General features: G+C 45.5%; 2 protein-coding genes and 1 long non-coding RNA gene across 5 annotated transcripts in view; 2 read left to right on the top strand and 1 right to left on the bottom strand.

The window, feature by feature from the left end:
- LOC115098050 overlaps positions 1-5,634 on the bottom strand; it is a 16,206-nt gene extending 10,572 nt beyond the window's left edge. The window contains exons 1-2 of one of the 2 annotated variants that reach the window (XR_003858401.1): positions 5,503-5,634; positions 4,388-4,541 (exon numbers count right to left, since the gene is read on the bottom strand). This is a non-coding gene — a long non-coding RNA (uncharacterized LOC115098050). Of the gene's footprint in view, positions 1-4,387; positions 4,542-5,274; positions 5,386-5,502 lie in introns of those variants that run through there. The other variant, XR_003858400.1, reaches the window with a different exon arrangement.
- A 42,177-nt stretch (positions 5,635-47,811) lies between these two features.
- Positions 47,812-114,490, top strand: LOC115096582 (androgen-induced gene 1 protein-like). 2 transcript variants are annotated; one of them, XM_029611379.1, is made up of 6 exons: positions 47,812-48,050; positions 61,848-61,994; positions 64,017-64,118; positions 65,050-65,165; positions 75,566-75,717; positions 113,135-114,490. In XM_029611379.1, the coding sequence occupies exons 1-6, from the start codon at positions 47,886-47,888 to the stop codon at positions 113,140-113,142; spliced, it is 690 nt and encodes a 229-aa protein (XP_029467239.1). In that variant the 5' UTR covers positions 47,812-47,885; the 3' UTR covers positions 113,143-114,490. The 2 variants fall into 2 exon arrangements, with proteins under 2 accessions (XP_029467239.1, XP_029467238.1); XM_029611378.1 differs by lacking the exon at positions 113,135-114,490 and adding an exon at positions 89,416-89,660 and having other exon boundaries at positions 47,825-48,050.
- Positions 114,491-116,202: 1,712 nt separating this feature from the next.
- PRELID3B (PRELI domain containing 3B) lies at positions 116,203-120,715 on the top strand. Its single transcript, XM_029611380.1, has 6 exons — positions 116,203-116,359; positions 117,269-117,437; positions 118,171-118,260; positions 118,537-118,607; positions 118,808-118,910; positions 119,497-120,715. The coding sequence occupies exons 1-6, from the start codon at positions 116,328-116,330 to the stop codon at positions 119,614-119,616; spliced, it is 585 nt and encodes a 194-aa protein (XP_029467240.1). The 5' UTR covers positions 116,203-116,327; the 3' UTR covers positions 119,617-120,715.
- Positions 120,716-121,896: the final 1,181 nt, after the last annotated feature.

The following is a 121,896-nucleotide window of genomic DNA, read 5'->3' on the forward strand; positions in this document are numbered from 1 at the left end:
CGCACTGTTTAACCCGCTGTCGGATGCGGCTTAAATAGGCGCTAATCCACCCCCTAATGCAATAGGGAGATTAGCACCTATTTAACGCGTGTCCGACGCGGAGGTAATGAGTTAGCGCTCATCACATGCAAATGCACGTGAATGAGGCTATTACTCATTCACTCCAAATGCAAAAAAATAAATGTGCGGCTCAAGGCGTACATTTATCACTCAGATATTAACGCCTGCCTGGAGCAGGCGTTAATAGCTGAGCACACGAAGAAGAAGTACAGGAAAGCAGAAAAAACTGCTTTTCTGTACTTCTTCAACAAAAAAAACAAAATACCTCGGCAGACCACCGAGTTATGAAGACCGACGCCGGTAAACTCAGCATCGGTTTTCATAACCGGCCGTCTGCGACGCGTTACCCCCTAATTTGCATATTGCATGGTGGCCCCCCCTTGCAGGCGCCATGCGTGTGCACTAATAAAGCGGGCGCTGAAAAGACAGCGCCCGCTTTCCGTGGAAAATATTGCATCGGCCCCTCAGAACGGACAGCACCTCAGTGGGCGTTTTTAGCACTTTTCAGCTCTAAGCTGGGAAGTGCCAATGCGGTGCTTAAATCCAGCCATCTACCTGTCCATGAAGAGGCAAGCAAGACTTGGCTACCTGCGGACATCTCAGGATGAGATTGCGAAGGACCATAGACCTGACATCTACCCTATTGAAAATGACTTTGAGCAGATGTGAACAAGGGACAAAATCTGAAAATGCTCCACATCCGTGCATCTGCTTGCTTTGTTCTGCCTTATTTGGACTGCTGTATGCACAGTGATGCGGGATGGCTTAAGGCAATCCCTCGCCCCCCATGGTAGAAGTCCAGTCGTACAGAGAGATGGAGGGGCGCCTTGGAGTCTGTCCCTTTTGGTGATATGAAATGCTGTAGAAGGGGGAAAGCAGCAGTCAGAGTTCCCAGAAGAGTGGCAGAGTGTCAGTGATAACATTTCTAGAAAGCTGGCAACCCTGGCACGCTCCCAGGAACCGTAAGACCTGCCGCCCACCTTTTCCCCAGCATCTGCGCTCTAGGGAAGTGGGAGATGGATGAACAGTGGGGGTCTGTGTGTGGTGCACTCTTTCCAGGTCACTGCCTTATGCCCACTCCCTCCCAGTCCTCATCACACACAATTAAAAATTATGCATTTATAATAACAGATTTTACATAAAAAAAAGTACATTCATAATCTTCTGAGGTAGAAATATCACAACTACATGCATATTATTTTTAAATCACTGTTGTGGTACCAACTAGAAAACCCTTTCTAAAGATGCTTGGAATCCATATGGTGGTAGGCCTCTTGTAAAATGTGTTTGAAGTGGTCTCGGTCCTCAAAAAGCCATGAGTCTACTGAATTTCAATTACAATACAGTAAACCTCCCCAACCAAAACAGCACTAACTGCCAGCACTGTAAATATTACAACAGGACCTAAAACACCAATACACCTCCTATTAGGAAAACAGAACAAGCCAGGCTGCTATAGATCAATAAACAGAAATTACATGCCAGAAAAATATCTCACCTCAGTCAAACATGCAGAATACAGATAAACCCTCACCAAATACAGAATAAAGATATCATAAAGTAGAACGAGAAATGTGCAGACAGAAACTGAATTGAAAACCACAAGAAACCAGACTTTGTATGCAGTGCAACAATGGAAAACCAGAATCACCATCATTCCTTATAAAACAATAATAAAATCAAGAAATACATCACATCAATCAAAATAATAAAACTAAGAGAGAGAATAAATATTTCAAAACAATTGACAAAGAAAACATCATTCAGTGATTAAACTGAAAGAAATTTTTTTTAAAGTTCTCAAAAACAAATAAAATTTACAAACAACGAACAGATCAAATAATACCCAGCAATTAAAAATAAAAAGAATAAAAATATTCCCTGCTCTCCATACCTGAGATCTTTTCATTTCCAGTAACACTGAGATCGTCATGGATTAGAAGAGGGGGACTGCACAAACCTTATCCTCTCTCTCTCACACACACACACACTTACACACTCCCTGTCTCATACACACATTCATGCCCTCATACACACTCCTTTCTCTCACATATACAGGCTGTGTCTCCTTCACGCATCCTCGCTCTCTCTCACACACACACAAATTTTATGTATTTATTTTATTTATTTAAAATTTCTTATATACTGCTTTAAGTGTTTAAAGCGATTCACAAAATTCACATACATAAAATAGCATAACAATTCTTACACTTTAACATACACATAAAAATTGCTTGTAAGTAAATACCTTAACAAGTAGCATCTAGAGAAAGATACCTTGTTATTTTAAAAAACATGTATGCACCATGAGGAGCTCATTAGCTGTCAGTAGCATGATTGCATTCAAAATGCACACAGGATCTCATACACACATATGTACACAGACTCTCACACAAACCATCTCTGTCTCACACACACTAAAACCCTCTCTCTCACACATTCCCTCTCACACACATGTGCAGGCTCTCTCTCTCACACACACACACATGTACACAGGCACTCACACCTCCACTCTCTCTCTCTCACACACAAACACATGCACATAGGCTCTCACTCACATCCCCTCTCTTTCACACTCACACATGCATAATATGCATATGGGCTCTCATTGGCACCCTCTCGCTCTCTCTCACACACACTCACATATGCACACAGACACTCACATTTTCTGTCTCTCACACAATCACATGCATATAGGCTCAAACACATGCAAATATACACATAGCCCCCCCCCCCCCCACACACACACACACACACAGGTGCTTGCTTACTTTCTCACCCACATACTCAGGTCCTCCCCTTCTCTTTTTCAGCTGCAGTGGGATGGGATCTGCCATGGCCCCGCCAGAACTCTTTTCAGTCTTGAGCACTTTTGTAATCGTGTCTGCGACAAGGTGAAGCAGTCACCGCAGACGTGTCTGGGGGCACTTTCACCACCCCCTTATAATTTGCTGCCTGAGGCAGCCACCTCACCCTGCCCAATGATGGAGCCTCTCCTGCAGAGACATCACAGACTCCATTCACCCATGAGTTTTACTCACCCAAGACCTACGGTGAGGTGGAGGAATGTAAAAGCCACACAACTTTTGTAAAGGGAGCATTAAATCACTAGGTGCATTCACATATGCAAAAGGGTTTTCATCATCCCAAAAGGATTTTTTTTAAACTGACACTAATAATTTTTTTTTTCATAATATGGAACTTCATTTATTTTACTGGTTTTGTGTTCTGCCTCTTGCTGCGTACCCCGAACGTGACACACAGTGATGTGGGAACCCGGGAGCCTTCTGTAATGTAATTCATGGCTGTTCCCAGGGGTCAGGGGAGCAACTCGGTGATCCAACGCAGAGCTTGCATAGTTATAATAAGCAATAAGAGCTTCCGACGCCGTATGTATGGGATGCTGTGTACCACTTTCTTTTAGGGGATACAAACATTATAGGGACTTATTCTTAAGGAGCTCGTACCTAGTAAAAAAAAATCTATTGAAAAGAGAATTCTCATTTTTTAAGCAATATTTTGTTGTTATTTGAAATATTTGGTAAGACAAATGTTGAAATTAAGGTTCATTAAACAAGCAGCATCACTTTCTCCTCACGATATTAGCTGCTCTGTTTCTTGGCTCTGTTCCTGTCTTCACTTGCTCCTAATCCCTTTAACTTTTTTTGATTCTTACCTGTGGTCATACCCTGTTTTGTTTTGGGTTTTTTTTTAACTGTCCCCCTTAAAACAAGGACAGGCAATTACAGTCCTGGATGAACACAAACCTGTCGCATTTTATCAGGATACCCACAAAGAAATGCATGAGATATATTTGCATGCACGGCCTTCGTGCTATGAAAGTACTGAATATCTCGTGCATAATCCTTCCGGGACATCCTGAAAGCCAGGACAGGTTGGCAGCCCCCCTGTTTGTTTGCAGTGTTTTTAGTCTTTAGATTTGGGGGGTCTCTGGTGAGAGCAGCACCACAGCATCAGATTTAATTGGACCCATGCTGGTGAGCCAGGCTACCCGGGAAGAGTTTGCACAAACATCTCGCACCCAGATTTTGCTTTGCAAATGAGAAAAAAAAATGAAAAACTGTTAACAGTTTCTGATCAGTCAAACTCCTACCCGACTTTCTTCAAAAACACAGCACTGACGCTTTCAAGATGAATTGGTAGCAGAGTAGATTTAGGGAAATAAGGGTCATCTAGACGAGTCACTCTGCCCAGCTGCCTTCGTTTCTCGGCTTCTCCGACCAATAGCGTTCAGGGCTGCCAACTGAGAGCAAATGTACTGACTGTCAGTTTATGAAAAATAAATAAATAAATAAAAAAGACCTACCCATCAAAGCAATTTCATGGTAATAAAAAGTCAGGAAGGATGGGGCTTGTGCGTCGGCAGGCAGGGCTCAGCTCCATGAGACCGCAGTATTTGGCAGCTGGGGGGAGTCCATCTCTGTGCACGGAAGGGCTGAAGCCTGGCATGGTAAGTCCAGCTGGGCACACGAGAAGGCAAAGGGAAAGTGTAAAAAAAAGAAAAAAATCAGGCTGTCAGTAAACATCTGGCAGGCTGTCAGCAGAAAACGTTTCATGGGGTGGTAAGACCCATCCTTGCCCTCTGCCGTCAGGAGATCTCCCGGCTTACAGGCTCCAGGTCTCTGGGGTAAACCGGAGAGGGCACCCCCGACCCCTCCCCCAAAATGAGAAGATCCTGCCTGAAGGCTGGAGGGGGCCAGGAGCCGGGCTGCCTTTCAGGACTCGGGCTCGTTTGCTCTGAACCTCGGGCCCCCCCCCCCCCCCGGGGCAGCGCTGCCCCCTGTGCTCGGTAAAGCGCGCAGCGAAGCCACGAGAAGCGCGGAGGGGGCTCAGCCTGGCCGGGCTCGCAAGATGTTTCCCCCCAGGTTTTCATTGCATTTCACAGCAATAAAGAAACCCGAGCGATTTTTAAATGCGTCTCCTGCTTTTCTTCCCCCCCCCCCCCCCCAGACAAAAGTATGGCCCGTGCGAGCTGAAATAAAGCAACAGCCAGAGAGGAGCTCGGGCTCGGGCATCGGACACTGGGAGTTCTCTGGCAAATCCTAAATCCCCGGCGAGCTGCCGGGTTCCCGTTTTGGGGACCCCCTGGGAAAGCCGGGCTGCTTCTAGGAAACTTCCAGCCAAGCCCCGGGACTGAAAAGTTCCGGGGCTGAGGACCTTGGGGGGGGCTTCTTTCGCCCTCCTCTCACGCACTTTGCACGGAAGCAGTGCTGAGCCCCTGCTTTCCGATCTGCTTCGCGTTCAGTTAGAACCGATGAAGGCTTCCCTGCCAGAGGTGCCCAGCCCCAGCCGAAGGGGGCAGGCAGGTGCCCTGCAGCAGCAGCAGCAGCCAAGCCCCGCCCCCCGGGGCCCGGGGTCTGGCGCGAGGCCGAGCCGTGCACCCTGGCGCTCCAGCCCCAGACGAGCGCGCGCCTCGCTAACCTCTGGCCCTGGAGAAGCCGAAGCCTCGGGCGCTCCTCTTCCCAGTGCGAGCTACGGGCCCGGTGGGGGGCCGGCGGCCCTGTGCATGGTCCTCGCTCGGTGCTAGCGCTCGCGCGTCTGCACCGCTGCAGCTCTGTGTGTGTGGGCGTTCGGCAGGCGCGCGGCTGCCTTTGCGAAGAGATTCGCACGCGTCTCGAGCTTAAGGGCTCCAGAGCTCGCCTTCCACCTCGCCAGGCCTCAGACCTCCCTTGCCTTTGCAAAGGGATGTGATCCTGACATTCTCAGCGTTTTAAGAGAGCGCCCATGCTGCTATATCACCGTGCCCCGAAACAGCCCTGCGTGCCTCTTCTGTTTGCAGATTGCACGCATGCATTGAGGCTCTAACCCCTGTGCAGAGAGGTTAAGGACCGTGCACAGAGCCCTGCTGCAGCTCTACAGAAGAGACTCATCAGAGATACATTGGGGTTAAGGCAAGGAACTAACCAGCGGACTCCGAAAGCTTGTGGGAGAATGACTGTAAGATTTCCTTCCACCTTCTGAATTCAGCCTCATCTCCCGCCATCTTCAGCACCAAGGCTGGCAGCTACTGAAAGACATCCATTAGAAACGTTAGGTTTCCATTTACTGCTCGCACGTTTCCCTCTATTCTTGTAATCCATAACTTGTACAGGTCACTTAGGAACCGATGTACTAAAATATGCTGCCATCGGCCACTAACACGAGCAAGCGCTGTGCTCGTCGAGCACACGAAGGGCTGACGCTAACGACGTTCCAGGGACTTTAGCCGGATTTTTGTTTTCTTACGCGCGCAAGTCTGCTTCGGGCTGTGAAAACGGCCAGACTTTAGCTCCCTGCATGGAAGTCATAGTTATACGTTCAATCAGCCAAACGTAAACACGGGAGCCGGATTGGGGGACCCCAGCTGGGTGGCAGGGTAGACTTCCAACAGTTGCGGCCGAGCAGGGGGCAACGCAGGCAGACGTGCGGGAAACAGGCGGCCGGTGGCCGGGCATGGGAAACAGCTGATCGCGCAGATTAAGCAGGAGCTGGCACACAGACACACAAGGGAACTGCAACCTGCTTCCCCGCTCAGCAATGGGTTATAAATGTTAAAATGCATTAACAGTTATTAGAATTCAGTGAGATGCTTCCATGGATCCGGACCCGCTTTCCAATTAATTTTTAACTTAACCACTGAAGGGTGAGCCTGCTTGCAGTCTGGATTGGTATATATATGTCACGATTTTGTGAATCCTTGATGGTTAACAGTCTTACCTAGGCCAGAAGGAAGTCCAACTCCAGTCCAGGTTGAGGCAGGCGGCAGGGCAAGAGTATCCAAGTCCGGTCCGGGTCTAGGCAGGCGGCAAGGCAAGAGTATCCAAGTCCGGTCCGGGTCTAGGCAGGCGGCAAGGAAGAGTATCCAAGTCCGGTCCGGGTCTAGGCAGGCGGCAAGGAAGAGTATCCAAGTCTGGTCCGGATCTAGGCAGGCGGCAAGGAAGAGTATCCAAGTCTGGTCCGGATCTAGGCAGGCGGCAAGGAAGAGTATCCAAGTCCGGTCCGGGTCTAAGCAGACGGCAAGGCAAGAGTATCCAAGTCTGGTCCGGATCTAGGCAGGCGGCAAAGCAAGAAAATCCGACAGAGCACCAACACAAGAAGCCTGTAGTTGAGGCGAGGTTATGCTGAAATCGGGGCTCTGAGTACTGAGGTTCTAGTACTAGGCGTCATAGTGGATAACACATTGAAATCGTCGGTTCAGTGTGCTGCGGCAGTCAAAAAAGCAAATAGAATGTTGGGAATTATTAGAAAGGGAATGGTGAATAAAACGGAAAATGTCATAATGCCTCTGTATCGCTCCATGGTGAGACCACACCTTGAATACTGTGTACAATTCTGGTCGCCGCATCTCAAAAAAGATATAATTGCGATGGAGAAGGTACAGAGAAGGGCGACCACAGCACACGGGGTCTGCTTGAAGTCTGGCTTGGTGGTTAGAGCCGCAGGCTGAGACCCAGGGTTCAAATCCTGGAGATGCTCCTTGTGACCTGGGACAAGTCGCTCTCCCCCCTTCCATTGCCTCAGATACAGATTTAGGGGTAGATGTTATAATCCGTGCATGCACATGCGGGCGGCGCGGGCGTAATTTCCACGCGGCGACGCATTCGAGCCTTCCCCAGTTCCCTCCCTGTCCGCTCCAATTAAGGAGCGGACAGGGAGGGAACTTCCCTACCCCCTAAGCTAACCTTCCTCTCTCTTCCCCATCCCCTGAACCCTCCCTATCTTTTTTGTCTGTTTGTTTCATCACTTAGGTCAGCCGGCCGAGTCTTCAGTTCAGCAATCGATGGCGCTGTCCCGCCCCTTTGAAGAGGCCTGGCACTTGTGCGCGCACCAGGGTTGGCGCACGGGGCCGGGCCTCTTTGAAAATTCGCCCGGCCCGCGGAAGGCCCGGCCCCGTGCACCAAAACCCCCCCTGATTTACGTGCCTAGGGCTTTTAAAATCCACCCCTTGGAGCCACATTTACTAAAGGTTTTCCCCCTTCGTAAATGACCTCCTTAGAGTGGGAGCCTTCCTGCCCCTGAACGAGACTCCCCTTGCGCTAGCAATTTTAGGACACGGCTAAATCCAAACAAATAAGAAGGGAGGGGCGAATGACTTCTCATCACGGTGCCCGATTCAGACCTTTCCCTCCGGCCCTTATTTATTGAAATAAATGTAGTAAATGTACAGGCTGCCCCCTCCCTCCCCCCCAACCTTCAAAAGGTGCTACAGTATTTACTGCCCCGAGACACCGCACGTCAAATCCGCCCCTGTAACTGATGGGGGCCAGAGCTTGAACTACTCCACTATTTTTTCGTAAAGTTCACTTGAACTTGAAAGACAGAACCAACCATTGGCTTTTTTTTTTTTTTTTTTACATTGGTTTATTTTTTCTTGCAGTCTGCTTTTTATGGAAGTTGTGCCACAGAATGGAAGACAATGTTTGATTAAAAAAAAATAAAAATAAATAAAATTGGGTCAGAGTGTTGAGTTATTAGCCAGTGCGTTTTCCAAACTGAAGCAAAATTAGATCTTTTCTTCTAAGAATGTTTACCTGCAGCTGCTAAATAGAACAAATAAGAGATTATTAAACTGCATTGCCCGGCCTTGATTGGTTGTTTCCATGAGGTGGCTCAGTACAGCTGGACACTGCTGTCTCCTGCGTCTCTTACATAACTTACAGGTCGATGCAGGAAGGTGCCCTGTGAGGTCCGCACAGTTTTATCTCCTCTTCAACTAACAGCCGATGCAGCAAGCATTCAGCCACCCGTGTAAATCCAGCGTAAATGAGCTCATCAGCCATTACTCTCCTATGTACAGATCCCCAATACCTAACGCATTTGTTTTTTTTATTTTATTTATTTATATTATTTATTTTTATTGCTGGAATTTAAATCCAGCTCAGCGGTGAGAAAACGTTTACACACAATCGTCACCGCTAGTGTCAATAAAAGATTGCTCTGGCATGATGGTACATAAGAAAAGTTAGGGAACAGGATAGAAGGACCACAGGCGACGAGAAGCAATGAAGATAGATGAAGGACAGAGGACCACGTGGTCCAGAGAGCTGTGATTCGGAGACCATGCTGGCAAAGGTTACCGTATCCAAAATGGAAAAGGAAGCATCCACAGGACAGGAGAAAACGGCGTCGAGTTTAGATGCATTTATGCCCAATGCAATACACTTCCACGTGAAACTTACCCCACTGGCGCACATTTCTCTGCGTGAATTTGTATATTGTTAGTTTACCGCATCGGGCGTGCAGGGGATGCGGTTGTGTGCACGTTAGGAGAACAGGCGCTCTCACTGAGCGCATCTTTTTACATCAGCCTCTTACTTTGCAAAGAAAGAAAAGTTGAAAGGTCTTTGAAGGTTTACTGTAAGTGCACATGAACTCCATACTCAACAAATATATGGTAAAACAATCCTACATGACTTATTGAAAAAGATCATAGCACTAATCACCATGACTAAAAGTTCATGACTAGAAGCACCGGACGCAGCAGCAGAAGACATCTAAGATAAGAAATGTCTCCATATGGTGCAGAAAATACATGGGCAAGACTTTGAGGAAAATAATTTTCACAGATATTCTCAGTAAATATATATATATATACAAAATAATAAGGCAGTTGTAATATTAAGCTCGAGTGTTCAAATGCAATGCTCATTTAGGGCTCATTTGCATACATTTGGTTTCACACAATAAATCTTTACCGGTTGGACATCTGGTTGCTTATTGTGTACGACTGCTCTCACGGCTTTATTAAGCAGCCTTCCTTGAAGGAATGGGGAAAGCCATTGGGGCTCCCCTTGGGCTCGGCACATGCAAGGTGAACAAGTGTGCACCCCTTGTGCACGCCGACCCTGGATTTTATAACAAGCGCAGCTGCATGTGCATGTTATAAAATCGGGCATAGATTTGTTCGCACCGGGTTGCGCAAACAAATCTACGCCCGCATATAAGTTTAAAAATCTGGCCCTTTGTGTTTAGTAGATATTTTATATCTGAACACTTTAGGATATTCCTTTACTGCCTTATTTTTTGTCCCTCTCTCTCTCTCTCTCTCTCTCTCTATATATATATATATGTGAAAAAAACTAGTCAAAAGCTCAAGTTTCCTGGCAACAGTGAGTGCACTGTGTGGGATTAACCAAGCTGCAGACAGCAGCCACTATGTGATTGCTGAAAAGAAAATCTCAGGCTGGTCGGCACAATTCCAAAGTGCCATGGAAACACAGGAGAAGACCTTTAGTGCCAACCAACGTGAGAAGTCAGCTAAGTTCTGAGCTTGGTGATATCATAAAGGGAAGATGAGTGGGATACAGCAAAGCTTGGGGAAGATTTACATTGCTTTTCATAGTCAATAGTTCTAGGCTCTGCTGCCTGCTCCAGCCTTGAGCACTAGGAAGTATAGAAAGTGTATGGATCCTATTAAAGATATATCTTCCTCTTTGCCCGAGACCTAGATGACTAGTCTGTACTATTTAAACCCAGTGCAACTGCGCTGTTTGTTCACTGACCTAATGAAGACAAGATAACTCTTGAAATCTTATCACACATCTATTAAGTTAGGTACAGAGAAGGGCAACCAAAATGATAAAGGGGATGGAACAGCTCCCCTATGAGGAAAGGCTGAAGAGGTTAGGGCTGTTCAACTTGGAGAAGAGACGGCTGAGGGGGGATATGATAGAGGCCTTTAAGATCATGAGAGGTCTTGAACGAGTAGATGTGACTCGGTTATTTACACTTTCGAATAATAGAAGGACTAGGGGGCATTCCATGAAGTTAGCAAGTAGCACATTTAAGACTAATCGGAGAAAATTCTTTTTCACTCAGCGCACAATAAAGCTCTGGAATTTGTTGCCAGAGGATGTGGTTAGAGCAGTTAGTGTAGCTGGGTTCAAAAAAGGTTTGGATAAGTTCTTGGAGGAGAAGTCCATTAACGGCTATTAATCAAGTTTACTTAGGGAATAGATACTGCTATTAATTGCATCAGTAGCATGGGATCTTCTTAGTGTTTGGATAATTGCCAGGTTCTTGTGGCCTGGTTTGGCCTCTGTTGGAAACAGGATGCTGGGCTTGAGGGACCCTTGGTCTGACCCAGCATGGCAAATTCTTATGTTCTTATAGTCCAATAAAAAGACCTCACCTACAAATTGTTTGTTGACTCTTCCTCATTGCCTTCATCAAACACTTTCAGTTGCCGCAATCATCTCCATCTCAGAGGAACAACTGTAGAGTTTTCATGCAAGCTGTAATATTCAGTTTTGCATTCTACAGGGGACCTAATCTAACTAAACTTGGATTCTGATGAAATTTTCCTAAATCAGGGGTCAAAAAGGCCTGACACATGTACTGCCTAAGTGGCACAAAAATCCTTCCTAGCCAGCAACCACTTCCCCCTCCCAAATTCCAGCCCCATGAGCAGTTTCAGAGCTAGCCCACTTGTTTTGAAAGTGGTCACAGAGGGGGGACAGCGGTGTGCCAGGAGGGAGCAGGTCTGAGGATGAGTGCAGCTGGTTCTTGTTGGGGGACTCCCCCGGGTGCAATGGGTTTCTTCTTCCCTCGATGCTGCTGGCTGTCTTCGGGGCTGATATAATAAAACGTGCGCCAATTTTTCATACCACTTGCGTTAAGAACACACGGCCCTGCTCGAAGTAGTGAACTAATGGTATGCAAATCAAACTGCTGCTAAAAATCCATGATAATTCCAAAAAGCATGCCAAAAACAGCATTAAAACCAGCAATCAAAAAAACACAATAAATCCAAAAGTGAAAAAATGGCGCTCATTTGAAAAAATGCTGCAGTGTTCCCTCTTGGTTGATAGAAGAGCCTAGGCTGACCTGCGATGTGATTAAGAACATAAGAAGTTGTCATACTGGGTCAGACCAAGGGTCCATCAAGCCCAGCATCCTGTTTCCAACAGTGGCCAATCCAGGTCACAAGTACCTGGCAAGTATCGAAACATTAGATAGATCACAAGCTACTATTGCTTATTAATTACTGTCATAGCAGTTTATGGATTTATCCTCTAGGAACTTATCTAAACCTTTTTTAAACCCAGTTACACTAACTGCTGTAACCACATCCTCTGGTAATGAATTTTCTTTGATTTGTGGTGGTGCACAGATGTCCATTCAGAGAAATAAAAGGCGGCCAGGGCCATTTTGTCAGTGCTGGGTGGTGTTAGGCGAGCTCTGGGCAAGGTGTTGGAGGTTTTCTTGGTGTTGGAGTTGGTTATGGTTGAATTGTGATTGCTGATTGGTGTTTTTTGTGCTGCTTGTTTTTCCATTTGCCTTTTGTCTGTGTTCTTGAATGAATCTTTAGCATGCATCTGATTGTTAGCCTGCGATTGTCTGTCTTTTTGTCTATTTGTGTTTAGGTTCCTGAAAGAGCAGAGTGGGTGTTGGTGGCAGTGGAAGGAACGCAGTGTGATAGAGGGGGTGTGAGTGAGGGAGCAGATGAGTGTGACAGGCAGGTAAGTAGTGACAGAGAGGATAGGAGGAGTGTGCTGCATGAGTCAGTGGAGTGTAGCCAGGGAAGGGAGATGGGGCGAGAGGAGAGTGGTGTGCATGAGCTAGAGGGTGCAGTTAGGGGAAGAAAAGAAGGTAGGTCGAGTGGTCAGAGCAGGGGAAGTGGGAGGGGAGCAAGTAATGGAAGCAGTGCTCAGGAGGTAGGGACCCACACCAGTCAGCATCTGGGAGTGATGACCGTCAGGAACCAGCAGCCAACAACTGGAGCAGAAGTGGCATCAATGTGATGTACGCTTTACAGAGGAAAAGAAGGATTTTCTAGTGCAGCAGGTCTACGATCAGCACAGAAGACTTCCTCATAGATCAAGAGGAAGGTCTGGGAGGGCATTTTCAAGGAATGTCAGCAGACCGTCAGTGACAACCAGGCCAGTGGATCAGCCGAAGCATCACTGGCAGGACACTAAAGTGGCTAACAAGACCAAGCTGGCACTCATCGAGAGGTCCAAGGCTCGGGTGGGAGGAGGCCCACCATGCGATGTGCAGCTGACGCCAGTGGAGGACCTGAGCTGGGGACTCTTCAGCTGGACTCTTTTGCTGGTCTCCGTGCTGGCGGCATTGATGCAGATACTGCAGAAGGAGCAGGTGAGTATGGCAGGGAATGTATCTCTGGGGTGAAAAGGGTTGGCTGAGAGGGGTCAGAAGAATGGTCTCAATATTTGCCTCTTGATATGTATTTTTGTTTGGGTTTTTTTTCTTTTCGCGTGATCATTGACTGATCAACACAGAGGGGCCTGCCAGAGATGGGACTTGCTATGACAAGCATGGCCAAGAGAACCTGCCAGCATCTCAAGGGGTACAGCCTCAGGATCCACTTTCAATGGGAACAACAGAACAACCCATCGACAGTCTGCAGCTGCCAAGTGAGACACTGGCACCCGATACACAAGAGGACAGTCAGATGGTTGAGCTCCACTTCACCTAGCCAGACACATTCATGACAGATGTTCAGGCTAGACCACTAACACAGGTGCTGGTGGGACTCCAGATCACAGCATTGTCCCACCAACAGATCCAGAGGGGAGAGCCATGGATGGAGGCCATCTCCACAAGGAGAGTTCCTGCCATCTATGAGTCTCCTGTTCTTAATTTTATCTGGACCCAACACTATGCTGGACCACCAAGGACTTTCTCTCAGTTTTCTTCTGTGACCAGGTGCTGGCACATAACTGGCAGGTTTCATGGGTCTGGCCTTCACCCCCCACAAGGTATGTCTGAGGCAGCTGTCAGAGCTGGACTATTTGATAATGTCCACTTTTGGTTTTAGGCCCATGCCGGACCATCAAGGACTATCCTACTACCATGCCAGAGCACCAATGACAATCTCTGAGCCCCACCCAGCCCATGCCGGACCATCAATGACTATCCTGGAGCAGCAGGTACAGTGCCTCAGGAACCACCTCCCATAGGAACAGCAAAACAACTGCAATCAACTGTCATGCCAGATCACCAATGAATATCCTGCAGGGGACAGGGCCTCAGAATCCACCTCCAATGGGAACAGCGACACAACCCAACTTGTGATCTTAGCTGTCAATTGCCAATGGTAAACTGGAGTGGTGGCGTTGGTGTCAAGGATGCTGGTGTCCTAGGTGTGTCGTTACAATTGGTTGTCAACCATGGTATGGTCTGGACAATTGCCATAAAGGGTTTCCCCGCTGCATTGTCTTCTTAGGGCTCCATGGTAGGAGAGGCTCTATTTGCTAATCATGTGGTTCCGGGTAAGCCCCACAGTTAATTGGTGGGAACCTGCGTCCGCTCCTGCACTATTGGGTGCTGAATGGTCAATCCCATGCCCCCAAGCTGCATTTCTCACTTTTGCTTTTCTTTTGGTTACTTTTTTTTTCAGGTGGCTGCATTATTAGCGCTCATCACTGCAGTTTGCAGAAACGTTGGGTCTGCTCCTGCTTTTCCTTCTGGCACAAATGCTTCTCTGACATGGACACCTCATTTTGGTGCAGGCGGTTCCTCCATTTGGACGCCTCACTTGAGTCATCGCTCGCCTTGCCACAGACGCTGGTCTCCTCTCTTCCCTGTACATTATTCTTGCTGGCTCCACGAGTGGCAGTAGACAGTCAGTCAGTCTTTAGGACTCTGACTTGCATTTCTTACTTTTGCTTTTCTTATCCCTTCTTTTTGCAGGTGGGTGCATCATCATCGGTGTCCGTCGCTGCAGTTTGCAAGAATCGAGGTGCTACACCGACTCGTTCATTGCTGCTGTTTTGCTGAAATGGTGGATCATCTACAGCTCTTCCTTCTGATGGGAGATACTTTATCTGCTTTGCCATGCTCTCAGCTTGGGTCTATAAATGTTTCTCCAGTTTATGGACCTCTTGATAGAAGTTATGAACGTTTGCTGCATATGCAACCTCGCATTTTATGCAATTACACTGAAGTTAAGTAAACAATCTTAACAATTTACTTGTGGAGCTTTTTTCTGGTTGGAAGTGGGTCATGGGTCTTTCGTTTCTTCCCTTTAGCCTGGGATTCCCAGAAACCTCAGCCTGTGATAAAAATCAAGGGCCCATCCTTGGGCCAGAGGTTTCTAGGCCTGGATTTCACAGATGCTCCCTCCCTGAGCCAGAGATTTCCACACTGGTGTGGGAAACTGTGGTCCAAGGATGACAGGAGTCACACCGAGGAAGAATCAGACCAGTCTGTCTTTAAGAATGTCACTTTGCAAATCGCATTTAACATGACAACATATTAAGCAAATTTAAAAAACAGGTGGATGGCCACAGCGCGAGCTTCTCCTGGCACACATCTTCCTTGTGGTTTGCACCGATCTTGGAAGAGACAATTGTTGTTAGAGCACTCTCTCTTCCACACAACTCTCCCTCCTCCCCATCATGTATAATAATGTACCTCCAAAATAGTCTGCTATGACCTTGCAATGGAGCTCATTCCCCCTTGCCATAATATCTCTGTCTACAGCAGGGGCAAATATATTCAGCTCTGGCCCCAGCTCCGGATCCAAGTTCAGATGAAGGCTATGGCGGAGGGTGATACAGCACACTATGACGATATCTGCAACTTTCTCTGGTGCTCCTCTAGAGGGGTGAAGGCAGCAGAAGGCAGCAGAACCGGCTTTTCAAAATGCCAGACATATGTTCTGTTAACCCCTGTGATTCTTGTGGACTTCTGCCATCTGTGGGCAGACAGGGGTGTGAGCAGCTATGCCTTGCAGCTGTAACCAGCATAAGAACATAAGGCTTGCCATACTGGGTCAGACCAAAGATCCATCAAGCCTAGTATTCTCTTTCCAACAGTGGCCAATCCAAGTCACCAATACCTGGCAGGATTCCAAAAGGTTGATAGATTCCCTGCTGCTTATACCAGGCATAAGCAGTGGATTTGCCCAAGTCTACTTTGATAATGGTTTATGGACTTTTCTTCCAGGAACTAGTCCAAACCTTTTTATAAATCAGCTACACTAACAGCTTTTACCACATCCTTTGGCAATGAATTGCAGAGTTTAATTATGCATTGGGTAAAAAAGTAGTTTCTCCTGTTTGTCTTAAATGATTTACCTACTAACTTCATTTGTGTCCCCTAGTCTTTATACTTTTTGAAAAAGAGTAAACAACCAATTCACGTTTACCCATTCCATTCATTATTTTATAGCATCTCTTGCAAAAAAATTGGAAATACAACAATCCATTAACTCGTTGTGTGCCATGTATTTCCTTTGATATCCAATAACAAAAAAGTGGCAGAGCCAAAAAGGGATGCAAAGCACCAAAATAAATCATACTGTCGACCTGGTGGAAAGCGAGAGGGTGTATAAAGAGGAGAAGTATGGAACAGATATGGTCAGTGCACCATATCGAATGCTTTTTTAGCATCCACTGATAGCAAAACTGCTGGGCTATGATTCTGTTGTACCCACCATATTAGATCTATGATTTTTCGGACATTGTCCACCGCCATCCTGCCAGATATGAAACCTGTCTGGTTGGGATGTACCAATTTTACCATAACTGTATTTAAACGATTTGCCAGTATTTTGGCCAGTATCTTCAGATCGATATTAATTAATGATATAGGCCGGTAAGACCCACACTCCAAGGGATCCCGTCCAGGTTTAGCCAATATTGTTATTCCAGCTATATTAGAGCCCGAAAATAAAGATGTGCCTGATCGGAAGGAGTTAAACAATTGTAAAAGAGTAGGGGACACGTCATTTATACATTTTTTGTAAAATTGGGCTGTAAAACCATCCAACCCCAGGGCTTTATTTGGTTTAAGATCTTTGATTACTTGTAAGATTTCACTCAGCCTGATTTCTTTTTCTAAGAAGCTTTTATCATCTTCTGAGAGACTAGGGAGAGAGACCTGCTGTAAATAAAAATCTATCTGGTCCTCCTGAATTCTAGAATCTTTCTTGTACAAATTACCATAAAATTGTTGAAATCGTTGATGGATATCTTTGGATGATGACAATAAAGATCTGTTCTCCCCATAAATCCTAGTAATTTGATTCTGGGCTATCTGGTGCTTCAATCTCCTAGCTAGAGTCTACTCGCTTTATTCCCCCATTCAAAGTTTTTCTGATGCACAAGATTTAAATGATGGGAAATAACATCTAAATTTAAAGAGCAGAGAGAATCCTTAGCTTTTTGTAATTCCCAAAGGAAACATTGTGAAGGATTACGCTTGTGTACTTCTTCCAGCGAGGCTATTTCATTCAGCAGTTTCAATTTTTGAGCTAACTTCGTCTTTTTTGTAAAGGTGGCCTGAGATATAAACCTGCCTCTAAGCACCGCTTTCAAACAATCCCAGTATAGTGGTGGATCTAATAGGGTGGTTGCATTAAATTGCTCATATTCAGCAATTGCATCCTTGATTGTGGTACAAAAGGCCTCATCTTCCAACAATGTGTCATTCAATTTCCAAAACTTCTTGCCAGGGTCCAGTCCTACCATATTCATTTCCAACCACACCGGGGCATGGTCAGACCATGTAATCAGACCTAAATCTAACCCAGTAATCCTGTGACTCAAGATTTTATCCACCAGAAAAAAATCAAATTCATGAATATGAACCTTGAAGGCTGGAGTAAAAAGTGTAGTTTCTATCATAAGGGTGTCTGGACCTCCAGAAGTCTAATAGCTCCCACTTTTGAATAAAAGGCTTAAGATGTTTTCTCCCTGATTTTGCTCCCAAACCCCCACCTGTGGAATTGTCTAATTGGGGTTGGATCGTTAAGTTAAAATCTCCGGCTAACACCAAATTACCTTCTCCCTCGGCACATAAAACAGCATCCAGTTTTTGTAGATATTCACTATACTCTGTGTTACCTATTTCCAATTGTAATAATAAAAATCACCCACCTGGGTCTTCCCTCACTTTTCGAACATGACATTGGAAATCCTTCTGCAGTAGAATGCTTACCCCAGTGTATTTAGCCGTTTTAGATGCCGCCGCAAAATATTGGCGGGGATATAGCTGCCATTCCATCAAATGTTCATATCGCCTTTTTAAAAGAGTTTCTTGTAAAAATATGATGATTGCTCCAGTGCTCTGGGCTTCTGCCCTAAATAATTGTCGTTTACGTGGACTATTCAGGCCTTTAACGTTAATAGACCATATTTTGATGGATGTCATCGCTTTGTGTTAAGAAGATATTGTATGCTGTATTCCCCCCAACTCCTGGCCTCCTGACCCCCTAGTCTCGCTATGCAAATAAATTACTTGTGTTAGCACCTCTGGCAATGGTAAGCGCTGCTTTAGAATTACCCCAGATAAAAAATAACACATGTATTCTAGCCTATCACAATTAACATATATATAGTCGAATCCCCTCCCCTCCCTCATCCCTCAGATGCTGCCATTTAGTCATAGCAGATCTGCTATTGCAGATGAAGGCGGATGCACTAGCAGAGCATGTCCCCTCTCGCCCCTAGCCGAAGCTATTCAGTATTTCAAAAAACTTGCTTGATCATATATGAAACACAACATGCATAAAAATGCATAAAACAGAAACCATGATGCAATACCAACTGTACTGCCCCCAGAATTTGTCAAATGAATAGACCCTCCTGCAGGCAAAAAGTCCACATTCTCCAAGTACTATGTAAATCCAACCTATCCTCATCAGCTGTTCATCCCTTGTCAGCAGCCTTGGCCTGGGCACACTCCCTGGATTGGCGTCGCAGTCTCCCTCCACCCTTGTTCACTCGCTGCCATCTCGGGGAATTCCCACTCTGAATCTGTGGGAGAGTCTTGGCCGCTGCAGATATTTTAACCACATGTCCCGCTTCCTTCAACATGGCGGCCACTTCCTCCACCGTCTTCGCTCTGGAGGTGGAACCACAAATCACTATGGCTATCCCGAAAGGGAACAGCCAACGGTAACGAATCCCTTCACTACGTAGCACTGTAGTAATTTCTTTAAATTCCAACCTTTTCTGAAGGGTCAGAGGAGAAATGTCAGCAAAAACAGAAATGGAATGAGAATTCCAGGACCATAATTGTTGCATCTTGTCTTTGATTGCATAGTAATTGAAGCAGGCAATGATGTCGCGAGGCTTATTGCCTAGTTTCGGGCCCAAGGATCTGTGGGATCTTTCTATCTCGAGCACACTCTCTCCTGCCTCACTTTCCGGTTCTAGCTGGTTTTCAAGAAGGAATGCACAAAAGTTCTTGACCGTCTGTGTACAGTCAGAATATTCTTCTACCTCGGGTATCCTGTGGAAACGTAAATTATTTCTCCGGCTCCTGTTTTCTAAATCTTCAAGCTTTGCTTGAATCTCAGCATTCGCGTTTGTTAGGTGGGCACATTGAGAACGTATAGTCTATTCTAGTAGATTATGCATTGATGCACATATCGCTATCGTCAACCCGCTTCCTGATTTCCGCCATTTCTTCCCGCATGTCTGCCATCATGGACAGGAGCTCCTTTTTATTTGATTTCATGTCCTTACAAAGCTCACCGAACCATTACCGGAACTCCTCTCTAGATAGTAGTTCTGATGTATTCGCTCCGAATTCACCTAAGGGGTAACGACCTCCTCCTCCAGTGAATGTGGTCGTGTTGGTTCTCCGTCGTCACTAGGCCCCTCATCGGCACTTACATTTTTTGTATATGAATATTATTTGAAATCCAGTCCTTTTTTCTTCTCGGCCATCTTTAAGGTTTCAGCTGCTATTGAGATAGATTTATTGGAAGGCTCCGTCTCTTTTTCACTAGCAAGTGCTTGTTTAAAGGCTTGGGGGTTCTAGAAGCTCGAAATCAGACGTCCATCTTGCTCTGTGGTGCTAGTGCCCCCCCTCTCCGATTAGTTTTAAGTGTGCTACTTGCTAACTTCATGGAGTGCCTCCTAGTCCTTCTATTATCCAAAAGAGTAAATAACCGATTCACATCTACTTGTTCAAGACCTCTCATGATTTTAAAGACCTCTATCATATCTCCCCTCAGCCGTCTCTTCTCCAAGCTGAACAGCCCTAACCTCTTCAGCCTTTCCTCATAGGGGAGCTGTTCCATCCCCTTTATCCTTTTGGCCGCCCTTCTCTGTACCTTCTCCAGTGTAACTATATATTTTTTGAGATGCAGCAACCAGAATTGTACACAGAATTCAAGGTGCAGTCTCACCATGGAGTGATACAGAGGCATTATGACATTTTCCGTTTTATTCACCATTCCCTTCCTAATAATTCCTAACATTCTGTTTGCTTTTTTGACTGCCGCAGCACACTGAGCTGACGATTTCAATGTGTTATCCACTGAGATGCCTAGATCTCTTTCCTGGGTGGTAGCTCCTAATATGGAACCTAACATCGTGTAACTACAGTGAGGTTATTTTTCCCTATATGCATCACCTTGCACTTGTCCACATTAAATTTCATCCACCACTTGGATCTGCATACCCTGCCTCCATTGTATGTAGATCTATCTCATGCATATTAATTATGGATATCTTGAAAACCAGGCCTGTTTGTGGCTCTTGAGGACCAGAGTTGGCTACCCCGACCTAGATACTAAAATGTACCTTAAAATGAAAGCTGCGACTCAAATCTTGATCCCACACCTTATTCCCAATCCTCTGTGTTTTGAGCAGACATCCACATTTACCTCTCATACAGAACGTGTTCTTATGAAAGAGCTCGTAACGCATGGTACTGTCCTTCTATTGATCTTCTCCCATGAAATGAACTGCGATATTTACAGAAGTAGTTTTCTATCACTTGTTACTTCTCACATATACTGAAAAACTTTTCCTTGTGGAATCATCTGCCCGCTGCAGTTTGCCAAGACCAAACCTTAATAACTCACATTTCCTAATGCTTCACATAACAATAAAACTGCTGGTATATCAGCATGGGGCACACAGTCAGTCAGCCATGCTTATGCATTTCTGCCAGTTGTGTCGTCTTGCACAAAGCGCAGTAGGTCACTGCCCTAAGGGAGACTTCTGTGACACTTGTGTGTTCCCTCTGGTTAGACACCTCACACTGCTGCTGCTGCTGACACAACTGGCCAGTTTCATTCTCTGTGGTCCCGCACGCAGCTGGTGATACTATTAGCCCATGCACTTATCTTACTAAGTCTCCGTGATATGCCAATGTATCTCATGCATATTGTTACTGAATATCCTGAAAACCCAACTGGCTGGCTGTGGGTCCTGAGGACAGGTTTGGGAAGCCCTGTCTTAAAGACTCAAATAAGATGTGCACATTGCTTCTGTCTCTATGCATCTTCTATCCACGCAGCTCGCATCACTTCTATTTCTGAATTCTTTAAGTGATATTATTCCACGATCCCTTTCCATGCTACCAGAATGTCACAGTTTTCAGGCTCTGCATTCTACACAGCACCAGACTCATTCAGATCTTCAGCCAAAACAGAAGAGAGAGACCCTACAACAGGCTTGCACTTCTCCAGAAGAGCTCCAGGAACCCTCAGAGAATGTGATGGGCCCATTACACGTTCGCCAATAAAAGCAACCCTAGGCCAATTGTACAGACATGCAGGAAGTACAAACCCTAAAACAGAAGCCTTATGGTACCTGCGGTCTAGAAAGTCTACTATTACTGCTCTAGTTCCTCAGTCCTGAACATATGAATGTTAAAAGAGCAAAGCCCATCTTGCATTGACTGGACAGTGACCCGACAGCAGACTTATGAAGAGAGCATGCAAGCTCAGCAGCACCTCCCCAGCCACCGCAACACAACATAAGATCCTATTCATACTACTTCCAGTGACTTGGTTCACAGCGATGTTTCTCTTGCTTTTCCCCCCCTCTTACTTGCTCTTACTGCTTTTATCAGTTGTCAAGGCAGCACCAGACCTCCACACATCCATTAACATCTAGATTTCTGTTGCTATAGATACCAAACAATTACATTATTCTTAAGCAACTCTAATTGGTCTGCTGTAACTTTATAGGAATTGTGGGACCAAATGATGTGACTATGAACTATTGCTTTCCTTGTTGCAAGATACAAAAAAGTGTGCATTTATTATACCAAATATGTTAACAGTTAATCTTATCTGCTGATCTTCTATCAGGCCATTCTGTCTGCTCACACTTACCTCAGTTATCAGTAGGCTGTACTATAATGCTATTAACACTCTCTCCACACAGTGTCCTGCCTAATCCAATGCCTTCTCTCTGTTCTGTACATATTTTACCCATCTCTTGTACATCACTTCATGCATCTGACAAAGTGGATGCTGTTCTCGAAAGCTCATGCTTTAATACATTGTTTGGTCTGTAAGGTGCCACTCGACCCCTGTCATTTTTTACTACACCAGAATAGCACGGCGGTCCCTCTGAAGATTATCCTACTGTATGAATCACTCATCTGAGGAAGTTCAGGGGGAAAGGTTCAGGCATAAAGATGGAACTTTGTAGCTGGAGTGGACCAATTTTAATATTAATGCAGGTGATGTCATTGAAACCTATAGAGGCAAAAGATGTCAGGAAGACGGGTCTCCCATACAGATGATGGTGGGGGGAGAGGCGTGAAGCTGTAACAAGCAGATGGTGTTTCCCATGTTTGCCTTTAATTCTGTAGGGCTAAGCAATACTGAGCAAATTAAGATTTGTACCTTATCAGAAGTCAAGAAAACACAGTTACAGCTATGTGTGAACACTGATCTTGCAATGGTCTTTCTGTACATAGCAGCCATTCCTGTACAGCTTCTCTACGTTATCAGGCACAAAGGAGTAGTTTTCCAGGAGAATAAACAACTATTTTATAGTCAACTATCTTTAGGAGAATTTTGAACCACAAACTAGCCATGGTTGAACATTTTCCTAAAGTTTTAGCCCAGCTGTCTAACCTCCTAGATTTAGCTGCTTGGTCAAAGGGCCAAATTTAACCTCCTAACGTCATTAGAAGGCAACTGGATCACTTTGAAAATCTACCCCAGAGGCTCTCCCGGACCTTCGGTTCAGCAGATCTTCTTGATCCAATGTTTCCTTTCTGAACAGACACACGGTTTGTGGCTGGTGCAAGGAAGCCTCGGTCCTCCTTTGTGTCTCCTGGCTCCAGATGTGCTTATCTCTGTTCCCCTTGAAGAATCCTCTGCTAGCATTCCTCACAAAAACAGGCCCTGCTTTCAAATGCCCTGACTGGGTGAAATTACAAGAGAGTCGCACCAAATCAGTATACAGAGCCCTAGCTACACTCGGGTCGGCAGCAAATGCCAAGGCCGCGTGAACATTTGAATTTCAGAGTCACAACCATTCCGCACCCCTAGCTCTGGGAGGACTTTCGGGTTGAGGTTAGGTGAAGGTCTGCCTGAGAGCACTCTTCATTATGAAAAATATCATGCTTTCTCTGCTCTAATTCCACTTATCCCCCATGCAGTTATAAAAGCATGCTTTACATTTTGAAGAGAACAATTAAAAAGAAAAACAAAAAAAACCCCACGCAATTGCAGAACTCCAGTCCCTGAAAAGAACGCGCTGTCCCATGAGGTCATGGTTAAACATATGGAAGCCAATGCATTAAAACTGTAATGTCATTCCTGATGTGCCAGGTTGCCATCATGATTTAGACCATATGCTGCAGCAGTGTAGTTTAACCCGTATTTGGTGGTAGCCGGTATCATGCACAGAGAATGGAAATGTGCTGAGCAACAGAGAACCCTTTGAACGGGTTGTGTTTTCAAACATTCATCACTTACAACGCACCACAACTTTTATAACTGCTTTAAAACCAACAGGAAACTGTTGCTTTATTTTTATATTTTATTTTTTTTTAAAGTATGGTCCTGGTGATTCTGCAGCACTTGAATGTCTATCGCTATCACAGGGGAATAATCACTCCACAGTTACACCTTCAAGATTACAGGACATCAAAGAATAGACAGGAACGTGGAGGCTTTTTCAGTTTAAATCACTTTTTACGAAGAAAAAAAAAAAATTCCTGTTTGTACAAAACCTGCTGTTCACTGTTCATTGATTTCCCCCCTAATTTTGTAACACTCATCTCAGCACACAGAATTTTATTTTGGGAGCCTGGAATCTGTGACCGGTGGCCTGGGCTCCACCATCCGCCAGGATTGAGTCATCTACCCACATCCCCCAGTGAGATCGCTGAGCCTTGCTTTCCCCCACCACTTGTGGAAGAGAGGCTAAGCACTGCATCTTAGATAAACCCCAATATTTACCCTGTGAGGTTGTGTGGTTTTAGTTGGTTTGGATTGTAGCTGTTGTTGTGTGGACATTAAGAACATGCCATACTGGGTCAGACCAAGGGTCCATCAAGCCCAGCATCCTGTTTCCAACAGTGGCCAATCCAGGCCATAAGAACCTGGCAAGTACCCCAAAAACTAAGTCTATTCCATGTTACCATTGCTAATGGCAGTGGCCATTCTCTAAGTGAACTTAATAGCAGGTAATGGACTTCTGCTGCCCTCCAGCTCTCAGCACTATTGCCTTCCTATTAGTGCACTTTAAGGTTTTATTTAAGGACCTGTTTTGCACACCAGCAATTGCATGATTTTGAAGCCATAAAAGCGATGCAAGGGACCAATGATTATAGCTTTCTAGTAATAAGTTTTTGGAGCATCTCCTTCATAATTAAGCTTTGCCTCACCACGAAGGAAATGAAACAGTGTAGTAACAACCAGCTTTGGCTGACATCTTGGATGTGACCTGCCCTCCACCGTCCTTAATCGTATCAGCAAATACTATTCAAACCCTTTGAAAGCCGCACAGAAGACAGGTTCCAATGGACAGACTGCGTGGACCAACTCTGCTTCTCTGTGTCTGTCAGCTGAAAGGAGGTCTTCTTAAACGATAGCAACGCAAGCTTTGCTCTCTCATTGAGCAGGCCCATCTCTGTGACTGCTCAGCCACCACACAAAAACGCAGGCAGTGGTTTATTACTCCATTCCTATCCGCGACAGAGTATCTAAGGATCCCAGGGATTCACACCCCGGCGCAGGTGCCCAAGCCACTTCCAGGACCAGAACTAACCATCTTTTAGGATAAAGGCGGCAGCTGTACTTATCAACCAAATGATTTTCTTATGAGCAGGGCCAGTGCAAGCTTATTAGGCCCCTAGGCGAACCTTCTGCCTTGCAACCGCCTCCCCCTACCACGGTCTTGGCCCCGATGTCTACCTCATTCGTGCCTGCCGAATGTCCGCTTCTCTGGGCCACGAGCAGGATGGGCCCTGCTCGAGGCCCGCTGAATCTCTACTCCTCTTTGCCACGAGCGGGATAGGCTCCGCTCACGGCCCCACATGGATGCTCTTTGGCACCCCCTAATGGTCACCTAATAGGACGCGCCGGCCTAGCTTATAAATTGAGCAGTAAACAATTCATTTTGATTTCCTCATCCAAATAGTGGGGGGAAGAGGGGTGGGACGGATTATAACACTGTCCACATGAGAAGAGGCAGATTTTGTACACAGATCCCTAAAACCAACCAACAAGTGGACAAAGGTCAGGATGCATGTCCCCAGGAGCTCAGGGAAGCAGGGCTAGGTTGCAGCCAGGCAGGGAGCACATGCTTCCTTGGGCCCTAAAGTGATCAGCTTCCTTATAAATACTGCATAAGGTGCACTTAACTCCTTCTGCACCTTTCTGCAATCCCTACATTGAAATTTATGAGCGATCAATCCCTGGACTAGTTGTTGACACTTTTGGATCACCCCCTTACCTGGACTTCGACTCAATGTATCCTACCCCTGGGTGGAAAACTGCCACAGCCCTAAAATGTACAAAACACCTTACATTGCTTTGATTGTTATGGCTGCTTGTTGGCTAAGCCTGCTTTAACCGCACTCTCTTCCACATTTATTTTTAGAAGAAGCTTGCACAGCTTGCCTGGGAGCCTGCCATCTGTGTGGTTAATTCTCCACCAGCCTAAGAGTCCAGAAATGTGCTCTGTGTCTAAAAGCACCAAAAAGAACAGGACTGTGTGCTGACAAAGATGGCAAACTGAGTACCCAGCTGTATTCAACAGAAGGATGCCAATGCAACAAAAGAAATAAAAGCAAATTAGAAGGTAGATGGAGAGAACAAGTCTGAGAATACCCCAGGCCTGGGGCTGAGCGCTGATTAAAGGACAAGGCTGGCCCAGTGGCTCACGGACCAGGGCTGGATTCCCCATGCAGGTCAGCCTGGGCTGGGGATGCTGCAGAGGGAGTCAAAGTCATCGCGTAATGGCGACCCCCATGCCTCATGAAGGAGCCCCTGGCCCTGCAATGATGGGACTCAGTTGGGAGGGGATATAAAATGGGGAAGGAAATTCTCGGATAGGTGCATATGAAGTGCCAGATCCCAGCCCTGGTTCTGACTGGGGTGAAAGCCCAAAGAAAGAAACTACTGGCTCAGGAGAAAAAGAAAACAGAATGACAAATATGATGAGCCCCCTCTAGTGGTGAGAGTAGAATTGCAGCTGAGGAAAGCACAGAAATCTGTTCCGGGGTGTTTAGTTTACTAATTTGTGCTGTTTTAAAGCGATGGGAACAAAACGTTTGTTATTCCATTTTATGTCATTTTCTATCTGAAATGACAAAAAAACACCCCGAAAGAAATGTGATTTTCTGTCGTTTTAACCCACGCAGAAACAAAAACAGAGCTTTTTCTTTCCTTACGATGGACACGGTTTGTGTAATTTCTATGAGACTGTAGTATTAAATGAATAAAAACAGAAACCACCTGAGCAAATGCCCTGAATAAATTCTGCACTGAAAAATACATGTAAGCCCCGGGTAAGTGGAAGGAGTTTTTTTTTTTTAATTGTAACCCACCTTGATGTCAGTTTGAAAAAGCGAGACATCAAATAAAGAGACAGAACATCATCTGATACCCTCCCTATGTACAATTTGCTGTAATTCTGCAGCAGCACCAGTAAGTTATGTGGCAATTATACACATCTGAAAGTGATCCCAAATAATGCATACAAACTAACCAGCGCAGAGCTGCGCCTGCTCTTCACAGGGCGTGACTTCTGCAGGTTACTTTATACACCTGCTTTGTAAAATCAAAAGTGTGCACGGAAATCCAAATTCTGCCCCCAGCGCAACTCTTCTGTGCGCCATAAGCGTGTGCCAAATCAGCTTGCATGCGTGCTTTTATGTGCACAAACCCTGGGCAACTAGATAACAAGACAGATAGATAGATAGATAGGGAGGAGGCACATCCACATCCAGGCCCCGAGCCACCTCCAGTAACATTTCCTGTTGGTGCGCGAGCAGAGCCATGCCGGCCAACGTTTGGGGTTCCACTCTGGCCGATCTGCCCCAGGCCCCGCACCCTTCTAAAATCAGCTCTGCCGGAAAAATTCTCAGCAGCCCTTGAGAGCAGGATTCTAGCAGATGTACTCATCATCATCATCGTCATCAGTTGTTTATAATCACACCCTTCCAACGAGAGAGCTCAACGAGTGTTAAAGACCCTTGGATCCCCTAGCAATGAAGAGTATACGAAATAACGAGTCAGGTTTCAGGACATATACGCCAGCAAGATTTCCAGGGCACAGCAGACAGGTAGTGTCGTTGTATGACTAGTGTGGCACCAGACCATAGGGACCTGGTGGGTTAAGCTGTGTCCTAGAGGAGACCACAGCATCAGCTTTGTGCAGCACAGTAAGTCTGCACCAAGGACACAGGACCACACCAGGACATGCAAAGAGCAGTACCAGATGTATTGGTCATGGAGAACAGCGAAATTTCCGAGGATTGGACCAACAAAATGAAAACTGGGGTCCCCTCTGCAGCTGGGCCGTGTCGCATCACCTTGCTCATTCTAGATGACACGATACTACATATGAGGACTGGAGCGGAGAATCCTTACTGCAATCCTAGAATGCAAAGGGGACCAGCTTCCCCAGCCCACCATCCCTAAGTCACTCTAGAAATGGCTGCATCAGTTTGAACATTGTTTTGTCCCACTGTCAATACAAGCAAAGTCAGACTTGTAATTAATTGATTTAATTATTGCTAGGATACCCATAACAAGCTGATGCTATAACATGTGAGGCCTGCGTTTCTGATAACTCAAGAGGCGGTTTCCATAGTAACTGAAAGCCTTAATGTTAAGGGTCTCATGTCTCAAGAGAAGTTAACAAAACCATCGACTGCTGCTTATAAGGCCAAAGGAAGATTTAGGGAAACAGGCAGGACTGTTAAACCCAGGGAAAACAAACAAACAAAAAAAAAGTCAAAGTGTGACGTTCTTTCTGCGTCGAAACTGTGCAAGAAAGCAAACAGCAGCAACGGGGAGCACAGAAACGAGGACGCTGGGTGACAGGAAGTGAGGAGGGAAAAGCTGAAGGTGGCCGAGATCACAGGGAAGATGGTGGTGGTGGTGGGGGGGGGGGGGGGGGGGGGGGGAGACTGGTGTGGTTCGAATCAGTGGAAAGCGATAAACGTTACATCAGCAGGAAGGTTCTGGAAATGCAGACTGAAAGGGAAAGGCCCAGATGAAGACATAAGCAAAGATGTCGATCAGAACCATTCACTGGGAAATCAAGGCCCAAGGAACAAGCAGAAGAACTGCACTCGATCAGGTAGCGTGGCGGAGGGCGACTAGGACCGTGGACCCTCATACGTGGGAAACACGACATAGACTGCTGGCACCTTATACACTTACCCAGTGCACGGAGGCATGAGCTTTTGAGGACGAGGGTCCACGTGGCTACCCCATCTGCAAGTTTTCATCGTGCATAAGAGGAAGAGATAGTGAATGAAGGCACTGCTAACTTCCTGAGCCAAATGCAAGGCCTGCTCCTCCACCCAAACAAGCCCAGATTCACACAGACTAGGCCAAAAAGTGATGATAGGTGAAAGGCCTCCATACCGAACATGAAACCTGAGTTTGTGGACCTGCCTTTAGTAGTTTACAAACTATCATTAAAATCACCTATGCTACCTAAAGATTGGAGGATTGCCAACGTAATACTAGTTTTTAAAAAGGGATCCAGGAGTTATCCAGGAAGCTACAGACCAGTGAGTCTGACATCTGTGCCAGGCAAAATGGCCAAAACTGTCATAAAAAATGAAATTGCTGAACATATAGATAAGCATAGTTTAATGGGACAAAGCCAACATGGATTTAGCCAAGGGACGTCTTGCTCACAAATTTGCTATTTTTTTTTTAGGGCATAAACAAATGTGGTTAAAGGTGAGCCAGTTAATTCAGTGTATCTGGAATTATAGAAAACATTTGACAAAGTCCCTCATGAGAGACTTAGGAAATTAGAACGTTATGGGATAGGGAGCAGTGTCCTATTGTGGATTGCCAACTGGTTAAAATAGAAAACAGAGAGTAGGGCTAAATGGTAAATCTTCCCAATGAAGAAAGGTGAATAATGGAGTTCCCCAGAAATCTGTTCTGGGACTGATGCTTTTTAATATATTCATAAATGACCTGGAAATGGGAACAAGTGAGATGATCAAATTTGCCAATGACACAAAATTATTCAAACTTGTTAAATCACAAGAGGATTGTAAGAAATTGCAAGAGAACATTGCAAAGCTGGGAGACTGGGCATGCAAATGGCATATGAGATTTAATGTGGACAAGTGCAAAGTGCTGCACTTAGGGAAGAGTAACCCAAATTATAGCTTTACATAATACAAGGTTTGACATTAGGAGTCACCACCAGGAAAAGGATCTAGGTGTCATCGTTGATGATACATTGAAATCTTCTGCTCAGTATGCAGCAGCAGCAGCCAAGAAAGCTCTGGAATTTGTTGCCAGAGAAGGTAGTTAGTGCAGTTAGTGTAGCTGGGTTCAAAAAAGGTTTGGATAAGTTCTTGGAGGAGAAGTCCATTAATGGCTATTAATCAATTATACTTAGGGAATAGCCACTGCTATTAATTGCATCAGTAGCATGGGATCTTCTTAGTGTTTGGGTAATTGCCAGGTTCTTGTGGCCTGGTTTTTGGCCTCTGTTGGAAACAGGATGCTGGGCTTGATGGACCCTTGGTCTGTCCCAGCATGGCTATTTCTTATGTTCTTATGTAATGCTGGGGATTATTAGGAAAGAAGGGAGAATAAAACAGAGAATATCATAATGCCTCTGTATCGCTCCATGGTGCGATCTCATCTTGAATATTGTGTGCAGTTCCGGTCACTACATCTGAAGAACGATATAGCAGAATTAGAAAAGGCACAGAGAAGGGAGATCAAGATGATAAAGGGGATGGAACAATTCCCCTATGAAAAAAGGCTAAAGAGGTTAGGACTGTTCAGCTTGGAGAAGAGACGGCTGAGGGGGAAATATGATAGAGGTCTATAAAATAATGAGTGGAATGGAATCAGTAAACGTTAATCAGTTGTTTACTCTTTCAAAAAGTTCAAAGACCAGGGGACACACAATGAAGTTACAGGGTAATACATTTAAAACTAATAAGAGAAAATATCTTTTTACTCAATGCATAATTAAGCTCTGGAATTCATTACCAGAGGATGTGGTGAAAGCTATTAGTATTGCTGTGTTTAAAAACGTTTTGGACAAGTTCCTGGAAGAAAACTCCATTAATTAAGGCAGAGTTGCAGAAATCCACTGCTTATTCTTAGGATAAGCAGCTTGGAATCTATCTAGCTCCTTGGGATCCTGCCAAGTACATGTGACCTGGATTAGCCACAGTTGGAAACAGGATACTGGGCTTGATGGACCTTTGGTCTGACCCAGTATCAGAGCCATAGCGTGCCTATGGCTAATATGGCCATGGCCATAAGCGCCGCTACCAAAGGCGCCATAGTGCTACCATGTTCCAATGAGCAGTGCAGTCGGAAAGTCCTCAACAAGAGAAAAAGCAGCGTGGATCCGTCAAAATACATAGCATGGTTGGCGCAGCCCCATTGCTGATTCTAGCGGGGCTGCACTGCTTTTCTACTCAATAAGGCCATGCTTGCCTCACAGAAAATTTCAGTGGAGGAGGAGGAGAAGGAGGAGCTCAGCCTGCCCTGCTGGAAGTAGTCCAATGTTAGAACTGGCTCGGCCCCATGGCCACAAGTTGTTCCCTTGGCCACAGGGTCTGAAGAAGGAGACTGCCGCTGCCTGCTATGTCAAGGAGGAAGCGAGAGAGAGCAAGTGTGCATGTGTGTGTGGGAGAGTGAGAGAGAGCATGTGTGCATGTATGTGGGAGAGTGAGAGAGCATATATATGCTTGTATGTGGGAAAGTGAGGGAAAGCATGCATGTGGGAGAGAGAGCATGTGTGCTTGTGTGTGTGTGAGAGTGAGAGAAAGAGAGAGCATATGTACGGGAGAGAGAGAGAGCATGTATGCTTGTCTGTAGGAGAGAGAGAGCATGTAAATGTAAGAGTGAGAGAGAGCATGTGTGCATGTATGTGGGAGAGTGAGAGAGCATATATATGCTTGTATGTGGGAAAGTGAGAGAAAGCATGCATGTGGGAGAGAGAGCATGTGTGCTTGTGTGTGTGTGAGAGTGAGAGAAAGAGAGAGCATATGTACGGGAGAGAGAGAGAGAGCATGTATGCTTGTCTGTAGGAGAGAGAGAGCATGTAAATGTAAGAGTGAGAGAGAGCATGTGTGCTTGTGTGTGTGAAAGCAAAAGAGAGCATGTGTGGCCTTCATCTCAACACACTTCGCCCATTGTAACTGATCCAGAATGCTCCTGCTCGCATCCTCACTAAATGATGACAGCTGATCCTGGCTTAGCTTACAATTGCGCATTTATAGACCAACCAGAAGTCTTCGCTCTGCCCATAAGTATTTATTGCAAGTACCGATGATTAAGACTGCCCGACTTGACATCACTAGAAAGCCCTCAGCTTTGGAATTCAATCCCAGACAGCAAGAAAGAATTAAAAAAGAGCTTAAAAACCTGTTTTTTGAATGCACGTTCACCAGAAACAATACTTGGTAATTTTTAAGCACTAGATTTTGCTTTTTCTTTTAGTTTTACTCTAATCTCCTCCCCCTCCCCCCTTTTCCGTCAAGTCTTTTTTTGTACAGTATATTAATTTGATGTTAGTCATTAAGTTTTAAAAAAATGTGCTTTTATTGTGTATGTACTTATGTTAGTCATTAAATTTTAATATTTATTTTTTGAATTTTTTTATTATGTATGTGCATTTTTTTAAACCATTTTTGACTACTCCCCAGTAAAAAAAAAAAAGCATATAAAAACTTTAAATAAATAAATGTATGTGGGGGAGTGAGAGGGAGCACGTGTATACACAACTACCACAGTTACTCTCTGCCTGCTAATCCATGGTAATTTCAGGGCATCTGAAAGTAAAAAATTCCAAGGTATGGATAACAAGGAATTTTTTTAAATCCTTATTTTAATTGTTGAGTGTTATTTGATATGTCTGTTTTGAAATATTTTATTGATGTTTGGAAGATGTTTTTTGCGTTTTTAATTATTGAATGTTATTTTGAATTATTCTTTTTATTGGTATGGTTTTACTAATTTGGCTTGTTGCAGTTTCCAGTTTTTGTCTGTACAGTTCTATTTATACTGTATGGTCTCTATTCTCTAATTTGCATAAGTGACTGAAGTGAGTTATTCCATTAGTGTGTAGTTTCTAGGTAGGGATCTATAGCAGCTTAGCTTATTCTGTTTTAGGCCTGGTGTAATATTTCTAGTATTAACTTTCATACAGGCCGATACAGTACAGTGTGCTCTGGTGGAGCGCACTGTTAACCCGCAGTAACCCACAGTTACTGCGGGTAACTGTGGGTTACCTGCAGTAACTGTTACAGGGGGTATAGCTAGCGCATTTTCGACGCGCTAGCTATACCCCTTATTCAGTAAGGGGTAATAGCGCGTCAAAAACCTGTGTCCAACCCCCCCTGAAACTAATAGCGCCTGCAACATACAAATGCATGTTGATGGGCCTATTAGTTATTCCCGCGAGATTCACTAAGTAAAATGTGCAGCCAAGCCGCACATTTTACTTTCAGAAATTAGCGCCTACCCAAAGGTAGGTGTTCATTTCTGCCGGCACCAGGAAAGTGTACAGAAAAGCAGTAAAAACTGATTTTCTGTACACCCTCCGACTTAATATCATGGCGATATTAAGTCGGAGGTCCCAAAGTAAAAAATAATTAAAAATAAATAAAATGTAAAATTGGACCGTGGCTTGCGGATTGAAAACTGGACACTCAATTTTGCCGGCATCCAGTTTCCAAACCTGTGGCTGTCAGCGGATTTGAGAACCAACATCGGCAAAATTGAGCGTCGGCTGTCAAACTCGCTGACAGCCGCCGCTCCTGTCAAAAAAGAGGCGCTAGGGACGCGCTACTGTCCCTAGCGCCTCGCTACTGTCCCTAGTGCCTCTTTTTACCGCAGGCCCTCATTTAAATACTGAATCACGCGCACAAGATAGCAGGCGCTCGCCTGCTCTCCCGCGACTTTTGCTGAATCGGCCTGATAGGTAGGGTTGTTGCTGTTTGAGTGCTGGCAGTTAGTGCTGTTTTGATTTAGAAGTTCTGTTTTCTCATGGCTCTCTGAGGGTCATGCCCATGCCCAAGATGCATTACAGTAGGTCCAATACCATATAGATTCCAAGCGTCTCTTGAATTTTTGCAAGGTTTTCTGGTTAGCATCACAGTAGTGCATATAAATATAATATACATATTGTGAGTGATGTTTTTACCTCAAAAGACTGTGCTTTAATGTTGTCATGTAAAATCTGTTATTATAAATGCATAATTTTTAATTGTGTGTGAGGAGGGTGTGATGGGGTGGGGGGTGCCAGGCTGGCCATGGCATTGCTGTACAAACACTGAACAGAGTCTCCCCAGCTCCTGGTCTCATGTCTCGTGTAATGGGCGAGGGCGCAGTTTTTCACTTGGCCATAGGTGCCTAATTGCCTGGCCACGGCTCTGCCCAGTGTGGCAAGTCGTATGTTCTTATGTTGTAGCTAAAGTGTTCATGCAGTTTGCTCACTTTCCAACGAGACTGCCTTCAACTCAGCAAAATCTAAATTTAGTTTGGCTGGATTTAGGATGAAATCTAAGAGCATGTCAAAGGAACGGGCTACAAATTTATAGACACAATGGGTTAAAGCAAGCACTGGCTCAGCCTGGCCCTTTAAGCATGCAGCTAATGTGGGCCACCCAGCCTTCTTAGGTTATCTTGAATCTGCATCCGGGAGTCAGGGCGCATTTCAACCAACTGCAGGAATTCTGGAGTCACCAATATCTTCAGCACCTGCATTTTGCACCTTTCTGGAATTCCCAAGCATTCCCAGTTCCTAGAACCTCGGAAAGCAAAAAGGGAAGCATTCACACTCTGCACAGCGGCTGGATATGACTCGGCCAGTCAAGGCTCGCCAACGATATGCCACCATGCAGATGGCACAAACTAGCCCTGGAAGATCCATATAATACATCTAATGCCCTAGCAAAACTGCTGAAAATCTGCAGCATGGTTGTGAAATCTCTTGGAGAGTGGACAGGCTCGCCCACCACTTTTACAGGCCATGGATGAGTCGCCCCTTGCCTTCTCCAAACCTTCGTACTCATCCCTTCTCTCACATCTTCCACATAATATAACCCACTCGGCCTTTGGTTGATTATACCAAAGCATTTTCTGGCTTATGGAGCTTTATCTAAATGAGCAAAAGAAAAAGAATTTAGAAGATTGTTTTAATATAGTGAGAGATCTTATCACGCCCAAGGTGCAATGCTCATTCTCATTCTGCTGCTGTCTTAACTGTAAACTGTCTCTGCACTTTCCGCATAAGTAAAACTTCATATTAAAGTGCTCAGTGCTATTATTCTGTTCTGCCTTGCTCTCGCTCAGTCGGTATTGAAAATGCGTTTATGGAGAGAGAGGGTTGCACGTTAAATGATTTTTTTTTTACCTCTCAGTAACTATTGGGGGGAAGCTTTTTTTTTTTTCTGATCAGATCTATTGCCAGCAATAAAATTACACACCAGCTCCTGTCTGCCTCCGGGCCTGTGGGAGCTGCGTGAGTAACTTGAGGTTTTCTTTGGTGCTTCAGGAGTTAGTCACAGAGTCAAGAAGACAATCCCCAGGAGACAAAAAAAAACCCAAACCAATATAAAGAGCACGCTTCTAATCTAAAGTTTTTGGATTTTATTTTAAACGCGACTTCCACTGGGACTATTTTCAGCACTGCTGCTGCAAAGAGAAATCTTTATTTTTCAGTCACATTCCTCTCTTCAGAAAACTTGTTTCCGCCGAAGTGGAATCAAATCGCTCTAATGCAGTATGTGTGGGTTTAATCCCGGGGGAAGTACTTAATGTTTCTGAAAACGCCTCCTCCCTAACAACTCCCACCATTATGACTTTATAGTTAAACAAACAATGGGGGCCACTGCTATTATCAGAACCAAGGAGAGCCATCCTCCTCATATGTGAATATAGCATGACAAGGGCCAGTGCCATCAGAACCTGCTCGAACTGGCTAAGGCACTAAGGTTTATGCGCGCAGCCTTTTCAAAATCCGGGCTTATGGTTCTTCCATCACAACTGCTCCTGATTTGCCTACATTTTATTCTCCTTCCTGGTCATCACAAGAACAAGCTCCCTCTGGAACCCAGCACAAGCAGGACCTTGAGCCAGCCAGAAGGTGTCGCTGTGGCTTGATGGCCGAGAGTCCCTCACCATATGTTTTCAGTGTATTGTAACTGTTTTAACTTGTTTTATAATGCTTGGGACCATTACGATTGTTTTACTGTAATCCGCTCTGGATAAATGCTGTAATTTGGAAGAAGCAGAAAACATATTTTAAAATAACAAATAAAACTACAAGGGAACCTGTGATAGCTAAGAACATAAGACATTAAGAACATGCCATGCTGGGTCAGACCAAGGGTCCATCAAGCCCAGCATCCTGTTTCCAACAGTGGCCAATCCAGGCCACAAGTACCTGGCAATTACCCAAACACTAAGAATAACCCATGCTACTGATGCCAGTAATAGCAGAGGCCATTCCCTAAGTCAACTTGATTAACTTCCCCAAATGTGCACTGCCTGAGAAGCCAGAGCCTGATCCAGGAATCAAATTCAGGTCTTCTATATACAATGCCACTGGCAGGGGCCTATGGGGTCAGATCTATTTTACAGTGACCTAAGTATTTTCTACCAGGCCAGAACTTAAAGAATTGAGCCTCTGGACAGACATACTAGGGATATTACTAGGGATATACTAGGGAGTGGCACGAGTGGGAACAATTTCCCTTGCCATGCACCAGGTGTCGAAAACCTTCCAGACTCGAATGTAAGACAAAGAAGTAGAAGTCTTACACGATTGCAATAGTGTTGTGACTACCGACGCGGAATAGCCTTTGCCCCGCAGGCGCTGCCTCTCAAAAGCCAAGCCGCTAGGCAGAAGAGATCGACCTGGTCGAAACAGACTGGACCCTGATGGAGAAGGTTCGGGATCGGATGGAAACGTAGAGGTCCGTCCACGACCAGATGAAGTAAATCTGCGAACCACGGCCTGCGCGGCCACTCGGGAGCTACCAGGATCACGTTCGCCGGGTGCCCTTCTATGCATCTGAGCACCTTGCCTATAAGAGGCCATGGGGGGGAACACATAGAGTAGAACCGTCGTCAGCCAAGAAAGAACCAGAGCATCCACTCCTTCCGCTCCTGTTTCCCTGCGGCGAGTGAAGAATCGTGGGGCCTTGGAATTATTGTATGTCGCCATGAGATCCAAATGGGGAACACCCCACCTGTCGCAGAGAAGTTGAAAGGCTTTGTCCGCCAGCTCCCACACGCTAGGGTCAAGACGATGCCGACTCAGAAAATCGGCTTGAACGTTATCCACCCCTGCGATGTGGGATGCCGCTATGCTGAGGAGATGCTGCTCCTCCCAGTCTACTAACAGGCGTAACTCTTCTGCTACAGCACGACTTCAGGTGCCCCCCTGATGGCTGATGTAAACCAATGTGGCTGCATTGTCGGATAACACCCTGACTGACTTCCCCTCTATTAGTGGGAGGAATGCTTGTAGCGCTAGGCGGACTGCTCTGGTCTCTAGCCGATTGATGGACCATCGAGATTCCTCCGGAGTCCAGTGCCCCTGCACAGAGGTCTTCAGACAAACCCCACCCCAGCCTAAGAGACTGGCATCTGTAGTCACCATTGTCCAATCTGGAACCACCAACGGGACTCCTCTGGTGAGATTGTCCCTGATCAGCCACCAATGCAGGCTGGCGCGAGCAGAGTCTGGCAATGGCAGAACCAGATGGAACAGCTCGGAAGTCGGCTTCCAGCGGGAAAGCAAGGTGGACTGTAAAGGCCTCATGTGAGCGAAGGCCCAGGGAACCAGCTCCAAAGTAGAAGTCATAGAACCCAGTAGTTGTAAGTAATCCCAGACGATGGGGTGGGACTTGCTGAGCAAGGACTGCACTTGCCTCTGCAACTTGACAATCCTGTCGTTTGTTAGAAAGAACCAACCCTGTCGTGTGTCGAACAAAGCTCCCAAATACTCCAAGGATTGAGAGGGGATGAGGTGATTCTTGGCGATATTGATCACCCAGCCAAGAGCTGTCAGGAACTGCAACACCCGCCGGATCGTCTCCTGGCAAAGGGCTACCGACTTTGCTCGAATCAGCCAATCGTCCAGATAGGAGTGTACCAAAAAACCCTCTCTGTGCAGCTTCGCTGCCACGACCACCATGATCTTGGTGAAGGTCCTGGGCGCTGTAGCGAGACCGAAGGGCAGAGCCTGAAACTGATAATGTCTTCCCAAAATTGCAAACCTCAGAAACCGCTGATGATCCTTCCAGATGCCGACATGGAGGTACGCCTCCGTGAGGTCCAGGGATGCAAGGAACTCCCTGGGATGTACTGCTGCGATCACAGACCGGAGCATTTCCATACAGAACCTTGGAATGCACAGACATCTGTTTACCCTTTTTAAATCTAAAATGGGACGGAAGGACCCCTCCTTCTTTGGTACCACGAAGTAGATGGAATATCGGCCTGTGAGCTGATCTGAGGGATGAACCGGAACAATGGCCCCCAGGTCGAGAAGACGCTGTACCGTCAGCTTTACCGCCTGGAATTTTGCGGCATAGCCGCAAGGAGAGGTAAAAAATTGTTGGTGCAGTTGGCGTGCAAAATCTAAAGCGTAGCTGTCTCTTATCACAGAGAGGACCCACTAGTCTGACATGATATTGGCCCATTCCTCGTAAAACAGAGACAGTCTGCCCCCTACCACTGGTACCGAGGAATGGACCGGCTGCCCATCATTGCGAGGCTTTGCCTCCTGGAGCAGATGTGGAGGTACCGGGTCTACCAAAATGGCGCCCTCGAAAGGACTGAGACCATGACTATTGTCTGCCTGTAGACTGACAGAAAGATGCAGAGGGCGCTCGGGGCGTACGAGTCCTCCGACCACCCCGAAAACGAGACCTTGAGGAAAACGAAGACCTCTGCTTAGGCCTATCTTCGGGAAGGCGATGGACCTTATTCTCTCCCAAGGATTGAACCAAGTTTTCGAGCTCCTTGCCGAACAGCAACTTACCCTTATAAAAGGAAGCGAGCCCAACCTAGATTTGGACGATACATCCGCCGCCCAGTGCCATAGGTCATCCCTCCTAAATAACAAGACCACCTTAGGGTCATCTCTGTCCATGCCATGTGTATCTTGTGCAGCACTCTGCTGCAGATCCCCTTCACCCTCTACCCCCCTCGGGGGAATGGGTGGCCAGGCCCTGATCCTCTGAATCCAAAGAAACCTCAGAGAAGGAGCTAGAATCATCCTGCAGCGCCTGTGACCTTAAAGGGCGCTTATCCTTGGGGGCATCCTTCTCTGAGTGGCTCCTGGCCCGCTTCCGGGGTTTTGAGTGTAGGGGTGAGGAACTCCTGTCCCTGCCACGTCTCTTCGCGGCCTTCCTGGCCCGAAAGGCCTTGTGTAAAAAACGAATATAGTCCAAATTTGAGGAGGAAGAGGAAGAGGAATCTCCCCCCTCTGCAGGGGCCTCCCCCCTCGCAGACCACGGTGGTTTCTCTGCGCAAGACCCCCCCCCACCGCACCAAAACCATCCAAAATGGTGCCCGTTCCCGCGCTCAGCAGGAACGGAGCAGAGGGAAGGACCGGCATCTCCCCGAATGCACGGGTAACTGAAGAGACGCACAGCATGACCCCCCCCCCAGCAGCCTGTGAGGTGCCCTCACCCCCCGGCATGCAAGAAGGACACAGACCTTCCTCCGATAAGTGACCGCGCGCCGAGCTGCATGCCCTGCACGCCGCCCTCCGGGACATGTCGGGCTGAGACAAAAAGTAACTCTAATTTTTTTTTTTTTTAAAAACGGCAATCGGGATCCGAAAAAGAAAACCGCAAGCCCCGACCAAAAAGACCACCTGCCGAGGGAAGGGAGAGTCGAAGTCTGTTTTTTTTTTTAATTTAAATTTAAGTATAAGTACTTGCCCGGCACCAGAAGGGGTCTTGCCACCAGGTCTCCAGGGGTGAGTGAGCCGGGCTCCCCGGTATCAACCCCTCAGCTGCTGGAGAAAGGGCTGTCGGGTCCTCGACCACAGCCGCAGCTGCCTCTTAAACCAGGAGGGACTGCAAGGCCAAGGAAATCCTCTCAGAAGTCTCTCTCTCTCTTTCTTTTTTTTTTTTGTACACGAGAATCACCAAAAAGAGGGTATGAAAATTTAAGATGGAAACTCTAACTGCCTCGGATTAATACAGACTATGGGTAAGCAACCTAGCAGCTGCTGGAAACAGAGTAATACTGACAGGCTGTGGGTAGCACCTAGGTATAGATAGGGCAGAGGCTGTCAATCTTTCTCTGTCTCCACCTGCTGGTGCGGGGACAAATCCCAGGAGTCTGGACTGATCCAGGCACGTACAGGGAATAGGTGTTTTCTTTATGGAGAACTTGGTTTTTATAAGTGAGTGGTCAGACCAAGGGACAACGGTGCAGGAAGGTGTTTCAGTGGGGAGAATGCGTGAATTTATAAAGATAAAGGGGCAGATTTTATAATCTGCGCGCGCGGGATACATTTGTGCGCGCTACCCGGCGCGAACAAATGTACCCCCGATTTTATAAATGCGCACGCTGCCACGCGCATGTTATAAAATCCAGGGTCGGCGCGCGCAAGGTGCACACTTGTGCACCTTGCGCGCGCCAAGCCCTAGGGGAGTCCCGATGGCTTTCCCCGTTCTGCTCCCCCCCCCCACCTTCCCCTCCCTTCCCCTATCTAACCCACCCTCCAGCCCTACCTAAATACCCCCTACCGTTATTTCAGGAGTTACGCCTCTGGCACGCGTAACTTGCAAGCGCCGGCCGGCTGCTGGCACGCCATCCCCCGGCACGGCCGCTGTGCCGGAGGACTTGGTCCCGCCCCCTTCCCGCCCCTTTTTCAAAGCCCCGGGACAGACGTGCGTCCCGGGGCTTGCGCACGTCGCCGAGCCTATGCAAAATAGGCTCGGCGTGCGCGCAGGTTTTCAGGGTTATGCGCGTAACCCTTTGAAAATCTGCCCCTAAGTCTAGGGAGTGACCTGCTTTGTGTGGGGGGCAGTTTATAATTTGTTTAAAATCAATAGCGTTAATGGAGGATAGAAAGGCTTCACAGGAGGGGGATAGAGGAACAGTTTGAAATCACCAAGTATAATGGCAATAAATTCGATGAGGGGGGAGGCATTGTTTTCGAGGAGACCTGGGGGGGGTGTTCTAGGCATACTTGGAGTTGCGATGATTTGAAAAGACCAATTTCAAATCTAGGTGAGGTATTGACGGTCTGGGATATTAGCCTGAGGTCTTTCTTGGCTCCTCTTTTTTTGAGCCTAGGTATGGAGATGTCGTATAAGTGTGTAGGTAGTTGGTTTAAGAGGACTAGGTCTGTTTGTTTGAGCCAAGTTTCTGTTATGGCGCAAATGTCAGGCTTGTAGTCAAGGAGGATATAATTTAGGATAGGAGTCTGCCCTCTGACCTTTAAGAAAAAACTTAAGACCTGGCTTTTCAAACAAGCCTTTCCTTAAAATGTTGCGGTACACTCACTGACTCACAATGTAGTTATCGGTTAAGCATCCTGCTGTAATCATTATTTTCTTGTGTTCCTCCCTTCTCACTCCACTCCCTTCTTTTATCTCCCTATCTCTAGTTACCCTCTCTTACGATAATTATCGCATAAGTATATCATTTTTTGTAACCATTGTCATTTAGTTGTTCATTCCTTCCACTCCCAACCGCTCCCATCTTCTTAGTGCTAGTAACCCTTTTCCCAGTTTATCTCGTCCCTGCTTAAGGATTAAGTTAACGTTATTACCCCCTTGTTCGATGTAACTCACCCATGTTCGATGTAAACCGATGTGTATGACTTTCGTCATGAACGTCGGTATAGAAAAGAATTAAATAAATAAATAAATAACTAGGGATTGGGAGTTGAAGAGTATAAGAGAGAAGGCTGTGAGGCCAAGAAACTATGTGAGGGGAGATATCATGATTGGTATTAGGGATCTTGGGTGAGAGGTGGGAAAGATTATAAGGTGTTTTCTGTATTTGTGTGTGGGATTTTTGAGTTGAGGAATAGGGAGTGCTAGCATGTTTGGTTGAGGGGGGGAGGTGTATAGACTGAGGAGGGAGAGAGGACTGTTGGTCAGGGGAGTATAATGAAGATGAGAGGGCAGAAATAAAAGTGAGTGGGGTTTGAGTATCAGGGAAGATAGATGAAGAGCGCGAAGGGAACATAGCGGAGAGTGAGGGAGAAAAGGTTAGGAGGGGGAAAATTAGGGCGGTTTCTAACAGAATGAGTAGGTATGTGAGGATATGGGAAGGGAGGAGGATGGGTAAACAGTTATAGAAGGAAGTTGTAGAGTGGAGCAGCTTCAGGGGCTGCGCAAAGGGGCTGGCTCCTTTGGCACGCAACGCCTGAGGACGGCGCCTTACTTAAAAGGCTTTCTTGGTCGCTCAAGCCTCAGGTCCGGTAGGGGATCAAGCTCGCGGAGGCTATTCCGGGAGTCGAGCGATGAGATCGCGCCGGCTCCTGATCCTGATGGGTCTATGCCGATCGCGTGGAGCGGTCAGCTGAGGCCTGGACGGCAAGGCTGGACAATGGCAGTCGTGAGGACGGCGCCTTACTTAAAAGGCTTTCTCGGTCGCTCAGACTTGTCCGAAAATACTTGGGGCACTATGAAATAGCCAGCTGGCTCACAAGCCCCTGCACCTTAAATGGGTTAAATTCTAGCACTCTCCGCTCCCAGCCTCAAATCTTTAATGTTTCCTCCCTCCCTCAAATAGTTCCTTCTGGTATCAAGAGGCAGCTGGCCCATTTCCTTCTCTTCCTTGAGAAAGAAGGGGCTGGACAGTGATCCTCTCTCTCTCCCCTCGCTCAAGAGCTGTGTTGCCAGGAGAGACAGCACCCGGGTAGCTGAGAGAGAGGAGAAGATTAGAAAACACTTAAGGGGAAAAAGAAAGATAAGAACAAAAGGATAGGGGAAAGAGCACAGGAGTGACCGGAGTAGAGGTGACAAGGAAGGAAGGGAGAAAAGGGGAATGAGGAAGGGGGAGAGAGCAGGATGTTGATATAAAGGAGAAGGAAGATGAGAAGCAGAGTGCAGGATGGGGCGGGGGGAGGGGGGAAGTACAGGAATAGAGAGGGTGCAAAGAAAGACAGCAGATGATGAAAGAGAATTGGGGACAGAACACTGGAGGAAAGCAGAGAAGAAGTTGGAGAGAGCAAAAGGGAGGGATCACAGTTGAAAGGCGGTGAGAAGACAGAATATACAGGAGGAAGACAGATGGGGAGAGGAGGAAATAGAAGAGAGGCAGGAGAGGGGTAGAGATTGACAGGAAAAAATAAAGTAATGAAAAACACAATGCTGAAGGGAAACGAGAGAAGGAGGAAAAGAAGAAAAGGGCACAGAGAGGTCATGGCAGGCACCAAGCAATGGAAAAGAAACAGAGATACAGCCAGAGGAGAAATGCGCGGAGCCAGGAAATCGAACCAGAGGTGAGAAAGGCTGGAAAAGTAAACGAAGTAATCCAGTATCCCGAGGTCCAGTTCAGAGTATCAGAGTCCTTACAAGAAGGAAACTGTAGAATTCTCTTCTCTGCGAAACCTGTCCTCCAGCCCAGAGAGTTTGCATCGGCTTCTTGAATTTTAATATTGCAATGGTTATTACAAGCGCAAAAAGATATTTACCTGAAACATGAAGAGTCATTCTTTCCACCGATTTCTCTTGATTGGGTTCTTACTGTAATGAACACCGACAGAGTCCCAGTAAAAAAAACAGAGGTCCCTAATTTTGTGGCGTTAGGGAATTTCCTATTCTGAGAGCAGGTGCATTGTGCTCGCTCTCTGGCCGCATTCAAGTCCAGTCTAAAAACTCACCTCTTTGAAGTTGCTTCTACAATAAATACACTTCTATAGACTCTCGCTTGTCAGGTAGGTTCATCTTGACGGAAGGGGGTGAGCTGTGGCTCCCCTTCCATTCATACAATTGTTCCCCCCCCAGGAGGATTTTCTCGCACGCACGAAGGATATTCACCAGGCAGCCACACTGCCAACCAGTGGCTCCAAGTCCCCATTTTGTTTTGCTTCATGGACACAAAGAAGCAGATACCTGGTACCCACACAGAGAAACTGATACCTGGTACCCAGAACAGCAGACAGACATAGCTACTCCATACCAAGACAGATACAGAAAGACAGAAAGCCAGCACCCAGACAGGCACAATGACGCACACATACCCCAAAAGAAAAACAGACACAGCACCCCCAGACAGGAGACAGACACAAAGACACACAGAGAGGCACAGACCAAAGCACACCAATCACAAAGACACACACACATTTTTTAAAAAGTTAGGTGCCAGAGAGGGTAAGGTGAGAGACTGATTGGAGACATCTTACCGTTCGTGCTGAGGGATTCCGAGGCAAGCGGTTACCTGCCTGACTCAATGGCGACCCGTCAGCTGTCGATCCAGTGACGTCAAGGGGCGGAGTCGGAGGCGGAACCAGGAAGCCCCATAAAACCGGGCCGTGAAAACACCTTACTTTGAGAGGGTAAGGTGAGAGACTGATTGGAGACATCTTACCGTTCGTGCTGAGGGATTCCGAGGCAAGCGGTTACCTGCCTGACTCAATGGCGACCCGTCAGCTGTCGATCCAGTGACATCAAGGGGCGAAGTCGGAGGCGGAACCAGGAAGCCCCATAAAACCGGGCCGTGAAAACACCTTACTTTAAGAGGGTAAGGTGAGAGACTGATTGGAGACATCTTACCGTTCGTGCTGAGGGATTCCGAGGCAAGCGGTTACCTGCCTGACTCAATGGCGACCCGTCAGCTGTCGATCCAGTGACATCAAGGGGCGAAGTCGGAGGCGGAACCAGGAAGCCCCATAAAACCGGGCCGTGAAAACACCTTACTTTGAGAGGGTAAGGTGAGAGACTGATTGGAGACATCTTACCGTTCGTGCTGAGGGATTCCGAGGCAAGCGGTTACCTGCCTGACTCAATGGCGACCCGTCAGCTGTCGATCCAGTGACGTCAAGGGGCGGAGTCGGAGGCGGAACCAGGAAGCCCCATAAAACCGGGCCGTGAAAACACCTTACTTTGAGAGGGTAAGGTGAGAGACTGATTGGAGACATCTTACCGTTCGTGCTGAGGGATTCCGAGGCAAGCGGTTACCTGCCTGACTCAATGGCGACCCGTCAGCTGTCGATCCAGTGACATCAAGGGGCGAAGTCGGAGGCGGAACCAGGAAGCCCCATAAAACCGGGCCGTGAGCGGCACACAGCCAATGCCGGCACACCACCCAAGCCGCGAGCGCCTAAGGGGCGCGCGGCGTGTCAGGTTTAGCCTGGCTTTGCCTGGATTTCGCCTTTTCGCCTGAAATTTCAACTTTGACGGACTGGACTTCTCAAGGTACTAATCCTTTCTCCTACCGGACTTCACTGAGGGTTCATCTTGCGGGTTTGATTTGGCTATATAGTTTAGAGTTGAAGCAGAGTAGATTTATTGTTGTTAAGGTAGATTTCTTATTATGCCTCCTAAAAGGAAAGGGAAGGTGAGGGTGTTCCCCTCTCTCCCATTACCTTCACCCATACAGCAACAAATTAGCCGCTTCATTATCTCACCTATACCGAATAAGGTAGGAACCGAATATCCTGATGTGCTAGTCAACCAGGGAGGGCTGACTATGCCGGCAGAGGAGGCCTCCCTAAGTCCAAATACTGGACTTCTGCCTGCGCAGAGAATCGGGGAAGGGTTTATTGGAGAAGCTTCAGGAGGGTCCATCTCTTCCACCTCTGTAGCGGGATTATATGAAACCCGTAACATGGGTTTGGAATCACAGATAGCTGCGGGTATTGAAAATGAAACTCCAATAGGAGCAGTGGGTGGATTGGAGTTATCATCTCCCTCAACAGGGATTGAAAATCAACCGACCAACGGAATACCCCCAATATCACTGACACTAGACACTTTATGGGAGATAATGGCAGGAATGTTAAATAACAGAAAAGGGTTAGAGACTAAAATGGATGTGCTCAGGTCTGGTAACCAGCAAGAATTTTATCAAATGCAAAAACAAATAAAGGATTCATCAGATAGAATTAAAGCATTGGAATTAAGCAAAAACCAGAATCAAGAATTTCAACTAGCTGTGGTCAAGGAAAGGGAAAGTATAACAAAAAGAATTGAGAATCTCGAAAACAATGCCAAACGTTTAAACTTAAGATTTTTAAACTTCCCCAGAATAATTGGAGAAGTTCCATTAATTACCTTGAAAAAGTTTTTCATTGAGAACCTTGGCTTTGTAATCGAGGATTCTCCTGTGGTAATAAATTCTTATTTTTTACCTAAACCTAAGAATCTAGCGCCTGATGGATTAAATCAGATGTTTCAAGGAGACCTAACAAATTTTCTTGAAGATTCTTCAGCACAGGTGATTGATAGGGGAACTTTGCTGGTAACATTCACAACGATAAATGATATTAACATAACTATGAAAAAATACTTCAGTAAATACCCCATCAGTTTCCTGGGAAAAGAAATAAAAGTGTTCCCAGACCTGGCACCATCCACTCAAGTAAGGCGGAAATCCTTTTTGGCTTTCCGCCAAGATGTTATTGCTTTCGGTTTTTCTTTTATGTTAAGATTTCCCTGTAAGTGTTTAATAAAAAAGCAAGACAAATTTTTTCTGTTCTTCTCACCCGAGCAGTTAAAAAATTTCCTTGAGCAACGAAAGCCAACAACCTCATCCCCAGTGTCTAATAACAATAGTTAGAGTATAGGTTCTATATATTAGCCCTTTACTTGGTAAAATTTATGGATGTACGCTCCCCTTGGATCTATCATCCCGCATTCCTCTCATTATTGTTTTGATATGGTATTGGTTTAGATAAATATGTATTATATTTTTATTTACATGTAGCATTATATGTTAAGATTTGTTATTTATCAAACCATTTTTTCCTTTCTGTAAATCATTTGATCTTTTTTGATTTATTAGAAAAAACTTTATAAAGAATTTAAAAAAAATAAAAAAGTTAGGTGCCAGCCACTATTTTTTTTAGACCTGACAAAATCTCCATTCCACACTGCTCAATTCTTTTTTTTTACTTTTTTACTGTTTCGTTAATTTTTCCCTATATTTTTGGTATTTGTCATTGTTCATCTTTTTCGTTTTCTCACAGTTTGCCTTTATTCTCCCATCCCCACCTCGTTCTCTCTGGCCTCTTTGCCCGTCCCCACCCCCCGCGGGCACCAGCTGTGATCTGCCGGAGTAGGTACCCAGCAGCCTCAGGAGCTGCTCTTGGTCTGAGGCCTGAGTATGGAAGGCCTTCCTTAATTGTGGAACACGCCACTGGTTGCTCCAATGGCCAGTTCTGCAGTGACCCAGGCCCACCGAGGCACATGGCTGAGCCACTGCAAGCTTACAGCGATTCCGCCTCACTCCTCTCTCCAGAGCTTGTAGTGTTTTCAGGGCATCCCGACTTAACAGCGTAGCCATTTTTTTTTTCTTCCTTGACTGGACCGCCAGTATGTCCTCCCTTCAGGATTGTTCAAGACCCCCGTTTGCTCAGCCCTGTTTTAACTGGATTGTAAGCTCCAGGGAGCAGAGATTTTCTTTTATTTGTATCCATACTCTAGTGGAGATTTAAAAATAAGTAGCAGTAGAGAATTACCATTTTTTCAGCTCTCCTTATTTATTTTATTAAAGGCTTTTATATACCGACGTTCTTGATACAAATCAAATCAACTCGGTTTACAATGAACTAAGCAGAAAAAATAATTAACCAATCAACAAGAGATAAGGAGCATACAGTTACATTATAACAAGGATGCCTTAACTTGGAGTAAGAAATAAAGAAGGGATGAACGAAAAAGTAATAAAGAAATACTATATACAAAAGAGGGGGGCAAGGAGCCAGCCTCTTTAATAGATACTATGCATGAGAAATATGGAAAATGTGTTTACATAGGTGGGTGGTGGACAATTCTAGATCAGGCAATGGGGAAGGCTTGGCTGAACAGCCATGTCTTTAGTTTCTTTTTAAAAGTTGTTAGACAGGTCTCCTTATAAACTGCTTACAGCTACCATGTTTTATAAATCAAATTGTTATTTATTTTCTTGTATGCACATTTCTTTTTATCAAATGAAGTGTGGGTGCACCCAAAAACATATTTTGCATTCGGCTTCCATTGAGCATAAGCCTACCCGTCGCGTAGCAACCTGCACAGCCGCCCTGTCTTGGACGGTACCACTGTTATGGGCAGATGGGGGAGGGGGGGTAGAGGCAGCGGTCTGCACTCCCGTCTTCTGCTCGGCGTTCGCTCCCCTGGGGCTGAAAGAGTTTTGACTCTCGTCCCCGCTCTACATGCCGGGGAGGAAGGGAGGGGGAAGGAGAAGGTTTTCAAACCCCCCCCTCCCCCCGCAGTTGGAGAGATGGTGCGCACCGCCGGGTGCACTCTGACCTGAGTCCAAGATGGCGGTCGGGTCCTTTTCTCGGGCGATCTGCAGTTGGCACGCCGCCGCATTCACCTGGTCGGTGGTCAGCCTCTGGCAGAACTGTGTGGTGAATACCAGGACCCGAAGACCCTCGGTCTTCACCTACGGCGGCCGTTGGAAGTTTCTGACATTTATAAACCAAGTAGGTTGACCTGAGGGGAGGGAGAATCTTCGCGCCAAAACTTCAAACGGACTGCCCCTCCCAACAGTACCTCCCCTTCCTCCGAGCACCCCCAGGTCTCTCAGCCTCTGATTTCCTAACGCCCTGCGTCAGGTCCCCCCAATGTCTGACCTGTAGCCCCTGCTCCAGAATACCCAAATCAGCCCTGTGCCCCGACCCCTCCCTCCTTTCTGAGAGCCCAAACCACTGCTGACCTGTGATCCCCGCCTGCGGGGAAGCTCCAGCCCGTCATCCCCAATCCCTGCTTCACACTCCCCTCGTCTGAGAGCTTCCAGCCCCTCTCCCGACGTACGGAATATGATCCTTAATGGGCCTGATATCCCTGCTAGAAACGCGTACATTACTTTTTTTGGTTTTGTTTTTTTAACTCAGCTGTACTATTAATCTTGACCGCATTTTCTGACAAACTGTTCTGTAACTTCATTGTATATTGAGTGAAAATATGGTTTATTTTCTTAAATTAACTTTAAATCTACTACTAGCTAATTTCATGGAGTGTCTCTAGATTTAATACTGTTCGAAAGGATGAATAACTTCCTTATTAATCCCTCACACCACTCATGATTTTATAGTTATAAATCTCAAAAAGATGTTTTCCAAACGGATTATTATCAAAATCAATACTGGCTTACACCCCTCATGTATCATAAAAATAAATACGTCACAACAATTTTTTTTATTTTTTAATTTGGGGAATTAGTATCAGATACTAAGGTGCTCTCTCTCTTGTGCAATCTCCAGGCTCTTGTCTGCAATGGACTTCAACCTGTATCATCAATGAGCTCAATTTTTCACTCATTTACTATTTCCCATCAAATTGTTTCATATAATGAATTTCAGCACCAATTTTCTTTCCATCAAATTAATTTGTGTGATAAATTTCAAAACTTATTTTCACTATTTTTATTTAGCTTATATTTATCCTCCTAAGCTTAGGAAAAATTGTGCTCATTAAATATCATCTGCCATTTAGATGCTCAGTTTCCTAGTTTCACAAGGCCTACCTGCAGTTCCTCACAATCAGCTTGTACTCCATATATTTTGGGGTCATCTTCATCTTTGATCACCTTGCTAATCTCTTCCTTTGCAGGATTATTATTGTACAATTCCCTGGGACACTACTATTCACTGTTTGCACTGGAAAACCTGGCTGTTTAGTCCTACACTGCCTTCTGTACTTTAACCAATTTTTGTTATGGGACCAACAAGAAGAATAAGGTTTGAAAGCCTAAACTTTGTTAGGCAAAGCTGTCATCCCCATGAAATATTGTTCTTTAGACCATGGTTGGGTTCTCTGTGTTTCTCTTGTAAATTACAGGTCCAGTACATTTCTTTTAGTATAACCCTTTTTTTTTTTTTTTTTGAAGATTGTAGGGTATTCTGAAACTCCATAAAATAATTTCTTTCTGGGGCTAACTCTTCTGTCATGTCCTAAATTCTCAGGTGTGACTTCTTTGCTAGTGGGGGAAGGCCCAGGGAGTGAAGTGCACTCCTCTGTTGTGATTTACTGTATGTGATGGTGCTGCTGGGCACAGATGGGGTATTCATATTAATTTTACGGAGATTCTTTAGAAATAAATACATTTTTCAATCATCTAAATAAATGTTCCTTTACATCTGTGCTTTCCCTGGGGTATTTTACCAGGCTAAACTTCTCTTCCTATCCTCTGTATATGTGTCCTCCATATCAGGCCCTAGGTTACAACTTATCCCTGAGGGAGTGAGCTGCTAAGCTATCTATCCCAGCTGGGTAGGGAAGTTTCTGTGTGTGAGGAGGATCCCCTTTTCTCAAAAATCATACCTGAGGCCTTCACTAGTCCAGATAGTCCCCAGCCTGTGTCTCAAAGGGTGGAGATCCAGATGGAGGTTTCCAAAATTCATGCCTCTGCTTCTTGGTCTCCTTCAGATGTGACCTCTCAATTGGAGATGTCTGCTGCTGGCAAAAAAAAAAAAAAGCTAATATAGCCCAGCTTCTCTGTGAGGCGGGGTGGTACTAAACCTTCTCCCAAACCAAAACTTTCAAAGTCCCAAATCTCCCTCTGAGGTGATAAGTCACTAAAGTCCCTTTTCTGATAGGAAGAGGAGTATAGAGATCTTGCAACTGGCCATCCAGATTCAGGGCATGTCCCTCACCAGACAATAACAAATCCCCCCCCCCCCAAAAAAAAAATACTCACTGACACTAAAGTCTCTTTGCCACAAACAGGAGACAAATCCTATTAGGCAAGGGGTGTACTGTAGGAATCTCTTCTCAAATCAACCAGCTGCTAAAACAGCTCCTTACTCTCCAGAAACCAACCTAAAATAATCATACTCTCTAGACTAGACTACTAGATCTTCCATTCACAGCAGACCTCCAGGGGAGGTCTGTGGCGAAATAGTATCGCCAACTAAGCTGGAAAACCAGGGCAGGGATCTAGAGTCACCTAGTGGAGAACAGGGGATCTCTACATTAGTAAGTAAAGAAGCTAATATGTATTGTAGTATTTGTTAAAACTAGCAAAGTGATTAGAGATACATTTAGTAGGCTCCTGAATGTTTTATGATGCAAGCTTTTAGATTGTTAAGGTTCCTTATTGAAGTAATATTCTGCAAGGAGCTGAAACAAATCACAGTGAACCTGGAAGATGTAATAGGGGAAATTGACAAGATTAGCGAATCTCCTGGACCAGATGGTATACCTCCCAGAGTGCTAAAAGAACTGAAGAATGAAATTTCGAAACTACTTTTGGTAATTTTGTAAACTATCATTAAAATCATCTGTGGTACCTGAAGACGGGAGGTTGCCCAATGTAATGCCAATACTTAAAAAGGGATCGGTGGTGATCCAGGAAACTACAGACCAGTGAGTCTGACGTGTGCCAGACAAAATGGTAGAAACTACCATAAAGAACAAAATTACTGAACATATAGCTAGGCATAGTTTATTTATTTATTTAACACTTTTATATACCGAAGTTCATATGGACATCACATCGGTTTAAAATGGATAGAAAGGAGGAAGAAGAAGTTACATCGTAACAAAAAAGTTTTTAATGGGACAAAGTCAACATGGATTTAGCCAAGGGAAGTTCTGCCTCTCCAATCTGCTATTGTTTTTTGAGGATTTAAATAAACATGTGGATAAAGGTGAGCCATTTGATAAAGTGTACCTGGATTTCCAGAAAGCATTTGACAGAATTCCTCCTGAGAGACTTTTAGGACATTAAAAAGTCATGGGATTGGTACAGTGTCCTATTGTGCATTGGGAACTGGTTAAAAGATAGAAAGCAAAGATTAGATCCGAAAGGTAGATTTTATTTTTTAATTTAATTTTTATTGAACTCTTCATAATTTTACAGGATACAGTAAGACAGTATACAAAAGGATATTGCAATTGTTCCTTATTAATCAACAACCAAGGATTCAACAAACTCCTTCTTTATACTAATACCTAAACATAAGGAAAAAACTTTGAGACATTACAGGTATTTCACTTAGAGCAGAGATTCAGGTAATCATAGAAGCAACCTAGTTATCTCATCATCTTCTAATTTTTTCTTTTCCCCAAACCTATGGGGTTCTCAAGAGTGGGAGTCCAGATATAATCTCAACTGTTCTGGGTAGTTAAAAACATACCTAGTGTTCTGAGATAAAATCAGACAACGACAAGGAAACTTAAGTGTAAACTTAGCCCCTCTTCCAAGAACATCAGCCCTCATCGAAATAAACTTCCTTCGTCGAAGTTGAGTACGCCGGGCTAAATCAGGGAATATTCTTATATTTTCACCATAGAAGTTTTGTTTTTGATTTCGGAAATACATCTTCAATACTGAGTCCCTTTCCATCAAAAATGCAAATTGCACAATCAAAATAGCCCTAGATTTTATATTGACTTCAAATGATTTCTCCAATATATCTGTTAAATCTAAATTTATCTCAGATTATTCTTCCAACTGCTGTTTCTCTTCTCCCTTTAAAGGGAGATAGTATATTCTTGAGATAGCCGGGATCGCAGACTCAGAGTACTTCAATATATTAATTAAATAGCTTTTAAACAGATCAATTGGAGAAATCAGATGGATCTTTGGGAAATTTAAAACCCTAAGTGTAAAATTCCTAATTTGATTCTCCAAAGATTCTATTTTATCCATACAAAGGAGCGTACCTGGCGTCGCCTACCCACCCCCACGCATACTGCACAATACAAACAGACCTTACACAACTACCGTCAAGCTACCCTCAAAGCCAAACGTGACTTCTACTCCTCCAGAATCCATGACTATCAATTCAACTCAAGCGCCCTCTTCTCCTATGTTGCTGACCTTACAAAGCCCTCCCATCCCACAGCCCATGAAAGCAACCCCAAGGAAAAATGTGAAGAGCTCGCAATTTCCACGACAAAATCGCAAACATTATCAAGCGTTTCCTCCCCAAGCCCATCCCTACCCCACTGCTCCCCATGCACAAAGGCCCCACGCTGATATCCCTAGACCTTACATCCACCTCGGAAATAGAGTCTATACTAAAAAAGATAAAACCAGCATCTCACATAGCAGACACAATCCCCGCAAAAACCCTCCTCTCCATTCCCACCTCTATAGCCAAATCCCTAGCCGACATAAATTGTTCGCTATCATCTGGCAAAGTCCCAGACCCCCTCAAAATAGCAGTCGTCAAGCCCCTCCTCAAAAAACCCTCCCTCAACCCCTCTGACCCAGCTAACTATCGTCCTATTTCTAACCTGCCACTCATCGCCAAAGTACTCGAGAAGGTAGTCAACTCTCAAGTATCTGACTTCCTTGAGGACCACCACATCCTACATCCCTCCCAATTTGGCTTCCGCAAGGATCGTAACACTGGAAATCTCCTGCTAGCAATCACCAACACCATCCTCCTAGGTATGGGCCAGGGGACATCCTTTCTCCTCGCCATCCTTGATATCTCAGCAGCCTTTGACACGGTCAATCATCAAATCTTACTTTCCCTTCTAGCAGAAATAGGTATCGCCGGCACTGCACTATCATGGTTCTCTTCGTACCTCTCCCACAGAGAATACATAGTAAAAATTGATAAAGCTGAATCTTCTCGCATTTCTCTCACACAAGATGTTCCCCAGGGGTCCTCACTCTCCTCTACCCTCTTCAATATTTATATACTGCCCCTTTGCCACCTGCTCTCTGACCTAGGATTGAACTTTTTCCTATATGCCGATGACGTTCAAATCCTCATCCCCATTCAAAACTCCCTAAAAGAAACCCTACAACTCTGGGACTCCTACCTTACATCCATCAACTCACTACTATCCAACCTCCACCTCGCTCTTAATGCTTCTAAAACAGAGATACTCATTATATCTAATCAACCTGTACTCTCACCCCCAAACAACATATCCTCCTCCCCAGCCTCATCTCCGACTGTAAGAGACCTTGGTATTGAGCTAGACCAGCACCTCGATTTCAAAGCCCATATTAAATCCCTGCTAAAGGGGGGCTTTTACAAACTCCACATCCTGAAAAAGCTTAAGCCACTTCTCCACACTCAAGATTTCCGACTAGTCCTGCAGACCACCGTCCTCTCCAAAGTGGACTACTGCAACTCCCTCCTCCTTGGCCTCCCAGAGTCGACCATTAAACCCCTACAGAACGCCATGGCGAGAATCTTAACCAACACCCGAAAAAGAGACCACATCACCCCCATACTTAAGGACCTGCACTGGTTACCCATCACTTTCCGTATACAGTATAAAACCCTTACCATCCTTCACAATCTGCTCTACAAAACCAACCCCTGGCTCAAGGACTCGCCTCACTTCCGTATAACCAATCGTCCCACTATATCCTCCCTCGCAGGCACCCTTCATACTCCCTCCCTCAAAATCGCTCATCTCACCTCCACGAGAGCAAGGGCTTTCACCATTGCGGGCCCTACTCTATGGAACTCCCTTCCCTCCTTTCTCCGCCTTGAACCTTGCCTGGCCACCTTCAAAAAAGGAATCAAACCTGGCTTTTCAGAAAGGCTTATCCTGAAATTAGCCAAACCTAGGCCCCCCCACTGCCCTCCCCCTTTCCACTGGCAATATTTCACTGCTTTCCCCCCCCCCCCCTGCCCTTTCACTTTATCATATTACAATATTTCAAATTGTTTTAGATAAGCCGCATCTGCTGTAAACAGATTTATTCAAGTTGCATCTATTGTAAATATCTACTCCTGTAAATAAGTTCCTTCTGTTTCTACGGTTGTTTATTCTCTCTCTCAAGCTATCTATTTTTCCCTCTCTTCTCCTATCTCCCTTTACCCCTCTCCTCTTTCTGGCCTGCTCCCATCCCCTACCCCCTGTTCATTGTAATTCCTCCTTTATCTGAGTTGCTTGTAAACCGGCGTGATGTGCCACACGAACGTCGGTATATTAAAAGTTGTTAAATAAATAAATAAATAAACATATTTTATCAGATCTAATCAAATTAGATTGAATTTTCTCATTTTCCACGATCTTCCCTTCTATGATATTCACAGTTTCTTCCAGTTTCCCCAATTTTTGATTGATTACCCCATTTTGCTGTAATACATCCTGTATTTTTTCAGATAAATTATTAATAGATTTTTGCATTAAGATTATCTCTTCTAAAGAAAATTTTTTTGAGGATAAAGATGTTACCTCTTTTATTTATTTAACACTTTTTTATACCGACCTTCATAGTAATAACCATATCGGATCGGTTTACATTTAACAAGGGTATAACTTTTGACATTATTATCTGAACCCCTTCATCTCTCTTCCCCATAGCAGCCTGGTTAATAAATGTTGCTTCTCCTGGTTCTCTGGAACCCACTCTTATGGGGCTCCCCAGGGATGCGGATATACTATCTGCCCCTCTCTGAGTACCAGGACGGAGGGTGAGCCCTTGGACTATGGTGCAGTTAGTACTGCCTGACATGGGTGGGCCCAGGCTGACAGGCGGACATGCTCTGACTGAGACGAGGACTTATTTATTACTCACCCTTCCTACGTTCAGGGTGGGATTCATTATGAACATACATAGATCAGAAGTACAAAGTAATCCAACACATTACGTTTTCATCCATAAGGCAACATTGCCTATCTAATGACTATATATATATATTAGAAACATAGGTGTTAACTCCAATAAGACAGAAGAACAAGATAATATAACAGGGGTACAAGATCATACAACACATTACAAACTCTTTAAAAGGGATATTGCCTAACAAATGGCTACATATTAGACGGTGGTGAAGTGTTCATTTATTTAAAGTTTTTCTTTACCGACATTCGTTGGGGCCATCATGCCAGTTTACAAGGAACAAGGGTAACAAGTTAAAAATCAGTTACAAAAAACAAGGGCATAGTAAACTGGGAGAAGCGACAGAGTATATAACTATGGAAAAGATGAATTGTATTAGAACAGAAAGCACACAGCACTATTCTCAAAATGAGCATGATAGTACTAATAACTCTATTTCACAAACTAATGTAGAAGTAAAACACAGAGACTGTGAATTTTTACCTGTGATTAGTACCGTACTGATACACATGGTCAGGACCTACATCACTAATCAAGCGATTGTCTTTTATGATATATTGTAACCGAATGTACTTGGCACCTGTTAGAATGTTCTAGTGTACGCATTCACCTACTTTAATTTATGTTCCTAATGTAAACTGTTGCGATGGTATATAACTTTAGCGACAGTATAGAAAAGATTTTAAATAAAAATAAATAAGTTTCTGTGTGCACTGCTCTAGTCTGAGTTCGGGTGGCATGGTGTTCCAAGCATAGGGGCCAGTAATGGATACGGCCCGCTCTTTTTGTGGAGTTGGGGTGTATATGTTTCGGAGAGTGTATATGTTCATGAATAGAAGTGCCAATTAGAAGTTTGCTGTCAGGGTGGTTCACTACCAATACATTCCAACATAGCAGGGATATCTGTGATAGCCAAACCGGGCAGGGATCTGTCCATCTGTGGGTCTTGCAGACCTATATCCTTGATCAACCTAGATTTGAACATTTTGGCTAGAGTATTAGCTCTCCGGTTGAACAATTTTTTGCCCGCCCTTGTTCACACTGATGAGGTGGGCTTTATACCGCAGTGAATGGCAGCAGATAATGTTCATAAAATTATAGATCTCATGTGTTGGGTTGATCGGAACATAATCCTTCTGTCGTATTGTCCATTGATGCTAAAAAGGCATTTGATCTTGTTCATTGGCCTTTTCTATTAAAAACTTTACGGCAATACTTTGGCCCTTTCTGCCTTCAATGGATAATGAAACTATATGAGTCACCTGTGGTGAGAGTGAAGGTAAGTGGAGGGTATGGGCTCAGTTTTAGCATTGGTCAGAGTAGCAGGCAGGGCTGCCCGCTTTCCACACTGTTATTCCCACTGTTCCTGGAACCCTTTGCCTCTAGAGTTCAAGCCTCCACTGTTATCAAAGGGGTCAGTTTAGGTTCCTCTCATTACAAGTTATCCCTTTCTCTGACAATATCATGTTCACTCTGACTGATCCTTGTGTGGTGTCGAGAGTGAATTGGGTTTGTTCAGCAAGGTTTCAGGCTTTAAAGTAAACTTCGGTAAGTCTGAGCTATTAAACATTTAATTTAGTGGATTCTGATGTCTACTATAAAACAATTTCCATTCAAATGGGCCAGAGTATCACTTAAGTATTTGGGACCTCATATTGGTGCAACAATCTCAGAGCTCTTTAATCTTAATTATGTCCCACTACTAAAAGCCTTAGTGGCGGGGCAGTTTCTCCTGGCTTGGTCGGATTGCCATAGTCAAAATTAATCTTTTACTATGAATTTTATATTTATCACTCTCCCCATTTTCATCCCGGCCACTCTTCTTCACTTGTGGCAGAAGAAAATCTTTGATTTTATTTGGAGGTGTCATCCCCTGAGGGTATCCTGACTAGTTCTTTTCCAGCCCAAAGTGAGAGGGGGTCTTGAGGTCCCTAACCTGTCTTGGTACTATGCTGCCTCACAGATTAGAGCGCTTATAGATTTTTATATTCTCAAATCTGTCAAACAAAGGGTGATCATTAGCAGGTGATGCTGGGTGTGATGTCAACATTAGCTTTACCATGGCAACCTTGCTCCTCTTGGCGTCCATTGACATGTTTCCCGATGACTCTCCACACTACCATGAGAGTTTGGGTTCAATGGAAGACTAAATTGGTAGGCTCTTATAATTATTGTTTTCAGTCCTCCCTTTCCATTATGTTCATGGCCCAGTAGGCCACCAGTTGATTCTTTTCAATTCTTGGAAGGAAGCAGAGGTTACTACTATTGGGCATTTGCTTGGGCATGGACGTTTACTAACTATGAATGCACTTGGGCAGATGTATTCTTTTTGGGGTCTGTGAATTTTTTGGCCTGTGCTCAGATTAAACATTTTTTTAGATTCTCAGTAAAGACTTAATATGCTGAGAGGGTGTAGGTCCATGTTTTGAGAATTTTTGTGCTCAAGCAGGCAATATACGTGATCAAGTGTCCAAAATATACATAATCTCAATGGTCCGGTGTCAGACCCCTTTACCCACATTTGGAAATAGGATATAGATCTTGAAGTCTCTCAGCAAAGACGACTGGGATATTGTTTACTCTAATGTTAGTAAGTGCTCTATTTCATCCCAGTTGCAGGAGAATTGCTTTAAACTTTTATATCGCTGGCACATTACCCCAGTTAAGCTCCATAGATTATACCCACACCAGCCAGATACTTATTGGCGTAATTGTGGTTCATTGGACTCGTTTTTTCACATCTGGTGGCAATGTGATAAAATCGTTCCTTTTTGGAATAAAGTTACCGATTGGCTAACTACATTGCCGAAAGTACCAATAATTCCAGGGACAGAGACTATGCTATTAAATTTGCCTGTTCCTGGTTTGAACAAACATCAGCAACATTTTTGCTTACAGGTTTTCATTGCAGCACATTGCATGGTTGCTATGGGGTGGAAGCAAGCTGGTGCTTCCTCGTTTTCTCAGGTCTTTGACCGATTGCATCTCCTTTGCCGATTTGGCTTCCTTAACAACTGTCCAGAATAACCGCATGGCTTCTTTTAAAGCAGTGTGGAGACCTTTTGGTGATGCCTTTGTATGAAAGATTCTTTATCTTTTATGTGATCCTCGCATTGAATATATTGGTGGCTCTTTTATTTCTCTTTTTATGTTTTCTGTGTCTCCTTACCCAGCTTCCAAAACCTGGTCTGCTGCAGTGGGATCTGGATAAAGGATCCTCTTGAAATGCCTCATTTGTTATATTTATTACATTGTACCCATTTTTTAGTTAAAATTGTTACATGTAAACCGACGTGATGGCATTGCTGAATATCGGTATATAAAAGCAAATAAATAAATTAAATCAGCCCATATGAAATACTTCACATGGAAAGTGGTATTCTTGATTGCAGTCAGCGAACTGCAAGCATTGGTTCATTATAGTCCTTACCTACAGTTTTACCATAATAAAGTGGTATTTCGTACACATCCTTCCTTCCGAAAGTGATATCGCAATTTCATTTAAACCAATATATAGAACTTCCAATTTTCTTCCCTAAGCCTCATCAAGATGACCGACAAAAATTGTTACTCTTTGGACTGTAAAAGAGCGTTAGCATACTATAAAATCAGAACGCATTCTGCTTCCCAAGCCTCTCAACTCTTCCTTTCATTTAACCCAAATGCACCGGGACTTCCAGTCACAAAACGGACAATATCTAGTTGAATTGCTCAGTGCATTCAGTTTTGTTACCAAAAGAGGAATTTACCTCTGACATTTCATCCAAATGCCCACCGGGTACGAGCAATGGCGTCCGACATAGCGCATTTCCGTCACGTGCCGCCAGTGGACATTTGTAAGGCAGCAACTTGGTCATCCTTACATACCTTCACATCACATTATTGCATAGATCAGCAAACAAGAGAGGATACCAAAGTTGGGACAACAGTCCTGCATACTCTGATCTCATAGATTACTAGAACTATCCACCGATTGGATCACGCTTAAAAAAAAAAAAAAGAAGAGACTATACTCTGGCGAAACTCCTTTTAGCATGATCAGGAGCTTAGTATGCCCATGACAGCATTGCTAATTCAGCCCTGCTATCAACGGGAAAAAGCAAGTTTGCTTACCGTAAACAGTGTTTCCATAGATAGCAGGATGAATTAGCCATGCTGACCCTCCCACCTCCCTGGATAGTCCTCTCACACTTATACTACTTAATCACAGACTGAGGAGAATCAGTTATTCTCCTCAGTCTGTGATTCTACTATAGAAGGTCTGCCTAGTGGGCCTGATGGACAGTTCCCATGACAGCATGGCTAATTCATCCTGCTATCTACGGAAACACTGTTTACAGTAAGCAAACTTGCCTTTATCTCCTCAATTACTCTAAAATGGGGTAGATCATACTTGCTTGATTTTGTTTCTATATTGTCTTTTTTTTTTTTTTTCTTCTCCATTTTGTATTTCTACGCAAAGTGTTCGTGCTTTGTAAAATTTAAATGAATAATATAAAGTTTAAAAAGATCAGTCCGAGGAGGCAAGAGAGCAGGGAAGAAGCAGGACAAGGCAAGAGTAGGAAAGAATAGGAAAGAGCCAGGAGGAGGAAGCAGGATGAGGCAGGAGCTGGTGCAAGGCACAGGAAGGAGGCAGGAATCCGCTAACAATGAGCACTGCAGAGGCAGAGGGGGACCTGTTGCTGAGGCGTCAGCGTGGTGCAGGGCCAGTGCTTAAATATCCCCAGGCCTTGCTGGAGCTCTTCGCATTGCGGAGCTTGTAAGGAGGAGGAAGAGGCACGCGCGATGGGAAGAGCAGGAGCGAGGACGGCATCCCAGGGCCTGGCCGGTGCATCATTACAACAGGACACTGAACAATCATAACCGCGCTGCCACTCCTCCTAGAATAATGGGACATAGGGAGGATAATTGTATGTAGGTAAATACCAGTTCACAAGAGTAAACGGCCTTTTTGAAAATTGCCCACCCTAAAACTGTACAGGATTGAAAGGGAAAGCAAGCTCTTACTTTCCCTTTGAAAATGAGTGCAAGACCCACAGAACTATGCATAGTTTTGAAAATGAATAATAAACTTGGAAAGGATGGGCTAGATACTTAAATCTATATATTACAGATTGTTCTACCACTAATGTAATGTGAATTTTCTCTGTCCAGTGTAGCCTCTTGTTTTCTGCAGGACAGGATTAGAGAGCAGAAGAGCTGCTCTTTGTTTTGTTCTGTCCTCTCTAGCCTGACACATACCCCTTTCATCCCTGGGGGGGCCTAGTTCCTAACAATGCAAGTTAGGAGGTGCAGCCTGCATTAATGCATGTTAGGCCATTTTATTTGTTAAAAGGCCTAACAAAGATGATATGAGTGGAAAGTGGCAGAGTAGGTGCTAAGTCTGCACAGTTCAGAACAGTAAGGGAGGAGGCAAATTGTTCATCAAGTGCTGCTGTGATAATTGCACTTAAGAATCCTTTTATAAGAGCTGCTCATTAAGATAGAAAAAGTGGATTCCACTTGAGGCTGGCTCGGTGGCGCTGCACCCGGTCCCTGCACCTGGTTTAATCCCCAGCTTGGCTCTTCTACTCCCCAGTCACTGCGCAGCAGCACCACTGGCCTGGTTTAGTCCCATGACTGCAGGGTTCTGGAGGGAGACCTGATGCAAGGCCCCCAGCCAAGGACACTCATCGTAAAGATTCAAGTAAGTTGGAAGGAAATATAAGAGAGGGAGAAGGCCCCTGGTTCCAAATGAGCTGGAACCCCCAAGGCACAGGAAAAAAAATTGCTTGGTGAAGCAAACATGCATTTTTTCTTAGACTCTAACCTGCACTAGACTGCTAATAAGTCTTGTCAAACTGCAGGAGTTTTCCAAAGGTTGCTTGATTTAATCAACAACACTTCTGTTGCATGAAGAGCAATGTGGGTTGATAAAATCCTTGGGTCTCGCATACAGAAGAGTTTCTCACAGTTTTTGTTTTGTTTCTTTTGTTGTTGGTGAGCGAAGAATTGCGGTTGCCGACTAGTCCACCTGGATACGTGGAATTAAGAGTCAACAAATAAGTTGTAGGTGAAATCTTTTTTACTGGGACTAACTTAATACATCTAGAGTTATCCTCTCTTCATCAGGTCAGTGTTTGTGAGCAAAATTCCTTCCTGTCTCTTCTAGCACCTTTATTTATATTCCGCTTTTTGCACTTTTTTTTTTTTCAGCACTTCAAAGTGGATTACATTCAGGTACTGTAGGCATTTCCCTTTCCCCAGAGGGCTTACAGTCTAAGTTTGTACCTGAGGCAATGGAGGGTAAAGTAACTTGCCCAAGGTCACAAGGAGCGATAGAAGGACTCGAACCCTGGTCTCCTGGTTTGTAGCCCACTGCTCTAAGCACTAGGCTACTCCTCCACTCCGCTGTCCTTACATTGTAAGCTAGGCCCATGGATGTGTACGAGATCTGAAAACACTACATAATAGTTTGAAAAGTCACCAAAGGCCTGAGAGAAACTCATTTCTTTATACTTAACTGCATTAAATGTTATGTACTCGTGAGTTATTGTGCAGTCAAAGACTTGGCCCCTACCTGTAATACTCCAACTAGGTAACAATACCTTTAGGTTTAAAGAGGGACCAAGACTTCACTCTGTCCAAACTCGCCCTCCTTTCTCAGGATGTTTTTGGAAAACATTCTTTCTTCACTCTAGTTGTAACATCAGAGCAATCAATGCAATCGAGCATCATTTTATTTCTTTTCTAGGTTTTGCAGTGCGTGCTTTTTGGAGTCTGTTTCTTCACTGATCTGTGCCAGCTGTTTGGCTTTGGCAAAAAGGAGGGCGTCTGGTCTCGTTTGCTGCTGCTGCTGCGAGACTGTATCTTCTCGGTGTTGGCATTCCCTGTGGGCACAGTAAGTACTGGTCAGTTGGGTAATGGGGAACTGGTTGCAGCAGTTCTGACAGGGACAAAGCATTCATGCAGTTCAGGTGTGCAGGAGAAAACAGCGAGCTAGGCAGGTATGTGGCCATGTTTAGTCCAAATCAAATATTTGGGGTTTTGTTTTTTTTTGGGGGGGGGGGGGGGGGGGGGGATTTATGGGTTAAATTGGTGTTTTGGGAGTGTTTATTCTTCTAAAGCAGTGGTTCCCAACTGGTGTGTCTGGAGGTCCCAGGAGTTGGGTCGCAGAGACAGCAGAAGACTGATCTTTCCTCATCAGTCTGGACAGGAGTTGGCTGACTTCTCCTTTATTGGGTGTGACAGGAAGCTGCTCTTGCTTCCTTCTCTTCCTGGCCAGTGGGAGATTGTTCCCTTCTCTTTCACCCAGATCAGAGCGAGGTATCACCAACTCCTGTTCATATGGGCCCGGCAGGACACCAACTTTATCTTCCTCTGCTGGCCTGGCAGTGAGGCTGCTGATGCCCTCTTCACCCCATGGGGCCTGGATGTGAAAGCAGGAGCATGAGGGAGAGAGGTGCATGCTCTATAGATCCACTGCTGACTTCTGCTGCTGCCTCCCCATCTTCCTCTCCTCAATGCTTCTTGCCCTCATCTGCTGCTGGTAAAACAGGAGGGACTCTCTGGATTGGACTGAAGGCTTTTATGCTGGCTGGGAGCCAGGAGGAGGGGGGAAATGTGCTGGGCAGGAAGGTGTGGGAAACTAGGGAGTCAGGAGTCTGCTGGGTAGGAAGGGATAGGAGAGAGGAGGTTGGGGTTGCTGGGTTGGGAGAGGTAGAGAAAGGAGGGGCTGGGGCTGTTGGGCAGGGAAGAGAGATGGAAGTGGAGAGAGAGATGGAGATGGACCTGCTGGGTTGGGGGAGAGGGGCAGTCGGGGGATGCTGAGCAGGAAGGGGTGGGAAAGAGGTGGTCAGGGGAAAGGGAAGGGTGGAGGGAGTTGAGCACGGGGAAGAGGATGCAAGGGTGGGAGGTGTTGGAATTGTTGGACAGGGATAGGAGCATGTGAAGGGATGATTGAGTAGTTGGGAGAAGTGATGGGGGCATGGAGGGGAGTGACTGGGTACAAGGGTCATACTTTGTCAGTTTGGGGAATGTGCATTTCTTCTCGCTCGCTCTCTCTCTCTCTCTCTCTCTGAACTTTGCTTAGTGTAGGAGGAAATATATTTCTGTTCTACTTCTCCATTTTTGCACTGCATGCAGTGTTTCCATTCCAGTTTTTGTTTCCGCATTTGTAATTTGTGGTCTTTTATTCTATATTAGATGAAGATAGATCTGTCTGTATTCTGCATGTGTGTGACTGAGATGTAGCATGTAGGGATTTGTATCAGCCTTATTTGTATTTTCTCAATATTATATTACACTGGTAAACTGCTGCCTTTTCATGAGTAGGGCTATTGCTGTTTCATTTCTTGGAGTTAGTGCTGCTGAGCTATGGCAGGTTTGATAGGCATGTACAGAGTGGGGTTTGTTTGTATTATGTTATAATGCACCTGATAGTAGAGGGAGTTTGTGATGCTGTTATAAAGATGACATCAGAATATCTTATTTGTATGGTGAGTTGTGCAGGGAAATGTCTTAGTTCTGCTCTGCACCCATTGTTAGGAAGTGGGGGACTCCTGTGGATGTAGAGTATATGTTAATATTTAGTGCCATGATGGTCGTGCGTTCAGTGTGTCTCGCATGTGAGTGTCATCTCTCAGGTGTGTCCTGATAGAAAAAAGGTTGAGGACCACTGCTCTAAAGAATTGTACTGTGAAAAAACTACCTTAGTATCTAACAATAAATGAGACTCTCCTAGGAGTTTTGTATTGACATCTGCTCTGCAATTAAGCCTTTTTATCGTTGGCTCAAGGTGAGTTACATTCAGGCTCTGGAGGTAGCTCACTGACTCCAGAGAGCCTGTAATCTAAGTTTGTACCTAACTACTCATTTTTCTTTCTTTAGTTGGATATTTTGTGGGTCTTTTTCTCTCTTTCAGTTTGTAGTTGCTTCTTTTTGGAGCATCTATGCTTATGACCGGGAACTAATTTACCCAGAGAAGATGGATGCAATTATTCCACAATGGCTGAATCATTCCATGGTTAGTGTACATTCCTCTTCGATATCTTCCTTGTGATTTACAGAGCTTCTAATCCTTTGGTTTGTTTCTCTCTCTGTATAAATAAACTTGCATAACACTTACTTTGCAAAGATCTTGTTCTCCTTCTGGCATTCAGCACTGCACCATATGGTGCAGTCATAAGAGCAGATGATACACAATTGGAGAAGGGAGGAACTTTGAGATTAGCTTATGATGAGATAGATTTGTAGCAGCCCTGTTCAGTCTATCATAATGTAAGCAACATTTGTCCTCAGGTCACTGGGAAGTAGAACAAAGGGCATACCCACTTCTGCTAGGTGCTTGGGTCACTGTCTTAAAGCATTTTAATGTCACGGCATGAGTCCAGCATTCATGCTCCATCTCCTGAAACTTCAGTTTCTTTAACTAGTTGAATTATTGGGGGGGGGATGTTTGTTTGAGCTACAGAAAAAAAGGTAATAAAATCTTAGGGGCAAATCTTTAAACCTACGCGCGGGCGCAAACAAATCTACGCCCAATTTTATAACTTGTGCATGCCGAGCCGCGCAGCCTTCCTCCATTCCCTCTGCCTCCCGCACCTTCCCCCTCCCTTCCCCTATCTAACCTGCCTCCCAGCCCTATTTAAAACCCTCTCCTTACCTTTATTGGGAAAGTTACGCCTGCCGGCTGTTCCGGAGGCCTCGGTCCTTCCCCCGGAACGCCCCTTTTTCGAAGCCCCGGGACATATGCGCGCTGCCGAACCTATGCAAGATAGGCTCGGTGCGCACAGGGGCAGCTTTTCGGGGGTTACGCGCGTATGTTATGTGCATAACCCTTTGAAAATCTGCCCCATAGTGTTCTCTGTCCAGCTGGTCTTCCTCCTTCATGTGTAGTATACATTTGAGGCCTGGTGATGTGCGTTTATTGACCGCCGGTGTGCTTTTCTCCTCAGCATACGGTTGTACTGCCTCTCCTTCTTCTAGAGCTCTTCATATGCTTTCATCAATACCCTAGGAAGAAGAAGGGACTTCTGGGACTGGCCTCTTTTAGCTTTGTCTATTTATCATGGTAAGACTTTCTTGGTGTGAAGTGCATTGTGGGAGATGGGGAAGCCTTTCTCAGGGCAGAGGTTCTCAACCCAACCCATGGACTTTCAGGATATCCACAGAAAATGTGCAGGGGACACCATTGCATGCAAACATTCGTTATGGAGATCCTGAAAATTTAATTGGACTGGGTTGAGGACCCATGTTGAAGCCACCTTTTTTTTTTTCTTTGAAGGCTTCACTTCAAAGAATTTTCTGTGACTCAGCCAAAACTGTTAAGTTACCAGATTCTGGTTACACCCTGGGAAATTTGGCACCAAACAATTGAAGATTATGCACTGAAAAACTGAAAAGTAAATACTTGAATTTTATACAGAGCAGGATAATACTGTTAGCCATGTGACAGCCTGGGTCAAAATCACAGACCAGCCAGTAAGACCAAAAATACCAACACACATACCCCATCCTCTCCCTCCAAGTACCCTGCTCTCCTCTTTCAGTTCTCTCTTCCTCTCTAAAGGCACCCTCCGTCTCCCATGAGATGCCCCTTCACTCTCCCTCTTCTCCTCCTTTCAGGGCCCTCCCTTCTTAGACACTTTTCTTCTCCATAGCAGATCCCCCCCCTCCTTTCCCCTATTAGATCCCTTGCACCTTATTCCCTTAACTTTGGGCACCATCAGTTCCCCACCTCCTAGCACCCCCCCATTGAGATCCCTTGCCTTCTCCAGTTAGATCCCTCTCCCTGCCTCATTTTAGGACACCTTGAATTCCCCATTGCTCCCCCTTCCTACCAGTGAGGCCCTCAGTCAAGGGATGCCAGTTCACTGTCATGGCTGCTTTGCGACTCCTCCCTTTCCCCCCTCCCCTGTCTGAGGTTCTTACACAGCAGGCCTTCCTCTGCCTGTCATTAGTGTGGGTCTTGCAGCAAGAGCAAGCGACCAGCCCAGACACTCTGTGAAAGTTCTTGCCTCGCGTGCTGCTGTCTGCTGATTTCTCCTACCTTCCTGTGAGAGCTACACAATGACAGCCCGCATTCATTGAATCAGGAGAGAACATGTGTATGAGGCAGAGAGTTCGTCTTCAGCCTGAGCTGGAGAGAGGAATCGGGCTTAGCTGAATCACAGTCTGACAACTTTCTCTGCAATCCGTCCAATAGGGCTGCAATGGGAGAGAGAGAGAGCAGCACATGCGGAGGTCAAACAGCAGGGTCTCAAAACTGATGTCTGGCTCCGCATGCCATGCGGAGGGGGGTTGGGAGACAAATCACATTGACTACCGCTGTCCAACTGCAGTGGGGAAGGCACACAGGACCAGGGCCACAAACCTGGAAGTCTCAAGGCAATTCAATACAATCACATGAGGGAATTGTGCAGTTATGTGGGCGCCTATTAATTGTGTGCAAAATGCTGCATGTGCATAATTCCCCAGGATGTTTCTAGTGCAGGCAATCTTAAAATATTTATGATTATTTTACAATAAAATATTATTGCTAATATTGTGCTTGTTTTAATAGACACAAAGAATACATTTGAAGACTATATTGCATGCCAGTACGTTTCCAAAAAACTAGTCTGCTCATATGAGAGGGTTATTTTATGAATGTGTAAATAGTGTGACTAAATAACTTACTGATGCCGTTTATTGACCGTGTTCAAGCTTATGTAACAACCTCCCATCATAGATTTGTGCTTATTAATGTAACACATTCATAGAAAAATTCTAATCTGAAATCCAAAATTCATCCTTTCCATTTCATCCTGATACACCAGTCCAGCCCTAACAAGTAGGTAGTTTCCCCCTATCAGCAGATGGAGGCAGACAACATTTTGTTTTCCTGCTGTGACATCACAGCCACTATTTAGGGATAGTGCCAAGCAGCAGGCATCCATTATCTTCTGCCTCCAGCAGACTGGGTGATGCAGCAACTCATCATTGGATCTGTGATCAGACCCTGGGGCCAGGCCACTGGTTTTGGCTAGCAGTGCGAGTCTGCTATTCCGCTCCCAGTCCCAGAAGGGTTCCTGGTTGAGCTTAGCTGGGGGAGCAGATCTTAAAAAAAAAAAAAAAAAAGAGAGAGAAATAGGAACAAAAGAAAACTGGAGCAAATGAACCGCATTTAGATTCTGATAGGGCAGCTGCGTGGAGGGTGAGTCACGACCAGTGTTCTTGTGCCCAATGGGGGAAAGTGCATCGGTTGAGTCATCTCTGGGTGCATTAGTGCTGCTAGGAGCCATGTCGTTTGCTTGAGCGACAGCTGAGGGAAAGATGTGGCAGGAGGTGGTGGACAGGTCAACCTGTGGTGTTAAGCCTATGGAGTGCATTAGGCCACGGCTGAAAAGGGGCCCTTTTGTTTGGCATGTGTCAGAACTGGAGAGAAGCCTGGCAACTGTTCCGGAGCCAGGTTAGCTCCCTCCTCCCCACAGAGCAGTGAGGTCTCTGACCCAAGGTCTGCTGTGAGTGCCTCTGAGCCAGTAGCCATTTTAAATGACTCTCGCATGAGTAGGCCTCTGGGAGTTTGGATACAACTGGTGCTTGGGGGGAAGGGGGCGGGGGGGAGGTGAGGCACCTCCTATTCTGATGCTGGTTGTTGTTTCCTCAGGTTTCCCAATGGGGAGTGCATTGGCAGTGGTCCTGGAATCCTGTGGGGATTTCTCCCCAGAGGTTTTTTTTTTGGGGGGGGGGGGTTAATTCTTACATCAGGCCTTTTGTGCCTTCACATGGCCTGGGGAGACAATGCATGGAACTGGTGGGAAGGTTCCTGAGGTTTTTCCACCGGTTTTGTCCCCCCAGATTCCTACTAAAAGAGCATGTGGCACCAATGACGCGCCTGGACCTTTGTGGAAAGACTCTGGGGGTGCAGAGGATCCAAGAGATGCTGATGGTTTGGCCACCCTGGAGGAAGGGGACGTTCCTCCGAGTCCGGATAATGACTCTGTGATCCGGCTGTTTCACAGAGATGAGATAGGGTTTTTAATAGAACAGGTCTTTTCCTGAAGGAAGACCTTGTGAGACTGGAAAATTGGGCATCAAAATGGCAGATGAAATTTAATGTGGATAAGTGCAAGGTGATGCATATAGGGAAAAATAACCCATGCTATAGTTACACAATGTTAGGTTACATATTAGGTGCTACAACCCAAGAAAGAGATCTAGGCGTCATAGTGGATAACTCATTGAAATCGTCGGTTCAGTGTGCTGCGGCAGTCAAAAAAGCAAACAGAATGTTGGGAATTATTAGAAAGGGAATGGTGAATAAAACGGAAAATGTCATAATGCCTCTGTATTGCTTCATGGTGAGACCGCACCTTGAATACTGTGTAGAATTCTGGTCGCCGCATCTCAAAAAAGATATAATTGCGATGGAGAAAGTACAGAGAAGGGCTACCAAAATGATAAGGGGAATGGAACAGCTCCCCTATGAGGAAAGACTAAAGAGGTTAGGACTTTTCAGCTTGGAGAAGAGACGGCTGAGGGGGGATATGATAGAGGTGTTTAAAATCATGAGAGGTCTAGAACGGGTGGATGTGAATCGGTTATTTACTCTTTCGGATAATAGACTAGGGGGCACTCCATGAATTTAGCATGTGGCACATTTAAAACTAATCGGAGAAAATTCTTTTTTTACTCAACGCACAATTAAACTCTGGAATTTGTTGCCAGAGGATGTGGTTAGTGCAGTTAGTATAGCTGTGTTTAAAAAAAGGATTGGATAAGTTCTTGGAGGAGAAGTCCATTACCTGCTATTAATTAAGTTGACTTAGAAAATAGCCACTGCTATTACTAGCAATGGTAACATGGAATAGACTTAGTTTTTGGGTACTTGCCAGGTTCTTATGGCATGGATTGGCCACTTTTGGAAACAGGATGCTGGGATTGATGGACCCTGGTCTGACCCAGTATGGCATGTTCTTATGTCCTGTCTCCGTTTGGAGGCGCTAAAGCCCCAGGAGTCTCTGGTGTGGGATCTTATCATTAAGGGTAAAAAGAAGTCCACTACCATCTTTCCTCTCCATCAGGAGGTGAAGGAGATGATGTTAGCAGATTGAGAGTCCCCTGAGTCGACGCTAAGGGGAGTGAGACTCTTACAGAGGCTGAATCCCCGTCTGCCGGATACTCTACAGTGGATGCTCTGATCATAGCCATGACAAGGCATACTACTACATTTTTCAAATATATGAGTGAAAGAAGGGAAATCAGAAGTGGTTGTTATTGTTTGTAAGGTTTTGGGTGGACCCTTGGACACTGTGGCTGCTGACCATGCCCACGGGGGAAGTCCCGTGAGGGGCCACAGGTCAGGCTCAGTTTTAGGACACACAACACAGATCTTTTATTAACAGTATTGAGGAGCCACCAGAGGTGGTAGTAGTGAACAGAGATGAAGCCCGGCTGGGCTTGTAGTCCCTCAGGGCTCTGGAAAGAGAAGTAGATAGTAACTCACTGATGGTGTAGGCAGCGGTATCTTCCAGGCAAAAGTGAAGTCCAGGCAGCGAGTCCGGGAACATGGGCCCTCGTGGAGCGAATACCGGTTCCAGACAGTAACCTGAAAGAGAAGAGAGAGGCCCCCGAGGAGCGGGTACCCCAAATAGAGTAAGTCCAATAATGGAGAGGCAGAGTAGCTAGGTACGGAGAGCGAATCCCATCCGTAAGGAATTCACCAGTATGAATACCTGTTGCTAATTCGATTAGCTAGCAGTAGTGTAGGCTTTTTGTATCCGGGATGCGTGACGTCATCACAGGGGGACGCCCCTTAGGTTCGCGCCAAAGAAAGTATTTGAAGCAGGGCCGCGCGGCACATGCGCCCTAAGGCAGCTGGACAGCATGGCGGGAGGCCGCGCCCAAGTCGGACTGGGGACCCCGGAGAGGACAGCAGGCAGACGCCGCAGCAGCCAAACGTCCGTCAACCGCGGGAGGAGTCGCCAGAGAGGTAAGGAGGGTGGAGTGGAGACGTTGGGCAGCGACAGTCGTAACAGTGGTATAGTGAAATTGAAAGGTGATGAGGAGCAATATGTGGATAGTAACGAAGAAATGACAAATATTAAACAAATACTTCAAGTTCAGTATTCACTAAAGAAGATCCTGGAGGAGGCTCATTACTGATTAACAAGACTGTAGATGGGGATGGAATAGACGAAACTCCATTTGCAGAAGAGAATGTATGGAAGGAGCTAGGCAAACTGAAAGTGGACAAGGCCATGGGGCCTGATGAGGTTCATCCCAGGGTACTGAGGGAGCTCAAAGATGTGCTGGCGTGTCTACTGAAGGATCTGTTCAATAGATCCCTGGAAATGGGAGTGGTGCTGCAGGATTGGAGAAGAACGGTGGTGGTCCCGCTCCACCAGTGGTAGCAGAGAAGAGACCAGAAACTATAAGCTGGTTAGCCTCACTTCAGTGGTGGGAAAATTAATGGAGACTCTGCTGAAGGAAAGGATAGTGAACTATCTGTATCCTGGTGGGTATCTGGACCCGAAGCAACATGGATTCACCAGAGGAAGGTCCTGTCAGACAAATCTGATTATTTTTTTGATTGGGTGACTAGAGAATTGGAATGAGAGAGAGCGCTAGATGTTATCTACTTGGATTTCAGTAATGCTTTTAATTCGGTCCCACATAGGAAACTTGTGAATAAAACAAGAAGCTTGGGCGTGAGCGCCAAGATGGTGGCAATGATTACAAATTGATTGACTGATAGGAGACAGAGTGCAATGATAAATGAAACCTACTCTGAAGAGAGAACCATGTTAAGTGGAGTGCCACTGGAATTTGTGTTGGGACCGGTTCTGTTCAATATCTTTGTGGAAGGGATAGAAGGTAAAATTTCCCTATTTGCGGATGATACTAAGATCTGCAATAGAGTGGACACACCTGAAGGAGTAGAGAGAATGAAAAGTGATTTAAGAAAGCTGGAAGAGTAGTTGAGATTTGCAGCGGGATTCAATGCTAAGAAGTGCAGAGTCATGCATTTGGGGTGTGGTAAGCCAAAAGAACTATATGTGATGGGGGATGCAAGACTGATGTGCACAGACCAGAAGAGAGATCTTGAGGTAATAGTGTCAGGAGATATGAAGATGGCGAAACAATGTGACAAGGCGATAGCTAAAGCCAGAAGAATACTGCGTAGAGAGGAATAACCAGTAAGAAAAAGGAAGTGATAATGCCCTTTTACAGGTCCCTGGTGAGGCCTCATTTGGAGTACTATGTTCCGTTCTGGAGTCCGTATTTGAAGAGGGATAAAGACAGGATGGAGGTGGTCCAGAGAAGAGCAACCAAAATAGTGTGGGGTCCGTATCAGAAGACCTATGAGGAGAGGCTGAAGGATGTGAATATGTATACCCTGGAGAAGAGGAGGTGCAGGGGAGACATGATACAGACCTTCAGATACCTGAAAAGTTTTAATGATGCACAATTGTCAAACCTTTTCTGTTGGAAAGAAATCAGTAGAACTAGAGGTCATGAAATGAAACTTCAGTGAGGATGACTCTGAACCAACATCAGGAAATAGTTCTTATTTATTTATTTATTTTATTTATAGGGTTTATATACCGGAGGTTCCTGTATAAAATACATATCACCCCGGTTTACAAGAAACAAGAACTATCGCTTCATTTAGCGGTTTACATTGAACATTGAACATATTAATTAACATTGAACATTCTTCACAAAGAGGGTGATGGAAGCCTGGAATGCTCTTCTGGAGGAGGTGGTGAAAACGAAAACAGTGGAAAAAATTCACAGGAGCATGGGATAAGCACTGTAGATCCCTAAAAGCTAGCGAATGGAAATGAAGAAAAGAGTGCATGGGGGTAACTTGCTGGTGCGGCGGTTACTATTCTTAACCAATAAGCCTACATACTGTTAATGCAGCTCCATCACTGCTTCAGCGGCAGGGGAAAAGGGGAATGGGATTCAGACAGCAACCAACAAGGGCTCCAACTTTTATGGTCTGGGGAAACAAGTCTGGCGGTAACTTGCTGGTGTAGTGGTTACTACCTTTAACCAAAAAGCCTGATACTTTTGATGCAACTTCAACATTTGCTCTCTGCTTCAACAGCAGGGGGGTAACAGGGAATTGGATTCAGACAGTAACCAACAAGGTTACTGTCTGATAAGCATGGGGGTAACCTGCACGGCATGGCAGATACTACCATAAGCTTGCTGGGCAGACTGGATGGACCATTTGGTCCTTTTCTGCCATCATTTCTATGTTTCTGTACTATTCTTGTGGAGGGGGGTTCATCCTTAAAGGACCCTCAACATAGGAAGATGGAGCCTTCTTTGAAGAGTTAGTCTCTTTGGTGACAACAATCCAGATCTCCATCTGTTAAGTGCTGGTGGTTCATGCCCTCCTTTGTTGGATTCAACAGCTCCCAGAGAGCAAGGATATGGCCAGGAAGAATCCGTTGCTATCTTAAGCAGATGCTCTGTACAAGTTGCTGCAGAGTTCGGCCAGGTCTGTGGCCCCCTCTGTTGCGGTGTGGTGGCTCTAGTGGCTGCAGAATTGGGTGGCAGATTCATGGTCTAAGACTTGCTTGGGCAAGTTGCCTTTTAAAGGCATGTTGCTGTTTGGCGAGGAACTACACCAGTTGGTAAAGAACCTAGGAGATCCAAAGTGCCAACACCTTCTGGAGGATAAGGGTCATGCCTTTTACAGGGCTGGTCGGGGTCAGTTGCATGTCTCTAGGTGCTACTGGCTGTTTAGGGAAGTACAATGAAGAATTAAGATGCTCTAGATCTTTCTGAGAAAATCAGAGAAAATATGGCGGAAATGCTTTACCTCAGAATCACTTGGAAAATACAGATCACTCCTATCACAATACCGGATGTTAATCAACAAAGCGAAAAAAGAATACTATGCAAAACAGATTCATGTGGTAATTGTTAACTCCAAACTCCTATTTGATGATGTTAAACACGTAAGCAAGGACCCGTCCTTCTCAATCTCAAATAACTGCTTTCCATGAATGCCTGCAATGAATACGCCAATCATTTGTTAGAAAAAATAAATAGGCTAAAAATACAATTCTCTACCAGCTCATCAAAAAGATCTAGAAGCAAAACATGAACTAGCTAAATGGTCCCCATTTGACAGAGTATCCAAACTGCAAATCAGTCAAATCATTTCTAAAATAAAACCTGCAAGTCACCCACGTGACCCAGTTCCAGCTAGCTTCTTAAAACTAATACACAACGTTATCACTTCCATAATCAATCAATCTCGGAAGGAGTAGTTTCATATGGGGCGAAACAATCGGTGATAAATCCTATTCTAAAAAATAAAACTGGCAGTTCTAACGATTGGAAGAATTACCGTCCAATAATCAACTTGGCCTTCCTCTCAAAAGTCCTTGAAAAAGCTGTTCTAGCTCAACTTGAAGACTATCTAGATGACCATGACATTCTACATCCAAACCAATTCAGGTTCAGGAAAAATCACTCAACTGAAACTTTTCTCATATCCTTGGTGGGCCCCTTATTACAAGGATTTAACAACTATAGTACATAATAGTATATTATGTACTATAGTTGTTATCTCAACATAGTTTTATGTTTGCTGTATCCTTCCTGCTAGTACTTTCACTTGGTCCCTTGACTGTTCCGCATTCTCACCCCGTTCCTTACGATTTCCCTGTTAATTGTAACTTTATCCTTCCTTTCTCCCTACTAGTTGTTTGGTCTCCCCAGTTGTATGTGAACCGATGTGATATTCATTTGAATGTCTGTATATAAAAGAAATAAATATCCCAGTGCTAATTGACCTAACAGCAGCCTTCGACACTGTTGACCATACCCTCCTGTGCCATCAGCTGAATAAAATCGGGATTGGTGGCAGTATTATCAAGAGGTTCACCTCCTTCCTATCAGAAAGAACTGTCCAAGTCAAACTGGGCAACCATATGTCTGACACTTTTCAGATCAATGCAGGTGTCCCCCAGGGTTCAGTACTCTCTGCAATTCTATTCAACATTTACATGCTTCCTCCATGCAAGTTACTATCAGACTTAGGAATCTCCTTCTACCTATACGCTGATGACATTCAGCTCTACATCCCTTGCACCAAATCTGCTGAAAATATAGCACGGACGCTCTCAACACACATGAAGGCAATATAATATGAACTATCCCAACTCAAACTAACCCTAAACAAAAAAAACCCTGAAATTTATACTGCAGAGTGGCCACTTGGTTGGCTTTGCATACATCTATGAAGCTTTACCAGCTGGACGTTCTGGCAAGGGAGGATGCTGCATACGGTGCGAGGGTTCTCTGGGCAGCTCTTGCTTCCGCCTGCCTGGGTGGATAGAACTTTGGTACTTTCCACTTGTTAAGGGCTGGACTGGTCTAGCAGTAAGAAATAGAAGGAGAAATGTTTTTACCTATTAATCTCCTTTCCTTTAGTCCTGCTACATCAGTCCAGGACCTGCCTGGGAAGTGAGGCTTTCATCTTAGAAACATTGCTTGTTATCCTAAATTGAGCATTGTGCCTTGCTTTGTTTATTTAAAAGTGCTTACATACTGCTTATTTTGGGGGGAAAAAAAGCAATAAACCATAAAGTAAGTAATTAAAATATCATAAAAGTACAATAAGACAAATTAAAGTAGGCAGAAGTAAGTAAAATACAGAGTGGCTTAAGGGAAGGCTAACTGAAAATAGTGAACCTTAAGCTTAAGTTCGGTAATGCCCCAAAGTAGCAGCTCATTCCAGAGGCTGAGGCCAGTAATAGAGAGAGCATGTTTTCAGGCTACCCGTAGTAGGGCTGTGACCCTGGTCGGCTCACCTTAGAGCTCTCCTGGGAACATAGCTCGTAAACCTACAGGATAAGGAGAGGTTGCAGCCTACAGGGAAGCTTCTTCTGAGGTTTTTTGTTGAATGCTATTCAGTTTGCATTTATGGGGTCTGATCCAAAGGTTTGACAGAAGGTTACTGGATAACCTGCTGTTTGGCACCACCCCTAAGTAGTGACTGTGATGTCACAGATGGAAAATGGTGTTTCTCCATCTGCAGGTAGGGGGAAACAACCCACTTGTTAAGGACTGGACTGATGTAGCAGGACTAATGGAAAGGAAAGGAACTGGTAAAAAAAAAACCAAATAAATAAATAAAAATGTTTTCCTTGTGTAGGCTGTCATCTCTGTAATGTTCTTTCATATTTTGATTCTTTATGAAACTGGTGCACATTGTGGAGAGGGGAAAAAATGAGTTGCAGTGTACGTGCTCATGGCAGGACGTTGGTTTCTGCGATACCTCATTCCCTGGCAATGTTTGAGAGCTCGAACAGGTTTTACTATTGCAAAGCCTGAAAAGTTTCCAGTCAGTAAAAGGGCAGGGCTGGCTTGCCACTCTGTGCCTGGAAATTCTAATACAGGGGGCTGGCCTTGAGAGGAATCCACCATAATTGGCTGATAGTTGTATTCTTCTTTTTCCAGGATATTATGGATAAAGTATGTTTCAGGGTTTTGGGTGTATCCCATTCTCGAAAAGCTGGATGCTGTAGCCATGGTAGTTTTCTTTGCTGCTTGTATACTAATACTGGCATCTTTGTACCATCTTGGAGAGTTCCTGACTAAGCTATGCTGGGGTAAGTGGTGTGAAAAAGAATAGCCATACAAGAACTGAAAATATGTGGATTTGCCTAACTTGTTAATTGAAAACCGACATGATGCGATTTTTATCGCGAATGCCGGTATAGAAAAACTTTAAATAAATAAATAAATAATGAACAACCCAAAACAAAATGCCTTTTGTCAGTTTTAGTTTTCATTTTTCAACCAGTTTTCAAGCCCAAAACCCCCTTGTGATTTTTAATCAGTCTTAGTCTCATCCCTGGCTATTCTGGGGTTAGATTTAGAACTGAAGTCCTGTTTCACGGATGTTACAGGAATTCACTTCATTGAGTGCTTTCAAAGAGGAGTAAGTGTAGAATTGGAAGACATGTATGTCTTCCAATTCTTTAGAAGCAGCCCAGATATGGGCTGCTTCTAAAGCTCTTCTGCTCATGATTCCTCAAAGTGCATAATAATCCCGAAGTAACTACATTGTCGTCCTCCTCTTTCTTTTTCTTTTTTTTTTTTCTTTACAATTTTTGTGTTTAGCATGTTAACTATGAAGAAACTTTTCTTTTAACATACATGTCTTCCAATTCTACACTTACTGCCCAGCTTTTAAGTATTTCCTGTTCACTATCAGGGATTGCCTGTGCTGTATATTTTGCTCTTTGTCTCAGTGCTGCAACCAGGCTTAGGGTGGGCTGCAGTCATATGTTTTCTCTTAAGTGTGTTTGCATCTTTGCATCCCAGTGAAGAATTGTTAACGTTGATGCACACCTCAGAAAACAAGAGTCAAGAAACCCAGTGGACCCTTTTCTTTGCCAGTTGTTTTAATCCTCTAATATGAGAATTGTACTATAAAACGTGCCATTTCCCAGGCAATGCTCTTGTTCTCTTCTGTCTATATAGCAAGGTGGCCTGGAAAAGTAAAGTCTATTACAGTTTGTGAAGTCACTCACCATATAGGACACATGATGGAACTCCCCCCCCCCCATCAAACAGACTGACTTAGCCATTACATGTAGGTGACGACATCCAAATGGACCGATTTCTCAAGCTTGTAGAGTTTTGAGCTCTACTGAGCATGTGCAAAGCTCCAGCACGATCATCTTCAGCCATATTTGGTCAGAGCTAAAGCATGGATGTATACTTCATCTCTTCTCCTCATTTTTTGGTAAGAACCAAATTTTCTTTTCCCTGTATGTACCGGATCAGTCCAGACTCCTGGGAAGTACCAAAGCTTCCTAGACAGGGTGGGACCTGGAGAGTCCTGCTCGTAACACGCTTTCGCCAAAAGACCAAGACTCCCGATCTGCCACATCCAGATGATAATGCCTTACAAAAGTATATAGCGACTTCCAAGTCACCGCTCTACAAATCTCTTGTGGCGATACCAAGTGAGCCTCTGCCCAAGAAGTCCGACTGAGACTGGATGGAATGAGCCCTCAAACCCTCCGGTACTGGCTTACCTTTGAGAATGTAAGCTGATCCAATAGCTTCCGTAAGCCACCTGGCAATAGTGTTTTTGGAAGCTTGAAGGCCCTTCTTCGGACCACTCCACAGAACGAAAAGATGGTTTGAGCGCCGAAAACTATTCGTGACCTTAAAATAGCGAAGCAACGCTCTACGGACATCTAAAAGCCGAAGCTCACGCGCATGTGGTTCCGAATCAGACAAGTCCGAAAAAGCCAGTAGCTTCACTGACTGATTAACATGAAACGAAGATATCACTTTCGGGAGAAAAGATGGAACTGTCCATAAAGACACATCCCCATCCAAAATCCTAAGAAAAGGATCACGACATGACAAAGCCTGTAACTCTGAAATGCGTCTTGCAGAGCAAATGGCTACCAAGAAGATCACCTTCAAAGTCAGATCCTTCAACGTAGCCCTACGTTTGGGTTCAAAGGGAGCTTCACATAAACCACAAAGGAACAGGTTGAGGTTCCAAGGAGGACAAACCTTCCTCACCGGCGTACACAGATTCTTGACCCCTTGAATAAAACGGACCACATCCGGATGAGAGGACAAGTGATGGCCATCCAGGTTTCCCCTCAGAGACCAATGCTGCCACATGAACTCGAAGGGAGTTGAAAGCAAGACCCTTGACCAAACCATCCTGTAAGAAAGATAACACGTGTGCCATGGAAGCGTGCAAGGCCTGAATCCCCTTCGCCAGACACCAGGATTCAAAAACCTTCCAGACTCTGACGTACGCCACTGAAGTGGACTTTCACCTAGACTGAAGGAGGGTAGTGATCACCGACTCGGGTATCCTTTCGACCTTAAACGCCTCCTCTCAAAAGCCATGCCGCTAGACAGAAGCGATCTGCCTGATCCGAAAATACGGGACCCTTATGTAGTAGACCGGGGAGATGACTGAGTCGTAAGGGTCCCTCAACTGCTAGATTTAACAGATCTGCAAACCAAAGTCGGTGTGGCCACTCTGGGGCCACAAGCACCACCTCCCCTGGATGCCTCTCTATTCGTCGCAGGATCTTGCCCACCAGAGGCCAAGGAGGAAACACATAGAGCAGAACCCCCCGAGGCCAGGGAAGGACTAGAGTATCTATGCCCTCAGCACCGTAATCTCTGCGTCTGCTGAAGAACCGAGGAGCCTTCACATTGTGACAAGTTGCCATCAGATCGACCCGCGGACAACCCCACTTCTCGCGAATGAGGTGCATCGCCACATCTGACAACTCCCACTCTCCTGGATCCAGAAGCATGCGACTGAGATAATCGGCTTGTACATTCTCGACTCCAGCAATATGAGACACCGAGATTTGGAGCAAATGCTGTTCTGCCCATCGTATCAAATTCTGAACATCCAGCGACACAACATGGCTCCTGGTACCCCCTTGTCTGTTTATGTAAGCTACCATGGTTGCATAGTCTGAGGGTACTCTCACCGACCGCCCTTGCAGTAAAGGCTGAAAGGCAAGCAAAGCCAAACGCACTGCCCTGGCTTCCAACCGATTGATAGACAAGACGCCTCTACGTTTGACTAGGACCCTTGAGCCGCTTGACTCTGACAAACTGCTCTCCAACCGGAAAGACTTGCATCCGTGGTCAGTACCACCCAATCTGGAATCTCCAAGGAAACCCCTTTCAGGAGGTTGGGAGTGTGTAGCCACCACGACAGACTGTCCTTGGTCTCTGGAGAAAGAGAAACGGGTTGGTGATACTTCGCCGACACCAGACTCCACTGGCCCAGGAGCGCTCGCTGCAGGGGACGCATGTGAGCAAAGGCCCATGGCACCAGCTCCAAGGTGGAAGTCATGGAACCGAGGACCTGTAACACATCCCAAGCTCTGGGGATCCTCAATTGCGCCAATCACAGACTCTGCGATTGTAACTTGCGTGCCCTTTCGTTCGTCAGAAATACTCTGCCCTTGTTGGTGTCTAAGAACGCTCCCAAATACTCCAGAGTCTGTGACGGTACCAGGTGGCTCTTTGCCAAATTCACTACCCAGCCTAACGATCACAAGGTCCGAAGCACCTCTGTATGGCAACTGGCTGCCGACTTCGCCCGAAAGAGCCAATCATCCAGATGGGGGATGCATGAGGAACCCCCTGCCGGTGTAACGCCGCCGCCACGACCACCATGATCTTGGTAAAGACCCGATGTGCCGTGGCCAATCCGAAGGGGAGCACCTGGAGCTGGAAGTGCTGCCCCAAGACCATGAACCTCAGGTAGCATTGATGGTCCCGAGAAATAGGGATGTGAAGATATGCTTCCGTCAGATCTAGGGACGCCAGAAACTCTTGGGTGTGCACCGCTGCTATCACAGAGTACAACGTTTCCATCTGAAAATGAGGAACCCTCAACGCCACATTCACCCGTTTCAAGTCGAGAATGAGGCGAAAGATTCCCTCCTTCTGGACTACAAAGTAAATCGAATACTGCCCCGTTCGAAGTTCCTCCGGAGGCACCGGCACCACGGCCCCCAGGCGCTGCAACTTGCACAGTCTCCCTTCCCGCCCTGTGTTTCTGAATCGAGCCGCATGGGGAGATTAGGAACAGATCACGGAGGGGGCTAGCAAAGTCTAAGGTGTAATCGTCTCTTATCACACCTAGTACCCACTGGTCCTGTGTGATCTTGGCCCACTCCTCGTAGAACAATGCTAGCCAACCTCCTACAAAAGGAATGGCGGAGTGGGCCGGCCTCCTTTCATTGCGCAGATTTGGGACCGGAGGCAACGGCATTGCTGGAGTTCCTGAAGGGTCTACGGCCCCCTCGAAAGGGCTGCCCCCAGTACTGTCCTCTAGATGAGAAATTCCTCTGTGTCGCCGCCCCTGCAGGTCGCGGCTGGTGAAACCTGCAAGTGTCCCGAAAACGCTGCCGAGCGGGAAAACTGCGCCTACCCCGGGGTCTGTCTCCTGGCAAGCGAGGCACCTCAGCATCTGCCAGCTGCTGCACAATCTGATCCAAGTCCTCCCCAAACAGGAACTGACCCTTAAAGGGTAAAGACGACAACCGGGACTTAGAAGAAATTTCCGCAGAACAGTTACGAAGTCAGAGCATGCGCCGTGCCGACACCACAGCCCCCATAATATGGGAGGATGTCCGGACCACATCGTACAATGCATCGGCAACATACGCTATCGCCGATTCCAACCAGTCTGTGCGAGCAGCTTGTTCATCTGTGAGTGTCTGCTCCTCCTGGGCACACTGTGTAAGCATGCCCTCTGCATGAGGCTAGAACAAATAGCAGCGCGAAGACAGAGGGCCGAGACCTCAAAAATCATTTTGAGTTGAATCTCTAGCTTGCAATCCTGAACGTCCTTTAGAGCTGTCGCCCTCATAACCGGGATAGTCATCTGTTTTGTCACAGCGGAAACCGCGGCATCCACCTTGGGAAGGGCAAACAACTCTAGGGTCTGTTCCGGCAAAGCATACCGCTTAGCCAGGGCTCTGCCGACTCTCAATCCTGCGTATTCCATTCCTGCTCCACCAACGTCTGAACGGGCTGCGGGAGCGTGGGCCCGACCCCGGGGGATTCAAAATGGCCGCCGTTCTCACTGTTACTGCAACGGGACGCCTCGCGGTTGCTGCCGAGCCCATTACTGCTGGGGAAGGGACAGAAATGCTCCACTGCCATTTAGCCGGCCTAGGGAGCTCAGAGGGACCTCCCCCCCCCCCCCCCCCCCAAAAAAAATGCAAGCCACGCATAGGCCACGGCGATTCAGCTGCGCCAGGGTTGACCTGCATGCGCCACAAGCCACCCCCCCTCACCATCGTGGCGCCAACAGCCCGACAAGGAAAAAGTAAAAAAAGGACAGAAAAAAAAGCTTGAAAACCCGTCGAAACCGTGGCGGGGGGAGGGAGAGAAAGCTTGACACAAGCTCCTACCTGTTCCTGCCTACTGAACCCTTTGTTTTTGTGTGTTTTTTTTGTTTTGTTTTGTTTTTGTTTTTTTTACAATCTTTACTGCACTAAAAGCAACCTCACAGAGAGATTCCTCTCCTAACGCTGAAGAGAACTGTCCAGCTCAATTCAGCAATTAAACAGGAGAGGAAAGTGAGGAAACTAATTTGGGAGCCAACTCGTGACAGGGAGGGATCCGGACCACCGGATGTGCACCTCACGGTTACTGCGAGGTACGGGCATACAAAAGGGTCACCACCGCCACCCCCATCTCAACCAGACAGGGTAGGGGCTCCTCGAGCAACCCTGAGCCCCTGGGAGGAAGGCTCAACTTAGAATTAAAGAATCAACAAAAAAATACTAGACCAAACTGCAGGGTTCAAGCATCAGTCCTGCACTGCTGGAGACAGAGAAATACTGAGGAACTGCAGGGGGGCATCAGCATATATAAAGCAGTGGCAGTTTTACTTTCTCTGTCTCAGTCTGGACTGATCCTCGGTACTACAGGATTGAAAATTATCAGGTAAGAACCAAATTTTCTTATAATGTCCCTCACTGACGGCCATGATTTATATTATTGAGACCTCAAACTGGATCATAACCAGAAGAACTGTGAAGCCTACAGATGGATGTCCCCACACTCATAGAGCTTGAGGGCCTTGCGTATGGAAGATCTGTGTAAATCTCTCTGGCATGCAGTAGGTCTTCCTCCTAAAGTGAAGCATCTGCCTCCTTGGGTAAGAGCTTGCATTGCATCTCATCTAAAACACCTCCGTCCATTCAGGCCGAGGCGACAGGGTTGAATTCAACTGGCTGCTCTGAATTGAAGGAGAAGCGTCATCAGTCACTGGAACTGATCCTACCTACTACAAGGAAGCATAATCGTTCAAGCCACAGTGCATCGGCGCAGTCAAGAGCATCCCTCTTTGGCGCTAGCGGTGCATTGATGCACGGTGTAACCAGGAACCTGATGCTGGACACATTGACACTGATGCACTGCAACAAAACATCGATACTTTGTTGATGCTGCCATGCATTCAAGGCATCATCCACTGGTGCACCCGATGCAAGATATAATGCATTCAACACACGTTTCACGCCATGATGTGCCTGGGCAATCTTTATTCCTGCAGACTTCATTCCTTCAGGAACATACTACAAAAAACTCATGGTCTTCTAAAATGTCCAAGCATTCAATCCCACAGGCAGTTTTGCTTCCTCAGACCCAGCAGTCTTGTCTACATAGCAATATGCTAGCCATCTGAGATCTGCAGGAGAAGGAGTAAAACTTACCCGTACCTCCTCTAATTATCAGAATGCTAATGCTGCCCAGAATGGTAGTAGAAGACCTTTGGAAACAGCAGATCCTGTCTGTTCAGTAGTTGCACTTTCATCAAAGAGACCCCTTGTTGTGATGTAAGTTATCTTAGTGTCTGCAGAGGATGTACCTGTGCCTACCCTAGACCAGAGGACGCAGCTGCCACTTCACCAAATTGCAGGGCTGGTGAGGAGCTTCCTTACCTCTCAACCTAAGGGGGTGGATGGGACATTCCAGCCTTTCTTCTCAACTCTTGCTTTGGCAGTTCCACAAGTTGGAGTTCCCAGCTCCCCTATGGGTGCACACACCTCATCAAAACCCTCAAAACAGGGGCTCTACACATACACAGCTACAGTGGAGTCTAGTCAGTTGGACTCTAGACCAGGCTGTTCCTCTGAAACCTCAATTGGAGGGGCCCCTCAACTCACCACCTTCGTCACTGAAGTCCTGGACTATCGAGATCATAACCTTGGGCTCCGATGAGGACACACTACAGGAATACAATCAGGTCCTCCAGAGCACACTTCCCCTCTGGAAGATCTCATCTATTCAAATTTCATGGAGAAATTAGAAGCAACACTAGGTGTTCGTGGCCATAAGGATAAAGACCTACGCACCGCATTACTTAAAATTCTCAAAATTCTGGATACCCCGGCTAAACCAGCTACTTTACAAGTTCATAATATTCTCAAAGTGCTACTTATGAAATTATGGGGAAACGCCAATTTCAGGTACCCACACTGTTCGAAAGTTGGACCTCAAGTACAGAGTCCAATAGTCAGCAGGCTTTGGCATGTTTCATCTGCCGCAACAATCAGTTGTGAAATCTGCTATGAAGAGAGCAAAGAGAATCTGTATTCATTTCAGTTCCCCTCTGGGAAATGATCTTAAACTTCTGGACAAGTCTGGGAAAAGAATTTTTCAGAGTGCTATGCTTTATACTCATATTACTCTCCATCAGTTCTGCGTGGTGCAATACCTCCGTGATTGTCTTCAAAAGCTAAAGCCGTTCCTCCCTTCCTCTGATCAGAATGCACTTCCTCAAGCTTTCTGGGATGCAGAAAAGGCCATCTGGCACCTGCTCAGTTTGCTGGATGAATCGTTTTATTCTGCTTCATGTCCCTCTGCAGCTTGTATCAGAGCGCATCAGATGGGTGGCTGAGAGCCAATTCCACGAAAAGTTGGGAGACCACCTTTTCAGAGAGGAGCTTCAAGAAGTAGTCTCCCAGATAGACTGCACCGCCACATTCTGGTCTTTTCTCCTCAGCGCCTGAGCAACCACTTTTCCACACTGCCCATATTGTTCATCCAAATGTCTCTATTTTCGCAGATGACCTTACCTGCCCTTTCAGCAATACAGACTTCCACCGCTTCTGGCCCAGAGCCAACAGTAACTAGTCTAGCATCATAACATCATGGTGCATGTCTCCACTGCTGCCAGAATGTTTGCAACATTATTCCTGCCCTCTGTCCTGTTCCTGAAAATTCACATCCTTAGGAGTTTTTTGTTCTGTGTTTGAACAATCAGTAGCCTTGGACACAATAACCACTTCTGCTCTGTGCTTAAATTGTAGTATCAACAAAGTAGGAGGGTAGGCTATCTAAAAAAGCTGTCTGTGGAAACAGTATGGATTAGACGCCAAATAATAGTCCAAGAATGAGCTTTATTCGATTGGAGACAAATTTTTTGTGTGTGCCCAAATCTGGCCGAGTTTCACCCCACTTGGGGCTGCCTCAGGGGCTGTGTGATGATAGACTTAATGTATGTGAGTAATCACTCATATCACTGTTTCACAGAATAACTGATAGTCTGGTGGTTTGCGTCAGTGAAGCAATAGCGTATCACAAACAACAAGGACTTACTGTCCTTGTTATTTGTGAACGGAGACGATATGCTATTGCTTCGCTGATGCAAACCACCAGACTATCAGTGATTCTGTGAAACAATGATACGAGTGATTACTCACATACATTAAGTCTAGCATCACACAGCTCCTGAGGCAGCCCCAAGTGGGGCGAAACTCGGCCAGAGTCGGGCACACACACAAAGTCTCCAATCGACTAAAGCTCATACTTGGACTATTATTTGGCTTCTAATCCATACTTAAATTGTAGTATTACAATAAGTTGATATTATATATTCCTGAACATACCCAGATCAGTCCAGAAACGTGGGTTGTGTATCCCTACCAGCAGGTGGAGACAGAACAATTAGAATTTTGGGCACTGCTACATAACGAGAGTGCCACCTGCAGTCACTCAGTATTTTCTGACTCCAGCAGGTGGTAGAGATGCACTCCTGCAGTCTTCCTAGTTTTTTAGTTAGAGTTTAAAGAGATTTTTTTCTTTTTGATTAGGTCACTTCCTGAGGTGTTAGGCACCTTTGTGGGCCATCCCTCAGTGGAAGCCGGGCGTCCAGGGGGTTGGACACCCCTGTCTAGGTCTTGCCCGCTTCAGCTCGGTGGTGGAAGGCTAGGGCCTCCTGACTACTCCTCACCAAGGCTGCTTTACCTGCTCCCTTTCCTCCTGCACTATTTGGCTCTGTAAAGTTTTTTTGTAAAAAAAAAAAAAAAGTTTCCGGCTGCCATCTTTCTCCTCTGAGGTAAGGAGTCGGTGCAGTGGGGGCCTGCCTATAGCGGCTGTTTCGGGAGTTTGTCAGCGTGTTCCTTCAGCAACCTGGGCTCTGGGGTGTTCCCTGAAGGGAGAGGGTGAGTTGGGCTTTGCGCCCGTTTGCGCCGAGTTTCGCCACATTTTCATCACTGCTCGTGCTGTTTGGGCTGCCGGCATTGAATTTTTTATTTATTTCTTCCCGCGCTGATGGACCTTTTTCCGGCAGCGACTTTTTCCTCTCACAGTTCGACCGCGTGGCTGCACGGTCTGTGTTATGGGCCTTCGCTCAAAATCGCTGGCCTGCCGTGTGTGTAGGGCGCGCTGTCAGGCACTAGATGCAGCTTCCATGTGCGCTGCCTGCGCCTTAAGCATAGAGGGCTCGTCTGGGCGTGTCGACCCTCCCCACGGAAGGGGGGGAGAGTGCCTCATGCTGCGGAGCGGGGGATGGAGATTCTCCACCCGTTTTAGCCCCCGTGGGGGAGCATCTCGCAGGCGATGTCACCCCCTGCGATTCTGGGGAGGGGGACCCAGAGGGGTTTTCCCCTGAATTCATTTTACTCATGCACCAGGCCTTTCTAGCTAGAAGACATGCGGCACCTAAGAGGGTTCGACAGCTGGTGGTTCTGTCAGGGCCCCCCTGTTAAGAAGGCACGGGTTGCAGATCCGCAGCAGCGTCCGGGGGAGCAGCCTCACCAGATGGGAGTCACCCTCCAGGTGCCACAAGATCCAGGTGTGGGGTCAGGCGCTCCGGCAACCCCGGGAACAACTCTGGGGGCAGACCCAGACCTCATTCAGGATCCAGGGGATATTGATCCTGATGATCCCGATGGTGACTATTTCACACCCGCTGAAGGAGATGATCCCAGCGTGGTCCGCCTTTTTAAGCGGGACGAGCTGAGGCTCCTAATTCCCCAGGTCTTGGATGTTCTGGGTCTTAAGGTTTCTCAGGAAGAATCTGACAATGAAGGGGTTAATCCTGTCCTTGATGGCATTCGGGGTCCTACAACCTCCCGTTGCCCAAGAAGGTCTGCAAGCTGGTAGCCCGCGAGTGGGATGCTCTGGATGAGGGGCTGAAGGTTGGCAGGGCTATGGCAAAACTATACCCCATGTCTACAGATGTTTTAGACCTTCTGAAGATTCCGAAGGTGGATGTGGCAGTCTCTGCGGTTACAAAAAAGACCACTATTCCAGTAGCGGGGGCTGCAGCTTTGAAAGACATGCAAGACCGCAAACTGGACATCCAGTTGAAATGGGATTTTGAAGTTGCTGCTTTGAGTCATCAGGCGGCAGTTTGCGCGAGCCTTATGCAGAGGGCATGCCTATGCTGGGTTCAGGATTCTGCTTCCACGTCGGGGTCTGTCGGTAATGGGCTGCTACAGGCTGCCTGTCTGGAGGCGGGCATCGCTTATGTTGCGGATGCACTTTATGACCTGGTGTGCACTTTGGCTCGAAGTATGGTATCAGTGGTGGCGGTGTGTTGAATCCTCTGGCTGCGCAATTCAGCGGCGGATTTGTCCTCGAAGTCCCAGCTTTGTAATCTCCCCTTTAAGGGCAAGTTCCTTTTCGGGGATGACCTCTAAGTTGGTTAAGCTGCTCGAGGAATCCAAAGGCAATAAATTGACGGAAGATAGAAGATCTTCAAAGAAGGTTTTTCTTCCTCGGGCTCGTTTTCGAGATTCTCGCTGGTATAGAGCCGCCAGATATACTACGCCTTCTGGTCCTAAACAAATTACGGGACGCCAGCAGTCCTTTCATGGTGGTCCCCGCTCCGGTAGGGACTCTGGAAACCTCTGTGCCGGAAATAGTAAACCCTCCGGAGAGAGAATCAAACAGTCTGGCATCATCTGCAAGTTCTGGGTTCCATGGCATCCACCTTGGACTTGGTTCCGTGGGCTTTCGCTCACTTATGACCGTTAAAGCGTGCACTTTTGTCGCGATGGAGTCCCGTGTTGGAGCAGTTCCACCTACCAATGCCGCTGCTTCCAGAATCCAGAGTCAGTCTGTCGTGGTGGCTTTCAAGCAACAATCTGGAACGGGGGGTGGACTTAGACCCCCCCCCGAATTGGCTGATAATCTTCACCGATGCCAGTCTATCTGGTTGGGGAGCAGTGTGTGCAGACAAGTCCGCCCAAGGCCTGTGGTTGCAGATGGAAGATTCCCGGTCTATCAATCGTCTCAAGACACGAGCCGTTTGACTTACCCTGCAGGCATTTCTACCCTGGATCCAGGGCAGAATGGTACGAGTGTTCTCCGACAATGTGACGACGGTGGCTTACATTAACAGGCAAGGCAGGACGAGAAGTCCCGCAGTAGCGCTCGAAGCATGGCTCCTGTTTGCCTGGGCGGAGCGTCATCTCAGGGGGATTGCCACTTCTCATGTTGCAGGTGTAGAGAACATTCAGGCGGACTTCCTCAGCAGGCAACAGCTCGACCCAGGAGAGTGGGAGCTGTCCCTCGAAGCGTGGAACCTCATCTGCGCAAGGTGGGGCGTACCACAGTTAGATCTGATGGCAACACAGGCGAATTCGAAGACTGAATGCTTCTTCAGCCGTCGACGGGAGAGGGGCTCGGTAGGGCTCGATGCTCTGGTGTGCCCGTGGCCCACGGGAATTCTACTGTATGCCTTCCCTCCATGGCCCCTCATCCGTCGGATTCTCCGTCAGAACTCCATTCAGGCAGGGGTGGTTCTTGTAGCGCCAGAGTGGCCGCGTCGGCCATGGTTTGCGGATCTAGTTCGCATGGCAGATGAGGCAGCTTGCTCATCTGCCTCATCTGCTTCGGCAGGGACCCATATTTTTGGATCAGAAGTGATCCTCCCTTCTTGCGGCTTGGCTTTTGAGAGGCGATGTTTACGCTTGAAGGGTTATTCTGAACAGGTCATTTCCACACTCCTGCAGGCGAGACACCCAGCCACCTCTATGGCCTATGTTAGAGTCTGGAAACTGTTTGAGATGTGGTGCCACAAGCGTTCCTGCGATCCGTTAGCAGTGGACGTCCCGCGGGTCCTGGAATTTCTGCAACAGAGAAGGGGTTAGTGTTCTGCAACAGCTAAGGGGTTAGTGTTCAATTCCCTTCGTGCTCAAGTGGCGGCTCTGGGTGCTTTGATTGGAAAGTTTAACGGCTGTTTGCTTGCAGTGCACCCGGATATTGCTCAGTTTCTCAAGGGGTTAAGCATTTACGGCCTCCCGCCCATTCTGTGTGTCCAGATTGGAGTTTGAACCTAGTGCTTCGGGTACTATCGGGTCCCCCTTTCGAGCCTCTCTGCAGAGCTTCGCTGAAGGATCTGACGTTGAAAACGATCTTTTTGGTGGCCATTTGCTCGGCTCGTCTGATTTTAGATTTACAAGCATTGTCGTGTCATGACCCTTTTCTTCGGATCGACGACTATAGGGTTTCATTACGTTACGGTTCCGTCCTTTGTTCCGAAGGTTGTATCGGCCTTTCACATCAATCAGACTGTAGAGCTTCCGGGGTTCCCTCAGTGGTTGCGGGAGTTCTCTCAGGGCAGAGACCTTCATCTTTTGGATGTGCAACGCATCTTTATTGCGGTACCTGGAAGTTACCAATGACTTTCGACGTTCTGATCATTTGTTCATTCTCTTTGATGGTACCAAAAAGGGGGACAAAGCGTCTAAGGCATCCATCTCTCATTGGATTAAAGAGGCCATTTGTTCGTCATACATAGCCCGCGGACGTCAAGTGCCTTTGGGGCTCAGAGCTCATTCCACTAGGGCCCAGGCTACTTCCTGGGCAGAATGTCGGTTGCTGTCACCTCAGGAAATCTGTAGGGCAGCTGTGTGGTCCTCACTTCACTCTTTCACTAAACATTATTGACTGGACGTTAAGGCTTCTGATGAATCGTCCTTCGGTGAGAGTGTCCTGCGTGCGGGTCTTTCGGGTTCCCACCCGGTATAGGAGGGCTTTGGTACATCCCGCTTGTCTAGACTGATCTGGGTACATATAGGGAAAAGAAAATTGGTTCTTAGCTGCTAATTTTCGTTCCTGTAATACAACGGATCAGTCCAGAGGCCCACCCCTTTCTTCAGATACCGAAAGACTATCTTGGTCAGAACCTGCTTAAGTTTTTTATTGTTGAAGCTCCTTTTTTGCAGACATGATTCATGGAGCAGTTGTTAGCAGTTGTTCGATCTGGTTTTTGCCAGCGTTGAAGTGGTACTCCGGAAATTTGGTTGGGTGCTACCCTTTGTTATTTAGCTCTGTAAGCATGGGCTTGGCTACAGGTCAATACTGAGTGTCTGCAGGTGGCACTCTCGTTATGTAGCAGTGCCCAAAGTTCTAATTGTTCTCTGACTCCACCTGCTGGTAGGGATACACAACCCACTTTTCTGGACTGATCTGTGGTATTACAGGAACAAAAATTAGCAGGTAAGAACCAATTTTCATTATAAACTTTTTTTCCTTTTTTGCAGGAGACTCTGTAGATTGGAAGAAAAGGGCATGAAACAGATGGTAACCTCAGAGAAAATGGAAGACAAATCATGTTAGAAATGTAACCTTTTGTCTTTTAAATTTTCAGTTCTGTAATTTATTTATTAATTTGAACGTCAGTAAATTGTTGCATTTTCTATCATATTTAAGATGTTTAATCTGGATGGTTCAGGTTAGCATTTAGGTGAAACTGCAGTTGCAAAATTAAATAATTTTCTTGAAAATATCAAATGTATTTTTTTTTTTCAAGCTTCTCACTGAAAAGGGAGCACCATTATTTTCAGTTATATTTATCCATGCGAATATGACTAACTCCTGCCTGTGCCTCAGGTGAATGGCCTTCACTCAGAATTCACAAAACCTTAAATAATCATACAGAGAGAATTCCTTGAAGTAGTACATGCCCATACAGTACTTGCCAGGAGACTGTCGTATATTTTCCCACTGAGCTCACGTTGTTTGTAGTTGTGCACCCTGCTAAGCTGGTTGGATCCTTCACCAAAATAATTTGGTGCATGTCATGCAGATCTGGTTTGTGTAGCTGGGGAGCAGCAGCCAAGCAGCATTTACAGTGACGACAGTTGATAGGCTCTGCTGTTGGAGTGGGGGGCAGGGATATTAGGGTTGTAGTGTGGAACGGGAGATGGAATGAACTAGTCTTATCTTTTTCTGGCAAGATTTAACATTTTTTGAAAGTTTCCTTGCTCTTTTTGGTTATATTCTGGTTCACTGGCATTGTCACTTTTTGCTGATAAACAGTACAGGCCAGCTTCTGGGGTTTTTTTTGCACTATAATAGTTGGACAAGTTTTTCTTCAGACATGAAATTGTAAAGAGAGAGGTTCTTGATGATATATTTTTGTATTTTGTCTTATGAGCAGATTGCTACACAAAAATGGGAAAAGTGCCACATAGGAATATCTTGATATTCAGACGTCTCATAGGGTCATTTATTATAGGAAATAAACTCTGACACTGTTTACACCTGTCTTTGTAATCTCTAGAGATGAACTAAGCTGCTTAGTATAAATGGAAAAAAATAAAGGTGCTTAATTTAAAGAAAAAAATTGTACATGACCTTTGTGTTGCATTAATGGAGATTATGAAATACCTTAGGTATGTTAATAGCTGCACAGTAATCACGATGCATAACAAGGCTGGGCATCTTGCTTGGTACCTCATTATGAACACCCATGAATTAGCATTAAATTCACTTTTTTTTTTTTTTTACAGTACAGTTGTAGCCAACAGCTGTAGAGCTCTACCTGTTAATCAACTTTTCCAACAGTTTTCAACCAGGCAGACACTCGTGTTTGGATGTCCTACATCTCTGGGCACAGAAGACCAGTTTTTAAGAAGTGACTGCCTGGTTGAAAACTGTTGGAAAAAGTTGATTAACAATATATTTTATTTTTATTTTAACATGATCATATGAAAAAGTCACTACAGTGTAATACAAAGCCTACAGCTGTACAGCTCTACTTGTTAATCAACTTTTTCCAACAGTTTTCAACCAGGCAGTCACTCGGGTTTGGATGTCCTGTTTTAAAAACTGTTCTTCTGTGCCTAAAGAGACAAACTTGTTAAGGTCCTAATAAGCAATTTGTAATCAGATAAGGAGGAAATCTTGTTGAAATGGTAAATATTCAGCATCTCCCAGAGAGCGGGCTCTAACCTGTAAACAACCAAGAGACCTCTGCGGTGCCTAAGAATCTCTTCCAGAGCTAAACTCATTATGCTTGGAATGGAAATGGATTTTTTTTTCTTCATGTGACTGAAACTGTGGAGCAGGAAGCAAAGTGTAAGTCCCAGATCGGTTCCAGGAGCCCTTATATTATACCTACAGCAGGCAGGAAGGAATTCTGCCACCACGGGGTGGACTTTTACACTAATTGTGCCCCTCTTCTGCAGCTTAGAAGGTGTTGTGGGGTGTTTTTGTTTAAATCACTCGATCACACAGTTTGCATTCTAGGCATTCTCTGTTTCCCAGTTATCAGTGCTGTGTGTTTTTATTGTGAGTCTCAAAATTTGTCTTTCCTGTACGTACCCGGATCAGTCCAGACAGTGGGTTGAGCCTCCTTTCCAGCAGGTGGAGACAGACTAAAACTTGAAGGATGCCCTATATCAGGACAGAGCCTATCCTCTAACCCTTCAGTATTCATCTGTCTCCAGCAGGTGCAGCATCTCCCTTTCGGTTCTCTGCTGTAGGCTAGTCAGCCTTTTTCTATCTGTCTTTTGTAGGCTCAAGCAAGTATTTCTTTTGGTTCTCGCTTGTTTTACAAAAAAAAAGGAAACAGAGAAGGGAAGTTGCCCTTTCATTTTTGGTGCTTTTTCCCTTTCTGTGTGGGAGACGGAAGTTTTAAACTTTAAATAAGTTGCAGGTACTCACCTACCTCTAACTTATTTGCAGCAGTTGACCAGCATTTTTTATTTTTTCTGGTCAGAGCAGGCCTTGAACCGTCAGCCAGACTAGCAGGAGGCAGCAGGTTTCCCTCCTGCTCTCTCCTGCTGTGCAGGCTGTCAATCAAACCTTTTTTTCTGCTTTTTTTTCTTTAGCCGCGGCTCTGCTATGTCCCGGCAGGCAGCCTGCCTCTCTTGTGGGCTGCCCTCTTCGTGTTTTTCGGGGCAGGGTCTCTGCACTGCTTGCCTGCCGGGTGGGGAAGGTCCCTCCTCGGCAGGACAAGCAAATTTAGCCCGGGGCTCCACTCCTCCCGGCATGGCCAGGCCTTTCCCGGGTCGGCAGAGCCTGGGAACGGCGGCCATATTGGATTTTTCATCGGGGCCAATTTCAGTGCTCCCTGGGGTTGGGGGGCCGGATTTGTTTGATTTAACCAATTTGGCCCCCGCGGGTCCCCAGGAGGGGGGGTCCTGACCCCTCGTCCCCCCACCGTCAAATCCAGGGTCCCTTTTTCAGCGGATTTCGTCCTCCTCATGCACAAATCTTATTTAGCTAGCTTGCATGAGCAGGACGAAAGCCCCCCCCCCCCCCCCCCCCCCCGCCAAAAATCCCTTGCTCAGCGCCGTTGACCGCCGGACCGGCTGTGGAGCCCCAGGGACCAGTGCGGGTGGTCCCGGGGGTTCCTCCCCCCCCCCCCCCCCCCCCCCCAGTGTCTCCCGGGTCCTCGGACCCCACCGCTTCCTCGGATTCGGCAGATGCCCCCCCCTAGAGGGGGATGACCCCAGAGCCCTTCGCCTTTTCCGTAAGGAGGAATTGGAGCCCCTCCTGCCCTTTGTTCTGCAGGAGCTGGGTCTGGAGAGTCCTTCCGTGGATAATCTCATGGCCTTGCTTCCTAAGGATATGAACCCGGTCCTGGGGGGGCTCCGCCTTTCCCTTCCACCCCATGCTCAAGCTCCTTATCCTGCGGGAATGGGAGGCCCCCGAGGGTGCGCTCCAGGTGGGGCGTGCGATGGATAAGCTCTATCCCCTTCCGGAGGAGGGTTTGGAGCTGCTGCGATATCCCTCGGTGGATTCTTCTGTCTCTGCGGTGGCCAAGCACACCACGATTCCGGTGGAAGTTTCCACGGCTCTGAAGGATCCACAGGATCGTAAGTTGGAGGCTCACTTGAAGCGCATCTTCGACGTTCTGGCCTTCGGGGTCCGGGCGTCTTGCTGTAGCAGCCTCATGATGCGGGCAGGCTTTCAGTGGGTTCAACAGTTACTCTGTGCCCGGGATCTTCCGCCAGCAGAGGCAGAGCAAGCCGAACGTCTGGAGGCCGTAACCGCCTACGTATCGGACGCCCTCTACGACCTGGTCCGTGTGCAGGCGAAGGCGATGGTTTCGGCGGTGGCTGCCCGGAGGCTCCTTTGGCTACGCCATTGGTCGGCTGATCAGACGTTGAAGACTCGGCTGGGCACGCTGCCCTTCAAAGGTAAGATGCTCTTTGGAGAGGATCTCGAGAAGTTTATGGACTCCTTGGCTGACAACAAGGTCCATAAGCTTCCAGAGGACCGCCCTAAGTCTTCCCGGTCCTTCGCGCCCTCCCGCTCTCGCTTCAGGGGCCAGCGTCGCTTCGCTTCTCGGGGGCGGGGCGGCTCCGCGAGGGGTTCTTCTCGTGCTCAGTCCTGGTCGCGGCCCTTTCGTGAGGGCCAGCTCGTGCGTGCCACCGCTAAACCTGCCACACAATGAAGTTCAGCTGACCCATTCCTCGGATCCTTACCTCTGCGGACGCCTCTCCCTGTTCTTCGAGGAATGGATCAAGATCACATTGGATCAGTGGGTCCTCGACATTATCAAAGACGGGTACGCTTTCGAGCTCGTCAGGGACCTGCCGGATCTCTTTCTTTTCTTGCCTTGCGGACGGGCCAAGAGGGACGCGATGGTCCAGACTCTCTCCAAACCCCTGGATCTGGGAGCGGTGGTCCCAGTTCCGGAAAAGGAGATTGGCGCAGGCCAGTATTCTATTTACTTCACCGTACCCAAAAAGGACGCGTCCTTCCGCCCCATTCTGGACCTCAAGAGGGTCAATCGGGCCCTCAAGATCCCCCACTTCCGCATGGAAACCCTGCGTGCGGTCATTGCGGCGGTCCGCCCCAGAGAGTTCCTGGCTTCTCTCGATCTCACAGAAGCGTACTTCCACATTCCCATCCACCGCGACTACCAGAAGTATCTCCGATTCCACATCCTCAACCAGGACTTCCAGTTTCGAGCTCTCCCCTTCGGCCTCGCGACCGCTCCTCGCACCTTTACGAAGGTCATGGTAGTGGTAGCGGCGGCCCTGCGCCGGGAGGGGATTCTTGTCCACCCCTATCTGGACGATTGGCTCATCAGGGCCAAGTCGGAAACCTCTTGCCAACGGGCGGTGGATCGCGTCTTGGAGCTCCTTGCCTCCCTCGGGTGGATAGTGAACTTTTCCAAGAGCAAGCTTCAGCCCTCCCAGGAGTTGGAATTCCTGGGAGCCCACTTTGACACCCGAGTAGGCAAGGTCTTCTTACCACAGGCGCGCGCCCTCAAGCTGATCGATCAGGTCCGGAATCTGATCGCGCTACCTTCTTCAACCGCCTGGGATTATCTTCAAGTCCTGGGATCCATGGCTTCCACCATCAACCTTGTCCCCTGGGCTTTTGCTCATATGTGTCCGTTGCAGAAAGCTTTGCTATCCCGTTGGCAGCCAGTGTCGGAGCAGTTTCACGTAGTCCTTCCGTTCTTGGATTCTACTGCCGACGAATTACAGTGGTGGCTGTCTCTTCCTCATCTTCTGCAAGGGATGCCTCTTCAAGCTCCACAGTGGACGATAGTGACCACGGACGCCAGTCTCCTGGGCTGGGGTGCGGTCTGCCTTTCTCAATCCACCCAGGGAATATGGTTGCAGACTCAGTCGCGCTGGCACATCAATCAACTGGAAACCTTGGCGGTCCGCCTGGCTCTTCAGGAGTTCCTTCCCCTGATCCGCGGCAAGGCGGTAAGAGTCCTGTCAGACAACTCCACCACAGTGGCCTACATCAATCGCCAAGGAGGCACTCGCAGTCCCCTGGTAGCCTTGGAAGCCAGCCGTCTCCTCTCTTGGGTGGAGCGCCACCTACAGTGCCTTGCGGCCTCTCACATAGCAGGCAAGGAAAATGTTCAAGCCGACTTCCTCAGCCGGCAGTCGCTCGATCCGGGAGAGTGGGAGGCATATGGCTTTGTTTATTCTAAGAGCTGACTGAATTAATTTTTGGTGGGCTGGGAGGCTAGTAATGTTACTGTTTTAAAAATGGAGACCACAATTTATGCTGTTTCTCTTTCCCAATTAAAGGAAATCCCGAGCATCAAGGCTGAAAAATATCTTGGTGTGTTATAGCAGGCTTGTTCCAGGTACTTCAAAACAAGGCTTCGGGCAGTGGTGACTGGGATTATAGTAGCTTCTAGAATGACAATTCACCGCTGCTAGTGAAAATGTTTTAGTAAAATGAGAGAAACTGGAACAAAATGGAAGTGCTGAGAATATGCAGAAGTATTTAAACTCTTTGTATAAATGTCAGTTTTATTTACTGCTGAAGGCACAGTACATCAACTGGCCAGGGCAGTGAACTTTTCTCATAACTAAAAATGTACTAGTGCAAACTCTTTCAAACACTGAGAAAGTGGCGTAAATCTTCTTTTCATATTTCCCAACCCTGTTTACAGTAGTCCATAACTTCTTGCCAAGTTGGCTATTTTTTCTAGCAGCCTCTGTATAATGTCTTTGTCTCAGGAAACAATCATTGTGGAATCTGAATCCACCTAGATCAATTGCTTCTCTGCCACTGTTACCTTCACAGAAAGGTCGGTTGAGGCATGCAACATTACTAGCCTCCCAAAGGAGGTGGTGAAGACAAAACTGGCCTGGGCAGAGGAGAGGGACCTTGCATTCAGCTGCTGGTGTACTCTGTTTCTGGTACAAAGCCTAAATGGGCTGTTCCTTTATAAGTACATTAAGGCTTGCCATACTGGGTCAGACCAAGGGTCCATTAAGCCCGGTATCCTGTTTCCAACAGTGGCCAAGCCAGGTCACAAGTACCTGGCAGGATCCCAAGGGGTCGATAGATTTGAAGCTGCTTAGCCCAAGCATAAGCAGTGGATTTCTACAACTCTACCTTAATAATGGTTTATGGACTTTTCCTCCAGGAACTTGTCCAAACCATTGTTAAACTCAGCTATACTATTAGCTTTCACCACATCCTCTGGAAATGAATTCCAGAGCTTAATTATGCATTGAGTAAAAAAAAATGTTTCTCTTGTTAGTTTTAAATGTAACTTCATTGTATGTCCTCTGGTCTTTGCACTATTCGAAAGAATAAACTGATTAATATTTACTCGTTCCATTCCACTCATGGTTTTATAGATCTCTATCATATCCCCCCTCAGCCATCTCTTCTCCAAGCTGAAGAGTCCTAACCTCTTTAGCCTTTCCTCATAGGGGAATTGGTCCATCCCCTTTATCATCTTGGTCCCCCTTCTCTGTACCTTTTCTAATTCTGCTATATCTTTCTTGAAATGTGACCAGAATTGCACACAATACTCAAGATGAGGTTGCACCATGGAGTGATAATAATAATAATTTCCTAACCGCTTTCCTCATTTTATCATAGTCACCTTTTTGAAAGTTAAATGCTGTTGTAGTAGATTTCTTTTTTGCGCTCCCTCCTGTTAAGTCAAATTTGATTCTGTTTGATCGCTATTGCCAAGTGACTCCAACACTGTTACCTCTCACACCAAATCCTGTGTTGCACTCAGGTCTAGGTCTAAAATAGTTTCCCCTCTTGTTGGTTCATTTATTTCATCTGGGAACTTTACTACTCTAGCATGTCCTGATGTAACATTCACCCAGTCAATACTGGGGTAATTTAAATTTTCCATTATTACTGTGCTGCTGATTTTGTTACCTTTCCTAATTTCTTTTAGCGTTTCATTGTCTGTCTGTTCATTCTGGTCAGGTGGACGGTAATATTTATTTATTTATTTATTTAGAACTTTTATATACCGACATTCATGTGGAGAATTACATATCATATCGGTTTACATTGTAACAGAAACATTGCGAAAAGCATTACCTTGAACAGGGGTTACATAGAACTAGGAACACGGGGTAGAACTAAGTTTGCTATTAGAGAAACTGTCAAATGAACAAAAACTAACATGATGCAATAAATGCGAGTACATATATAATAGAACTTATGACCGATAGTACGCTATTAAGAACAGTCCCCTCTAGTCCAGATAGAGAGTTCAAACCAGACAGGAGAGGAGAGCATTCCTGATTTAGAGGGAGGTTCATCCGGTTAAGGAAACGCCTGACTGAATAGCCAAGTTTTGAGATGTTTTTTTGAAGGATAGATGGCATGGTTCTTGCCTGAGATCAGGGGGAAGAGCATTCCATTGCGAGGGACCAGCAGTGGATAAGGCGCATTTCCTTAAGGTGGTCTTTACTGGGGGACGTAAAGAGTGCCTTTGTAGGCAGATCTGACTGGTCTGGAAGATTCATGGGGACAAAGAGGAAAATTAGGATCAAGAGAAGTTAGGTTGTGAGTGGCTTTATGGATTATCGAAAGGACTTTGTAGAGAATTCTGAATTTGATGGGTAGCCAATGTAAGCTCCGAAGTATGGGTGTGATGTGCTCTCTTCTGTTAGTATTGGGGCGGAGTTCTGTACCATCTGAAGGTCACCCCTACTACTGTTTTATTCCCTTTTCACCTTGAATTTCTATCCCAAAAGATTCAACATTGCATTTTGTTTCCTGCAGAATTGTTATCCTGTTTGACTCAATGCTCTCTTTAACATATAGTGCCATCCCTCCATCAATTTGATCTATCCTATAATTTCGATATAATTTATACCCTGGTATCACAGTGTCCCATTAGTTATCCTCCTCCTGCCAGGTCTCTGAGATGCCAGTTATATCTACCTCTTCGTCCAGTGCTATAAACTCTAACTCTCCCATCTTATTTTTTAGACTTCTGCCATTTGTATACAGACATTTCAAAGTATGTTTTTTGTTTGTATTAACAACCTGCTCATCAGTTGACAGAGGCAATTTGGAATCTTTCTGCACTTTACTTAAAAGCACCTGGTCCCTTTGGCATTTATTGCAACCTCTCTACTGGGATGCCCTATTTTACCTGTTCTCTTAGTATTCTTCAAGGACACATCATTCCGAACCATACACTTCTGAGTGACTGTCTGCTTTCCCCCATCATCTAGTTTAGAAGCTGCTCTATCTCCTTTTTAAAGGTTAGTGCCAGCAGCCTGGTTACACTCTAAGGTGGAGCCTAACCTTTCAGAAAAGCCCTCCTCTTCCCCCCCCCCCCCTTCCCCCAAAATGAAGCCTAGTTCCAAACAAAACTCAATCCCTCTTCCTTGCACCTTCGTCTCATCCACTCATTGAGACTCCAGAGCCCTGCCTGTTTCTGGGGTCCTGCACATGGAATGGGGAGCATTTCAGAGAATGCTACCCTGGAGGTTCTGGATTTCAGCTTTCTACCTAAAACCCTATGGCATTGGTACCCACCTGTACCACAACAGCCGCTGCCTCTCGTAATGTTGGTTGAAGTATGAGTAGGATCTGTGACATAACTTCTCCATCAGCCTACACTCGATCAAGTATTTCAAAATCCATTAATTCTGGCTTGTTGGTGAGTGGATGCAGACCACCTTAAACCCCAGTATGCAGGGCGGATGCTAGAGTGCCAAAATTGTGGGGGCTGCAAAATCTCACTAGCACGAGTCCCGGGGGGTGGGGGGGTGGGAGCCAATACTGCCAAAGAAGGGAGCGCCGTGCTGGAGCTACCACTAATAGGAAAACTGGGGGGGGGGGGGCATGAGTGAAGGTTCACTTAGGGCACCAACTCCTCTCACACTGGTCCTGCCAGCGTAACAGTGTTACTCGTGGTGAGTAAAGTGTGTATGCTGATTTTCAACCTGCCCCTTAATGTAGGAGGAGTCCTTCTAGCCCCCGCCAAAAGATTATTATTATATCAAGAGGTTGGGGATTACTGTTTGATTCTGATTTAAACATGGAAACCCAGGTGACTCTGGTGGCAAGAAAAGCAAAAGCAGGACATATCCTAGATCTAATATTTGTCAACTACAATAATTGTCTAATCAATACCTCCCACAAATTATTGCCATGGCCTGATCACCAACTAATAAAAGCAAACATAACCCTCCTCAACACAAAGCAAACAACTCTTATTAATAACCCAAACCACCTTCAGAAAAAAAGATAGAACTGGATGTACTTGAAGAATCAATTAAAAATAAGCTAATTGATTTGAATCAAGCTAATGCCTCTTCAGCTTTTGACTCCTAGGAAAAATTGTCAATGATATTGCAGATAACCTAAATCCAATACAGACAAAAACATTCCAAAAAGAACAGAATACCTTTAAACAAAGGAAACCTCGGTACAACGAAGAACTAAGACAAATCAAACAGACACTGAGAAACAATAGCGAAAATGCCTGTCTGCAGGATCCCTAGGAAAATACATATCCCTCCTAGCAAAAATACTGTGCACACATCAATAGACGACTATGCAAAACAGATTCACAGGGTAATATTTAATTCCAAATTACTCTTTGAAACTGTCAAACACTTAATCAAGGATCCATCTTCGTCCATCTACAACTTCTCAAAGAATGCCTGCAATAAATATGCCACCTCCTTGTTAGATAAAATAAATAGGTTAAAAACACAGTTCTCCACTTGCTCGCCTACAAAAGAACCTGAAGAAAAACATGGGCAGTCTAAATGGAACACATTTGACAAAGTAACTAAAATTGAAATAAATCAAATGACCAAAATTAAGCCAGCTGTCTACCCACTAGATCCAATTCCCAATCATAATCAACCTCTCGCTCTCAGAAGGATTGGGTCCCTTATGGGGCGAAACAAGCTGTGATCAAACCAATCCTAAAAAATAAAACTGGCAGAATTGACGATTGGGATAGTTACCGACCAATATCCAACTTGCCTTTTATTGCAAAAGTTCTAGAGAAAGCAGTTTTATCCCAATTGGGAAAACCACCTAGAAGACAATGATATTCTATACCCAAACCAATTCAGCTTCAGAAAAGATCATGCAACAGAAACTTACTCATATCTTTAATAGACCCTGTATTACAGGGGTTTGACAACGATGAATCTTACATCCTGGTTCTATTAGATTTAACAGCAGCCTTCGACAGTGTGGACCATATCCTGCTCTGCCATGAGATGAAAAGCGTTCTCAAATAGTTCTCCTCCTTCCTAGCAGATAGGTCATTCCAAGTCAAATTAGGCAACCACATATATCGGACACATTCCCTATCGATACAGGTGTCTCCCAGGGTTCAGCACGCTCAGCAACGCTCTTCAACATTTATTTGCTTCCTCTGTGTACACTACTAGCAAAACTAGGAATCAACTTTTTCTTAGACGCAGATGACATACAGTTCTATGTTACATTTGCCAAATCAATTGAAAATACAGCACCAGTCCAAGTACAGTGAGGTTATCAAATTTACTGATGATACAAAATTATTCAGAGTAGTTAAATCACAAGCAGACTGTGATACATTACAGGAGGACCTTGCAAGACTGGAAGATTGGGCATCCAAATGGCAGATGAAATTTAATGTGGACAAGTGCAAGCTGTTGCATATAGGGAAAAATAACCCTTGCTGTAGTTACACAATGTTAGGTTCCATATTAGGAGCTACCACCCAGGAAAAAGATCTAGGCATCATAGTGGATAATACTTTGAAATCATCAGCTCAGTGTGCTGCAGCAGTCAAAAAAGCAAACAGAATGTTAAGAATTATTAGGAAGAGAATGGTTAATAGAACGGAAAATGTCATAATGCCTCTGTATCGCTCCAGGGTGCGACCGCACCTTGAATACTGTGTACAATTCTGGTCGCCACATCTCAAAAAAGATATAGTTGCGATGGAGAAGGTACAGAGAAGGGCTACCAAAATGATAAGGGGAATGGAACAACTCCCCTATGAGGAAAAGCTGAAGAGGTTAGGGCTGTTTAGCTTGGAGAAGAGACGGCTGAGGGGGGATATGATAGAGATTTTTATGATCATGAGAGGTCTTGAACGAGTAGATGTGACTTGGTTATTTAAACTTTCGAATAATAGAAGGACTAGGGGGCAATCCATGAAGTTAGCAAGTAGCACATTTAAGACTAATCGGAGAAAATTCTTTTTCACTCAATGCACAATAAAGCTCTGCAATTTGTTGCCAGAGGATGTAGTTGGTGCAGTTAGTGTAGCTGGGTTCAAAAAAGGTTTGGATAAGTTCTTGGAGGAGAAGCCATTAACGGCTATTAATCAAGTTTACTTGGGGAATAGCCACTGCTATTAATTGCATTAGTAGCATGGGATCTTCTTAGTGTTTGGGTAATTGCCAGGTTCTTGTGGCCTGGTTTGGCCTCTGTTGGAAACAGGATGCTGGGCTTGATGGACCCTTGGTCTGACCCAGCATGGCAATTTCTTATGTTCCTATGTTCTTATGGATCCTGTTGAATGTATTGGGGATTCCCCCTGTTGGGATATTGGATTACTAGGTGAGGATCTTCCTATTGCTAAGCGGGGAGTTGCTACTTAAACCCTTCATTTTATTTTAATTATTAAAACTTGATTACATGCTCCATGTCCATACAAACATCAAAACATGGTACACGTAAATATAAAACCGTAACCACCTCAACTTGTTCCCTATAAGCAGCCCAACACATCTTTTATTTATTTTCAAATTTCTAGGCCCCCACCACCTCTCTCATAGAGGCTAAAAAGCAGAGTACAAATAAAACAAACAACCAAAACCAGCCAGACCAAGTTAAATAAAAGCTCAAAAATCAAGCTTTTGTAAACAAGCAGGCCCGATGGTGTTCATGATAAGCAAGGAAGTCATCCAGTACCCTAAGGCCACAGGGCAAGGTATCACGAAGAGAGGGGCCTGCACATGGCCTGTGCCCACTTGCTTAATACCATTACGAACACGAAGAAGGGTTTTTGAGGAGAGCGGAAAGCCCTTCGTGGCTGCTATAAATGAATATGCGTATAAAGATTAGTGTGAGGCGCATTTAGGAAGAATTTGATGAACCAAGTGGAAGAGCGTAAAGTCTATCCATTGGGACACTGGAAGCCCGTGAAGAGTTTTCAGCACTGGCTGAATGTGTGCGTGTGGCTCTGTTCTGATTGTTCTGCACCAGCTGAAGTCTGTACAATTAATATTTTGGAAGCTCAACTAGAAGGAGGTTACAGTAGCCAATACAAGTTGATATTGCTGCCTGAACTAGTCTGTGCAAGTTTGATTTACCCAGATGGGGGTGCAAATAATGAATATTAAAGGGATGGAGAGTGTATGCCAGTGACACTAAGCTGCTTTTGCATTGTCAGATGTGAATCCAGCCACATTTTCAGAGGTTACTGCCTCTCAGACATATTTTTGGAGGGGGGGGGGGGAGTGAGAACCTGTACATCTATGAAAGGGTTTAAAGTTTGGCAGGGAGAGGTAGGTATGCTAAGGCCTGATTCTTAGTATTTAGTTTTTATATGATTAGGGGAATATGGAGCCTAATGGAATATGCTATCGTTACAAGTTGTTTGTGTTTTTTGCCATTGTTTTCATTATGTGTATTTTTTGTATCTATTATGTTTATTAATGTCCTCTAATCTCTTTTGAATGGGCTTACCTCCTACAATTGCAGAATGTAAGTCTTAAATTGAAAAAACTAGGGCAGATGCTGCAAGGGCAGTATTGGATAGATTTTAAGAAGAATTGAGTAGGGTAGTGGAAGACTAGGTTTCAATTTGAGACCTGCCTATCTAAGGTAGCATCCTGCAGTCTGTGGTAGGTCCACTTCTTTCCGCACTCTACCAAGGCAAGCTGTATGCAGACACAGAGAGATGCCAGGTGGCAGGAGTTGGAAGAGTTGGTGACAGTGTCAGCTTGGATGGTGCACAAGCTAGAAAAAAGCATTGGATTATAAAGGCACAAACCTTATTGTCAAAGCCAGGCATCAGTGTGAAACCTCGGTTTTGCAGTAGGGGTGCCAGTGTTGTAAGACACTGTCATAAGTCATTTTCTTAAAAGGTGGACATAACCCTTGGGATACTTAATGTCAATGGCTATGAAACACATGTGCTGTATGTGCAGAATGAGAAATATATGCAGGTAAAATGTAATACAGTGATTTAAATATGCTGCTGGTGTATTGGGTTTCCTCTTTGAAAAGGTTCAGGGGCAGGTGCTGTAGACTAAAGACGCACTTAAGGCCAGATGTTCTAATCTAAAGCATTTTTCCGATTGTGTCTAGGGGGAAAATGCTCAGTACATAAAGCAGAACATAGCAGCACCCTCCGAAGTGAGACTGACTAGTCGCGGTTATACAGCTTCCTTCCCTCCTGTAAGTTGCATGTTGGTGACTCATCTGTAGCTTCATGCTATTCTTGCACATGAAGCAGAGATGTTTTTAGATTACAATTGCAGAATTTTGTGTGGCAACAGCTCCTACGGAGCTGCTTCCCGTGAGAAATCAGATTCTGTATGCATCAAACATCGCTTTATCATCATCATCACCGTTGGTGTACTACATGCCTAATGTACACAGCCACAAGCCAATTTTACTAGGAAGAATGCAGATCCTGTATATTTGAAATGGGGGTTTTTTTTACGCATTGATCGGGCTCTCAGGACAAGGAAGAGGAATTTTCCAAAGTAAACATGAAGCGGTCAGGAATAAAATAAAAAATCAAAACGAAGCATTTTAACAAAGTTGTTTGTTTACTTTGCCGTCCAGCTGCATTGGCTTTGGCTAATGTCTGCGCTGCATTTGACGGATTCCACGGCACGAGATTTCTCTGCCAGGCAGTGGCGTAGCCACGGGTGGGCCTGGGTGGGCAGGTGCCCACCCAACTTAGACCCAGGCCCACCCAACTGGCACCGGAACTGCAAGGCTGTCGCGGGATCCCATCCCCGCAACAGCGAACAAGAGAACCCACGCCTCGCGCGCCATCATGGCACACGTGGGGAAGCGCTGCTGCGGCCGTATGGCCAACCGGTCTTCCTGTTGAGGGGGGGGAGCGGAAGCGCCGCGGGCAGCTTCCGCTTCCTCCCCCCAAAGCAGGAAGATCAGCTGCCTCTCCTGCTGCCACCCGTTCTGCTATCTTCGGACCAAACGGCCTGCCGAACTTCCTGTTTGGGGGAGCGGAAGCGCCGCGCACAGCTTCCGCTTTCTCCCCCAAAGCAGGAAGATCAGCTGCCTCTCCTGCTGCCACCGGCCTCCTGCTATCTTCGGGCGTCAGGCCTTATGGTCCGCCGATCTTCCTGCTTGGGGGGGGGGGGGGAGGGAGGAAGCGGACGTTGTGCACTGCGCTTCTGCTCCCCCCCCCCCCCCAACAGGAAGTTCGGACGCCCGAAGATAGCAGGAGTCCGGTGGCAGCAGGAGAGGCAGCTGATCTTCCTGTTCTGGGGGAGAAAGCGGAAGCTGTGCACGTGCTTGAATGTATATGTGTGGATGAGAATGGGAGTGTGTGTGGGTGAAAACTGGAGCCTGGGTGTGTATGTGGGTGAGAATGGAAGCTTGAATATGTGGGTGAATGGGAGCTCGAATGTGTGTATGTGTGGTTGAGAATGGGAGCCTGGGTTTGTGGGTGGGTGAGAATGGGAGCTTGAATGTGTGTATATATGGGTGAGAATGAGAGCCTGGGTTTGTGTGGGTGGGTGAGAATGGAAGCTTGAATATGTGGATAAGAATGGGTGCTTGAATGTGTGTATGTGTGGGTGAGAATAGTACCTTAAATGTGTATATGTATGGATGAGAATGGGAGCTTGAATATGTGTGGGTGAGACTGGGAGCATGGGTTTGTGGGTGAGAATGGGAGTCTGGGTTTATGTGTGTGGGTGAGAATGGGTGCCTGGATGTGCGTCTGTGTGTGCATAAGAATATAAGCCTGGGGAGGGGTGAGAAAGTGAGAACTTGTATGTGTGTCTGCAGAGAATGTGAGCGGGAGTCTGTGAGAGAAAGCGTGTGTGTGTGTGTGTAAGGGAAGAAGACAGTAATAGAAGAAAGACACTGAAAAGGAATTAGGAAATGAGCTATAAGGGAAAAAATGGGAAAAAGAGACCAGGACCAACTGATTAGAAAAATACAAAGATCAGGCAACAAAGGTAAAAATATATACCTATATTTTGAGATGTTAGCAATTTAAATATAAGCAACACAACCGCTCTCTCAAAATTTATGGACAGGTAGGAGCCGTGTATAAAATCGTAATAATAAGAAGGCTAAAGTACTACAAATCACCGTGAATTATGTTTGTATCATTAAGTAAACCTCATACTTGGGCGTAGATGTGAATGCTATGCTGCATAATTTGGCATTATTTATCAGTAACAAAACAACTAGTAGACCTGCATGCCTACAGCCCACCCATGTTAACCTTGTGCCCACCCAAAAAATCAATTCTGGCTACGCCACTGCTGCCAGGCCAGCACTGAAGCTAGCGCTTGGGTCTCCTTTCCAGACGGCTCTAGCTCGATCCCTAAAAGCCCACCCTCGCTCTCCAGGCGGGGGGTGGGACGTGCAGCTCGGGAGCAGCTCTGCACGTGCCCCGGGCTGCTCCCCCCCACCCAGCCGCCCCCTTGGGTGGTCCGCGGCACGGAGTTGTCAAGTGAGCTCAGCGCTCCCCCGCCTGCCTCTTTTATTCTCAGGCTGGGAACGGACGAGGTGCTGCAAAGGAAGAGCGAGCCGAGACTGGGAGCGCAGTGACCTGCCAGCCCCCCGTCCCGGCGCTCGTCACTGCTTCACAGGGCCGGCCAAGGGCCGTGCTGATGATGTAATGCCTGGTGGCTGCAGCGCGAGCTTCCCTCTGACAAGGAGGCGCCCCCCACCCCCTTAAATGAAGAAGAGTTGCCAGGACGCACTCGTGCTGCGCGCGCACCAGGTCCCTCCCAGTCTCGAGCTCGCTCGCTCGCCCTCACTCTCTCTCTCCCGCCTGGTTGGCTCTTGAGCTCTATCTCGCGACCAACCGGCACCGGCGCTGACAGGAAATTCAAACCGGGATAAAAGCGCGCCCACGACCGCTCATTTGGCTGTCGTTTTTAGTTTGTGCCGCGACATCTAAAAGTTTGGTGCGCCCAGTCCTCGCATTTCCTGCTTATCCCGAATAAAATAACGGGCCTGCTGCCTGTTAATTCGCTTACAGGTTGTAAGAGCGACCTTTCATTAGCCCCTAACAAGGTATCGCTTGCAGCTTGAGCCTTGGTGCGCCTTTCTCTGTCCTGCAATCCATCTCCACAGATTGAGAGGCCTCGGGGGGGGGGGGGTTAGGCACATGCTTGCAACCACCCTAGCGGGGTGGCATGAGCAGAAAGCATGGGATGAGCACAAGGGATGTATTCTTGGGAAGAAGAGCACAGATCAGCTCAGACCCTGTGGCCATACAAGAATTAGATTGGCCCTACCATTCTTATCTGCCAGCATCTGCTTCTATAAATTCCCTTTTTCACTTCTTTTGGGCACTTACTCATGGACAACCTTTCCTCAGTTTTCTGAAGAAAGTACCATTCTTCCATTTTCTTTTTCCTTCCTTCAGTGCTTAGTTCAACATCTTGCACTGGGTGACTCATTTTCTACCTCTTATCACCTCCAAATCTCCTGGGCAACCATCACTCTAGGAGTTAGTGGAAGTGCTGCAACTCTCCCTGTTGGAAAGAGGCTCCCTCTTGTTTAACAAAAACCAAATCCACTGCTTTTTCAACATTTCCTTCACATAATACATCCCAGCAGCAAATAAAGGAATCTATTATTTTCTTCATTATATTTCCTTCTTAAGTGCTTTCCAAATTCTCATTAAATGTACGGCAGCAAATCAAATAAGAGAAAGATCCATCTCATTTGAATACACTTCACTATTGCATATTTCAATTGCTAATTCTTCCTCTTTGTTGATAAAAGTATTCACAGTCTCTGTCCTAAAATATTACTTAGAGCAATACATGTACATAGAATGTTAAGAGTGCTCCTGTTTCTCTACCCTTAATATAAGGCATGGTGGTAACCTGCATGGGGTAGCAATTACTAGCATAAGAAGCTTGCTGGGCAGACTGGATGGACCATTTGGTCTTTTGCTGTCATTACTATGTTGATCTATTTAAGACCTTTCAAATATTGTAGGTATGATCTTTGCAGGCATTTTTAGAATGTTATTTCAGATTTCCAACTGTGGCCAGTCTGTTCTTATTTGTGTTTTTTATTGAATGAATTTATTATTTGTTGGGAATGGGTGTCATAGAGTGCCGTGCTGGAGTCAAGATACACCCCCATAGGACTGGTACAGGACTGCAGGGCTGGATGAGTACATAAGAACATAAGAAAATGCCATACTGAGTCAGACCATCAAGCCCAGCATCCTGTTTCCAACAGAGGCAAAACCAGGCTACAAGAACCTGGCAAGTATCCAAACACTAAGAAGATTCCATGCTACTGATGCCAGTAGTAGCAGAGGCCATTCCTAAGTCAACTTGATTAATAGCCATTAATGGACTTCTCCAAGAACTTATCCAAACCTTTTTTGAACCCAGCTGCACTAACTGCATCCTCTGGCAACAAATTCTAGAGCTTAATTGTGCATCAAGTGAAAAAGAATTTTCTCCGATTAGTTTTAAATGTGCCCCATGCTAACTTCATGGAGTGCCCCCTAGTCCTTCTATTATCCAAAAGTGTAAATAACCAATTTACGATTTACATCTACCCGTTCTCGACCTCTCATGATTTTGAGAGTTGGTCTTCTACCTAGCCAACCTCGTCTCTCACAGGTTGAGCCACTGGTTTCTGGGGGCCTGTAGAGCTTGTCTCCTGGTGAACATCATGGCTGGTCACAGCTGGAAGCTGGGCTAGTGCTGGGGCTTGGCAGGAGCTGGATACAAACAAGGCTGAAGGCTGAGCTGATATTGAGGGCGAGGCAAGAGCTGGAGACAGACAAGGTTGAAAACAGGCTCGGCTCAGCCCTGAGCCAGGGACAAGGGCAAGGACAGAGAAACAGACAAGGAACTGGCCAGGACGGCGCAAGATAGAACACAGACTGGAACAAGGACAGGACTGGACTAGACAAGGATAGGCAACAATGAACAGGGAAGCCCAAAAGGGCACAAGGCTGGGTATGAGAATCTAGCAGGCCCACGCGGCCACAAAGCAAGAAGGTGGTCAGGTCAAGGAGCCAAGGTGACTCTCTGAAGAGGCATCAATGGACCAGCAGGTTGGCTTAAGTAGAGCAGGAACTGTTGAGTCAGGTGGTCAGTAAGGAGATGGCTCAGACAGCTGGGAGCAGAGCTCCCTGGAGGCCTTTGCTGGGGGGAAGCCATCATAGCAGGTAGAACCAGGGAGCAGTGAGGCTGCACAGCAGGTGAAACTGCGACAATGGGTTTTATGTTTATTATCACTGTTATGTATGTTTTGTATTGTGAGCTGCCTAGAAATACAAAAAAACATGTAAATAAATAAATACTAATCCAGTTGAGAAATACTATAAATAATAAAATAATGAATTCCTAATATATCCCAAAAAGTATTCCTTCTTGATTGCTCTCAAGGATAAGCTGTACTTTCCCAAGTCTATCTGGTTAACCCCTATTTACCTGTTCCAGCCCATTCATGATTTTATACACTTCTATCATATCCCCTCTCAGTCATCTCTTTTCCACCTGTATAGCCTTTCTTCATAAGGGTGCCGTTCTATCCTCTTTATCACTTTTGTTCCCCTTCTCGGTACCCTTTCTAGTTCCACTATATCTTTTTTTGAGATGGAGAAGTCAGAATTGTACACAGTATTCAAGGTGGGATTGCATAGGAATAGCATGGTTAAACTCCTAATGCTTATTTCCCCAAAGATGAAACTGGTTATTTGTGCATCCCCTGGCTGCCTCCCCCATCATATCCTAAAGATGCTACTTTAGGACTTGTTTGCCCCGGGACCTGGATTCTGGCTAGGATATAAATAGGATGGAGTTGATCCAGAGGGTGGCTACTAGAATGGTCAGTGATCTTCATTATAAACATATGGGAACAGACTAAAAGATCTAAACATATACACCCTAAAGGAAAGGCATTCTAAATATCTATTATTTATTCGGATTTGGATTTTCAAGTGTTTGATAAAGTCCTCTGTGAGACACTCCTAAGAAAATTAAAAAGTCATGGGACAGGAGGCGATCTCCTTTTGTGGATTGCAAACTGGTTAAAAGGTAGGAAAAAGATTAAATGATCAGATTTCTCAGTGCTAAAGGGTAAATAGTGGAGTGCCTCAGGGATCTGTACTAGGACCGGTGCTTTTCAATATATTTATAAATGATCTGGAAAGGAATACAACGAGTGAGGTAATCAAATTTGCAGATGATACAAAATTGTTCAGAGTAGTTAAATCACAAACAGATTTTGGTAAATTTTTATTTATTTATTTGTTTATTTGTTTGTTTGTTTGTTTATTTATTTAACTGGTTTTCTATACCGACATTAAAGTACACATCATATCGGTTTACATGGTAACAAAAGGTGGAAAGTACAAATAACAGGGGGAGGGGAGGTGGAGAACTAAGAGAAACTGTGGGTCGGAGGGGGACCCCAACAAATTAGAGAAGGAGTGAAACGATAGGAACGGTAACACATGGTTAAATATGATTCAAGTGTACAAGCTATATATGGTTAAATAAGGTGCAAGGGTACAAATTATACAGGGGGTGCACGGGTAGAGAAAGATAAATGTACAAAATGAATAAGGTTAAATAAGGAGCGAGGGTACAAAATATGCAGGAGGTATACGAGTACAGAACGATGGGTTGAGATGGCAATTATAGAATATGCAAGGGTTATGAAGATTACAGGGGGGGTAAAGAGAAGAGCCGGGGTGGCGAGGATGTTAATCAGGGAAGGCTTGAGACTGGAAGATTGGGCATCCAAATGGAAGATGAAATTTAATGTGGACATGTGCAAGGTGATACATATTAGGAGTTACCACCCAGGAAAAAGATTTGGGTGTCATCATGGCCAATACATTAAAATCCTCAGCGCAGTGTGTGGTGGCGGTCAAAGAAGCAAACAGAATGCTAGAAATTATTAGGAAAGGAATGGTGAATAAAACAGAGAATGTTATGCCTCTGTATCTCTCCAGGGTTAGACTGCTTATAAGATGTCTGTGCTGTAAATCAGTGGAGTTGCCGGATTAAATAATAAACAACAATTGCCTCTCAAATCTGCATTGAAATTCGTTTGATTGGGACTCAATATTATGGTCTGCACTTATATTTTGGATACTTAAGGATAGTAATCCCATGCCTTTTATTAAGAGTAGTAACTGCTGCTCCATGCTTATCGGTCAGAGCCATCGTTGGTTGTTGTCTGAATTCAACTCCCCTATTCCCCCTGTCATTGAAGTGGAGAGCAATGTTGCAATTGAATCAAAATCATCAAGGCTTTTTAGTTAAGGGTAGAAACCCCTGCACCAGCAAGTTACCCCCATGCACCCTTTTCTTCAATTCCATCCTCTAGTCTTTAGGGATCCAGAGTGTGTTTATCCCATGGCCCTTTGAATTCTTTGACTGGTTTTATTATCAACCCCTCCTCCGGAAGTGCATTGCAGGCAACCACCACCCTCCCCATGAAGAAAAGTGTCCTGAAGTTGGTTCTGAATCGTCCCCCCAGAGTTTCATTTTATGAGCCCTAGTTCTACAGATTTCTTTCCAATGGAAAAGCTTCGCAGTTCGTGCATCATTATGTAGCTAAACCAGCTGAGAATGTACTAGTTAACGGGCCTTATTCAAAAAAGAAAACAATCCTGAATAAGTCCAAATATGTATTGGATGCAGTAGGAAATTAATAAGAAATCAATTTTAAAAATGTTCCCATTCCAAAGGCCCCTTTTTAACTAATTCATATTCAGATCAATTTGGTTTACACAGCATCGGTGCACACTCTAGTGGACAAAGTGCTTTTCAGCATATACAGACAGAATCTCTTTAAGAGAGAATTCAGCTAAGGCCTTCCGAGATTTCGTGTGAACACATGGGGGACATTCAGATAAGTCATGATCAATGGTGAAAACTGAAGATACTCGACCATTAACAGTCCTCGAGGTGCAGGCTCTCAGCACTGGCCGTTAATTTTGCCAGTTTGAAACTACTGACTCCGTATATCAAACGCCTGATGATGTCCAGAGGACATGGAATTAAGGTGCCCACTTCAAGAATAAAAATGTATTGGAATGAAAGCAGGAAAACCAGGACTGGACTGAGATAATGCTGGTATCATAGTAGATGATGGCAGAAAAAAAGACCACCCAGCCCATTCAGTCTTCAAAATTCTATTTTTAAGTTTTAAATTTGACAGGACAGCATTTTCTCTATAGGAACAAAAACTGTGGCAGCTGTTGAAAACAAGTAAATCTAGTTAATAGCACATAATAGCACATAAATCTAGTTAATAGCACATATTTTTTTAATTTTTAATTTGCTCTGTATCGAAGATACTTATTATCTTAGTTGTTAATGTTACTTGTACTTGTTGGGAATTATTAGAAAGGGAATGGTGAATAAAACGGAAAATGTCATAATGCCTCTGTATTGCTCCATGGTGAGACCGCACCTTAAATACAGTGTACAATTCTGGTCACCGCATCTCAAAAAAGATATAGTTGCGATGGAGAAGGTACAGAGAAGGGCTATCAAAATGATAAGGGGAATGGAACAGCTCCCCTTTGAGGAAAGACTAAAGAGGTTAGGACTTTTCAGCTTGGAGAAGAGACGGCTGAGGGGGGATATGATAGAGATGTTTAAAATTATGAGAGGTCTAGAATGGGTAGATGTGAATCAGTTATTTACTCTTTCGGATAGTAGAAAGACTAGGGGGCACTCCATGAATTTAGCATGGGGCACATTTAAAACTAATCGGAGAAAGTCCTTTTTTACTCAACGCACAATTAAACTCTGGAATTTGTTGCCAGAGAATGTGGTTAGTGCAGTTAGTATAGCTGTGTTTAAAAAAGGATTGGATAAGTTCTTGGAGAAGTCCATTACCTGCTATAAGTTTATTTAGAGAATAGCCACTGCCATTAGCAATGGTTACATGGAATAGACTTAGTTTTTGGGTACTTGCCAGGTTCTTATGGCTTGGATTGGCCACTGTTGGAAACAGGATGCTGGGCTTGATGGACCCTCGGTCTGACCCAGTATGACATGTTCTTATGTTCTTAAATTCTCAAATGTTCCTTGTATCGCTCCCATGCGACTGTTCTGTTGCACTGTAAACCGGTGTGATCTGTATGCTATACAGGAATGTCGGTATATAAGAATTTAAAATAAATAAATAAATAAATATACAGACAGGAACGTTGTCTTGCAGGTGGAAGAGCTATTGAATTATATTGTCTACCCTGCTTTGGTTGGTTTGGTTTTCTTTGATTTGATATTCTTGCTCTCATTCTCTCATTTGCACAGTAGCTCCCTGTGAACCCTTTCCTTTCTCCACCCATCTGTGGTCGTGACTGCCCACCATCAAATAACACAAACCATCTGCCTGTTTAAAGAGAAAAGACCAGGGCTGCACACAGAGCATCAAGTCATTTTCTATACAAATCACATTATATCGGATTCAATCTTGCTACCTTGTAAATAATTTGCTGTCAGTTAACTTTCCCTCTTTGCGCTTCCAGCTCCCAGTTATTTATTTCCCTGTTTTATTGTAACTGTCACTCTCCTTATAATGCTCTTGTTCCAGTTGTTTGAGTTCTCTCTTACCTTGCACAATTTGTTAAATGTAAACCGGTTTGATGTGATTCATGTCATGAAAGCCAGTATAGCAAAAATAATAAATAAATAAATAAAATAAAATAAAAAGTGAGGGCAGGGAGACAGAGTCTGTATCCTGAGACTCTTCATTCACCTTTTGGGAAATGATTAACTCTTTTTATGTCTGGAAGAGCCAGGGCCCAGCCCTGAGGGGTGCGAGATCCCAGGGAAGCAATCTGTGTCTGCATGTTCCTCTGGCCTGGCTCCACCAATGAAAAGGTACAAAAGGGATGCGGGCACTTTAAAGCCTACTGCAGCTGTGGCAGCGTCAGGCATGGGGAGGTAGGTGCATATCCCCTGGAGCAGATAACACCTGCACCTCTGTCCCTGATGCATGTGTTCTAACATATAACCAAAACCAATATCCTCCTGTTGTGTTTCCTATAAATGAAATCATTGAATCCCCCTTGCCTTACAGACTTGTGAAACATTGGGAAGCAGAGAACCCGAGAGTCGTCCTCCTTACCAGGATGCCAGCATCCCTGAATCTCCAAACAGAAGGTCAAGGAGTGGAATGACAATTTCTGAAGGGAAACGTGGCTTTTTCTGACACCATCTCCTGCTGTGATCGGAGTAAGCAGTAAAAAAAAAAAGTCTGAAAGCAGTCTGAACCAAATCAACCTGATGTAAATTTTCTTAGCCAGTTTATAAACTTGTACATCTTTTTTTTTTCCCTTCCAGCTCATATATAGCCATGTAAGAGGGAAGGGGTGGGGGGAGGAGGTTCATGCTGGAAGATGGGGACTCATCCTTGGGCACCTACTCTGCTAAATAAATGGCAAGAATACAAGCCCATGTTAAGATAAATAGATTTGAGTTGTACCAAATGTGATCCGTGCAAAGGAGAATTAAAATCTTCAATCGCGTTCTTATAGAAGATGCTGTTTTAGAACTGCTTTGTTTTATTCCTATGATTAAGAACAAAATAAAATCAATATCTTGATTTCTTCATATTCAAGGTTTGAGACATTCTATATGCAGGAAGGGCTAATTTACCTTGGTACTTTGATTAGGAATAGTTTTCCACAAGCCTACTTCAGACACTGCTCATGGGGCCAAGACTGAAAACCCCTCCGTGTTTTTCTTGTAATGAACAATCTTGTAAAACCACAGAAGGAAGGTGCAGAAGGCCATGTTCATGTAATGAATACTTTTAACCTTGATGCGTTGGAAGAGAGCCGGTCACCTTTCCCCTAGTTACTCACTTCTGTTGCATCATTTTGACTTTGAGAGGCACAGATAGCTCCTTAGCAACAGTCAAAAAGCCCTGCCTGTAAAGGTGCAGGCTGGAAAACTGCCTATGGAACAGGCTTCTTACAGCATAATGATGCTGTTGGAGTCATTTTTTGTTACTTGTTTGCTGAGGATGTATACAGAGGATAGGCCGTATGGATTCAGACACAAACTAGTTTGAATGCCACAAGCCAACCTCTGAGTGAACTCATGTTTACTGTCTTGCACTGTGAAATGTTTACAAACAGGCAAGCGTCTGTTTATTTAGTTTTACACTAAGTCTATGATAAGAAAACTAGCAATTAACTATCCTAAAGCCTGAGAGAGAGAATGAAGGCCACACAGCTGTATCTAAAATCTGATAACAACTCAGAGGGAGGGAACATTTGTTGCTTTCACAAAGGTCTGTAATGTATAAGGAGAAACGGCAGAGAGCCCTGGACCTGATGGAAATGTAAGCTTTTTATATCTATGTAGCAATTGTTATTATCTACCATTACTTCTTCTATATGATGTGATTTTATTTGTTCTATCCTCCTATTGCTCAAATAAACTTACTTTCTTACCTGGAACTGTGACATACTGAATCCAAATTTGTGTGTGGCTCTTTGTGTATGCGGATAAGCTCCTGAGTTCAAACCCCCAGGTATAATCCCAGTACCTGCGTGTGATTATATGAGATTAGCCCTCCAGGTCAGAGCCCCTGGGCAGGCTACCAGTGTGCATTGTCTGAACCTGTAACAGATCCCTATCCTGTAAATAGTCCTAAATCCTTCTGCACTGGCCTAGGTTCATGGCTGATGGTTTGCTAACTTTTCTAAAGATGAAGGTCAAAAGCTGGTGTTCAAAGACATGGGCAGACGCACTAGTGATACTCTGTGTTCAACCATGCCTTTTCCACTAGTCAAAAATTTAAAATGATCACTACATATCCAGTAAGGGAGGTGGACACAGGAAACATTTGAAAATCTTGATACTGCTGTTCACTGGACAGTACATGTCCATACTGTAACAGCCTCAGTACAGTACTAAAATGCTTCACAGCTAAACATGTTAACATGTCATCCCAGAATTTGATCTGAATTTACCCAAGAGAGCCTGACTTTCATGCTCCCCATACTTAGGGTGAACATATAACTCTAAGCCAAGGGGGCATGCTGATGTAGTCCTGGTTTTACTCCATTGTGTGCAAGAAAATGTAATCCTTTTTATTTTTTCCTAAGAAAAATCAATAGGGAATGCAGAACTACAGTGCGGCAAACCCAGGATTGACTCGGTGACATGGAGTGGTAGTCACCCTGCTCATATTCAGCCTAGAAGTGATGACTGTTGATGGTTCTGAACATACCAAGAACACATGCAACTCCCCTGGTTTTCTCATCAAGGTGCACATGGCACTTTGTTCTCCAAGTCTTTGTACTTCTCTCCAGATGCATTACTTCTGCACCTGCCGGAGCTTACAACTTCTGGTAGGGGAGGGACCAGCCATTATAATTACCAATGCAGCTTTAGGGTGAGGGAAAAAAATGGTACAATGTGGTGCTAGGGATTGACAAACTATGAAGAGGAACTTGGAGCACGCTCAAAGAGTTTTGACAGTATGAGTTTCTGTTGAAGAAGCTTTGGCTCTGGCAGCTCACACACTCAGGGTACTCCAAGAACTTGCTCATCTTTGGTTACAGGTCTTGGTTTTCCAAGCCTTGCCAACTGTAATGGGTACAGTTGGAGAGCACAGGCAGAGCTAGGTGACTCTGGAGGTTGGTCCTGGATTTTGACATCTCCTTCCTGGTGCATTTTGGTGCCCCACTAATGCTGATTTTTTTTTCCTTTAAATTTCAAGAATGGATCAGAGGTACTTCCCGAGGGCCCAAATGATCCAGCAAGGGGAAGTTCTTGCAATCCATCGCCTCACCTAACCGCCGCCGCTGCAGGGACTGCTTCGCCCTTCAAAAAGATGACGTCCCTAGTTCAACTAGTACTCATTTTAAATGAGAGGAGCGGAGACTACAAATCCCACAGTGCACTGGGTTGCAGGCTCAAGCCCCAGATCTGGCTGGATCAGCTGCCAGCTCTGCACTGGGAAGTTGGTTGCGCCCTTGTGACGGAGACGGTCACGCAGCAGCTCTATGTGCTCAGGCTGGGCCGCCTGCCCCACCCTCCATAGTGACGAGGGACGATGGTCCACCTTGCTCGACGGCACCTGCCCCTTTAAGAGCTGGGCGCGTCGTGACGTATGAGCGTGCTGACGTCAAGAGCGGCTCCTACGCGGTGTATATAGCCGTGCGCCGGGTGCCCGCCCTTTTTGTCAGCAGGGCTGAAAAGCGAGCGGAGCCCGGTGGCGGAGGAGGAGCAGAAGGGATCCGCGCACAGCCGGCGAGATGAGGATCTGGACCTCAGAGCACGTGTTTGAGTGAGTCCCGGTCTCCTCTTCTCATCCCAGGGCGCCCTCTGGAACCTTCTGCCGGAGACGGTTCCTGCGGGAAGGGGGAGGGGCACCGCGCGAGGGAGAAATCACGTGACGGGGGAGATGGGCATGAAGGATGGGGAGAGGGGGGGAACACCGAGGGCTGGGGGCCCTGGCGATCGGCTGCTCTGTTGCCGGGAGAGCAGAACGCGTGACCCCCACCCCACGGCGGCCGGGCTGGGAATGTAGAAACGGGCCCAAGGTCAGGTTGCGGTTTCCAGGCCCCGTGCCCGGGATCGGGCCCAATCGGCGACCTTCAATAGAGACTGGGGCGGGTCGGTGACGTTCTAGCATCGTCGCTTCAGGCTTTCTGCAGGAAGGCAATGTACGAGCTGGTGGAAGGGGCCTGGTCCCTGTCCTTGCGAGCCTCACGGGAAATCGTCGTCAGCACTGCAGCAGCCGTAACACTTCTGTACCTGTGACTTGCTGTATAGTTTTTCAGATTACAAGTGAAGGAGATCCATAAGATTCCTAGTTTTTCCGTATAAGCAGAGTTTCTGTTTATTATAATAAACCAGGAGAGGCCAGAGGCAGAATATTTTTACCTTTCTATTCTGTAGCTGAAAGCCTGTTAACGAGGATTTTGTTTAAATCTGTTTATTGAAGTATTACAGAGCAGTTAGTTAACAGCTTGAGTTTGTAAAATTCAGGCACGGTACAATACGTTTCCATGAAACAAAGGCTAGAAGTTTGGTTTAGATAACTTATTGGTCACGATGCTAGTTTTAATGCTTGAGCTATGGTTTTTTAAATCTGCCATAGTTAGTAGAAAACTTTCAAAAGTGTATGAGCCTAATCTTGGAAATCACACTACACTAGTGTATGATATTTGAAAGTATTCTTGCTTATTAACAGCCATCCCTGGGAAACAGTTACTACAGCTGCAATGCAGAAATACCCAAATCCCATGAACCCTAGTGTGGTTGGAGTTGATGTGATGAACAGGCATGTTGACTCCAGTGGGAAGCTGCACAGTGACAGATTGCTTAGCACTGAATGGGGAATCCCTTCTATTGTCAAATCAGTAAGTATTGAGACTTGCTATAGGATGTCAGTTGTAATGTGTTTCTAAGTAGCAGCTTGAAAGATTAACAAAAAATATATCTAGGGTGACAACTTTATCGCATTAAATACATTTCTTCATTAGCTGTTGAGTGAGTACACTTTCAGGTCAGAATTCACCTGAGCAAGAGATGTCATTTTACCAGGAAATAAAACTATTTTAAGTTACAGGAATTTGACCTAGTGGTAGTAGTTGAAAAATCACCCACCACATAGGAGTTGTGTGGCACTAACACAGTCGGAAGCAGCCAGCATAGGTGGAAAGACTAGTTTGCTATTGCTGACTGGTGGGAACTAGAATGGGGTGGATCATTCTAAGTGAATAGAAGGATGAGAGCTCAATTTATCTATATGCATGACAGAAATGAAGGGTAACTGTGCCTGTTAATACTGAGTGCATCCATGTGGTTTCTGTCAGATTGAGGTCTTCAGCAGTTTGTGGGCTGGGGAGAATGCTGGCCTTTAGGAATTAGCTTGGAGAAGAGAGCAGCTGTTGTGCTGTTTTAAAATGAAAATTATGCTTTACTAGAAAGAAGCAGATATCTAAACATGATTTATTGCAGCTCAAAAAATGGCACGTGGTCTTTGATTATAGCTACATACAAGTACAAAGGATAGCATCACTACATAGAAAACTTTTATCTTGTATATGCTGATTTCAGGTAACGACTTTTCTCTGGAATTTTTCCCCCCAGTTCATTGGTGCATCTAGATCAAAGACCTACGTTCAAGAACATTCTGTAGTTGATCCTGTGGAGAAAACTTTTGAACTCCAGTCTACTAATGTAAGTGAATGATGTGATTTTTTTCACGAATGCTGGTATATAAAAAAACCTAAAAAAAAAAAAAGTGAATATAGTGTGTGTAAATTAATGAGCAGAATGTGTTGCATACTCCTTGGAAGCTATCCTTGCTAGAGGGAGGCTTTGAATTCATCTCTCAGTTGACTTGTACCACTATGCAAACAGAACCAGATTTGTTACTGGGCACTGATTTCCCTCACACTTTGTAGACTTTCATCAGAGCATTTATTTAACACTTTTGTATGTCTTATTCCACAGATCACATTTACACACCTGGTGTCAGTAGATGAAAAACTGACATATAAACCACATCCTCAAAATGCAGAAAAGTGAGTGCTGAGCTGTCAGTTTCTACAGGCCATGTTTTTGAACAGTTGATGTGTATATAGTAGCTTCTAAATGAGATGATACTTGGTAGTTTTTTGTCCTGCAAGTTTTTTACTGAAGAGAAACTGTAGACTTTCATATTTACTCTACAGTAAATAGAGCAGTGATAACTTCATAGTAAACATGAGTGTTTTTCTACCAGGACTGTCCTAACTCAAGAAGCAATAATCTCAGTGAAAGGAGTGAGCTTGAGCAGTTACCTTGAGGGGTTAATGGCCAGCACAATCTCTTCTAATGCAAATAAAGTAAGTGAGACTTTCTGTATACAAATATAACAGTGGTGGGAAAGGATATAAGCCCTTCTGTCTTGCATACAAGTACTTTGAGAAGCTTTTTCATGGCCCCAGACCACCTAACCTTCCGAAAACTGGTAAAAACTTGGCTGTTTGAAACAGTATTTGGTGCTAGCCAGTTTTGCAACCCACTGAAATCTGCATATAAGCAATTGTCACCTCTAACTTGTGTTAAATTGTATTGGTGGGAAAGCATGTCATATGAAGATCTATGAATTATGAATATAAAATGATTCTAAGACTGCATTCTTTCCAATATGCAGCTACCTCTAAGGTGACTAGCCTCTTCATATGAAAGGGGGACATCAGATGCAGGATAATGGGAGAAGAAATACTGTTGCCAACTATGTTGGCAAGGTTTTTTGTTTTCTTTTTTAAGAAAGTGGTAAAGATTGCATGGTCTGTGGCCAGCAGCAGACTGGGCTAGAGCTTCTGACCTTGGATCTAATTTGGCCACACATACAGGGATCGCTGCATCTTGTTTGATAGCCTTGGTCTTTAAATGCCTGTTCCTGAATTTCTTTTCTTTTGATTCTAGGGCCGTGATGCAATGGAATGGGTGATCAATAAACTGAATACAGAGATAGAAGAACTTACTGCCTCTGCCAGAGGAAGCATGCGAGCATCTATGGCGGCAGCTGCATTTGTAGAGAAATAGACCAGATATTAACACTGGCTAGGTCTCCAAGCCAAACACACTTCAGTTTCTCTCCGAGCTCGTCCTCTTTATTTATTCTTCTTTGTTATTTAAAAATACAGAGCTATATTTCAGATAGGTTTTAAAATGGTTAGCATGGAGAGGGCCTGTAGTGTGTGGTGATCAAGCAGAAGGAAAGGTTTAAAGTTTTGGGTTTGTTTGTGAATGATCACTGGCATATGCCCTAGACCTCTTCTGTCAGAAGTTGGCCTTCATATGCCCAGATGCACTCGTACCTTACAAGAGAGGATAGCTAGTGAGCTGGTAACCAGAATTTAGTGCCATTTACTTTCAGGGTCCAGAGCTCCTTTGGGACCAACCCAGAAACAAATCTAACTAAGCCAGTGCTTTAGCAACACATGTTCCCTCACCACCTTGTGTTTTGTGTAATGAGAAAGAAACCTGAAGTAGAGAAAGTACTGTAAAGTATATATTTGTACAAAAAGCCTTTTTATAAAAGACATTTTTGTTTAGTGTGAAGAAATCTTGCAGCTATGAAAATACACAAGTACTTCACTGTCACTAAAACAGGTTTTCTTCCTTTGGCCTCCTGCCTTGTGTTCATGGATTGTACGGAAGATCTGTGCACCTTCAGACTAAACCAGCTGCTTTCTCTGAAGGCTTAGGCCTTTTCCTCTCTTGATATTTGGTACTGTGGTTGAATAACGTGCTGAGTAACTGAATGCTTGTTTCTCCAGCCCAGCAATACCTGAACTATCTAACTTGAATGCTTTGCTCTGAAAGCATTATTATTTTGACCAACTGGATGTCTTTGAATTGGTACTAGAGCAGGGACTTTCTTGGAATAGCTGGGATACAGGTGCAGAAATGCTTAGCATCTTCACAGGATGGGAAGTATTAATGTTTACTAGTGAGACATCCTGTGGTCTGACAGTGTTATAAGCTTCATCTTTTGGCACTATCCAACTGTTTTGTTCCTGTGTCATAGGTTTTTTTTTGTGCACCTCTGAACTTGTGATTGGAGGCAAGATTTACTAAACTTTTTTACATGTGACATTAGGAACTTGACTCCTAATAAATTTTATTTTTAGATTTGTGATTTATTTTTTTTTGTAACTCTTATTTGTTTTTAAAAACAGTGGATTCCTTAATTTACTTAACCATGTTTGTGTTCTTCCAAGTGAGGGAATGGTGATGAAAATGAGGCAGACTTGACCAGCAAGTGAAACCTCACTCTTGAATTTGGGCAGGAGGAACTCTTTTTATTACATGCCGATACAGTAAGGACGCGTTAGAGTGCGGCAGTGCCGGGCGTACCCTCGTTTGCCGCACGTACAGTTCGGATCACATACCGCTCGATACAGTATTTAAATTAAACGCAAATGCAAGCCGTATCCATGAAGTGCAATCCATTTTACTGTATAGAGCGCTAAACAGCGCCTATACAGTATCCTGGGTGCGCTGGTACCTGTCATTTCAAATGTCATTTCAACTGACATTTGAAATGACAGGTACCAGGAAGTGGATGGTTCTCCTACGCTCGGGGATCGGGGATTGCCAGTCCCCCCGCCGTGACCTCAGACGTCCATCCAGGCGCTCAGGTCACGGCATGCGCCTTCGCTGCCTTGAGTATCCAAATTGGACGTGCGTTCATGCACTTTCGCCGCCGGCTGCCCCGGGAGGCGGGGGAGGGGAGAGAGGACTGGGGCTACTGGAAGCATGCAGTAAGTTTACTTTAGTTACAATTTTTATTTTCTTAACATGTCAAGTGAATTTTCGCCCTGCGCCTTGCTTAGGGAGGGTGGGGAGAGGGGACTGGCAATGCCCGAGCGTAGGAGAACCAGGCCACACCATGTTACTCGCTTGCTCCATCCCACCCACTTATTTGACCGGAGCCTGCCTATTGCTGTCACATCCCTCTAACGCTAGGGTAAGGGTAGGCGGTAAATTGGAGGGTTAGACGCGGCAAAACAGTTGGTTAAAAAGACAATAATCGGGCCGCATGTTACTGTATGGGAGGGAATAGCTAATCCGATCGTTTACATATCATAAGCATGCCGCGGGCGGAAAGGGATACGCGTCAATTTAAAGAAGCGGTAAGGATTGGTAAAAACAGATAGTGAATCGTGGGTTACACTTGCGCGGCCAAATTGTGGGTTCAAAGCGGGTTAGAAACTGGGTAACCGCGGCCGCGCTTTACTGTATCGGCCTGTAAGTGAGGTAGGACAATAAGGTTGAGGAAAGACTAAAGAGGTTAGGGCTGTTCAGCTTGGAGAAGAG

The sequence above is a fragment of the Rhinatrema bivittatum genome, chromosome 8 (assembly GCF_901001135.1).
Source record: "Rhinatrema bivittatum chromosome 8, aRhiBiv1.1, whole genome shotgun sequence".
In the NCBI taxonomy this organism is placed as follows: Eukaryota; Metazoa; Chordata; class Amphibia; order Gymnophiona; family Rhinatrematidae; genus Rhinatrema; species Rhinatrema bivittatum.

What these genes read in the sequence shown, in the direction of transcription:
- LOC115096582 (XM_029611378.1), top strand. Translation starts at nt 47,886, where the DNA reads ATGGCGGTCGGGTCCTTTTCTCGGGCGATCTGCAGTTGGCACGCCGCC. An exon ending in AGCTTTGTCTATTTATCATG is followed by an intron (nt 65,166 to 75,565) that starts GTAAGACTTTCT and finishes TTCTTTTTCCAG; the next exon opens with GATATTATGGATAAAGTATG. An exon ending in CCTGACTAAGCTATGCTGGG is followed by an intron (nt 75,718 to 89,415) that starts GTAAGTGGTGTG and finishes CCTTTTTTGCAG; the next exon opens with GAGACTCTGTAGATTGGAAG.
- PRELID3B (XM_029611380.1), top strand. Translation starts at nt 116,328, where the DNA reads ATGAGGATCTGGACCTCAGAGCACGTGTTTGA. An exon ending in TCCCTTCTATTGTCAAATCA is followed by an intron (nt 117,438 to 118,170) that starts GTAAGTATTGAG and finishes TTTTCCCCCCAG; the next exon opens with TTCATTGGTGCATCTAGATC. An exon ending in TTGAACTCCAGTCTACTAAT is followed by an intron (nt 118,261 to 118,536) that starts GTAAGTGAATGA and finishes CTTATTCCACAG; the next exon opens with ATCACATTTACACACCTGGT.